Source organism: Artibeus jamaicensis, unplaced genomic scaffold (genome assembly GCF_021234435.1).
Source record: "Artibeus jamaicensis isolate MK-2021 breed Jamaican fruit bat unplaced genomic scaffold, CSHL_Jam_final contig_233, whole genome shotgun sequence".
Taxonomy (NCBI): Eukaryota; Metazoa; Chordata; class Mammalia; order Chiroptera; family Phyllostomidae; genus Artibeus; species Artibeus jamaicensis.
Genome location: NW_026521486.1, coordinates 19,579,997 through 19,724,175, shown reverse-complemented (window position 1 = coordinate 19,724,175; position 144,179 = coordinate 19,579,997). Strand labels below are relative to the sequence as shown.

General features: G+C 37.0%; 1 protein-coding gene and 1 pseudogene across 2 annotated transcripts; both read right to left on the bottom strand.

The window, feature by feature from the left end:
- Positions 1–24,347: 24,347 nt before the first annotated feature.
- NTN4 (netrin 4) lies at positions 24,348–118,842 on the bottom strand. Of its 2 annotated transcripts, none has more exons than XM_037160573.2 (10): positions 118,279–118,842; positions 114,856–115,385; positions 82,319–82,597; positions 60,221–60,347; positions 58,004–58,192; positions 41,097–41,310; positions 40,405–40,517; positions 33,217–33,285; positions 30,541–30,711; positions 24,348–25,712 (listed from the first exon to the last, which is right to left on the bottom strand). In XM_037160573.2, exons 1-10 carry the CDS (start codon positions 118,349–118,351, stop codon positions 25,576–25,578), a joined length of 1,902 nt encoding a protein of 633 aa, XP_037016468.2. In that variant the 5' UTR covers positions 118,352–118,842; the 3' UTR covers positions 24,348–25,575. The 2 variants fall into 2 exon arrangements, with proteins under 2 accessions (XP_037016468.2, XP_037016467.2); XM_037160572.2 differs by having other exon boundaries at positions 40,405–40,520; positions 118,279–118,841.
- On the bottom strand, positions 79,541–82,042 carry LOC119060326 (receptor of activated protein C kinase 1-like; annotated as a pseudogene).
- Positions 118,843–144,179: the final 25,337 nt, after the last annotated feature.

The window sequence follows — 144,179 nt, the reverse complement described above, 5'->3', positions numbered from 1 at the left end:
TGTCATTTTGCTTGAGTTATTTGCATAGTACCATAAACATTTAAATTTAGAGTCCCTTAGATTCCCTTAAAATAACTTCAAAAAGATTACACTTTAATGTAGAATTGAAAAATTACCATGTATCCAAAAAGCATGAAAATTGGTCTATGGGATATAAATATTTTATGAAGGAACCAAAGTTTGTTATTCTAAAACTAGCTTACTGTCTCTATTTTCTCGATTAGCAAAAATCGCATGCTTTACATGTTCCAAGAAGTAAGACCACCTCAAATACTTCATTTGATTCTTTCACTGTATCATGGGTCTGACAATGCAGTTAAGAGCAGTGGAAATTGCTAAATACAGGAGAGAATGATATGACTGATTCGCACATCATGAAAGACTTAGGCACTAATGTATATGTCAAAATTTTCTGCATAATATTCGAGAAAAACTGTCTGACTTCCAGTCATGTTATTCAACTAAGAGAAGAACAAATGCAGAGTGCAGAATACATCCTACTATTCTTTAATTAATATGCTTTGAAATTGTCCTGTTAATTCTTAAAGTGGTAAAGAGGATCAGCAAGTGTTCTATAAAACAGAGGTCACTGTTTGATGTTACATATGTAATAAGTAATTTGGAAGTTTAAGAATAGGATAAGTCTCAAACTTTGTGATACTGCATAACAAAGTATAATATAATTGTACGGATAAATATATGCCATTGTTGATTAGGGAGACATTTTTGTGTATATTAAATATATTTTCTTTTCTGAAAAAAGAACTGCATTATATTTATGGTCTGTCTGACAATTGGTGCCATTTTAGAATCAAAGAATTCATAATGCCTCTTTGCCAGGTGTAGATCAAGACTCTTCTGTCTGCTACTGATAAGGGAACTCAAGAGTTAAAGATTTTAGCTTCAGTCATAGTTGATAGGCTTACGTGATTAATGGATATGGAAGACTGTTGTTCCAGGAACTGGAATGCATGCCCGCTGACTCCAGGAGGTCCAAAAGCAATTCAACTTTCGTGCCCCAGGGGATCTGTAAGTAATGGAGTTGGTACCTGAGCCATTGTGTTCCAAGGTGGGAGGCAGATGAATTGTTGATCAACAGATAAAGAAGTACTCCAATTAACCTTTTTCTCAAACCCCTTACCTACCCTTTCTTCTCCTTATAAAAAAGGGTGGCTTGGGATGAGATGTTAACATGGATTTTATGTTTCTCTCCCACTCTTTCTCCTTCCCTTCCCCTCTCTCTAAAAATAAATTATTTTAAAAAATTTGAAAAATAAAATAAATATGTGCCAAAGGGGAGGGTGATGGCACGCCCCTAAGGTCAGAGCGGTGGGAGCAGTGTAGTGACCAAACCAAAGAAAGTCGTGCTTAGTAGAATGACTGTATCACTGGAGACATCATGAAAGACAATAGCCTTCCCCAGGAGGCAACAGACTTAGTCAGGCTGCTGGGGAGTGGCCAAGTTGAAATCTGCAAGGATTTTTTAGAAGAAGAAATCAGATGAAATAATTCTGGAGTCAAGGATCCAGACAATTTAGGATAAAAGGGCTCAAGAGCACAGAGTGGTTTCCAAAAGAAGGAAAGACAACCCTTTCTCCCTTCCATTCTACCCAGAATGGTTAAAGTAGCCAGCCAGTAAAGATTGACTTCAATTTCCTTTAAGGAAGAGAAACAGGGTGACAGACAGGAAGAGAAGATAGAGCCTGACTACCCGGTGGTGCTGATGGTCTTGGGGACTTCCTCAGGTTTTTGTGTTTGGTAGTCCCCCCACCCCCAACTTCCCCAAACATTCTCAAGCAGCACAATGACTGGGAACCTCAATATCACCTCTAGAGGGCGCTTGAGTCTCTACCAAAACCCTGAGTGGCCTTATTGATTTGGGATTCCACTTCCAAGAAATTCCTTTTTTAAGGTTACACAGTTGAGGCAGTGGACCTGTAGAGTCCCAATCAGTGTCCTGCACTCTCTATCTTATTCAGTGTTAGGCTCAGGGCAAGATTCTCTCCCTCCTCTCAAGAATCATTCTTGAATTTTCCACAGGTGACTTCTTCCAGTACTCTCTCCTGTAATTCAGTGTGTTGATGGTAGAGCCCATCCCTTTCCCCTGGCATGACTCATTCTCAGAGGTCTAATTGTCTTGGCAACAGACTGATGCTCTAAGTGGGCTGTAGGACCATAGAGGCAGACTGGACTCAGGTGTGGCTATAGGGATAGGTCACAGAGAACCCTACAGTAGATTTGCAAACTACACCTTGAAAATCACCCCAGAATCACTAATAACATCAATTTCCAGTAAAGAATAAATGAAAAGAATTTCGTCTACATCAACCCCAAAGAAAGAAAGTTTTGACCTTTTGTCCTGAGTAGGTTTTTTGCTTGAAGGAAAAAAAATGTTCACCTGGAATAGCTGTCATTAATATGGGTGACCTAAAAGTTAACATAGCCCAGAAAATGCCTTTCATTGTTCTGTATTGTTTATTTCCCTTTTGTGAAATTCTGTGGTCAGGGAACTGTGTATGCAGTCCAGTAGCACATTACTAATTGCATTCTTTAAAATACAGATTTATGTTGTTGGTTTGTTTGGCCATACCAGGAGAGAAACCAGTGTAGGGGGTTATAAAGTGTCAAGGTTATAAACTTCATGGGGCTTTCAGGCAAATGAGGAATTTTTATTAATTCTTTAAATGCAAATGTCCAGTAATGTCTCCACTTGTCACACCCCCTGCAGAGCTCCAGGTAGGAAAGGATTGCAATCTGCTCAGTTGGGGACCAAATGGAGGGAAAAAAACCTGATTATCCAGAGGCTCTCAGTTGTCAAATAGTATATAGTTGAATATAAAAGACCCTCATTTTTCCCTGTCTCCTTTTCTAAGATAGTATGTACCAAATACAGGTGTAAAACAGAAGAATCCTTCTCATTTGTGGTTCCTGGCAGGACACATTTTGGAATGAAATCAACAAGTATGTTGGCAGGCCCCCCAAGATATCAGGTAAAATGTTAACTATCTGACTATTCTTTTACAACACCAAAATAGAGTATGATATTAAAGCAAAACCTCTTTATTTTAAACTAGTGGTTCATAGTTCTATTTTAGATGCCTCTAAATAATCCTTTCTAAGAATTTTTAAAAGGGTACTTTTCTTTCTTCTTTTTTGTACAATAGGAGCAAAAGTTCACCTTCACATTTCAGTCAAGGGCATATTGGGTTAACATGAAAAGATCCTAAATCTGTCTTCTTGTGATCAAGTCAGCATAGAATGAACTTTTCATACTTCACTACCTTACCTGTAGACAAGTATCATTCCTGACCCATGTTTGTGTTTATAATGCATACAGTAGAGGGACGATGGTTAGAGAAGGAGGAGATTGCTTTGTATTAGTAGTGCTTCCAATGTGGACTGAGGGCTCCTGAGAAACTAGAGAATTAGAGACAAAGTTTCCAATTGGCATATGAAACAGCATTGTCTATAGATCAATAAATAACAAGTCTGTATATATATATTTGTTTTATGAAGTTGGGTGTCATATTGGTTTTTACTTACTTTTGTATCTTCACAGCTTTGCCCCAGTGTCTGGGTCATATTAGGCATTCTGTAAATAAATTAAAAAGAAGTGAATAAATAAAGGAAATAACAAATATGATTTTCCTATTATATAAGTGCTTTTTATTTTATTTTAATAAGTAAAATAAAAACATTTTTAGAAAGCATTACTAAGTTGATATTTTGTCATCGCGGCTTCCTTTTTTATTGTGGTAAACTATTTATAACATAATTTAATAATTTAACTATTTTAAGTGGACCGTTTGTGGCATTAGTCACAATGGTTTCTGACTAGATATTAAGAGCACAAATACTAACTTGGAGAGAAGAATTCTAACTAAACCTAAAAGGGGCTTTATGTCTTATAAGGGTTGTAAACCACTTGTATTCCATTTCCCTGATGTGGTCTAGATTCTAGATTAGAATCTAGACTATATTTCCTGATGTGGTCCCTAGTTTCTAGATTAGAATCTAGACTATATTCATTACCATACAGCTTACCTCCTCAAGGGGTGGTCTATTTCATGATTGGGCCAATACAAGGTGTTAAAAACTCTTCCTTGTACTGAGTTGAACTCTATCTCCCTGTATTTTCCCACTGGTCTTATTGATTCTAGTCTGAAGAAACAGAATCAGTATGCCTTCTTCCAAGAAACAGCTCTTAACAGTTGCCAGCTTTTGGGGTTTTGTTTGTTTATTTGATTGTTTTTAAAGCCACTTATTAGAGACTTGGTAAAATCTAACCAAATTCCTCTTATTGAAATATAAAATTAACAAATTAAAATTTTTTGCTTCTTTCTATCAATTCTAGGCCTTAAAAGACATGGACAGTAATATGAAGAGCATGTGTAGGTTGAATGGCCTGGGCATGTATTCTCCATGCCACAAAGAGCAAGCCCCCCTGGTGCTGCTCAGGCCTCTGCTTGTGCAGGAGAGGACTTATCCAAGACAGAGCCTCACTTATCCTCACTCACTCCTCTTTTCATCAGTATTGATGCAGCACATAATGGGTCACCTTTGACCTTTGCCATTCTTCCCTATAGCCAGGAGACTTGAAGTTTCCACTCCAACAATGCTATGAGCCAACAATTAAAAACATCACTATAATAGCTTGTCTTTCATTCCCCCTCCCACTTCTTCTATTTTCATTTTCATATTTGGGATAGTGAGAAAAAAAGGTCTTTCTCCTGTCTACTTTCTTCTGCTATCACTCTCTTCTCTCTACCCCATTCTGCCTATGTCCCATAGACCACTGGTTTTCTTCTGTGGTTTGTCTGCCAACAATTATGTCTTTCTGAATTATCCATCTTAATTAAAAGTGAATGTCAGCGTTAAACCAGACTCCTGGCTTCATGTTTTGATGAAGAATTATTATACTCAGAACACAATGGACCTAGTGCTAGGTCACACGCTAATGAAGCTGAAGGAAGGTTGATTATTGAGTGAAAGACAAAATAGCAAAGCAAGCTAGTTGGAGCTGCCAGTCCATACTTGGCTGCCTCCTGTGTTTCCCCAATTGCCAGAGCCAGAATTAGCTGTGAGTGGGAGACCATGCTTGTTTTTTCCAACTCCCACCCCATGTTGACTCATATGGACATTTCAAAAGGATCCCAAGTACAAAATAATTTGCATTAAACCAAATACTTTGTGTCTAATTTTGGCCTTTTACTAAAGTCTATAAAGGAATTTTGTATTTGATAGTTAAATGAAGGATATGGGAACCAATATTTAAATTTAAGTTTATGACTTGCTTTAAGATATTGAAAGTTTCACTGCTCAGTAATTATTTGCACAAGTGATCCTATGGCCAAACCTACTCATACCAGGGTATGGAATCAATTGGGGGCTAATTTAACCTGGGTTTCTTCTTTCTCTTCTCGAGAAATAAACAACCCCCCCCCCAAATTTCTGCTCAATCAGAATTTATCAATATCCTATTAATTCTTCTGGGTCTTGTTCTAGAGAATTAGCTGAAAGACCTGATGAAAGCCAACTAGTTCTGGCTATGATTGACAGAATTGAATTTAGCTAAACCAACCCAATTGGGTCATCAATTTTAAGGGCAATATAATCCTTCTATAACATAACTGACCTGTCCCTTTTCATGAGGATAGGAAACACTCTTGTCATTTCTTACCAGCAAGGAAAATTTTCTGATTGCTCTTTAGCAGAAAACAAGAAGTTCTGCTGGTTGTTATCTCATGGTGATCATTTAAATACATATCTAATAATAGATTCCAGAGAATTCTAGGACTGAAGGAAAGCCTTAGGGAAGATGGTCTGTTTCCAAGATAGTCCTTTATGTCATTGTTAAAGAGTTTAAGTCTGCTCTTGGCTATCTTCGCACAATTTTGTGGCTTTTCTCTTCAAAGGTTGGTAGTATTCATCTCTTGCGAGCAGAAAATATCCCTCTTACTCCTTTTTGAAAGTGCTTAGAGTGTGTCTATAGTTCAGTATCTAGTCCTTTGCATATGGAGGGAATATTACTAGCCTGCCATTAATACAGCATATCTTTCAAATAACAATTTCTTAAAAAACAGAAGCCATGGTGTGAGAGGGGAGGAGAAGGAAGAATTGTCACATATAATAGGAGACTTGAGAGCCATATCATCCAACTGTAATCCTATGGGTATTGTTTAAAAAATAATTTTGAGACAACTGGAAAATTTAACCATTAACTGGGTACCAGGTAATATTAAGAAATGATTGTTAGTTTTGTTAGATATGATCATTATGCTGGAGGTAAGTTCTTTTCTGTTAGGAATACAAACTGATATATTTATAGTTGAAATGATAATATATTTGAGATTTGCTTTAAATATTCCAGAAAAAAAGATGAAATAAGATTGGGTAAATATTAATTATTGACACTGTATACATGAAGATTCATTAATTACTTGCTTTAATTTTGTATATGTTTGAAAGTTTCCCAAAGTACAAATTATTTAAAGAGAAAGAGCACATTCTTTATTTCTCCCTCTATTAATTTGTTATTGTTATTATTCTAGTACAAGAGAAAAAATATTCAAGCCAGGTCTTATCTGTATTTGTAATAATGATAACATAATACAATAATTAATCACTAAATTATATAATGACAATGGCTGTTTATTTTTATTTTTATCTCTTTAAAAATTTTTTTATTGTATGTTTTTTACATCACCTTTTAGTCCTCTTATACTTCCTCTCCCCAGCAATCACCACACTGCTATCCATGTCCACGAGTCCTTTTTCCCTTTTTGCCCAATTCCTCCAGCCCCTAACCTACCCTTGCACTAGCTGTCATCCTGCTCTCCATCTATGAGTCTGTTACTTTTATTTAAAAAAATGTTATTTTTTTATTTTTAGAGAGGGGGTAGGGAGAAAGAGAGGGAGAGAAACATTGATACGTGAGAGAGATACATCAAAAGGGGATCTGGCCTGCAATCCAGGCATGTGTTCTGACTGGGAATTGAACTGGTGACCTTTCAGTTTGCAGGCCAGTGCTCAGTCCACTGAGCCACACCAGCCAGGGTTTTTTATTTTTGCTAATTACTATATTTCAGGTGCTTTACAAATATCTCATTTAATTAATAACTTTGTGGGATAGGTTATATTGTTCTCCTTTTGCTGTTGAGGAAACAGGTTTAGAGAGCTGAAATAAAGGTTAATAAAACCAGCAGATGATGGAGCCTGAGGTTTGGACACAGATCTGTCTTAATTCTGAAGCCCATTTTCTTTGCATGTCTCCTACCTCTTATTTATTTGTAGTTTGGGTACTTGCTGACTGGTGGAGCCAAGTCAACTGGCTAATTAAGTGATTCTCTTAAAGCAAACCAGAGAATGTCATTCCTCTACTGAAAATCTCCCAAAGACTTCCATCTTACATAAACTGAAATCTAAAATGTTTATAGAGACTACTGGGCCCTCATAATCACCTCCCTCCCTGCCAATCCCTTTCCACCTCATCTCTTTCAACTCTTTCCTTTGCTTACTCTGCTGCAGCCACACTGGCATTCTTGTGCTTTTCCTTAAATGTATGAAGTATCCTGCTCAAGCCCATTACTTGGTTTTCCTTTTGCCTGAAATGCTCTTTCCCAAGATACCACATGGTTCACTTTCTTCTCCTTCCCTCATTTTTTTCAGTCTGCTGAAATGTCTTATCAGAGAGGATTTCTCTGTCTAAATAGAATAACACCCTGACTGAAATTTTCTCCCCCCTTACCCTTCTTTACTTCTCTTCACAGAGCTTATAACTATCTGATGTTATTATGTACATTTTTGTCTGTTTCTCCTCAGTAGATTATAAACTCAGTGGAGACAGAGACTTTGTTCATTCATTCACAGCTATATTCCTAGCACATTGAACACTTCCTGGCACAATGGAGTTGCTCAGGATGACTTGTTAAATCACTGAATGACTGGGCCTCATCAGCACAGTGATCTGAGCTACCTGTTTACATACGTCATGCCCAGATGAGGCAACATATGGGACTGAAATGGAATCACTGATAAAGACCAGTAGCACCCTCTGCTATTGTTTTATGATGTGGATATTGTGGAAACGTTAGTATTCCAGACTCATCATTTCCTAGCTGCCAGTCTATGAGCAAGTCTCTTAGCTCTTTTTAGTCTTAGTTTTTCATATGTAAAATATGATAATCAGATAAGTATAGATTATTAGATTCTTATGCAGAATACTAAACAAGCTCTCTAGTTCAAGTCTTCTTTTTATGGCAAATCAGAAGTTCTTCTATCAGCTCCAAAAACTTTCTTTGCTTTCATAATTCTAGATATCTGATCAGGCAGCCAAGAGCTCTAAAAGGCCTTTGGCTGGAAACTGAGGATTTATTAAAGCCAATGTGCTTTTCCTCTTGTTTGAGCATGCAGATGACTTGGAATAACCCCTCTGATTTATTGAATTAGCTTTTTCAGTGTTGTTTATACTGTCAGAGATGATCACTTCCCAATGTGATGAAAATTTTTTCATAATAGGGATTAGATGGTACAAAATGACAGTGGTCTCTGCTGGGTCTGTCACATTCTTTTTTTTTTTTTTGTAAACCAAAAGTGTCTCACATGCTAAAAGTTTGCACAAAGACTTAAAATTATTATAATTTTCCAGGACTTAATAAATTAGCCATTGTTATGTTGTATTCAAAACACTACAAGATATTGGCTAGGAGGTGCAAAAAAATAATTTAAAACAAAGCTTAAGTATGGACACATTAGTGAAAAATATTTTTAATTCCACATATTTTTTAAACTTCAGAGAAAAGTGGTATAGCCACAGGAATGTACATTAACAAAAGCAATAAGCTAATTAAATAACACACAAATGTATTGTCCGGGTATTAATGCTTGAAGGTCATGTCTTAGTTTACACTAATAAAGAGAACTTGTTGAGGGAGGATTATTAACCGGAATCTTTTTGTCCTACCAGTTATGTGCAGTTTAAGATAATCAACAATTTTTCTTTCTATGAGTAGACCCATAAAGAAATCTCTGCATCTTACTTTCATGCTTACTGTGGGTTGGAACTTGGCTCACAGGATCCCAGGAAGAGAAGGAAAAAGGAGAGGAGGAAAACACACACTGGGCATTAAGCTGGAGTTAGTGTTCTAGTCAGTTAGCTATAGCAAGAAAGACAGACTTGCACAGGTTTCTGGGGTTTAATATCTAACAGAGCAGGAAGCAAATGAGCACTGAGCCATGTGGCACCTTTTTCTTGCCATCTCTAAACAAATATAGCAATAGTTCAGAAGCACAAAGGTGAGTCTGGCACATGGAACTGGGTTTCCTGGTGACTTTATCTTTGTCTTGACATTTGGTCTGTGTTTATAGTCTAAGTAATAGTTATGAGGTAATGAAGCAAAGGAGCACAGTATAAAATAATGACCATAACATAAAGGTATTGTTTACTCTGAGCTTTTTGGACAATAGAGGAAAGATGAAGGGAGTCAGCTGCATTGTGCCTGCCTTTGGTTCAACCGTGGCCCAGACTTATTCCACCAAACAATGCACAGTTATCTAGTATTGCACCATCCCTACTGAAGGGTAATGAGGGTTGTGAAAAGCATGTGATGCAATCACACTTTAGGGAAACCTGTCAGGACTAGTGATAATAGATGGCTGCCAAGAACTCCTTGGTATTGAGCATAAAGAAGGTGCTCAATAAATATTTGAAGTAACTTGACTGAAATAGGCTCTAGTAACAGACTCCATTCCTTTACCAATATAACCCAAGGTATTATAGGTCTATGTGGGGGAAACTAAGGAATACTCAGGGCTAGTTTTGCTCATATGTCCCTCTTTCGTCTGGGGGTAGCAGTAGGAGTGGGAGTCATGGAGGAGGGACCAAGAATACTCAAAGACATGAGGCTCAAAGAGAGTCAGTGGGTTCATGTCCTGCCTCAAAGACCCAAAAGACAGTGTCAAATGGCAGCTTTGAGTGTGACTGTGACATGTTCCTTTAGCTAGTTTCCCTACTGTAAGTTTTTAGGGCCTTTCACAAGTTTAATTCAGGAAAGTTCTTTGGAAAAGTTATGAGATACAATTTATTCAAGCAATGTGGCTACTCTGGAAAAACTGATAAAAGCCCCTTTGCCAAAGGTATTACAGAGTCACTCTAAGAAGTGCGACTAACTCTTGAGTCAACAAGGGACATCAGAGTATGTAAGGACTTTCCCACTGGGGAAACCATGGCTGAAGGGAGAAACATGGGGCATCAGGCTAAAGTGACTGTCCTCACCAGACAAGAGTAATTCATTTTGCATATCACAAAACCTAGAGTAAATCAAATAACTAAATAATCTGGAGCAGAGACCAGAGTTAAGCTGTGTCTGAAGATGCCTAAGGTAGTTCAAGAACAAGGTCTCTCTCAGTGGCTCTGCCATCAAGTAGAAAGCATAGTGTCTTGCCTTATTTGCAGAGCAAAGAATGAAGATTCAGAGACCACACAAGGATTCTGTGGCAAGGATATAGAACCCAGGAATGGTGGAATCCAAGAGTTAATTTGTCCCTGGAAATTTCTCAGTGAGAACCATAGCTACATGGAGAACCATAGCCAAAAGAGTTCAGGGAAACACATTTTTACTAAATAGTAGCGACCAGGTAGAATTAGAAGTCTCCAATTTTTCCAGATTCAACCCTTTGTTAATAGTGCAAAACCAGAGTTAAAACAGAATATTTGTTTTTACCTTGTCTTTTTGTGATGTCATTAATTCCCAATATCCATTTTTATGACTTTCTGTATTCTCCACTAAGACCAGTCAGCTCAAGAATATTTGGCTAGCATAAAACAGGAAAATACCATGAATAAAACTGAAGTTGTATGTGTTGTGAAAAAACATCATGGCCCCATAAAATCAACAAGGAAAATTTTAGTGTATCCAATAATGACTTCTCATTTTTAACTGTAGCTTATTTCAAGTAATCCTTGTCATCTATAAGAAACAACAGCTTTTTTTTTCCCCTGTAGATCTATTGGAAGCCCAGGTGTAAGAATGTAGGAAAAATTCTTCAAGCCAAACTACTATGTAATAATACTAATGGTAATATTTCACTGTGTGAGACATTGGTTGCTGTATTTGCCTTTTAAGCTCTTTGAAAAATGGTGTAGATTAAGCCAAATAGTGGACAGAGTGGCTGCTTTTCAGGATCATTGCTTGGTCACAACTTCTTCCCCTCTCAATCCCCTGCTAAGAGTCACCAGAGGGACCAAGTGGAATTTTGAGTAGGAGTAGCATTTATGTAAGTTGGGAATCTCTAGGATGTCAAGCCTAAGGAGATGAGGATCACAGAAGAGAAAGCATAGCCCAGGCTACCAAACTGGGGGCTATCACCATGTTCTGAACTCCACAAACTTTTGGTGTGCTGTGAGTACTCTGGGAGAGTGGACAGAGGTAGACTGGGGGAAGGTGAACAGCGGGGATTGGGGGGCAAGTCTGAGTAGCTGTCTGGAGTTATAAACCTGGCCTAAAGCGCTGGGCTGTGGTTGTTCAAGCCAAAAAGCTAGGAGTTGTTCTTTTATTTTTAAATATTTATTCATTTTTAGAGAGAGGGAAAAGGAGGAAGAAAGAGAGGGAGAGAAACACTGATCGGTTGCTTTCCGCACATGCCCCAACCCAGAGACTAGGCCCTGGCTGGGAACCCAACTGGTGACCTTTTGCTTTGTAGAAGGACACTACCAACTGAGCCATGCCAGTGCGGGCTAGGAGTCATTCTTGATTCTCCTTTCCTTTCCTTTCGACAATCCATTGACAAGCTTTGTGGGGTTTCCTATAGGGTATTCATAATACAGCCACTATTTTCTTTTTTTAAAGATTTTATTTATTTATTTTTAGACAGAGGGGAAGGGAGGGAGAAAGAGAGGGAGAGAAACATCAGTGTGTGGTTGCTTCTCACGTGGCCCCCACTAGGGACCTGACCCGCAACCCAGGCATGTGCCCTGACTGGGAATTGAACTGGCAACCCTTTGGTTCACAGCCCATGTTCAATCCACTGAGCTACACCAGCCAGGGCCAAGCCACTATTTTCTATATTTATCATATACTGTCTCTTGTTTAGAAAACTTCAATAACCCTTTAATTGGTCTCTCTGCTTTCAGTTTTGTCCTTTCTTTAATCTTGTCCTCACATGTCAGCCAGATGGTTCTTTTGAAAGAGTAAATCAGATCCTGCCACCCTACTTATCAATATCTAGTATAAAATCCAGACTTGTGCAAGGTTCTAATGTTCTGGTCACCCAACCTGCCTCTTCAGACCTCATTTTATACCACTCTCTGGTATTACTGATCTTCTTACATTTCGAACACCCCCAACTTGGTTTGACTTGGAGGACACTGTACTGGCTGTTTCCTTTAATAAGAAGCTTTTCTCCCACCTGCTTACATGTCTGCAGCCTGCTCACCATTTAGTTATTGGCCTAAACATTACCTTCTCAGAAAGGCCTTCCATGACAACTTCACTGTATGTAGTGACCCACCCCACCATCATATTTGTTATGTGGAACGCATACTGTGTTGTCCTTCAGTGAAAGCTAAGCTGCCCCTGCTGCCCAGAGTGCTGGTGGCAGATAGTTTTCAGCTGTCAGCCTCTTTAAAGACTGCTTCAGTGCAGAGAACAAGACCATGCCCCTTCCTCGGGTGGTCCACATCTAGTGGGGCATATAAACTTCTGGCCACTTCAGTCCTGCTCAGGACAAGCCTGAAGGGTCACTCCCTTCCTCATGGGGTAGGCCAAGGCTATCACTGGGCCTGCTTTGCAGTGTGGCTTCTCCTTCTGCTCACTTCTAGTTCCTTCTCCTCCCATGCACAGATATGGAGCCCCAGTGCCCTTATTAGTACACATTTGGCATGTTAAATTCCCCCTCAGTGATGTTTTCTCTATACCAGGGAAGCATTATTTCCTTTATAGTATTTAAAATTATTTGAAATTATTTTACTGATTTGTTTGTAGATTTATTGTCTCTCTTACTAGAATATAAGTGACATACACAACTGTCTGACTTTACTATTGTATTCCCAGTGTCCTGAAACCTGGTGCACCATCATCATCATAATAGCAAACCCCTTGTATTTGTTATAGGCCAGGTGCTGTTCTAAATACTTCACTACCTATGCTAATCCACTTTATCTTCACAACTACTCTGTAAGAAAGGTACTGTTATGGCCCCATTTCACGGAGTGGGAAACTAAAATACAGAAAGCCTAGTTGGCTAGCCCAGGGTCACACAGCTGATAAGTGATAAGAGCCATTATTTGAATCCAGATAATTAGGGTCTAGATTCTGTGTGCTTAAGCACTCCATTATGCTGTTTGTGTTTTTTTGGCTGCAGTTGTTCAATAAATTTGATTGATTAAATAAAGAAAAGTTAGTAGTTAGATATGCTTTTCTAACTTGGGGATATAACCAATTTATTCATTTGACAAATATTTTCTGAGAAGTTACTATATGCCAGGCACTCTGGTATGCACAAGGGATACAAAGTGAAAAAACAAAACAGATGCGATCCCTGCCTTCAGATAGCTTGTACAATCTATGAATTGTCACTTTCTCTCCTAAGGTGGTGATCTACCATCAAAACCACCATCACTGCTGTCCACAATGTTTGGTTTCCTTTCCAGGCAATGCAAGTACCACCCATACCTGTTCTGTAGTGTATAGTATTAGATAATGGGGCTGTGATGACAGCATTTCCTACACTCAGTGATTTTTTTTCAAAGACTGTAGAGCAGTTATCATCTCTCCGTCTTAGGGAGAAGAGAATGGAGATTCTGAAGCTCCTGTGGATGATGCTCCCACCTATAGGAAGAGTTACCCAATTCATTGTCCAATTAGAGTCTGTCCCCTTGGCCAAATGGCATTCAAATGCTGAGAAGTTGCTGATAGGCCCATTTCAAATCACCTTCTCTGTGTCTTCCACAATCTCTCATTCAGGGCTTCCTCAGCACTCATAATTTGTAGTTCATTAATAACACTTCTTCTAGTGTGGCATGCTGTTGTTTGTCTGTATTATCTCCCCAGTCAGACTCTTTTCTTAATATTAAAAAGTAAAAAAAAGTATTTGCTAGTGTTTGAGTTGTATTAGTTGTATTAGTCTTCTCCCTCTTCCATCTCTTAATTATTAGAAAGAGGGCATATTCTATATTGAAGGAAATATTAGTACATGCTGAGTATATGGCATAGTGAAAAAATGTTTTCTCTTTTCTGGGTGTTATAATTGTCCCAGTGGTGTTATCAAGATCAGTGTTTTAGGCTCCTGGTAAGAATAGCCTAAATTTTTATTAGTTGAATCTGCTCAGGGACACTCAATAATGGGAGAGATTAGCTTTTCCTCAAGAATAACTGAGCAATTTCTTTTGTTTTGTTTTTCTGTTTATTCTTCTTCTTTCCTTTACAGAGGAAGAAAAAGGCAAAAAAATAAAAAAGAATTAGGAGGGCCTTGGCTTATATAGCTCAGTTAGTTGCAGCAACCTTCCATAAACTGAAAGGTTGCAGGTTCGATCCCTGGTCAGGGCACATACCTAGATTGTGGGTTTGATCCCCAGGAGGAAACCAGTTCATGTTTCTTTTTCACATCAAGGTTTCTCTCTCTTTTTCTCCCCCCCCTCAATGCAATGAAAAAATGTCCTTGGGTGAGGATTAAAAAAAAAAAGGAGTTAGCAAAAAATGGTGAGCAGGAAGTGAGTCTTTGTAAACAGAATCATTGGTGAGAATAAATTTTTCAGGGGAGATTCAAATGGGTGATTTGGAAGATGCAAAGCAAAATCACTAGTCTGGTAGAAACTAAAAAAGGACACAAGAACATTTGATTTTCTGGACCCTGAAAGGAGTGAAGACTTCTTACCACAGCCATAAATAGTCATGGATATGGACTTCAAAATCTTAAAAAATAAAAGATTCTGCAAATATCTCCAGATGACAAATGATTGGCTGAGTGCTCTGAAATAGAAATTTTTTATGTTGAGAATCTTCAAATTTTTGAAATCTGTCATGGCCCAAAGCCTCAGGATAATTCGCCAAATCTCAGATTCACTTCCCTATGAAATCAGTTTTCAGTTCATGATCAAAAGTCAGGGAGAGAATTAATAGAGTTAATTATTAGGCGTTGGTCTATTAAATGTACAAAACATACAAGGATGTCACTGGAGCTTTAACAGGAGTGGAAGGACTTGAATTCTTTTGTAGCTGGAATGTGCTGGAACTTCACAACGGCTTGAAAGAATGCCTAGAATTTCAGTTTCTATTTGGATCACTGGTATTTCTCAGAGGCAAGTGAATCTTCCCGAGCCACCATGACTCAAGTAGATAAGCCCCCAGCAGGCTTGTGGGGAACAAAGTTGGCCAGTGCTCCATGGCTTGGGCATGGGGGGACCCCTGTGTTTCTCAAGCATGGATGTCAGACAGAGCTGTTGTAAATCTTTAAAGCCAACAGGAAAATTAATGAGCACTGCACAGACCAGGACCTTGTCAGCTCCATAATGGGCAGTGGGAGGAAGAATTCTGCTGTTTCCCTCCAGGCATTTAGTGTAACTCAAAAAACGCCTGCTTTGTGGTCATTAGCCAATTATAACAGCTTTCTACTCTGAAGAATGTAGTCATTTATTGCTTTTAATTCATCTGGAGGAAAACAATGTTCAATGCGATCAAGATGATGGGGTCTATTACATTGAATTTTCCCATTAGTGATGGAAAAGGAATATTTTTCTTAAATTATTTAGGACATTGAGTGCTTGATAGAGAAACCTTATAATCTGGATAAAGAGCAAGGGTCATTATAGCTATCTGAGGTCTTTACCCATTAGAATGTGAGCTCTATGAGACTAATGATTTTATTTTACTTCACTGCTATATCCCCGGGACCTAGGACAATGCCAACCAGATAGGAGGATCATAAGAAATATCTGTTAAATTAATAAATGATGATCTACAGTCCAACAAATGGTGTCAACAAAGGAATTCAGAGCTTTAAAAAGCATTCTGTTGTTGATAGAGCATCGCATTTGAAATAAGACAGACCCCTATTTTGAATATTTGGCCCAGCTAGTTACTGGCCCTGGGTAAGTTTTTTCACTCCTCTCAATCTCACATTCCCCATCTGAAAAATGAGGTATAATAGTGACTACTTCAAAAAGTTGTTCTGAGGATTAATTGAAATGATGATTGTGATGGTGTTTGGTACTCCAAAAATGCTGGTTCTACCCCTACACCTCCCTAAATGTTGCTTCAGTAATGAATTTACATAACAGTCTGCCTACTCAATGGGAGAGTAAGAAAGCAAGCCTCTATTTATTGCCATAAAATAGATTATGAAGAACTCTGCATATTGTAGGGTATTTATTGTTCTGCTTATACACATATTTTATTTTCTGCTTAAGAAAGGAAAACACATTTTATAGAGATACTGGAGATCTAAAAAATCAGCTATTGCCAAATATGAGGCTTTAAACACTACTTCTCAATCGTTTTATAGTAGAATAACATTCAGGGGTCAAGCAAAAACTGAGGGGGAGGTTCTTTTCTTAAGTTAATGTTCTTTCCTTAGACATTTGGTGAAATCTGTAAAATTTTGGAGGATACTAATTAAATATTTATACATTACTAAAGATGTATTCACTGTGTTTTTGTTTCAAACTACTTAGTATACTATTTGTCAAAGGCAGGGAACACACTTATTAAAAAATCCAGTTGTGCATTCTCATACGTTATAAACAGCTCTCTAGGTTGCTGAAGGTCACTGCTGGGCAAGTCTCCATGGGTATGAGATTAGAACATGTAAGTGTGTGTAACGTATTTCTGAGGTTAAAAAATTCCATTTGCTCTGATGCCGGTTGTTTACATTTTCTTGTTTCTCCCTATACCTGTCAAAGAAAATTTTATCCTGGGTTTTATTTCTCATTTACATGAATGGGAAAGAAAAATGTGAAGTCTATGTGGATCATCATTATATTTGTGGCTTGAATCCTTATTTCTGAGAGAGAGTATGTTAGGCAGTTCCCTGTATATCCCTTTCCCAATGTCACTGCTTTTTCACCTTTCTCCTTACTTAAGCCTCTGAGTGGGGTACAACTGACTGTGTGAGCAGGACTGGCACTCCCTAAAGGGAAATTAGGAAGCTGCCTAAGCAGCCTGATTTATGAGGCATTGAAAGGCACAGCTGACCAAAAATATCTCCATCACTGGCTGGCCATGAGTGCCTAAAATTCCCAGGATAAGAATCACTCATTAAAAGTTTTCTGCATACACGCATGGTTTATTTGGGTCAATAATGCATTTGTGTCAGGGAGAAAGAGGGAAATGAGAAACTGGGAAAGTATCTCATTAGAATGATTTATTTTATCTTATCAATCAGTCTCTTGGTGAAGAGTAGCATCTTGGTCTTGACAAGTACTATACTGTTTAGGGCTGTAGGGAAAGTTCAGAGATTAGAGTTTTGTGTAGTATCTTCCCATAGACTCTGAGTGGTATGAAGCCAATGAGCTCCTGGGAGGAGATTGCTCAGAGCACATTGAAGAGATAAGAAATCAAAGTCAAATTTAGGTATTTCACAATTCTGTGTAAGGACAGGTTAGGAAGTAGTAGGGTGCATAAAAACAAAAGGGGTCTCCTTTAAATCCCCCTTTTCACCATCTTAGTTCTTAAATAATCATAATAGAACTAATGATTTTGTTACTCATAAAATAACATATGTGGAGAAAGCCAAGTAGGCTTATTACCAGAGGAAGATATATTTGCAGAAACAGAGTTAATGAATAATTCTATGACTTTGTTAAGATTATTCTGTAGGAGGGTCTATTCTGAAGGAGGGTGTTTCTCAAAGTCTTGCCTATGGACCACCTACATCTGAGTCACCACTGCTGCTTATTAAAATGTGTGGCCCTCATCCTCACCCAGACCTTCTAAAATATGTCCTAAAGTAGGGGCCTCAACTCTGTATTTTAACAATAATTGCTGCTGATTTTTATCCATGAAATTTCAGAATTATTGGTCTAGAGCTTTCAGTAGATAATAGAATTTAAAAGTATGAGTTCTAAAGATAGGTAAATTGTGCTCAAATACTAGCTTTGATGCTTACTAGCTTTGTGACGTTAGACAAGTTATTTAACCCCCTGGCCCTCAGTTTCCACCTAATAATAGTATGACTTCACAAGGTTATCATGTGAAGTCTAAGGAGATAAGTCATGTAAAGTTTAGCCCAGCACCAGGCACATAATAAGAGCAAAAGTGATAACCATTATTATGATGAATACACATATTGAAGACTCTTAGGCAATACTTATTGACAGTAAACATTTTGTTGACTATATACTTTGTAAAATATACATTTGAAATTCTGTTTCAATATATGGCAAAACCAATTGGTTTCCAGATTTCTCAATTATCATTACTAAAAGTTTCTTTGTGGCTTTATTTTTACCTTTTCTGGCTCCTTAAACACAACTGGAAGTAAGAGAGTTAAATGGAAAAATTTTGTAATAGATATTTGAAAGTATTTCATATAAATCATGATATCTAGCAAAGTTCTACTTTTGAATATTTTGCATATTCTTACTAGAGCAAACCACCTGGTTCCTTTTCCAGTGGTTGCTTATTTTTTAATTCTCATATATTTCTATTCCTTGTTTTCTGCCTCTTGCTCTCTCTTCTTTGTTAACAAGTTGTCTATATTTTCTATTTTTTTCTATTTCCTGTCTCTCTCTGGTGTAATTCCTTCTCATTCATCTAGCAAGAAGAGTTGCTCTACTTAAGTCAGAGCTAAGAGAGTTGATCTGAAACAGGATACTGTTGAATTTCACCATAGTTTATTCAGGGTCGTCATTATATTTTTAATTTTTTTATTGTTGTTCAATTACAATTGTCCCCATTTTTCTCCCATTACTCTTCCCTGCCTGCCTATCTCCCATCTCCCACATTCAATCCTCCTCCTGCCCTGGCATTGTCCTTCTCCATGGGTCCTTTATACAGGTTCCTTGACTTGACCCTTCCCCTTCTTTCCCCCTGTTATGCCCTCTGGTCACTGTCAGTTTGTTCTTTATTTCCATGTCTATGGTTCTGTTTTGCTTGCCTGTTTGTTTTGTTGATTAAATTCCACTTATAGGTGAGATCATATGGTATTTGTCTTTCACCACTTGGCCTATTTTACTTACCATAATACTCTCTAGTTCCATCCATGCTGTCACAAAAGGTAGCAGTTCCTTCTTTCTTTCTGCTGTGTGGTATTCCACTGTGTAAATGTACCACAGTTTTTTGATCCACTCACTTACTGATGGGCATTTAGGCTGTTCCCAGCACTTGGCTATTATAAATAATGCTGCTGTGAACATTGGGGTGCATAGGTTCTTTGGAATTGGTGTTTCAGGATTCTTAGGTTATATAATCTCAGCAGTGGAATTCCTGGATCAAAGGCAGTTTCATTTTTAGTTCTCTGAGGAAATTCTATGCTGTTTTCCACAGTGGCTGCACCAGTCTGTATTCCCACCAACAGTGCACCAGGGTTCCCTTTTCTCCACATCCTCGCCAGCACTTGTTGTTTGTTAATTTGTTTATGATGGCCATTCTGACTGGTGTGAAGTTGTATCTCATTGTGGTTTTAATTTGCATCTCTCTGATGGCTAGTGATGCTGAGCATCCTTTCATATATGTCTATGGGCCTTCTGTACATCCTGTCAGGGTCATTATTGATAAATGCAAAAGTGGACCTTATGCCTAAATAGAGCTCAGAAAACCAGATCAGGAGGAAAACAACAAAGGGAAGACATTGACTCTTACTATTTCATCTTAGTATAAATTAGGTAAGAAGTATTATCCTAATGGCAATGTAATGATGAGAAAGATAGTAGAAAATTATGTAGTCATAGAATGGAATATTATAATGTAGAGTATGGAGAAGGAAAATGAGACATATGCTGACCTTCAGAGCTCGTCCATCAACTATGATCTCAAAGAAACAGCCACCGAGGAAATGGTGCAGTTGGCATCACCTCACATGGATTCCTTTCTCAATGCCAGAATCCCATTTTAGTGGGTGAAATAGGAACTCTGAGAGTTAGAATGCCTAGGTTCAAATCCAGTTTCCACATTTAGTACTAGCTGAGTGCCCTTGGATAATTTAGTTAGTATCTCTGTGCCTCAGTTTCCTCATCTGGAAAATGGAGATAATAGTATGCACCTCAGGCATGCTTAAGAGGGTCAAATGAGAATAACACATGTAAAGTGCTTAGAAAAGTGCCTAGCATGTGGAAAACTCTTAATTATTGATCGCTTTTGATGTTATTTTATTATTTTTTATTCACTGAGTTTGAAATCCTTGGTGGTGTCTTGGCTAATAAGGATATGTTCAGGGAATTTCTGGGGAGACCATTTTGTTCGTATTGTAAAAATTTGCTGACACTGGCTATTTTTCTCTCGGGAAAGCAAGGTTCCCTGCATGGCTGCCAGTCCCATTTATTCAAACAAGTGCACTATTATTTGATCATTCCTAATAAATTTTAGATGTTCTTGGATTTATAAATCATTACTAGTAGTCACACTTTGGAATATGGTCACTTGCCCATGACTACATATTAAGAAACTAGTGTTGAACTCAGCATTTACTAACCCCCTCCTTTTACAGAACACACATTTTGAAAATACCTATTTGGCCCCATGCATATTTCTTTCCTTCTCATGACTAACATTCTTTTTTCATGATTCAGGCTAACAATAAACCTGATAATTTTTCACTTAAAAAGATGCAGTTCTAAAACACAGTTATTAGTGCTTAAAAGGTAGAGAAATCACTAAGTCTCTTTGGTGAAAGTGTAGGAAAGCAGGTATAAGGGCATCATTTTTAAAAAAAGTATTCTCAAATAAATCATTCTTTGAGAGATTTTTAAAAAAACATGTCATGCAAGGCACACCCCTTTGATTCTATTCTGTTTTTATCATACCAATCTCCCCTGCAAAACTGAGGTGGTTCATAAATGTTTTCCTCCCAAGCTGTGGGAAATAAGTCTTGAGTAACTTTGGCTCTTTGATAAAATTAGGTTAGGAGACTGCTTATCATTGCAACAATGAACACAAAAGCAATTCAGTTCTGGGGCCTCTGAAAAACTCCTTAGCAGCCCAGGCAATGCTGTTGCTTCTTGTTCTCAGGCATTCCAGGGGAGTGGCAAAGGGGACAGCCAGCACAAGGAATTTTCAAAGTTCTTTTTCCCACCCTTTAGAGTTTATAAGTCTGATCATTCAGAAAAAGATTTGTTTTTCAAGAATCCAAAGTATCCCAAAGAACTATGTTTACCCATAATAGGTCTTGCTCTCTGTTTAATATAGCCAGAGAGACATTGCTTTTTAGACTGTGGTCACATCCCCACAGATTTGACCTCATTTAGTGGACACTATTAAAAGATTATACTATTATTGAGAATTTCCATTGCATCAAATACTAAATATTACTAACATTCCTCTATGGGGAGAGTGATGTAACAAGAGGGCGTAGACTGGGTTAACCTCAGGCAAATTACACAGAGGGTATGTGGAGATTATGCAACTAATCTGCTGACTAATAAAGCCCTACAGTATTGGGAGTACAGCTCTAGGGACAGAAACTTTCCCAGTAGCTCTGAAGTGTTTAGATTCATCTGAAGCCATAGATGGAAATTTTATTTGACTCTGTTGCCTTGGCACCAAGATGGTTATTTTGAAAGATGCCATGGAGGAGAAAGTGTATATAGAAGTGTGGCAGAATGATGGAATGACGGAATGGGAATGGGGTCATAGGCCAGCTAGCTTGCACTGTTTTGTTGTTTACTTTTACAAATGGGGAACACAGGGTTTTCTTTTTTCTTCCTTTTTTTCACTTTGGAAGCCAAATGATGCTTATGAGAAATTAAAACTACAGTGGGAGGGCTGCAAGTGATTTTAGAATCAAAACTTTAAGAAATAATTATACCAGAGAACTAATTTTTGGAATGTTGCTAGAAAAGGTACTCAAAAGAGCAACTAAGGAAGATTCTAGTCAGGAAGACTGGGAAGTCATATTAAGGTTGAATAATTTGGTAAACACAGACAAAATTATACTTATACTTTTTCTTGAATATGTCTTTAAAACAATTGATTATATTTTAATTGCTTAAAAAACAAATTATAAATCTAGTACATGGTCAATAAAAGAAAGTTAAACTCTGGCTGGTATGGTTCAGTGGGTTGAGTGCCGACCTATGAACCAAAGGGTTGCCAGTTTGATTCCCAGTCAGGGCATATGTCTGGGTTGCAGGCCAGGTGCCCAGTTGGAGGCATGCAAGAGGCAATTGATGTATCTCTTACACATCAAGTTTGTCTTTCTCTCTTTCCTTCTCTGTCTCTAAAAATAAATAAATAAAATCTTAACAAAAAAGAAAGTTAAGCAATGGAAATAAAAACAAAATAATAACGGAAAATCTCCTTCCTTCTTTCCCCTACAAGTACTACTATAATTGATTTTTTAGACCTTTTAAAACATATATTAGAAATGTGATTTTTGGAGTGGGGGCTAATAGTATATGTATTTTTGTGCAAATATTTGTACTCAATAATATAGACATCTTTCTACTCTTAGTTTTTTAAAGATTTTATTTATTTATTTTTAGAAAGAGGGAAAGGGAGGGGGAGAGAGAGAAACATCCATGTGTGAGAGAAACATCTCTTGGTTGCCTCTTGCAAACCCTCAACCAGGGACATGGCCTGCAACCCAGGCATGTACTCTGACCAGGAATTGAACCAATGATCTTTTGGTCAGCAGAACAACACCCAACCCACTCAGCCACACCAGGAGGGCATATTTATTATTCTTAAAAAAATATCTTATCCAGCATTTCTTTTATTAGAATAAGTCCAGCTAAAATTTAGTAGTGCTTTTGATTATACTAGTAAAATTCTGATACTTAAAGATAGCAATGTAAGAAATACTAAGAGTATTAGGTTGACTTTGTCATATGCTATTCAAGATGCACGCTATGTGTGTATATACACCCGTCCACTTGTGCTTGTTTCATTCTGGCTCACAACCCGGGCATGTGCCATGGCTGGGAATTGAACCAGCAAGCTTTCAGTTTGCATTCAATCCATGGAGCCACACCAGCCAGGGCACCTAGTGTTTTAAATAATAGATATTATTTGTGTTATTTTTTAATGGGTAATAGTTATTTTAAATAAAATAAAATGGAAGAGAAGGCAATTCGGCAATTCTGAAACTTCAGCAAATTTTATGTTTGATGTATTTAAAATATTTTTTTTTGCCCTGACCAGTGCGGCTCAGTTGGTTGGGCACTGTCCCACAAAGTGAAAGGTCACAGGTTTGATTCCGGGGCAGGACACGTGACTGGGTTGCTAGTTCAGTCCCTTGCTGCACAGGGCATGTATGAGAGGCAACAGATCAGTGTTTCTCTCTCACACCAATGTTTTGCTTCCTCTCTTTCTCCCTCCCTTCCCCTCTCTCTAAAACTAAATTAATAAAAATTTTAAAAATATTTAAAATAATTTTCTTGGTGTAATTTACTTATCAACATATTTTATAAGTTGCTTGTAGAGAATATCCTGCTAGATAGCGTTCCACTTAGTAGGATAAGATAAAATAGGAAAGAAACTGAGAGACATGCTACAGGTGATAAATGTAGATTTCATTACAAAATGGATGGTGTAACTACAATTCTGTAAAAGGTAGGTGTATGGGTAGAAAACAATGCAGGGGTGTTCACCTCTAGCCCATGGGCTGCATGTGGCCCAGGATGGCTATGAATACGGCCCAACACAAAATCGTAAATTTACTTAAAATCTTTTTTTTCTCACCAGTTTTTGGTAGTGTTTGTGTATTTAATGTGTGGTTCAAGACAACTCTTCTTCCAGTGTGGCCCAGAGATGACTTCCAGTATGGCTTTAGTATCTATATCTAATCCACATAGGTACTAAAATGCTAGCAGCTGTTCCCAAAAGATGGTAGAAATACAGGTGTTTCTTTCATCATAGTTTTCTGTATTTTCAACAGTGAACTTTTATCACTTTTAAAATTAGCTAAAAGGTAAATGTAAGTAATATAAAAATGTAATGCATCTGACGAAAAAGTTTATGTCCAAATGCTAGAACTAAACTCATTTGAATTAGTGTCCACTCCATCCCCAAACTCCATAGTAACAGAGTAGAAACACTAAGCCCTTGTTTGATTTTAATTAAAGAAATTAGATCTAAGTTCCTTCATTAAGAGAAGGTAATCTTTAGCATCACTGAAAGAGTTGATTAGAAAATGAGATAAAAATCAAGAGATAATATTTCTTTATTACATATAAAAATTAACAAAGCAATATATATATATATATATATTTTGCAAGTCCACAGGACCTCAGGAAAAAAATATGTTCTTTATGTGAAGTTAATTTTATGGCACTGCGGTTTATGTTTTATATATTCAAGTACAGGAGAAACTATATGTAGAGTGGCTATCCAGGGTACAGAAGATGAATAATAATGAAAAACTGTAATTTTGTGAACTATCTCATACATTGTGTCAAAAAATGAGTAAATACAGATGGCCATATACTGTTAATAAAGAAAAAGAAGGAAATGTTTCAATATTTAGGTTTAAATACTAAACACAAAAATGAAGCAAATTCTGTGTATACAAGAATTTTTGAAGTGAATACAGTGCATTGTAAATAAGTGAGCTTTTTAAAATTGAACATTCACTTCCTTTTTGCAAAGCATATTTCTATACTTATGATTTCTTTCTCTTATTTTAAAGTCTCTCTTTGTTTAGTTTTTTAAAAAGTTTCATCATGGCCAGTAACTGTGGGATCTAATCTGTAGCCCGAAGCTGAGACTTCATGCAAACGCATTCTCCTTTAAGGCTGCATCTTCACATAGTTTTTCCAAGTGTTCAGAGTCACATAGTACAACTTCCTTTTTCTGGCCATTTGTGTCCACATGTAGCGGCAGTGCTTCTGTTTCAGGAGGTTTTGTATACATCCGTTTCTTTTCTTGCTGTTGACAGCATCTCCAAACTTACACAAGTGGTAGGCAGTAAAGTGCTTTATACAAAGTACTATATATATGTGGGGAGGTCCCTCTTAACACACCACAACGGAAGTTCACACACATCACGCAAGAGAAGGCTCTTTTTAAGAAACACCTTTTCTGATAGAAGAGTTGAGGAGTCCTTAAAATCTTATTAATTACTTTTTTAAGTAGCACAAATGTAAGTAACATATCTGAAGTTGGGAGGAGTCCTTGTTATATGTATTGCGCTTAATGGATTACTGTTAAATGTCACACTGCTATTAAAATATTTTTAATACTTAGGAATTTCAGAATTGTTTCCATATAAAACAGGATTCAGCATAGATTTTTTTCACTCCTCTTTATGGAGCAATGTGTATTTAAGCATGGACCCAAAAGAAATAGGTTAGACAAGGCCCGTGCTTTGGAACATTTCTATACATTTTGGCACTTAAAAAAATTCCAGTTTCATTACTGAGGTCTTCTTTCCAATAAGTTTGTGTTTTATACGTAGAGAAGTGCCATTATGTGCCACACACCTTTACTGCTACTTGCACTCTCTTTTTAAAATATTCATGATTTTTCTTCTAAGAGTTGGTTTCCATCGCTGAACAAAACTTTTCATATTCACAATGAGTCTGCCTTTTCTTACATCCTCATGGCCTGCTACAAGGTACTCCAAACCTAAAAGAAAATAAAAGGAGCTATATAGTATCATGACTTTTTGAGGAGGGAGAGGTGACTTCAGTGTTTTTATGTATGCATAGTTAATGGTTTTATATATTCATGGTTGAAATAGGGAATAATAGACAATAACAGCTGACATTTAATAAGCATTTGCTAAGTGCTTTATACGTATGATCTCATTAATTTTAAAAATAACCTTATAAGTACGTATACTTTTTCTTCTTGTATTGCAAGTGAGGAAACAGGCAAGGTTAACCTTGGCAAGGTTAAGAATTTGTTCAGTGTCTCTCAGTAGTAGCAGCGCTTCAATGTAAGCTCAGGTGTATCTGATTATAGAACTATTACTCTATATTCTACCACCCTCTATGGCAAAGGAGTAAGGATTCCATAGGCTGTTAACATACCACCACAAATAAGTATTTCCTGGGGACTCATTATGTATGGTAGTATATATTAAGGAGAATTTTATAAAAGTTTAATAACCATTTGAGAAAACATATTGGACAATAGCTATGGATTACACAAAATAGCACATATTTCCTAAATAAAGTCAATGTGCTTTTGAAATATAGAATGTTTGTTATGCATTTTTTAAAAGGGTGAGAATCGACCAGACCTAGAGTTGATTTTGCTGACCCCTTTAATGAAAAATTCCTCTCAGGCTAACACACACACACACACACACACACACTGAAAAGACAGTTTCATTATCTCTATAATAAATATATCTCTATATTTAAAATTTATATTTAAAATTAAAAATATCTCTATATCTCTATTAATAAAAAGAAATATTATAATCTCCCTCAGTATGTATTTATAATAATATCAATATTGGTATTTTGAAACATTTTTATTAATATTATTGGATAGAACAAATAAGTAATTAGGTTTATAAAATAATAATTTCCAATATAAGATAAAAAAACATATACTTTAAAACTCAAATTTATTAAAAAATTTTAAAAATATTTTATTTCTTTATTTTTAGAGAGAGGAGGAGGGAGGGAGAAAGAGAAGAAGAGAAATATCAGTGTGTGGTTACCTCTCATGCGCCTCCCACTGGGGACTTGGCCTGCAACCCAGGCATTTGCCTGGGAATTGAACCAGTGACCCTTTGGTTTATAGGCTGGCACTCAATCCACTGAACCACACCAGCCAGGGCTTAAAACTCAAACTTAGAAAAATCACGAAATATTAAAATTCAATTGAAAATATCTATTTAAACTCATGGTTTTAAAATATAAATTTTTTTTGTCTATTCACTGAAATGAATAGAGAAAATGCCCTTCCATGAAATTATTGGCTCAGGAAGGGATTACCAATTGGTGATAAAATCATTTAAGTGGTTAATGAGAAACTTGATGTTTATATAGTGACTAAGTAACATGACACTCATTCTTTTCTAGTCTCAAAAGGGAAAACAAAACTGCCCAATGGAGAGATCAAACTGTTTGACTCTAACCCAAGCAGCAAGTTTTAGCAGCACTGATGGGGGTTCATCCAGGTACTATATGTCTTCTGATGTGATTTAACATGAAGTACCAAACATGAAGAAGTGTAATGAATTTTAGCCAAAATGTTTATCTTGCTTCCATCAAGCTTTTCTTTAGAGTACGGAAAATAGCCCTGGCAGGTGTGGCCAGCCAGTAGATTCAATCAGTAGATTGAATGCCAGCCTGTGAACCAATGCCAGCCGTGAACCAAAGGGTTGTCAGTTTGATTCCCAGCCTAGGTCACATGCCTGGGTTGTGGGACAGGTCCTCAGTAGGGGGCGTGTGACAGGCAACCACACATCGATGTTTCTTTCCCTCTCTTTCTCCTTCCCTTCCCCTCTGTCTAAAAATAAATTTAAAAAACTTTTAAAAAATGCATAGAAAGTATGGGAGGTAGAGCGACAAGCTAAATGACAGCACAAGGAACCAAACAAAATGTGGAAGAGTAGGACAAGACAGCCTGCCTGCTTTCTTCAACAATAATAATTTTTTAAACAAAAATAAAAAGAAGCTGTACTTGAATAAAAGGGACTTGAAGGACTTAAAAACTAGACATAGTGTGATCCTGGATTGAACACTGGCAAGAAGAAACCAGCTCAAAAGAACATTTGGGGATCACTTGGGAAATTGGAATACGTGTGGACTATGGTCTGAGTATTAGATTATATGAAAATAAATTGAAATTGAAATTAAAGATCATTAACTGAATAAAATAGATTGTAGAATAAAACATATATGATGACTTCATTTTGGTTAAAAATATGATATATATGTGCAAAAAGAAAGATCTGGAAGGATTTTCACTAAGATGTCAACTAACAGAGGTGTTCTCTGGGGGGCAGAAATGTGAAATTTTAAATTTTCCCCTAAATTTCTATGATATACATCTATTGCTCCTAAAAGAATGAAAGGTTGTTTTAAAAGATTATTAAAATAAATAAATCCTAAGTTTAAAGATAGCTATGATGGTGTTTTCAAAAAAAGAGAAATAAAAGGAGAATAATGACATAGAGAGGTTTAAACACTGGGGAGCACAAATGCAAGATGAATTATAAGGTATTAAATTCTTTAAAGGGTAACCATAGCTTCTGCATGGAAAGAATCTCTATATTTAATCAACAGACTAGTTAAAATGCAATAGAATGCTCTTGATATTATTTGTATTATCTCTAAAATAATAAAATTCTCATTAAAATTATAATAAATAATTTTTAGGAAAATTTAAAGTCTAGTATTTTAAATGAATTTACTTTGAAACTATAAGTAGAACAAATAATATAGGAATTTGCTATTAATTTAAAGTATAAATATAAATTAAACTAATAAAAATGGTACTTAATAAATCCATAAATTATGGAACAGCCTCATGCTGAAAATCAGCATGAAGAACAATATTATATTGTATTATTTGTTAGCATTTGCATTTTGTTTTCCTATCTCTATGTTTTTGACATCTACTTTGCTACATATTTGAGGAAACAAAGTTTATTTTGTACCCATAAAAAAGAATATATAACAATCTAGTACTAGTCTTGATATTATAAAATATAAGACTAATGAATGAATGTAGGAACAAATGAATTCTCAGGGATGCCCAATTAGATTGCTCCTTTACGAAAGTAGCAAAGGAAGCAAGTTGGAGTGTAAGGTTTCAGAATTTTCTTATCAGCTTTCTTTGGCTTTGGCTATTGAACTTGTAAAAATGGAAAAACAAAGTGAAATGAAAGAGTGTCTGGTTTTGCTTTGGCAGGTTCCAGTCTTTTCTTCAAAGTGAGTAAACATGTTTTCAAGAATTCTTTGAATAACTGTGCTTATGCTTTCAATTGTGATGAACTCAGTTGATTCTTTGTTTGGCAGAAACCTGATTAGGAAGTATAGTTCACTTCCTGGAGGGTGGATCAGATGGTCAAAGCTTTTGTTTTTAATGTCTGGCTGAAAAACTGGGCAGATTTTTTTTCTTTTGCCAAGATAGTAGAAAGGGCTTATAGGAAGAGCCCCTGTACACAGATATTTGGGAAGTGGAACACAGATGAATGACCATTCCTTTCCTGTATTCAAAATTCAAGATTCTGTTTACTTGATTTGTTTTTTGAAACTTTATTTATATATGTATTGGTCTCAAATGTCTTTTATTCTTAAATTTTAAATTAATTTAAATAAAATATTGAAGGAGTATAAAAGAGTGTGAGAGATTAGTTAACAGTAGAAATAAAGTCAAGAAATGTATATCATTCATTGTTTAGATGGTTTGGGTTGGGGGAGCTATTTTATTAATAGTTTTTTTCCTCTCTTTCTTAGTTATCTGTTTGTTTCTCTCAAATTTATTTGTCAAAGACCACAAGCAACTTGTTATTAATATAACCTTGGTTTCCTGGACTTATATTTGGTAGGAATTATATTTAGAAAAGAAATTATGAACTTGTTTCAACAATGACATTAAGACACAGATAAGTAACTACACAAACTAGGAAATACAGAGGATTAAAAAAATTGTTTGTTTTGCTACAATTTACTATTTGGGAACTATGTTACTATTATTGGGTACTAATGGTAAGTTCTGGGTGTACTATCATCAAAAGTCTAAATCCTATCCTCAAACTTAATGAGGGAGACAAGAAAAATAAAGCAGTTTATGACACAATAGAGGAGTATACTTATAAAGGTATGAATCCCTTGCTTACTTGCTTGTCTCTACCTCTGCCATAAGATTTTAAAGTACAAATTTCACTGCATGCCAAGTTTCTCTAAGATTTCACAAGGGTTTTTTTGGGGGGGTGTTGTTTGCTTGCTTGCTTATTTATCTCTGCTCTTTCTAGTTTGAAACCAGAATGATCATTTAATGAAAAATAAGATGATAACTTGGGAGTTGTTTTCTACACAGGAGAAACAGATGCTTCTCATGCAACAGTAAAAATGAATTCAATATTATTTTTACAGGTGGAATTTTGCATTTGAGCTTCCTTTGGGAGCAAGTTCTACCCAGGGCACCGTAATGGGACCTAGCTTTCAGATACAGTGTTAGTGGCAGATAAATTCATGAAAGTACTTTCTATGCTGCTGACACCTGGAACCAATCTGCAACTTCTCTTTTAGGGCAGAGAATATTATATTGATGGATTTTAAAGTATTATACTTTAATAGAGCACCTGGAGGAGAAATAGTTTTTTGATGTCAGTTCAAAGAATTCCATTTGGGCTTTCCAGAATTCAGATGTGAAAAGGAGAGATGTTCTTGCAGAGTTTATTTAGGTTGTGGTTCAGAGAATGTAAGACAAAGAGCAATTCAGCATAGAGAAGGTAGTTATTAAGCTAGAAAAATCTAATGCTCACCAGGATTGAGGATTGGACAGGTGCAGCCTCTGTTAGTCCATGATTCTGGATACAATGTTCGCATTCCTCGTAAAATTTTCAGTTTGGTAGATTTTAAGACTTTTTTTATCTTCACATTGACTTCAGCATGAGATCCTTTATCATGAGCTGATAAAATCTTTACTCTTAGCACTGTAACAACATAATTTCAAAAATCAAAATGCATAGAATTTCATATCTTTTTGAGGTTTGAACAACAACTTAAATATATACTTCAGAGTATAATGGAAAAGTGAATTAATGATGATGAGAATGTGAAAATTAGCCTTAAAAATTATTAGGCTCAGAATTTTTTACTGGCTTCATCTAAATCAACTATACTCTTCCTTCTAATATAGTTTCTACTGCTACTCATTCCCATATCACTATGCTAAAAGAATATTAGCCATTTGCCTACTGCAAGTATAATCTTAAAACACATTCAGCTATCAACTAAATAGAAGATATGTAGGAAGTAGAATTGCTGTCCTGGCTTTTATTTAGATTCTAACTATACTACACTCTTCTGGTTGATTGTGTACATTATGACAAAGAGCAAATGCTACTCCCAGGACATATTTTAAATATCTTAAAAAGATTAAATATGGTTATTATTATTCCCCTTGTATAAAATGCAAGCTGACTGGGGTTAGGGAGGCTATACTTCTAAATACATGATGACAGAGTTCCAGTATTCCATATGACTCATAATTCTGTTATGCTCTAACATCTATGAAATGGATGAGGGGGCGGGAATTAAGCAATGGGATAAATTGGGGTAGGGAAGAAGTTAGACCTAAGGAGCATTGGATGCAATATTCTGTATTATTAGTTTTTATTGGTTCATCTGTATCTTGATGAAAGATTGTGTGTAATAAGAGAACCCTATCCTGGCTGGTTCCATATTCATAAGACTGTCAAACAGCTGTCTTTTTAGAATCACCAAATTTTAGATTTCTAAGGGGTTATAAGAACTCATCTAGTTTTGCTTTATGTATAAGGAGGCAAGTTTTAAGAAATTAAGTGAACTGCTCAAGTTTGCATGGCTGGTTGGTTAGAGGTAGTGTTTGGATTAGAATTCTGATGAGATAGTTGCACGAAGGGTACATAGCATAGTACATCACACATAGCCAATGCTCAAGGGTTACTTTTGGCATTTTGGGGATATTTTTTTCACTAGATTGTAAGCTCAAAGACAGTAGGGACCTTGTCTGTTCATAATGATAGCTCAATAAGTATTTGCTAAAGGAAAAATCAAATAAATCAAGTTTTTTTCCATTAAGCCAGAGAATGGGGGGTCACTTTTTTCTCCCAAGTCTGTAGGTGTATTGTATTTAATAAGAGCAAGATATTTTATTACATCATTAAAGGCATTTAAATTCTTTTAAGCAGAAAATAATACAATTGTATTAAAAGATGCCGAAGTACAATAGTTCTTTGGAAAGTCAGTCAGAGAGCTACTGAACCTATGCAATAATGAAAACCAATTGATATTTCCACTGAACTGACTGACTTTGAACTAAATGGGTTCTTTTTCTTTTTTTGCTTTTAATAGTAAATACCATTATTAGGCACTATATATTTCAGAATTTTATTCTATTATTTAGTCAAGTTGGCAGGATAAAGGAGAGAAATATACATGTTAATTTTAGGTAAGATTTAAGAGGTTTTTAACATTCACATTTTTATCTCTTATGAGATTAAATACAAAGTTATCAAGAACCTAAACACTTGGTTTCAGAGATCATAACTTAAAATTTTCTCTTCATTGTAATCCATATTTCAGGTCCTATAAATATGGAACAATAAAAAGCCCAGACACTAGTCAATAATATGTTGGCAAGATAAGGTATCTTTAATACATTTAATACTAATACATTTAATAGTAAATATAACGTAATTTAGAATTTGAATATAGTAATAGTTTTTATTTAGGGCAGTGACACTTCTTTATCCATGTGCTGCATTTTTATGGTATTTGAAAGGTAGAGAAATACAGAGTATACAGAGGGGATAAAAATGCAGGCAAACAATTCATATCTTCTTACTCCTCAGATATGTAAGTTCTCTTCCTCCTCCCTACCATTTGCTGAGCATCTAGTAAGAGCAAGGCAATGTGCTTTAAAAAAAATCACATTTCATGGGGAAGGTGGCATTACCCCTGCTTTACAGACAAGGAAGCCTGGAGAAGTTAAGTCACCCACCCAATAAACCAGAAATGAAACCCATATAGGTGTGAAACCACCAATGTTTGAGCTCTTGAAATACTGCTTTAGATTGATTTCTGCTTAGTATTACCTGATAAACTGCCACAGGAATTGTTCAAGTGTCTAGAGACTTCCCTTTTAAATAACTAAGACAGGAAGCATCATAAGAAAGGATTATGTGTCATTTTTTTCCTTTTTGTTCTTTGTTTCTTTTCCTTGTAGCAGGGTAACCTTGACTTTGCTCTACAAGTCTTATGACCTCACCAGGGCATTCAACCCCATCTCTATTAGGAAAATCAAGTCCAAGACCAGAATACTATGTTTAACATTATTATATAAGACTAATGCTTTAAGATATTGAGACTGTCATACACCAGGCCTCACATTTCCTAGAAAACTCTGTACTTAGTTTGAATAAATTTTCAGAAGCATTTAAGGATTTCAAACTCACCATATGTATATTTCATCCCACAGAATGCCTTGGAGTTTCCTAACACTTGTTCCTTACATTCACATTTACCTACAGAAATTAAATGAGGAATGGTGTTATTTAGAAACAAAGAAAAAAAGAAATCAGCAAGTAAATCTAAGTAACATAACTCTTTAAAGCTTGAGTTATAAAACATAATTTATAAAACATAATCCATAAATACTAAGAAAACATGAAAAGTCATTCAAAAGAAATAGTCACTTCCTGAACTGAATTAGTTATTATCTAGTCAAGTACTAGTCTAAGAGAAATATAGAAATGTAGAAATATTGATATAATTTAATGCTTATAATTGATGTTGTGATAAATATAGTCCATGTTAATGGAACAACTATAAAAATAGTTAACCTATAAAAACAATGATATTTTTAGGATTATTGTTCAAAATAAAATAAAGTAATTGGACAGTCCTTTGAAGGTAATGCCATTTAATTTAAAAAATGTTATTGAGCCCTATGGTAGGCAGGATGTGATGTTATGCACTTCAGAGCATGTAAGTACCAGCAAGACTCAATTCTTGCCTTAAGGCTTACAACTCAGTAAGGTGAATAAAGAAAGTATATACTGTATTTTTCAGACTATAAGATGCACCACCCCCAAGTTTGGGAAGAATAGTGGTTGTTAATGCTGCTGTTGAGTTCTGTTTACATTTACATTGGTGAAATATTATGTTATTTATGTTATTAAATATTTTACCACATTTTTTTGCTTCAAAAATATTTTCCTCTAAAACCTAGGTGTGTCTTATGGTCCAAAAAATATGGTAAGTCATGATACGTTTTCTAAGACAGGTACAATGTGCCTGGGCGGGAAGTCACATGTTTGAGAAGATAGAATAAGCTTCATACCTGAACACCCGAACAAGAATTTGAAATGGATTTTGAAGAACAAGTAGTATGTGTTCTATCAATAGTTGAAATGATATACTACAATTGTGTGTCAGAGATTTGCCAGGCCTTGCAGAACACTTTCAAAATGCCTTTGTACTTACTCTCTATACAGCATTTTCATGCTTATTTATTTCCTCTCTAGACTATAATCCTTGAAGACAAAAGTTATGCCTTATTCATCTCTGTATTCCTAGAATCCAGAATGGATAGAATTTTCTTTCTTACTAATTTAACAAATAAATATAATTTCACCCCTTCCCTCACCAGTCCCCTCTTTCCTCATGCATTGCATTTCATGGACATCGAGTGGAAATAACAGCAGGCAACTTTTACTGAGGAGGGCTTATGTACCAGGCAGGCACTACTGTGTTTTACATTTATTTACTGATATAAGATTCTAATATATAATAATTTGACATGAATATAGAGATAAAAGGGTGAGAAAAAAAGGAAGAGAGAAAGGGCAGAGTGTGCTCATGGAAGAGTGAGTGGTTCTGTTTCTCCCAGGTTCAGACTGAGTAGAGAATAGGGGAAGGTGTCATGGAGGACCTTGATTGATGTGTAATTCAGGCCCAAATTTAATTTGTTAGAGAAATGGGAATTTTCAAAGCAGCAGTTTAAAGAAGTTATTTAAATAAAAAAATATATAGTGGGGGAAGGGGTGGGTGGAGGTGGAAGAGGTTATGGGAGGATAAATGGTAATGGGAAAAATACAATAAAACTATATATATAATTATATATATTATATACTATCTATATACATTATATATAAACTATATATATGAAAATCAATCTGGTGTTATATCAAAAGTATTGGAATGAAGAGAAATGAAGGCAGGGAACAATCAGAAGCTAGTGAAATTAGTAACAACAACAGTAACTAAACTGAGTGCCAACTATATAAGGAATTTATTATCCATATGATCTTGTTTAATTTTATAATAACCTTAATTAGATAGGTATTATTAAAAATGAAACAATGAAGGCTCAGAGTAATTAATTAGTTCATTCAAGGTAGCACAGCTAACACATAAAAAAGGCAGATTTTAAGTCTGGGTTGGAGAAAGCCCCTGATCTTTCCACTCTACTGTCTTTGTAAGTCATATGGAATGTGGGTCTGACAGGTGGATCTAGACAGGAAGAAATATCAAGGGATGCTGCAGAGATAGGGTCTACCAATCTCGCCAATGGTGAGCGAAGGAGGAGCATAACAAATCTGAAATTTTCAGCCAAGCCAACAAGAGAAGAGTGTATTGCTACTGACAGGAATAGGGAAGTTGAGAGGAGGAGAGCATTTTAGAAGTGTATAATTAATTAAGATTTTTTTGGTGGCAATAAATTGTCTAACTTAATTATTGAAAGCATGGGGCGTAGCTCAGACAGGAGAAAAAGCTGAAGGGCTGGAGCTCAGAAAGGACAAGAATCAGGAGAGTGCAGAGATCTAGGAACTATTGGGTAGTCTTTTTTACAGCTTCACCACTGGAATCATGAACTTGAATCATTTTCAGGTTTTGTAACCTCTAGTAAAATATTTAAATTCCAGGGACAGAACATCTGCTTGGCTTCTTCAAGAGTCTATTAAATGGGGGAAGAGTGCTTCTCCAAAGAAAAATGGGGTTGAGCTACCACAGAAATAGTGGGGAAAAAGGGGAAACTAATCTAGTCAGGCAAAACACAACAGAGATCTATGATGAAGGGAATGTAATGAACTAGAGATGCTGAGAGAATATTCAGGTGGAAATGACAGTAGAATTCTGGTGAGACACATGATTGATGTGAAAAACAGTGACTTATTGGCTCTACCTAAAGCTTCTCTAGGAATCAGGGAATGAAATTTGCAAGGAGAAAATCACAGTAGAATTAAATAGTAAGAGAAATCAAAGGTGCTTATAGTGAGCTATTGTGATTTGTTAAATAATTCTGCTTTTAATCTAAACACAGCAGAAAGGATTACTCATTCAGAAATTATAGTAACTTAAGTGAACAGCCTACAGCCTTTGATTTTTCCATTAAAGCAGGACAGCGTGGTAACTATCATGCTATAAAAACTAATGGAATTCCAAATGGCATATATTATTCCTTAATATAATGTTCTTCTCTTTAGTCCTCCAGCCTATGAGAACATATGTAAGTCTGTTATTCAAAGACCTTTCTTTGGCTGCTTTCTGGTACCGCCTTTTAATATGTTAAGATATCGGGCAATAAAGGTTGTCTTTGAATGAATCTCTGTTGATCAGGCTTCAGCCTAGATCTGTTTTCTTAATAAAAAATCTAGAAGGACAGGAAAACCTGTTTAGCTATACCAAGGTATTAGAATGTTAGGAGAGAGAGACAGAGAGAGGGAGATAGGAGAAAAAGGGAGGGGAGAGAAGGAAAGGGCATTGTTTACAGTTTTTTGGTACTAAATCCAGTTTTGTTGTACAGAAAGTGAAATTTTACATCTGATGTTCTCTACCTCACAAGAAGTCACAGAAATTAAGAGTGTCTTATGGGTGTAGGATATTGCATTCTTAGTTATGAAAATTTATGGTAGGTAAATATGTAAAGGCACATACATTTGAGAATAAATCACAGTGCTTAGGAAACTAATTATCACTTTTCTATTGAAAAAAGGTAGCCAGGAGTACTATTCTATACCCAATGTAAATATTGCTGTTTAGCAGGCAACTGAACAATGTCTTCTACAAGCTGGAGCTTTTCCAGATGAATTTCAGAGGCTCTCTGGGGACGTCATAGACCTAACAGCTGTTGTGAACGTGAGAGTCTGGAGTCATTCTGATGCCAGTGCTTTATGTGCTTAATTAATGTGCTGCCAGCTCCCTAGTAACATGATGACTTGCTTAATGAGTGTCTTAAAACAATTTTTATAGATTGGCATAGCAGACGAAGTTGGAGAATTATGAACATCATTATCTTAGAAAAATGGAAGGAAACTTTCAAAAGTGGTTATTAAAATCAGAATTCAGATTATGTCGAATTAAGACAAAAAATAATGGGAAATATTTTTTCTTTATCAAATGTGAAAAGATAAATATGACAAGTTTACATTACCTTATCCTTCCCACCTTCTTCCCTGTTGTGAATTAAAATGAAACCATTAGGAAAATGATCCTGATTGTTAAGTGAAAAAACCATGATACGGTATTATAAATACCAGTGTTTCTCAAATTTGGGTTCTTTATTCTTAAAGGGTCCATAAATTCTTTAAAAGAATGAATTAAAATTGCAGTTTCTAACTCTGCTTCAGCCATACTGGTCTCCTTGCTGTTTCAGGAATAGGTCAGGCCTAATCCCACATCAGGGTTTTTGCACTTGCTGGGCCTTCTTCATAAACTTTTCCCTCTGTTATCTGTATTGTTCACCCCCTTACCTCCTTCAGACTTTTTCCCCTCTAATTCCACCTTTCACAGAATTTTCCCTGATCACCCTATCTAAAAGTATGGCCTTCCCAAGCATTTCCTTTTTCCCATCCCTTTTTAATTTCTCTATTACACTACATATTATTACATAAAATATTTTACTTATTTATTAGCTGTCTTCTTCTGCAAGAATACAGGCTCCTCAGAGGCTGGGATTTTTGTCTGTTTTGCTCAATTACTATATTTACAATATTGGCACATAATATTGATACTCAAATATTTGTTGGATGAAGGAATGCATTTATAAATAACTTCTACATATTAGTAAGAAAATCGCAAATAGAAAATTCACAGAAAAAGAAACCTGAATGACCAAGAAACCATGAAAAGTTACCAAACCTATTACTAATCAAGAAAATGCAATTTAAAATGGTGAGAATCCCATTTTATACCCATCAAATTGGCAAAAGTCGAGAAGTTCAATAACATTAACTTAAAAATCCAATAACTGTTGAGTTAAACTGTGACTGAATTAATGAGTGAGATTAGTGCTTAGCCCCTGGTGTGTGCCATATGAAAATTTGTTAAATAAATACAGAATGTTACTGATGATGTGTGATGTCATATTTTTCTGGTGGAATGCAAATTTATACAACCACTTCAGAGAGCTATTTGGCAATTTGTAGTAAGCTTGGCAATAAGCACACCCATGACCCAAAGTGTTGTGCCCTCCAACAAGGGTCGGCAAACATTTTCTATAAAGGGACAGACGATAAATATTTTAGGCTTTGTGGGTCAAGAGGCAAAATCAAAGATATTATATAGGGACTTAAATAATCATTTAAAGTGTAACCATTTAAACTTTAGAGCAGGTAGAGCTCATGGGCTATAGAAAAATAGATGGCAGGACAGATTTGGCCTGAGGACTATAGTTTGCCAGCCCCTGCTCAAAGAAACTTCTTCTAAATGCAAAGTCACAGATGAGAACATTCATGCTAGCATTATGTGTAATAGTAAAAAACTAGCAATTGGAAATATCCTAAATGGCAAACAAATGGGAAAATAAAAAGTGGTATGTGGATATAATAGAATAGATAAATTAAAAAATATATATCAATACATATTCAGGTAAAAAAGTTTTGAAAATATAGGTAATTTATGTCTGTGATAAATATATACATACATATATATCTATTTACTTTATTTATATATGTTATATATTTATTGATATAATAAAAATATATTTTAATATATATTTACTATGTATATATATAGTAAAATCATGAAAGTGAATGATAAACATCAAAGTTCAAGCTAGTGGTTATTCTGTGGAGTAAGAGAGGCTAGTGAGGTTGTAGATTGGTCTACCAGGGGCTTCAAAAGTATCTGTAACCCTTTAAAATTTAAATGAAAATATGAAACAATTAAGGCAAAGTATAAGATTTGGTAATACTAGAAGGTATGTTTATGGGTTTTTATATAACATTTTGGCATTTGTAATATTTAATAATAAAATATTTTAAAACTTATCTAAGTTTAATTTGGTAAGCAAGCATTTTACAACCACTGACACAAGATTTCATACTTTCATGTTTTAAGGAGCAGGTTGGTGCTAAATAGAACCACTCAATTTTCTATGAGAAAGCAATAGAGGCAAGATGAACACAGAAATCATGTATTCCTACCAAGAGCACAGCATGCTCTTCAAAGGAAGGAACAGATAAACATCACAGGAAAACTGAGCCAGAGGAAATAACAGTATAGACTTAGTAAATTCTAAGAACCATATTTATGTGTTTTGGCTTCATTAATAATCATTTTTCATATTCAATTAATGTTAATTTGAATTTTATTAGTTTTATTATTTGGCTTATATTTAGTTTGTAAAATTGTTTTTGTTTCTTAGTTGTGAAAAAGCTTTAAAAATGAGTTCACATCTAGAGTTTGTTTGTACATATTAAGTTACCCTAGGTAAGAATATTTTTCTTTTAAATGGATCTGTACTTTTCTTAACCTGATATATTCAGTTAGCATTCACCTGTGCAAAACAGTATGTTTTATAATTAAAAAAAAGATTTTATTTACTTAATTTTTAGAGGGAGGGAGGCAAGGAGAAAGAGAGGGAGAGAAACATTGATCGGTTGTCTCTCACATGAGCCCCAACAGGGGACCAGGCCCACAACCCAGGCGTGTGCTCTGCTGGGAATCAAACCAGAGACCTTTCACTTTGCAGCAGGACACTCAACCAAATGAACCGTACACATCAGGGTGTAAAGCAGTGTGTCTTAGAGAGAAGGAAACACAGCAGAGTATTAACACTATGGTAAAGAGATTTAGGTGACAATTTTTTTTACTACAATGCTTTACATTTTCCAAATTTTCTATACTAATTACTTATGTTACTATAATTATTAAAAATAAATAAAAGCTTGTTAAAATACCTCTTAGTTATATTTAATAGTTTTATACTTACGTGATCACTACTTTATTAAATGCCAAAACTAAAGAGTTCCCCTATAGGATCCAAAAGCTGCTTTCTGGTTTGCGATGAATCACTATTAATCAAGACCAGACTCATAGATAGAGAACAGGCTCACAGCCCAGGGGGTGGGGGTTGGGGGCAGAGGTGAAGAGGGTGGTGGAATTGAGCAAAAAAGAAAAAAAGAAAGAAAAAACTCCTGGACATGGACAACAGTGTGGTGATTGCTGTGGGGGGAGAGGTAAAGGAGGACATGGGGGCAGTAAATGGTGGAAGGGTGATGAAACACAATACAGTGTACAAATGACGTGTTGTAGAACTGTGCACCTGAAACCTGTATACTTTTGTTAACCAGTGTCACCCCAATAAATTCAATAAAAAGAAAAAAAAGACCCAACTCAAAAATATGTTATAGTCTCACCTGAATGTCGAAGTGCAGAAAATCCTTGCTCATCTTCCCACTCCCAGGTTGGTTCACTATTATTTTGTATGGAATGGAAGTCAGGAATTTCATGATACCAGTCTATGTCTGTGCTGCTAAAAAAAAAAAGAAAATGATGAATACATTTTTTCAGAACTCTAATGAAATGAGTAAATTTATACACATTCAAGCCTTTTCAGCTACCTTCCCATCCTTTCACTTTTCAGAAATAAACATGATTATAAGGCCAGTTGTTATGAAGAATAATTTATTTTACAAAATGAACTAGACCATCTCTAGAATCTTGGAAGAATAAATGCCTTGATTCTCAATTCGACAACAATTTCTTTAAAAAATTATTTATTTATCTTTAGAAGGGAAGGGAAGGAGAGAAGGAGAGAAATATCAATGTATGGTTGCTTCTGGTGGATCCCCTGCTGGGAACTGGCCCCTGCTGGGAATTGGCCTGCAACCCAGGTATGTGCCCTGACGGGGAATCGAACCACTATCTTTTGGTTCTCAGGCCCGTGTTCAATCCATTGAGCTATACCAGCCAGGACAACAATTTCTGAAACAGATGTGCAAACACATCTTCACCCCACTGATGGCATGCAAGATTTTCTACATCACTACTGGACCTTCAAAAGAATCTGAAAGACACACAGATGAGAACAAGAACCATGCACATTTACCCACTGATGCAGTCTCCTGTGAGAGGGTCGCAGCTCCCTGCACAGTCGCAGGGCCTGCAGCCATAGTTTCCGAAGCCCCAGTATCCCACCATACACCTGTCGCAGCGTGGCCCTGCCACCCCAGGCTTGCATGGGCAGTCCCCATTGCTGGGGTCACAGAAGGTCATTGAGCTGAAAGGAAGGACAGCTGATCCAACTGGATGGCAGGAACACACTACAACAGAGAGGACACACAAGGGCTAATGAGTGACTAGATTGTGGAGATTGGGCCTGGCAATCTCAAAAATCCCTTTCACCACACAGCATAACTCTGAGGCTCCTCTGTTAGCCAACTGGTATAAGCTCAGAGAATAAAATCTAATTAAATTACAAACAAGATGATAAAATCAGAAAAGCATGTCTGCTGCAAAACAAACCACAAAACTTATTATAAAATTGAAGGCATTAAATATGAATAGATTTTGGTTGAGTGACAGGATCAAAGATTTAAAATAAAAGAGCAATTCATGCTACAGAAAAAAAATCACGAAGATGGTGTTCTGGAAGCCAAACAAAGTTTCCAAGAGGTAGGCAACATCAACTGTGTCAAATACTGATATGTCCAAAAAGATGAGGGATGGAAATGAATTATTGCATTTGACAACACGAAGGCAATTAGTGTCCTTGAAAGAAACAATTTCAGGGAAATAGTGAGTGGCAAACTTAATTGAAGAGGAATAAGGAGAGAATGGGAGTAGAGAAGGGTGAGCCTAAGGACAGACACCTCTTTTGGGAAGTTTTTCTGTAAGGGCACAGAAAGAGGTAGCAGCTAAAACTAAATAGAGATATGAACTCAAGTGAAGGTCTGAGTTTTGTTTGTTTTAAGATGGGAGAAATTATGGCATGTTCAGTGTTGATGGAAATGATTCGGTAAAAAGGGAAAAATTGGTGACTAAAAGAGAGATGGAAGAATTGTAAGAATACTTGCTCATACTTGAGAAAGGGAGAAAAGATGATATCTGGTGTAGAAGAGATTGTATTGGCCTTGCTTGTGTGGGAGGATGATCAGTTCATAGTGACAGGATGGAAGGTGGATGGATGCAGGTAAGTAGATAAATGCAGTGGTGGCAGTTGGTGGAATTCTCCTCTGATTATTTGCATCTTCTGGATGAAATAGGAAGCAAGGTCATCAGGTGACAGAGAAGATGGGAGTGGAAGAGTGAATGAGAGACTTAGGAAGTGAAGTATAATTGTCAGGTAGCATAAGGGCCACATGTGAGGTTAAAGTCATTTATTTGTAGTGACTTTGGTTGGTTGTTTCTCCAGTCCTGAAGAAACTGACAGGATTCAGGTTTAATACAGGAAGAAAGATGGATTTAATTTGCATGTGCTGTGGACTGAATGTTTGTGTCCCCCCCCATCCATTTGTTGAAGCCTAATCCCCATTGTGATGGTATTTGGAAGTGGGGCGTTTGGGAGGTTTGGATATGGTCTCAGGGGGTGATGACATTGGTGCCATTATAAGGGGATGAGGAGCAAAGCGCTCTTTTCTCTGTGAAAGATGGGATGCTGTAACAGGAAATGGCAGTCTGCAACCTAGAAGAGAGCTCTCACCAGAATCTGACCATACTGGTACCATGCTCTCAGACTTCCAGCCTCCAGAACTGTGAGAAATGTTTATTGTTTAAGCCACCCAGTCTGTGGTATTTTGTTATAGCAGCCTGTATGGACTAAGACACATGAAGTTAAATCTGGCTCCTTAGGCTAGAATTTATACAAAGCCATTTCTGCAAGTCTTACTCTATTAATCAAGAGTTCTTCCCCTCAGCTCTCTCCCAACATCCATAACTGCTCACTGCTCAGTCTGACAATCCTCAATACTTTCTTTGTTGCTGGGCTAGAAAAAATAGTTGAACAAAGTTTTAAAAATGTGCTTATTGGGCTCATCACAAGTTTGTGTACCTTAACCTCAGTTGGGTCCACTAACCGATGCTCATTAACCTTATTTATTCAATTTTACCTGGCTTTTTTAAAAATTAAAAATTCCTCACAGTGGCCGTCCCAAAATATCCCCAGACTTTTTAATTTACCATAACCACTCAGTATAAAAATTCTAATTAATTAATAAAGTCCTCTGGATAATATCTTCTCCACCTCAAAAGCTCTTTTACAGACTTGCCACTCACTCATACTGTGATCTTGAGAAAGAAATTTAACTTTCCTGAATCTCTGTTTCTTCAGAGAAGTGTCTATATCACATGGAGATTTCATGAGGATGAAATTATTTCAGCAAGGTGCATAGCACAAAGCCTGACACATACTAGGCCAACTTCCTGCTGTCTTCTCAATTAATATTCTAGATCTTATTCCTTCCTTTATTTATTTATTATTTTCTTTGTCATTAAAATCTCAGTTTGGCTTCAAAGCTCAACTACTACCTATGACTTTGGCAAGGTACCTAGCCTCTCATTTTCTTAGTTTTCTTGTCTATAAGATGGAAATAAGAACAATATTTACCCTCATTACAGCTGTTGTAAGAATGAAAGGAGATTATGTATGGAAAACAGTGCAGTGTCTGGCACATGGCTAATTAATAGTGAATTAACTAATTAACTCAGTGAATAATTCCTGTAGAGTTGTAGAATCTGTGTCGGCGTAAAGAATGGTGCCAATCCTGAAGAAACTCATAGCCTTGTTGGGGAAACAGAGGTGTAAACAAAAGATTTACATACTCTGATAAGTATTCCAAGAGAGGTCTACATAAAGTGCTACGGAAGACAGGAGGAAGGGAACACAGGTTTAGGGAATTACACAGGGACCCACAAAAGACGGGTCATTTAGACATCTGAGCTGAACCCAAAAGATGAGTAGGACTCTGCAGTTGAAAAGGAGGAGAAGATAGGCAGTTGCTTATTCTGCCTGGTCTTTAGATACTCTCCCCATTGCATTTCTTTTAAATATTTTTTTCAAAATCTAATTGTGGTTTAAAAAACCCCCCAAAATAACATACCATAAAATGTACCATCTTAACCATTTTAAAGTGTACAATTTTTCCCCATTGCATTTTAAGTTTCTGTATTAGATGTGAAAGCACTTGCTGCTTCCTGAAAATGTGAAGCTCTTTCATGCCTCAGTGTCCCTTGATGTGCATTCATTGCCTTTTGCCACCTTTGAGCATCTGGAAGGTGCTCCATCCACATAGTTAACCACTCTGTCTTCTATGCTGCCTCTGTTCTTTGTATATACTTCTATTTTGTGTATATCACAGTACATCATTATTATTTGTTTATATGCCTGTCTCCCTTACTACTAGACTCTGAACTCATTGACAGAAAGATCATTATCTTCTTACTTTTGTTTCCTAGGCCCCAGAAAAATGTCTGGTAGATGCCCAAATAACCCTTTATGGAATTGACCTGAAGGACATTCAGGCTGTAGAAATCATATGTGAAAGGGCATGGCCTATTGGGGACTACGAGAAACAGTGTATACATTGAGTGGAAAGCAGTTGAAGGTTGATGTTTATCATACATTTGGAGAGGATGTATACCTTATAACATGAATGTATCAAAGTGCTGTATGAAGACTTTAAAGGAAGTCACCTAATCCAATATAAACATTTCATTATTTTGAGCTGAGTAAACCAATAGTTACCTTATCACTCAGTTAAGTCAATTTGGTTCTTGACAGCAGATAGTGGAACCAGGAGACATGATGTAAGACCCACATCTAGTGTAATAGATGGTATTCCATCACCACCATTATCATTTCCTCCAATAGAAAATGCAAGCCTTTCTAGGATTTAACCTCTTTGTACTACCATATATTTTAAAACCTATACACATTTCAGGAATAGCCAGAGAAGAATGTGATTCTATCACATGTGTTAGTAGATTTCTGTCAATGTGACTTTTTACATAATTACAAGATAAAAATACCACTTGGAAACTATGCAGAACTAGCTCCAGGCAGAAGGCCCTGACATCTCTCACAGCATACTTTTTCAGACTGCACACTGAGGCTTGCCTCGCATACCTATCTCCTGAAGTTTGAACAGCAGACAATGTCTGACACACATAATCTGCATCTCTTACTTTCTTCCAAAATACAAATATAGTTCCTTCTTGCTTCAGGAAAAATAGGTTTTTCTTAAATTTTAATTCTGATTTTTCAATGTATATTCCTTATTGTTTGTTGATTCTAAAATGTAACACAAGCACTTAATTTTTACCTATTCATTATGATGAATGTCAAAGTCACAGCCCAACTGGAGTGACATAAAGCCTTACTGCAGCTTCGTTACCTTGTTAGACACAAAACCCAATGTTAAACATTTGCTCTAAGCTGCTTTCACAGCCAAATTAGCAAAACAGAATTATTCAAAATGTCATTTTTAATTCCTAAATAATGTCACAAGTTTTCTTTAAAAATATAAATGACTAGTCCTGACCAGTGTGGCTCGGTGGGTTGAACGTTGTCCCGCAAAACAAAAGGTTGCTGGTTCCATTCCTGGTCAGGGCACATGTGTGGGTTGCAGATTCCATCCCCAGCTGAGACATGTACCAGCAGCAACTGATCCATGCTGCTCTCTCACATTGAGTTCTTCCCTCTCCCAAGAAAATAAATACAATCTTTAAAAAATGTTAATGACTAATTTAAAACAGTATATTCTATACTGATATGTACTTGTTATAAGAAAATCTGAAATAATAATACAAAACATTCAAAAACAGATATAATAGAGGAAATGGGTACTTTTATAAACAATTTCATAACAGGTTCCCTTCAAATAATGGATTTAGATACTTGTCTAATGTTATAAACATTTTATTTACAGATATGTAGTTGTAGCAATACACTTATTATGTGAAGCACTGTCCCTCTATAGAGCATTTATAGAGAAGACTTGGGACATTAGGCTGCTCTAGGAAACTTAACTGTCAGTGAAACAATGGATGAACTCCTTTTTAAAAAAAATCTTGACTAAAGGTGTTCAATGGATGAACACCTTTTTTTTAAAAAAAATCTTTAGTCAAAAAAAAATCTTGACTAAACACACTTACTGGTTTTTTAGAGAGAGGGGAAGTGGGGGGAAGAAACATTGATGTGAGAGAGAAGCAATGATTGGTTGTCTCTTGTATGTGAACAAACCAGGGACCAAACCTGAAACTCAAGCATGTGATCTCACTGGGAATCAAACCTGTGACCTTTCGATCTACAGGACAAGGCTCTAGCCAACTGAGTCACACTGGTCAGGGCATGGACGAACATGTTTTTCAGTAACTTTGTGCATCCATAATGCTCTGAAACTAGTGCTGTATTTGTTTCAGCCACAAGTGCTGACAATAAATACAGCTGTTTGAAAATTACCAGTAATACCTCTTAGGAAGACAGAAAATAAAAAAAGGGAATATAATAGAGTTGGTAAGGTCACAAACTCAGGAGTCAGACTGGATGAGTTCAGATCTGGTTATGAGGCTTATCACTTTGTGAAATTAACCTTCTCAAGTCCCAATTTTTTCATTGATGATATAAAAATAATGGCTATGCCATAGGTTTATGTGAGAATTAAATAAGATAGTACATGTATGTAGTAATGTATCAAGCACTTAGTGGCACCAAATGCTCAAAGAATAGATATTATTATCTAGATGAAACACTGGTTTTAAAATGCCCACCATTTATTTTTTCATACTTTCATCAAAGACTTCTTGAACTTGAGAGTTAACATGAACTTTGCTAGGAGCTGAAGATACAAAAATGGGTACAGAGTCCCTAACTGTTCAGTAAGGAAAGAGAGATATGCAATAAACGATTACGGGGCAGTAAATGTTCTAACAACATAGTCCAGGGTGCATGGAAACACAGAAGAAAGAGCAATAACTTTCTTGCAGTTAAGTCTTATTTTTAATGGAAATTAATGGTCTAACCGGCTTTCAAAATAAGCTAAAATTCCCTGCTTTGCACTTGGAAGAAATTTGGTGGCAAATAAGTTTCTTGACTATTCTAAATCCTATAGAATTAAGTAACTCTCCTGTTATATATTTCTTTCTTTGGATTAAAAAAAATCAATTTGCTATTACTGTCCTTTTGTGGATCAGAGTATGAGAAAAAGTTAGGGCATAATCTAGGGTCCTGCTGCTTATAAGAAGGTACTCAGCAATGTCATGCAGGGCTAGAGTCATGGCTGTCAACCTATGTGAACATAATAAGCATGTACAAAATGGCCAGGAACATAACGGAAAAGTTATGGCTTCCTTTATTCCCATGGGTTACTAAAGCCTTTGGTGGTGGAGTCACGGGAAACCATTGCTGTCTTTTCACCTTTATTCCCACCTTCACTGGAGCTCTAGGAATCTGTTCACATGTATTTCACTAAGAGTGATCCATGATGCCAAGCTTACTGTAGATATAACCAGTTATGTTAGTATCTTACCCTTTTAAATTGTTGGGACTCGTTAAGATTACCTTATGGCTGTAGTTTTTGCTATTTTGTTAGTAAAAGCTACACTGGGAGCAAAATACATACCCTGAAAGTATTTGCTTCTGATTTAGCTTTGCTAAAAATAGAACTCAAAGTTCAAGGCCCTCAGCTGGGAAAGAAGTTGTTGGTCAAGCCCTTTTATCACTGCCCAGTGGCTACTCCAGTGGGCTGCCCAGGCTCCCAGAGTTGTTTTCTCCTGAAAAGGCCAAGGTCCTACAGCATTTCTGATGGGGAATTTTTAATGTCAAAGATATTTTGAAAGCTGTCCAGCTCCCTGCTGAGGTTTAGAGAACTGGGAGTTAAAGGAGATGACTTTGAATGCAGCTCTAAACAGAAAAGAGATAACATGAACTGTTATTACTATATTAAGTGAGAAATTAAATGTTAGATAAAATAAAATCTACTTTTTTGGATACAGTTTTCCTCTTTCTTTCTATTATTGACTATATTTGCTAGTGGATGAGTAGCTATAAACAAATAAAAATTGCAAATGAACTTTACTCTGTCAAAGACAATATGGTTTACCCCTTTATTAACCCAGGGAACAGTTTTTTATTTATCCTTTAAATGCTATATGCATTATGTTCAAAGATACCTAGTTCCACAATATTTAATATGTATATTAATTCCAGATAAGATTATGCTAGAATAAGTCTAATAAATAATAATCTAAATTAAGACTTGCCTTTCATTTACCAAAATGCAGTGTCTCCTGAGTTACTACTGTACATCCCACACAAAAGAAGATACATTTGTGCATGAAACCTATCCATTCCTGCCTCTATTTAATGCTTTAAAAATAAATGTAATGTATTTAAGTATATTCACTACCTGCCTTCTATAAACTTTTAACAAGTAGTGCTAATAAACACAGTGATACCTTTAAATTTTTTTCATGCTTCTTTTTTTATTTTGGTTCAATTACAGTTGTCCCCATTTTTCACCCATTACTTTCCCCTGCCCTTCCCATCTCCTACCTTCCACCTTCAACCCTTCCCCATTGTCTTTGTCCATGGATCCTTTATACAAGCTCCTCCATCCTTCCATTTCTTCCCCTCCCCCACCCTGTTACCTGCCTCCTCCATCCCCTCTGGTCATTGTCAGTCTGTTCTTTACTTCCATGTCTCTGGTTCTGTTTTGCTCGCTTATTTGTTTTGTTGATTAGGTTCCACTTATAGGTGAGATCATATGGTATTTGTCTTTCACTGCCTGGCTTATTTCACAACAAAATGAAAAGAGAACCAACCATATGGGAAAATATATTTGCCAATGATACCTTGGACAAGAGTTTGATCTTCAAAATACATAAAGAACTCCACACCAGAAGACAAACAGTCCAATTAAAAAATGGGCAAAGGACCATACAGAGGGCCCATAGACATATGATACCTTTTATTTTTAATGCTTCACTATGTGACCCCTACTCAGACCCTTAATTTTTTTGTATCATTCCTTTCCTGTTTACTGGTTGTAACGGAGCCAGTTGCTATTTTTTCCTGGGTGTATCTCAACATTCTTTGACAGCTAAATAGCTAATTTTATATTCCTAGGTTGCTACTTCAGTTAAAACTGAAGAAAGTACTTTTGAATATACGAACAAATTTTACTACCAGCAAACTTTGAGTATAATTTTGGACACTGTATTTTGCTTTGAAGAATTTGGTTATATCACACACCACTCATTATCTTTTTGTTGAAGACAGCCTCCTGTATTCCCAATCCACTCAAGCACCATCCACCCAGGAACCTAGCCAGGAGTTGAGGTCATTGCTAACTCCTTTTTCCTTTGGAGAAATGCCCTTATTTATTCCATCTATCTTAGATTTCTCTTTTGAACTGATGGTGCTAGTCCCTGCTATAACCTGTCATAGTACCCTTTTCTTTATAACACTTATTGCAGTCTTCAATTACATATTTACTTGGGTAAATTTATTTATAGCCTGTTTCCATGGGGTTAGGGACTATTTTATTGTATATACAGTGACTATGATAAGCCTTCCACATGGTCGGCACTGAGTAAATCTATGCTGAGTTTATAAAATGGATGAATTGTAGTCACTTAATAAGTAGTTCTTAATTATTGATAGTCTTCTGGCTTCCAATGTAGTCTCTTTATGATTTTTAAATTTTTGCCTCACTGTTCTTTCTATAGTACACTGTGAAGGACTAGAAAGAAGGAACCATATCTTTTCATCTCTGTATCCTCAAAACCTAGGACCATAACTGACTCGCTTTAGGGACTCATTCCATCTTTGTTGAATGAATGAATAAATGAATGAATTTCTCAATAACCAAAAACAATGAAATGATTTAATATTTTAATGAGCCTTCTAAAAGTTTTATTCTATTGATTTTTATAAGTTTTTAGTACTTAGCACCACAGCATTTGCAATACTAAGATACTAGAAACAGAAAAAAACAAAGCAAAACAACAAATCCATAGAAAACTAAAATGGTCAAGTAGAACAGATTATTTTTAATCTTGTTCCCTACATGAGAGTGAAACTATTTCCTACATCTATTGCTTCACTTAGTTGAGTTTTATTATTTATTGTTTGTAATAAAAGTTCTTTATTCTAACTCTGTAGGAGACATTATCTGCCTATAAATGCCTCTCACTGATAGCAGAATTTTTTTGTTACATTAATCAATCTGAAATTCCTTTCCTCACTTTCATCCAACTATATCTAATTATGACTCTTTGTTCTAAGGAAATAAATTATTTTTTGTCACTCCCTATATCCCCTTATACCTTTTGAGTATGTGTAGAAAGTTATATTCTTTCTGAGAAGTTTCCTAGTTTATCTGAGAATATTTATCCTTTTTATATTTATCTATTAGTTTCTCTCTTTTCTTAATTATTTTGTTGGTCTGTCTGGATCACTTTCCAGTAACCCCCACCTTTCTTGTACTAAAAAATCCTTAAGATAAATGCAGTTCTTTAATATTCAAACTTTACATGGTTCTTGCTCAGTAAACAGGGACTTACTCAAACCCAGAGCAATATATGTTTTTAAAATCTAAGTTCTTTAAAAATTATTTTTGGCTCTAGTACATATGCCTGATTATTTCCACCTTTGTTAATGCATTTTGTTTTCATCAACTAGGTCACAGTGTAGAATTAAATTACTTGGATCTTTGTAGGTCTTTGGCTCAAAGCCTTTGAGGTCAGACTAAGCTGGGTTTAAATCCCAGCCCTGCCTCTGACCAGCTGCATGAACTTGGACAAACTATATAATTGATTTAAGCCTCAGTGTCCTCATTTATAAAGTATAAAAGGTACCACCTAACTCATAAAAGTTGCTAAATGAGATAACTTATGTAAATTGCCCAGTACAGTGTCTGGTCCCTAGTAGCCACTCAAAAAAATGCTGGCTTATAATTATTGACTTGATTTTTTAATTCTGGTCCTCATCAAATGCAAAATGACATATTATTTATTTATTCAGTGAAACACACTTTCTGTTTTGGAGACATTGTAAAGAATTTCATAACCTCTCCTGCTTTTCTTCCACAATCTGACTTTTATTATTCATCAATTCATAAAATTTCTTCTTTTGGGGTGAGTTTTAATGTATGTTATTAATATTTTTAAAAGATAGTCCTACTCTGATTATTACATTATGTTGTATGTATTTTCTCTGTCTTTTTTACTTCTTAACCCTCATGTTTTATATATTAGACTTTTAAAAGCTGAGATTAGAATATTCCAGCTATTACTGCTGAGTCACTGGTCTGTTTAAAACTTGCTTTTCAAAAACAGTTGCTTCATATTGATTCTATGCTGGAATCATTCACAGTTACTTTCGATACAAAACAAAGATGTCTATGTGTTTCTATGACATAAAATGAATTCACATGGCTTTCTAAAACTACAATAAGAAAGAAAAAGCTCATTACTAAAAAAAATGTCTATGACCCTTGAGAAAGATCCTTTTCTCAGGAAGCCCAGAACATAGGCACCAGAATAAAAAATGGAAGCTGCTTATGGGTTCCTGAACGTGTCATTGTGGTTAGGTATTATGGATTTCATTAATTTAAGATTTTTACTCCTAAGACAATTGGAAGGGAAAGAAAAATCCTTGTAGACATAGAATTAAATAATTGTTAAATAAAGGTATGAGCATACAGACAAACATAAAGATTCTTCTTGGGAGCATCATGAGAAGGTCATGTCCATGGCAAAATAGTCACCCATCCAAAGCTCTTTTATTTCCATCACCTAAGCAGTTCCCACCCAAGCCAGAAAGAAGAAAAGAAAACTTGGATGGATGTTAGCACTCTTCTTTACAAAGAGAACTGGCTAGTTAGGGTAACAGTAACCAAGTAACCAGACATTATCTTGGTAAACACTTGGTTTGGGTTTTAAGGCAGAGGGACCAATGTTATTTTTATTCACTCTCTACCAAAACGCAATTGACTGCATTTACTTTGGCCCACAAGCCAGGAAGGAAGGGCACGTCAGGTTTTCAAGAGGTTGTTTACTTTGACAAGGAATGAATTTTGCTTTCTTTTCTATTTGCTGACTTTTCTTTAAGTATAGAGAGAGACTATAAAATATGTCTTGACATAAAGGTCAATAAATTTGTTGTATACTCACTAACTAGCTGTTTCCTAAACGGAGAACTAATATTGTTTTATAAAAGCATTTTCTTCAAACATCTGTTTCAAACCATGTGTTCTACAAAAGTAAGGAAAATTTTCTGTAGGAAATTTGATGTCATGGAATAGCTGTTAACATTCCATATCCAATCAATTTCCCATCTGTCTAACATGTAACATATCTTTTGTTAAATGTTATGGAGGGGAAGGGAAGAGGCACTTTATGAAGAACTAGATTCAATGATTATTTAAATCAAACATAATAACATACTTAGAGTTTAATGCCATGTTTTGAATTATGAAAATATGGAAGTAAAAGTAAACTGTCAATGAGGTAGTAAACTAATTTTAGTGTAAATTCTAGTTGTATTATAATAATTCACTTAAAAGTATGAGATACTTATGGTAAATAAATTTATATACTATAAATAAGAGAGCATTCTCTGAATGGAATTGCTAGGTGTTTATTTTGACTGTTACATGAAAAATAGACATCTGAGAATTCTGCCAGAAATTTCTTGGAGAAAAGCAGAGGCTCTAAGTTAGGCATTCTTAAGTGGGTCATTCTTACAAGCATTCATATCTTTCATTGTATCAGAAACAAAACATGTCCTAGCCAGAGCTTTAGTAATCCTTTAGTATTTTCTGTCAGTTATGACTAATTCAGCGAGTAGGTTAAATTATGGATGATTATTAGTTTAAAATCTTTCATCAAAGATGAAAGTAAGTAGAGCTCACACTAGAAACAGGAATGATATGTGTAGTGGTTTCACATGCTGGTCAGGAAACCAAAGAGCTGAATCAGAATCTCCAATGATGCTTTAAAAAATACACATTTTGGCCCCCATCCCTGTTGGAGATTCTGATTTGGAAGATCAGGGTCAGGGCTCTGAGATTTCATATTTTCAATAAGAGCTCTCGAGTGAGTCTGATCGACTTGAAGCTTTAACAAGAGAGAAGTCAAAGAAGGGGTTGTGAGGACAAGACTTTGTTCAAAAGAGAGAAACCATTCCACTTTTGGTTTAGAGTCTATTTGAGTCACTGAATTCTTTAAAATTTTTTAAATTTAACTATTTTTCAAGTACAGTTTTCTGTCTTTTACTCCCATCCCAGCCCTTGCCCCCCGTGCTCCCCACCTCCCTCCCATTCCACTCCCTTTAATTGTTGTCCATGTGTCCTTTATACTAGTTCCTGTAAGTCACTGAATTCTTGATAAAAAAAACAATGATTGGGTAGCTTGGAACTGGCATGGTGAGATTATTTAAACCACAAAAATTGGCCAATGCTACAAATCAGGGCTCTTTTCCCCCCTCCCTAGAGAGTCAACATGCCACTGTCTATTAGGTTTATTCTCACATTTATAATGTGCCTGCTATAGGAAAACCTACTTAGGTTATAAGATCCCAAAGGCACATAAGTGACTTTAGAGATTCCAAAGAAGTTACTCTAAAAAAGACAGACTTCTCTTTTAGAACAGACACAGTATTCCTCAAAGTACCTTAGGGATACTTAATAGCTAAGAACTATGTACTTAGTGATACATCGTGATAACTATACTGTCCATTTTATTTCTGCACCTTAGTGACCAGCCAGTTTTAGTCTTGATTTCTGCTCTTGGCCTTAGATTCAGCTGAGGAGGTTTCACGTTGCCCCTTGTGTTCACAGACCTTAAATGCACTGTCCTTTCAAAATTCTTCCTCTGAGTTGTAGGAATAAATTTAGTTTCAATGATCTCCAGTAGTCTTAAAATAAACAAACAACATCTTTGGAATCCTCAGAAGTGATTTCTTAGCAATGGAAATGTGTAGTTGATTATTTGGGTCTCACAGTTGACTCCGTTTACAGTTGAAATAAAGAGGAAGTGAGAATAGAGATGGTTTAATTGCTTACAGGAATAAATCTATGGGCTAGTAGATTTGGTTTGTGGCCTTTTCTTAAATTTAGGTTTAATAAATTTATGACCATCAATTAAGTGTACACACAAGCATAGCATAGTGCTTATCAGGACAGTGGGAGGGAAAATATAGCCTGGAACATGAACGAGGCCAATAGATCCTTGGTTTATTTGGCAGTGAGCTAGCTGCCTAACTGTGAACAGTGTCAAGATTAGTGTCACTAATATTTGTTGAATGAATGAATGTGCCTAGGTAATATTCTATTAAATGTGTAGTAGAGTGAATAACATCAATTCATTCCATTTTCTAGATCAACTCCTTAAAGGCAACAAAGGCAATCATCGATTAGAAAATAGGGCAGCCCTAGCTGGTGTGGCTCAGTGGATGGAGTGTGGACCTGTGAACTGGAAAGTTGCCAGTTTGCTTCCCAGTCAGGGCACATGCCTGGGTCCCCAGCTGGGGACAGGCAAGATGCAACTTATCAATGTATCTCTCGAACATCAACGTTTCTCTCCCGCTCTTTCTCCCTCACTCCCCCTCTCTTAAAAAATAAATAAATAAATAAATAAATAAATAAATAAATAAATAAATAAATAAAATCTTTAAAATAAAACAAGAAGAAAGTAGGTCAAATTTTGTTTTGGTCCTTTAGACGAGAAAACAAAACAGCCACCAAAGTGTCTGAGGCGTCTTATCAAGGAAGTCTCCCCTTAACTGCTTTCATTCCCTTGCACACTTTCCCTCAGGTACTCAACATATCCCTTTATCACACTTTCCGCCTATAGTGAGGATAACAGTAGAACCTACATCAAAGTGCTTTTGTGTAAGTTAAATGAATCAATGCATATATAGCCCTTCGAACAGTGAATGGAAAATAGTAGGAACTCAGTAAACGTCAGCTATTACTATTATATCATCACCATCACCAGTGTATTGAAATGGCCTGTTATTGTAAATTTCTCCTCACCTAGAGTGTAAGCTCTTTTAGGGAAGACCTTTTATCTTTACAGACTAGTGCTTACCACAGTATCTGTCACAGAGAAGACACTGAATAAATGTCTTCTGATCTAAACTGAGCACGTAATTTATATGCTTCTAGTAAACTTTGTGTGGGGTGCTGAGAAGACATAAACTAGGAAATAATGGAGAGACATGTTTTCATATATCATTGTTGATATGTGGCTGTAGATTGTCCAGGCTTAGTTAATATTATGTTTGTAGTTATTTCACTGATAGAAATATAAGATTTATTATTTCTTTTATATACAGCTGTGGGATATACCACTTGGAAAAAAGTAACAATAGAAGGAATCTTCCAGGACATGGCTTCCCACGTGAAGTCTTCATATAGATATGACCACAGTACAATACAGCGTTTCCCAGTGTGTTCTGTAGAACACTCGTCCCACACAATGTTCTATAAGAAAAGCATTCTCTAGTTAAATTTGAGAGGCGCACCTCAGAGCTCTGTGGGAAGTTTGTATGAACATTAGCATATAAAAGGCTCTGAGAAATCCTGAAGTAAACAAACCTTTGATTACCATTTCCTGAATTTTCAGGCCGTAGAAAAATTTCCCCTTATACTAATTCCTATTAACATATCATGAAGTTATTGTTCCATGGATAAAACTTTGAAAAGTGCTATAATACAGAAACAAATTTATCCAGATTTCCATTTCTTTTCCCTCGGTTAACCTTGATGTAATTCAATTTTAAAAAATTCTAAATCTGTATGCACAGGTAGATGCAAACCTTCGTTAATTCAATGCTCAGGGAATGTTAGGATGTTCTGGTTAATTTTTAAAAATCAACCTTTACAGCAAGCGCTAAAATGCAGTTAATTGTTATTGAAAAGCATTCTGCAGCATTCTCAAACTTCCATATGATACAATCACCTGGGAATTTTGTTAAAGCGCACATTTGATTCAGTAGGTCTGGGTCAGAAGTTCTGAGTTGTCTAATCTGATGATGCCAGTGGGGTTGGTCTCTGGACCACACACTGTGTAGCAGGTTACTTTTCTGCTTTGGTGAGCACAGTAAAATAAATGTAATAAAATTGTTATTTTGAATAACATTGCACATATTGTTGATGGAACCACACACTGAAATAGTTTAAATTTTTTAAAATATCAACTTGTTTTCTTGATACTCTCTTCCTCATAAAAGTGGGAACTAATGAGGGGAAAAGTTGTGGCTATAGCAACATCTGTATCAGCACCTAGCATGAAATCTGATACATGATAGGTACTTAGTAAATATTAAGTACATTAACTTGTCAAAATTTTATTACCAGTATTAATAACTCAAGAGGTGACATAGGGGTAGATCTGCCAAGGAGATAGTTAATGATATGAAAATATTACTAAATAATAGTGAAAATGTTGCCCAAACACTGTCAATTAAATAATATATTATGGAGAGTATTTAGGTAGAGAGAAGAGTTGAATGTGCTAATAAGTGTTGGGATCTACCCCTGGCTCAGAAAGGGGGAAAGAAGAACCAGAAAGGTGTTAATAAGAAAAACCATGCTAGGGAAGTGAACAGACACAGGCATCTCTGCCCCAAACATACACTGGATCAGTCATAAAATGAACAAAGATAGGCCTTCCTTGGGCAGTTTACCAGTCAATCAGGGGGCTGCCTGGGGAAGAAAAGGAGAAACATCACCTCATACAAGTTATGCTAGAAGGATTAAATCGGTATCAGTTTTTTTTCATAATTCCCTACTCGGCACATCCAAAGATTTGTTAACTAGAAGAGATTGGCAATATGAATTATTATTATTATTAGTTTTTAGCTTCAAGTCTGAGTATGCACAGGAGCAGGAGTCAAATAGAACCTTGAGAAATATGACATCCAAATTTGGGGCTTACTGTTGAAAGTGAGCTGTGCCACAATATATCTTCCATAAGTTAAGAAAGTTTGTAACAAATAAGCCCACTCAAATTTTCATGTAGATATCTCCTGCCTAATATTAAAAATATGTATTTTTCAAGAACAATAGATTTGTTCCTTTAAATGAAAAAAAAAACCCAAGATTTGAAATGATTGTTTTCCATTGTATTGCTCCCTTCCTGTCACTGTTTTGAGCTAGAACATGGAGTCCTTGGTAGGGGAAGGAAGGGCATGTTCATCAATCTCTATTAACAGTCTTGAGTGGTTTTGCCCTCTAATAATTTCTGAGTTAATAGACATGTAAATACTCATGTAGTTTGACAAGCTATTCACCCACATTGGACATTGACTTAATTTTTGCATATACTCTTTACAGTCATATTTCAGAAGATAATTGGACAGAGATAGGCCTTCTGTTCATATTTTAAAATTCTACTTTTTTTTCCAAATAAATTTTTTGGAATTATACCAACAGAAAAAAGCAGCATCTACTCTGAATTTAGTATTTTGAGGGAGGGTAGAGATTTATTATGTTCTAAATTTGTTTATGATATGGAGGTACATTAGAGCAGTGTCAACCAAAGCACATTCATATTGAAACCAAAACAGGTATTCAAGTTCACTCTGGCTATGAAAGCTAGAATGACCCACATGCAGGTAACCACTCTTTATTTCATTAATTTCAGTCCATTTATTGTCTACACTCTACTCATATATTTTGTCTTAGATAATTTTAAGTATATCTCCCTCTTCATCAATCTTTCTTTTATACTAGTCATATTGTTTTCCAAACTGTGGCGCTGTAGGAAGTAATTTTAATTCATGGAGAGTGAAAAAGGAGAATTTCTTTTACGAATATTACACTGTTTTTATCTAACAAATTGAAAATCCTTGCCCCTTATCAATCAAGAAATAAACTGATGCGTGTGAGTGTATTCTGTGGAAGTTCATGACCTCTCTTCCTTGGGTCAGCAAATGAAGGATGAAAACATCTCTGTTGTACAAATCATCGCCCCCCCCCCCCTTTTTTAAGTAACCATGAGTTCACTTACATTTGCAAGCATCTGGAGCAGAGAAGGGTCTCCGGAGGTCCCGGTAGAAGCCTGGCTTACATCGCTGGCAGTGCTGACCTTCCGTGTTGTGCTGACAGTCATTGCAGACACCACCGCTGCGATTCCCAGATGCCTCCCACACACCGATGTCAAAGTGACAGGTATCAGCATGCCCATTGCACTTGCAGGCTGAAAAAGGAAGCACAGATGAGAAACAAATAATTAAAAATATAAAGTGGTAAGTTTTCTAATATTCATTTAAAAATTTTAAAGTTTAGTTTTGGTGTTTTGAATAGTGCATGTTTCCACAGCGCACAAGCATCAAAACAATATAAAAAGGTGTACATTGAAAACTCTAGTCTCCCATCCCCATTTAGCCTGTTTCCTCTCACCTTCAGTAGGTTACTACTTTCTTTCTTTAAAGTTATTTTTCGTGTGTATATGTTTAGTGTTTCTCTATTGATTTTTTAGATATATGGGTACTAACATATTATATTTTTAATTAAAAAATAAGTTTGATCAACCAAATGTAGATTTCTGTACTTATACAGAGATATTAGTTACCTCGAGTTACAGTTAGCAACTGGAGTTCACATTTATTTTGGAAAGACTATTTGAGTGGCCACCAATTGTTTTCTCTCTTTACTGGTAATATATCACCATTTTCATTCCTGCTACTTCCCAAGGACCACTGTTATCACTGTGGGTCCCATGGCCTTACTTAGAAAACCCTAGATTGTCAAGCATTACTTGAAAATGATAATTCATATTGCAGATACAGGCCTGAATTTAGGCTCACTAATGAGTCTAGAGGGAAGCTTCTGGTTGACAATAGTTAGTAACTTGGCAGGTAGATTGATTTATTTTACTGTTCATTAGCTATTGTTGCACTGTTGAGTTCAAAGTATTCTCTTATAGAAGCCTCAATTTTCTTATAGAAGATGCCAGGAGTGTTTCTTATGTAACCCATTTCTCAAAGGCATTTCTAAGATTAATAGTCAATAGAACCAAGTGACAAGTCTCTGTGTTCTGTATGTATTTAGACATGCAGCTGGTTTCTCTGGAAAGGGTCACAGTGGTATTCTAGGAATTTGGGAGAAATTCTTTAGATTCTCTTGATGAGTGATTTAAAATAAGATTCCAGGCTTTTTTTTTTTTTTTTTTTGGTGGAGGTCAACTGTGTTTGAGAACGTTTGTGCTATTGTTTTCCATTGTTTCCTTGATGTGTTATGATATTTTGACCAGATTCATAATCTCAAAAAAGCATAGTATAAGATAATTTAAGATTTATGCTTAGAGGAAATCCTTTACATTTCCTAGAAACTAAAATAAATTAGTTATGATTACAAATTATGGATGAGAAGAAACTTTTCATAAATTTACCTACAGTGTTTGCCTGTAAAGCTAAATAAAATAGAAGTTTGTGTGTGAAACTTTTCACAAATTTACCTGAAGTGTTTGCCTGTAAAGCTGAATAAAATTGAAGTTTGTGTGTATAAACATTGTCATGGGCATGTAAATCTCTCTAAACATTTTGAATTATAAAACAAATGGTTAATATTGCCATATTTTTTATCCTCCTATCTAATTTCAAACTTTAAACCTAGAGTTAACCCTGGTAATGCAGTCTCCTTCTTGACTAACTAGCACAATTTCAAATTTGATTTGTCTTTTCAAGTAATATTATGGTGTTATGGGAAAAAAAGTACTTCGTTTGGAGTTTGAAGACTTGGAACCAAGTCCTAATTTTATTATTTAGTAATTTTCGTAACTTATTTAATCTTACTAAGCCTCAGTTTCCTGTTCTCTAAAATGGGATTAACAGTACCTACATTACAGGGTTGTTTGAGAAATATGTTCAAAATAGTTATTTTTATGATTATAATTCATTAATTCAGCTACAAGAGTAATTATATACCATAATTCTAGTTGCTTTTGTGTCTAGCCATGTTTTTATGATGTGAAATCATCAAGAAGGCTGCAAAGTGGGCAGGCAAATGGGCAACTCATTCTTGGCAAAAGAGTCACATTGGCAACTTGGCAAGCAGCAACTGTTTCCAATGGTTGAGGTTTCAGTGGGCAGTGATATGAGCTGTTTGTGTAGGTTACTGTGTCTGTCACCCACAGCTTTATATTATGTTTCCAGAGACAACAAGGAATCCACAGATAAGTTTACTTTATTAAGAAGGCTTTGAGTCTTGTGGGCTTGGTACTTACTTCTGCACTCATTAGGAGATCCTGTTTTGCCATCAGCTGCCTGCCAGGGGCGGTCATTGTATAATGATGCACAGTGTTGACAGTGGGTGCCTGCTGTGTTGTGTTTACACATACATTTCCCATGGACCTAAAAACAAAAATAAGAGCTATGAGCAGAAATGATGCTAAGGAAGAATATTCCCTCCACAATCTTATCTCATTAGTTGGCTTTAGGCATATGACATTCATTCACCTATTTTTGGATTTTTTGTGTATTATATTTTAATGTTATAATATCTTTGGAGCTATTTTTTAGTACATCTTTAATTATTTATTAAAATGTGTCTTCTAGAAGTAAACTTAAGTGGCAAAATATGCATATTTTTAAGACTGAATACATTTTGTAATAACAACTGGGTATTTTCCTTTAATCCACAGTTCAGAGCCGTTGAGGGTTTATTAAAATAGTATTTCTCACAAGGAGGAATACTAGAGTATAATTCTCTGGGCTCTGAGACTTTTATGAGAATTTCAATACTTTTGTATTATCTCACTAAATTTCTATAAAATACTTTGGATCATCTTGAAAACTTCCTAGTAACTAGAGATTACCATGAATCCCAGAACCAAGTTGCACTTACTGACACATGATATCATGACTGTACAAATGAAAGTTTTGTAAGGTAGTTCAGAATAGGGTTCCCAAATTTGTGATTAATGAGATGTTCTTTTTTTTTCTTCAGAAAAAAAATGTAACTCAGCATAAAGGTAATAAATTATATCAACCAGTAAAAAATTATTTACTGAATGGGCACTATGTTAGGGAATTTTGGTACACAAAGCATGATAAAATACAATTTGTCTTTAAGAGAAGGATATTATAGAAGGAGAAAAAAAGATTTCCATAGAAAAATATTACAGGTAACTAGACAATAAGTAAGTCCCTAAGAAACAAAATGATCTTGGAATTCAAAAGTTGCAAAAATTGCCATAGGTTGGCAGTTCAGAGGGGTTTATGAGACAGGTTAGATTTTGAGTTTGTCTTTGAAGATAGACAGTATTTCTGACAGAAGGGAAGAAAGTAACCAGGAGCAGGAAACAAAATGAACCAAGGGCTGGTGCTAGGAGGCCAGAGGCAGGGGTGGGTTGGGGTGGGGGACTGGGCGAAAAAGGTGAGGGGACTAAGAAGAAAAAATTGGTAGTTACAAAATAGTCCTGGGGATGTAAAGTATAGCATAGGAAATATAGTCAACAATATTATAATAAATAGGTATGGTGCCAGGTGGGTACTTGACATATCAGAGGGACCACTCTGTAAAGTACGTGATTGTCTAACTACTATGCTGTATACCTGAAACTAATACAAAGTAATGTTGAATGTAAACTGTAATTAAAAAGTGAAATTTAAAAAGAAAACAAAGACTTAATATGAAGTTAAAAATAATAAAAAGTCATATAATTCCCCACCAATATATAGCCTGTTGTTGTCTTTCTTCCCCTTCTTCCTTTATTGTTTCTTATCCATATATGTATGTGTATGTGCACACACACACACACACACTTTGTTTTTATACCTCAGCTATGCTTTCTAACAGCCAGTGGTACCCATGTGTATCTTTTGGTAATGTTTAGAATTTTAAAAGGTTGTTAATTCTTATTTACTGCCTTTAGGCATCCTTTATACCTTTTCACAACCATGTATGGTGTACTACATAAAGATAGATGCTACAAAGTACTGCTAAAGGAGCTAAACTATCATTATAGGTCAATTTTTTAGGTTCGGTCTTAGAATTCCCACAGCCTGTAAGTAATTTCGCTGGGCTCATAGGTTAGCACTGGATGCAAATTCCAGGCCTTAGGAGGCCACAGGCTTTTAGGAAAATCTCATCAAACATTCACATGTATCACAAGATAATGTGGACAGGTCAGTTCCCTTGAAGTAAGGATTTCAGAGCATTCCCTTGTTTCCCACATGCTGAGAATTGGGATGAGCCTCCCGGGGTCTGAAAAATGCCAGCCCAGCAAATTTTTCTGCACACAAAAAAAATTCAAGGAGCTGTCATTTTCAGTATTACCCAAAATAGCTGTAAATTATTACCTAGATCATTTGAAACAAGAAGTCCTTCCTCAGCGATACAACTGTTACTGTTCAAGCTTGAAAGATCACCCACTATTTGATGCTCGTGAAAAATGTTCAAGTAAAACTAGGTCTTCATTGAAAAAAAAACAGATAAAAGAAACTTGACTAGCTCTTGTTTAGTACACAACTATAAACTAGAAAAAAAAGCAAGAAAATGGGATTATGTACTTAAGGCTTATTTGAAGAGGAGTGGTGTCTGGCTATCTAATTAGAAAATGAGAAACCTAACAACAAATTCATAACTCCTAATTATCTAATAGGTACACCTTGGCATTTGGGATATTCTGTGAGTTTTATAGCTGCTCTGTTATATTAAAAGTGCTGTATTCTTTTGATATAAATTTTTTCCTACTTATATCTAATATTATTTATTTGTTATTAATATTAACCTACTTGTAAATCATTTTTAGCATATTTATCTTATGGGGGGACTCACACAAATTTTGAACCAATAATTTAAAGAATTATTGGAACAGCATGCTAATTAATAGCTGTACACTTTGGTGACATATTATAGCCAAATAAGTATAGAAGAAAAATATACCATTTCTTTATGTTGAATATTTGAGGGTACGAACACAGGAATCTAGGTGGGGAGCAAAGTGAGGGAATTACTATCTTTGAAATACATCATTGGAAGATACACAGTCTTGTCTAGAAAAGCTGCTTTTTTACTATTGTTTCTTTGGGAGCAGAAGGCCCTCCAGGAGTCAGCAGTCATGGAGTTGTAAAAATCTGGTCACTGACAGTGTCAGGAAAATGGGTTGAACAATCACTTACCAAGATGTTGTAGAATATTTAAACATCAAATGGAAGATTGGCTTAGACAACTTTCAGGGTCTTTCTAATCTTGTTAGTTCTATAATTTTAAGGTTTCCTTCTCTGTGTTGTGAATACTGCTTGGTTGTAGGCAACTACCCATAATCCTTTCTGAGCTATCAGTGATGACTTAAATGTTCTGAGTCCTGTTACCATCTTACCAATGCAGAACATTTCCAGATCATCCAAAAATCATATGAGAGAGATAGGACAATATCTCTTCTTTCTTGCAGGTACTACTTGTGACATAAATGAAAAAAAAAGTTAGTAGATAGTTTCTGAAGACAGACTTTCAGTTGTCAATTCTGACTGTACCTAAACTAAGTTCTATTCTTTCTGATTTTTCTCTGTTTTCTTCCTTCTATATTGCATTTTTTCCATTGCTTGTGACTAGAGAAATAATAGACTAAATATTCTAGTTCCTGCCTTCCAAATACTTCACCATCTAGGGATGCTCACCACAGACATTCACCATAATGGAATTACCAAAGGAAAAAACATTAATCTGGCTAGGGCTCTGGAGGTGGTAGATTGACTGAATTCTTTTAGGAATGTGTGATAAAATTTGCTTCTCAATTGCATTCCAAGGAAGAAAGAAACAAGTAGTAATTATGTCCAACTGCAAATTCTGATGAAACTTTGTGGGGAAAAGGAAGACTTTACAGCTAGGTACTTAGAAAGTCTTGAATTTCATAAATAGGGTAATTTCCTGTGCTGTTGTACCATTATTGTTTATACACACATTTTAATTCTTTATCATCTAACTGGATTGGACTCTGAAATTAATGTAATATTATGTGCCAACTATAATTAAAAAATAAAAAAATATTTAAAGTAAAAAAATGTTCTTTCATACCATCATTGGAACTTAAAAAATGTTTCTAAAAAGAGGATACAAACAGTCCCTACTCTATGAGCCAAAGAAAAATCCTCTCTTAAAGGCAGCTGCATTTAGCTATGACCAATAATTTAGAAGTATAACGATGCTCTGCAGAAATTTAAGACAGAATGTGAAGGCAAAACCTGATTAATTTATAAGGAGATAGTATGTCCCTTTTAGAGAAAAGGATTAACTTTGAAAATAATAAACTTCTTAAGCATGAAAAGAGATAAATTCTAATAACAAGCTAGCCTGTTAGAACCTGCTCCTCTTATGCAGGACAAAAACATGCACAACAATGCTACAGCACGCACCTTTGAATAGGTTTTCTTACAGGGCTTATAGAAAAAACATGTCTTTTCATTAACGAACAAAATATTCCTTTCCCCCATTAAAGGTCTGCATGTTTCAATTTAACAGAAGGAGAGGGAGCTCATTGGTGAATGTGAAGCATAATCATTGACTTTGGTAGAAAATGGGGCTTGAAACATACTGTCAGATGGGGCAAAATAGGTTGAAGGCTGAGTAGTCCAAAGCTTTGTCCAATAATATATATAGCAAGAATGCAAGCAATTTTAAAGCTCTGCCATCTATTCATTGGTCTGCACTTGAGCACTCCAGAAAACGCTCTTGTCACAAAGTGTGGGCAATAAGATAAAAACAGATGTAGAGCAGTGGCAATTATGATTAAAGAATTAAAATTGGCCAGTACTTTGAGACTTCTCTCTTCCCAGCTAGCAGATGCCTGAAATTCTTCCTGTAGAGATTTATCCCTTTAGCACTTCAATGGTGTTTTTAGGTCCAGGAGCTCCCTACAAGAATGCATTTATACTCAGAAAGGGAAAATCCTTATATTATTGATAATAGCAATAAACACATCTGTAAAGATTATTGCCATCAGTTCTCAATAATAGAATTAGACTCGAATTACCTAGACAAGGAAGTGACTTCTTGGTGGAGGGAAAGGGAATGTCTTAGGGGAAGAGTTTAATTTGCCTAGGATCACAAAGCCAAAAATGGTAGAGCTATTTGAATTCTAACAGTCTGCCTCAAGCCACAATTTTAACCCCTAAATTGTGCTCTTATAAGACCTTGGGGTATAAGATTTTTGAGGGATCCACTTTGGCCCAGGCTCTTCAGGGCCTTACGTAAAAAAAAAAAAATTGGTTCCAAACCAATTTGTCCTTGAAGAGCTCTTCAGGACAAAGTCTGGTTTGGACTCACAGTGAGCCACTTCTTTCAAGACAATTGTGTTCTTGAGTAGATTATTAGTCCCATTCCTGTGGGAGAGGCCTAGGAGCTTTAGGGACAGGTGAATAGAGAAAGATTGGTCCCCATTTCCCACACCTGGCATGAATAAGTTCAGGGCATGTAGGGACAGGGAATCCTTTTAGATTCTCATTGGTTCAGTGTAAAACCTACCTGCGTACTGACCACTCGGATGCCTCCAGGGGCATTTCTGGGCCACTGCAAGCCCTACTTACCAGTGAAGACATTTACAAAAAGAAGATGATAACAGGAATGTAGATGAACTATAATTAGAGATTTGTTCTTTGCCAACAGCATGCCTTTATGTTATTTACTCTCCCTATTAGATATGATTTGGTATGAATAGTAAAAGTAGTTAAACTGCTTTTACAATCAGTTTTAATTTAGCTTATGGAGCATGGTGAGAACATTGAACATAACCTAATAATTTAGGTAACTTTTTAGATTTGGGTTGCTGGTTTATTTCCATTTTTTCATGGATAAAATTTTGTATGCCCCAAAACTTTTGTTTATATATCTAAATGACAGTTTATCTGTAGCATTGCACACCAATAAACAAGCAGGCATACACACAAAGTTTCCAAATGCTATCAAATCTGCCTAATTCAAATTATGGGCCTTAATTCCCAAATTGCTTAAAGACCTTTGTTTTGTAGTATTACAACTAGAACTAAGAACTCAAATCAAGTTTTGTGGTTTATCTTTCAATATTCATTGTGGCCCCCTTTGTGAACATGAGATAACTGGTCAAAATCAGAACATAACATAACAAAAGCAGCACCCTCCCCACTCCAAGCTGACCCATCAGCAGAAAGGAAAGCAGAAACTGCTCCACTGGAGAGGAAAACATACACTTGGGCCTTTCAAAGAAATTGCACAGTTTTCAGTCTAAAAGTATTATTAATAAAATAATCTCACCTTTTAAAGCTAAGTAAAAGAAGGCTTTAAAATATTCCCACTGTTTTAAAATCTACTATTGGCCCAACAGTATGTTTTTCTTAGTGAGCACTTCAAATTTTAGGTTCTTGAGTAATTTTAGGTAGGATTCTATTACTATTCAGAGTAATGATCTCCTAGGACAAAGCAAGTCTTTCTCTTTCTTTTTGTGAGTTCAGGGTTAGAGATTATTTTTATCATAACCACAGGTGTTAAGAGTTCAAATATATCTTTTTGAAAACCACATTATCAGAATATCCTTTCTTTGCATGTTTCCCTGATTAATGCATAATATTCCTTCTGTTGGGAAAAGTTATAAAAGACTTTGAAATCCTCCCCTACCTCAAAGATTACAGTGTTCTGTCTAGCACATTCTTCTGGGTTATCCCTACCTGTTATAATCATGGAACTATTGCACAACTCTCCAAGTTGTAGAAAATTAATATTAATGTGAATAATTCTTGTCTGTAGAAATTCAAATCAGTTGTGTCTGGTAAGAATGTAATTGATTATTGCCTTTCATATTGACCTGTTTTGCATCAATTTGTAAATATATTTCTGCATTTTATTTGCCTATGTATATGTATGGTTCTTTGAATTTTTCTCTGAACACTTTATAATGTCTTACTGGTCCATCATTAATAATGAGTTAAGTAAAATTGTTAACACATGTTTCTTTTTTATCTGTGTGAGAGTTATGATACTCCTTAGAAGTATATCTTTAAGCCTGGCTGGCATAGCTCGGCGGATTGTGTGTGGACTTGCAAACTAAAGGATCGTGGTTTGATTCCCAGTCAGGGTACATGCCTGGGTTGCAGGCCAGTTCCCAGCTGGGGACACATGAGAGGCAACCACACATTGATGTTTCTCTCCCTCTATCCTTCCTTTCTCCTCTAAAGATAAATAAATAAAATCTTTTAAATAAATAAATATATATATATATATATATATATATTTAACACTGCCATTTCTTATCTTCCACTATAGTTCTTCTATCAAGACTACTTGAAGATATACTTCTAAAAGTAGAATTTCAACATGCATTATAAAGCTAAATGGGTTTTGAGTGTCTTATATTTTCACAAGATTAATTCTACTAGTGTCCTCTTTTCTGTACATCAGGCACTTTATTTTTCCCCTGATGACTGTAAAAAATATTTCTGCCATAAAAATACAAATAGCATTGAGCTGAAAATTGTAATGCCCAGGAGGCTTATGAAGATTACATTCAGATATGATCATACTATTTCCAAGTTATAAGATTGTTTTCTACTTTTACTTCACTGTATAGAACTGTTTCTTATTTGTTCTTTGTTTCCAGGGGGCTTTAAGAATTAGTTCTGACTACTGGGCTTTTAAAAGTAATGTCTGTCCAACACACACATTTATTTGGCTGAATTCTATGACTTATCCTAGGTTATATGCAGCATTTGGTTTCAGATTTGCTTGTATACAATGGCAATAAAGTAAGACATTCTGATTTTAAGATGTTTCTTTCAGTATATCTAAGACTTCCTTGACTTAAAATATTAAAGTACCTTTTTTTCTCTTCTCTAAAAGCCACAATTTCTTCAGCTGTCAGATATAAAGCAAGAGAAGATTGGCAAATATCATTATATTCTTGCTGCAGTTTTTGTAATCTTATAATCTTGTTATCTTGCTGCAGTTCTTTAAGTTTCTTATAATACTCTATAAGCAACTATCTCAGCATATAGCTAAGTAATTTGAAGTTTCTTTTAAATAAGATTGCTACCTGGTCACTGTGTTGAGTAACTAGAACCATTACTAATAGCCATTCCATCCACTCCACCTCTGCTCTTCATTTAATCTCAGTTAAGTCTTTTCATAATTTCATTTTACATTTATCTTTTTGTACTTAAACTTTTCTAAGCTCAGAATGCAAATCAGTGTCAGAACAGGGAGCAGAACTCCCAAGAGAGCCCTAAAATGTTAGAGGCTCCATCTTAGAACAGCGATGCCATCAGGACTTTCTCCTTCCCACACCTAAAATAGCTTCTTAAAATCTCATTGAGGGAAAGGGCGTCACACCAGTACCAATTTCTTAGTACCTACTTCACTTAAATAATTTTAGAAAAAAGCAATACTGTTATTAACAATATCAAACTTCTAATATGCTGTTAAAACTATTAACACAACAACTATGGGCAAGAACCTGGGAAAATGAATAAAGGCAAAAACTAGTAGAACTCATTTCGTAATCTGTCAAGCAGCCTTTGATTCCAGAATGAAGGAACGTTTTGTGGGGTTTTGTTCAACGTCTTTTAAGATTTAGATGGGTTTTTACAATTAGTTGGGGGCCAGGTAAATTCTATTAGAAATGCTATGGGGGATTATTAAGTACTTTTCACCCCATTGACATTCACTTGCTCAATGTGCTCACATAGCTCCTTGTTATTTTAAAGGAAAATTCCTTGTCACAGGCTATTTTGCATTCTCTTACAAAGTTTTTTTTTAATTCATTCTAGTTCACATTTTCTACTTTTTCCTTTTTTCTTGACAGCTCTGTTAGGCTGTCACTCAGTATTCTATACAGTGCAGAGAGTGTTACAAAAGTTGACTTGTTTAAGATAAATGAGCCCCTGATTGTAGTACAAGAAGCCAGTTGCTAGGGCATGTTTTCTTCCATAGTCTGTCATTGTTGACTTAATTCATTCACATGCTTCTTTTTATATTGAAAAATTGCTTGTTTCTAGGTGAACCTTATGAAACATAGTCTTCATTAAAGAGTATGCTCATATGAAAGATTAACAATGATTTATTAAAAACTTATGATTGTTTGGCAACTCATCAGAATGCAGTCATTAACAAACCCATGGTCACCTGTGTGATGATAAAACAACAGCCACGGCCACTGCTATTGCAAGAATTTCTTTTCTCCAATACCCATCTACCCAAACTATTGCTTTTTAAAATGGTCAGCTAAATGACAGGAACTAGAAAAGAAATATATTCATACTGTGAAATTCCTATATAACCAGCCATGGGGACTTTTTTGTTTGCCTTTTTTAGGTATGATTTTTTTCTTATTGAGATTATGTATGCATAACATAAAATTAATCATTTTAACCACTTTAAATCAAACAATCCAGAGGGTTTTAGTATATTTAAAAAATTTTTGCAGTCATTGCCACCATCTAATTCTAGAGCATTTTCATTGACCCCCAAAGAAAACTGGTACCTGTTAAGCAGTCACTCACCATTCTTCCCTGAGTTCCTGCTCCTGGAAATCATAACCAACTTCGTCTTTATGGATTTCCCTATTTTGGGCTTTTATATAAAAGAAATAGTGCAATGTATGGCCATTTGTATTTGTCTTCTTTACTTAGCATAATGTTTTCAGGGTTCGTTCACATTGTAGAGTATATCAGTACTTCATTCCTTTTTATGGATGGACAATTGGGGTGCCACATTTTGTTCATTCACTCATCCATTGACGGACATTGGGTAGTTTCTACTTTGGGGTTACTATGAAGAATGCTGCTATGAACACTCATGTACCAGATTTTGTGTAGACAAAGGTTTTCAGTTCACTTGGGTGCGTACTGAGAATTGCTGGTTCATACGGTAACTACATTAAAATTTTTTAGAAATTGCCAGACTGTTTTCTACAGCAGCAGCACCATTTTATATTCCCACCAGCAATGTATGAAGGTTCTGATTTCTTCACATGCTGGCCAACTGTTACTACGTCTTTCTGATTATAGTCATCCTGGTGTATGTGAAGTGGTGTCTCACTGCGGTTTTGATTTGCATTTCTCTAAGACTAAGGATGTCAGCAATGACTAAGGACATCTTTTCATGTGCTTATTGGCCATTTGCATAACTAATTTGGAGAAATGTTCATTTAAACTTTTTGTCCATTTTAAATTGGGTTCTTTTCTTAGCATTATGTAGATAAATGTGATGTGAAGAAAATAAATTTTGGAAATAAATACATAGGATTTCTAATCCCTTCTCTCAATAATTTTGAGTAAGTTCCTTAATAGCAAGTTAAATTTTCTAACCTATAAAATAAGCATAATGATATGGGCCCCACATGTTTGAGGGTTAAAACAGAAAGTATATATAGTTGTGTGACACAATCAAGAACAATCATTATTATTAATGTTATTAACATTTATTATCTCGAGTGAACAACATTACCTCTTATTTTTAAAATGCCATTGATTAATTTATTTATATACTGACTGGGAGTTTTTGAACCTTTTTTATGTTATGCATAGTGAATGCTCCAGTATTTGCCATTAAAGAATCAGAGAGCTTAGCAGATAGAAAAAGTTAGATATGTAAGCAAATAATTATAATACAGTTAGGTAAATGTTTTAATTGAGGGATGTATAGGGGACTCTGGCAGGGTAGAGGAATGTTTGACAAAATAATCTATAATTCCTTGCTTTGCAAAATGTTAATGAAGTTAGGTGGCCAAGTGTAATCTGAAAGTGTTAAATTCCTTTTTTATTATATTTTGAATTAAATTACAAATAAGAATTAGAAGATCAATGGGCTACAAACTACCATCTTTAGCCCCTATTTGGCATATGGAAATACTAGGATCCCAGCCCTGACTGGGGTGGCTCAGTTAGTTGGGCCTTACCTCTCAAAGCGAAAGTCGCTGGTTCAATTTCCGTACATGGCACACAATTGATGCCTTTCTCTCATATCAAAGTTTCTCTCCCTTTCTTTCTCCCTTATTCCCCCTCTCTAAAAATAAATTTTAAAATATTTTTAAAATGAAAGAAATACTAGGATCCCATGTTCTCTTTAATTTTAATGACTACCAGGGCCTTATATGGGAGACAATGAAACCGCTGCCCTTCAGAAATTCTGAGAGCCGACAGCCAGCTAAGTTACATGTCTGGTAGTGGTGCCTCCAGAGATGCACAAATAAAGGGCAAAGGATACTTGACTAGTGTTTACTCTTACAAAAATACATATATGTATATACATAATATTTAATAGCGGAGCACGTCATTTTTTTCTATTTCTAGTATGTGAGCTCTCTTAAAGTAAATATATTTTAGTTTTTGAACCATGATTTTATTTTATCTTTCTATCTAAAGAGCTAGAGAAAAGAGTTAAAAAGATGCCAGATTCTATATGACTAAAAAATCTTATAATGAGTTAATACCATAGTCCCTCTATACTCTTACGCATGTACTGTTTTATTCCACTAAAATATTTATTTTACTAAGATTTAATACAACTATAGTTCCAATTACAATATTAAGGTTTTGAATGCCAAGATCAACAGACCTTGTTTTTCTCACTATTCAAAATGGTTGTGAATTTTCTTTCTAATGGAATAATTATATATATGTATATAGAGGGTGTGTGTGTGTGTGTGTGTGTGTGTGTTTGTATTTTAATCTTATGTGTCTGGTCACTAAAAATTTCTCCTCATAAGAGGGACTAAGGATTTAAATTACAGTTTATCTCCTACTGAATGTAATTGTTTTAGGAAAAATTGAAGTACATTTCCAGCTCTTAAAAAATTGGCAAGACACAAATGAAATACCTTAGAGATGTGATAGCTGGGGCTGTGAACCAGAAGTCAGATATCTATCTGTAACCTCAGCTTTTCTCTTTCTGTGAGGCTTCCCCCTGCAGCACATCATATCAGCAGTTAAATAGGGAAACTAGGCTTTCCTGACACAGAGTTCAGACTCCAGGCTCCCAACTATCCACAGGATGGACCCCAAACTGCTACACTGAATAGGAACGATGCATTACGAAATTGCAAAGTGAGATATCTAAGGAGCACTTTAGAGTAAGAAAAATGTCGAATTTAACTTGTTGCTTCTCAAATTTATAAAACTAGCAACGTGAACCTATTAGAGAAACTCATTTTTGTACCTCTGTGATGCCCCAGTTTTGATCTAAACATACATGTGTTTCACATTCTGCAAAGCATGTTCATGAAATGCTGAATCTATGAATATCATACTAGAAGAATCAACCTTATTTTCCTATTGGTTTATATTTCCTTCAGAGATGTCGGCTCTGACAGCAACATTTTAGCTTTCAGGTATTTTTATACTTTAACTTATCTGTGGAGTAGTCAAAAACCTATAAATAAATATTTAAATGTTCTGGGGGAACTCTTAAAAGGAACCCCACTGGGAATTCTTTCATGAGTGTAAAAACTATTTTATAATGCCTCTAGTTCTAAACTCTTCTGGTTTCCTGAACATCCAATAAGAAAGTAATCTCAGACGACTTTCATCATTAAAAGAGAGCATGTCTTACTATCCAGACAGAAAATGAGGCTAGATTAATTGGAAGCTTTACAGTGAAAACACTAGTAATTTCCAACCATGAACATATTTTACTGGCTTGCCCTTCTGCTAGGAAACACAAGCTAGTAAACGAAGTGTAACAACATTCTGTTCACCTTGTGTGGTACCTGTAGTTATTCATTGCCAAGGGACTAGTGGTAAAACTATACCATGCTAACACAGGAACATTGAAATACAAAGGTTAAGACCTTGAAATGGATTGAGAACAGTCTGGCATTAAAACTATCAAGTTGGCAGGCCTTACATTTTGCTAACGTTAGGAAGGCAACACTGTGGCCCCCTTCATGATAGGATTACCCATTCCTCCAGATCCGAGGTGACGAGATGAAATAACTGTGATTGCCGCTGTCTTTCATTCACAGCGAACATCTAGTGCTAGAGATGGAAATAGGATTGTAGGCCAGAAACCCCTCTTTCTAATAAATCCAAAAATACCCATCAAAGATGATGTCTGTTCCCCCAAAGACAGTTCCTCCCAAAGTATTTACTTTGTGGATTCTCCAAACTTACTGCTTTGACTCTTTCTTCTTTCTTCTCTTGGAGCCTTTTCACTAGTTACTGAATGAAAGAGAAGATAATCAATGACAATTTCTGGTTCCATATTAAAATGTAGGTGACTCAGACAGATTACCTATCCCTATAAAAAAGAGTCTCTTTAATAAGGGTTTTTTCTTGGTAGCCTATTAGGAGTGAAGGTGGGGTATAGTAATGAAGATTTTGAGTGTGACTTCAAGCAAGTAAATTAATCTACCCACAGAATTGAAATAAAAATACGTACTTCCAGTGTTGTAGTAAGGATCTAGTGAATAATGCATGAGAAAGGGCTTTATAAAATATAAAACAGCAGACCTTTAGTGGGAATAGTCTATGCTCTCTTGTGTCCTCACTTTCCTCCTTGCTCAGTTTAGATTCTACAGTCCATCATGATAATCAGTCCCTTGAGCCCATCCCATCTCCCGTGCCCTTCCTGTCCTTTATCCCATCTTTTTTCCCTGCTCTTGGCATAACATCAGCTCTGGTTAGATCCAACTCTTTAACAGCACAACAGTAGCAAAAAGAGAATGGGCCTCAGTGTCTTGCAGGTAAATTAAAACTGTGGCTCTACCCTTTCTAAACTTTTGAGAAGTCAGATAACATTTCCCAGCCTCACTTCCTCACCTATGAAAATGATGATAATGCATTATCTCATTTTTGTGAGTATTAAATTTAACAACATTTGTAGCCCAACAGCACAAGACCTGGTACACAATAAACATTTGATAAGTAGTAACTATTGATAGTATTATTTATAATCCATAATAGTTTTTTTCTCTCATAAGAAGACCTAGAACAAATATCCAGGTGTTCACTTTCAAACAAATTTTTATTACATAAAAATATTTTAAAATCCTGATGTAATGTTCTCATTTAATGACTTTTTTACCCTCACTAGAGGATATGTTTATTGATTTTAAAGAGAAATAGAAACATCGATGTGTGGGAGAAATGTTGGTAGGTTGCCTCCCGTGTGCACCCTGACTATGGACCAAACCCATAGCCTAGGTATGTGCTCTGACTGGGACAGGACCCTACAACCTTTTGGTGTACGGGATGATACACCAACCTAAGACACCAAGCCAGGGCCTTTATTGATTGTTTTTAATCCCTCTGATCTTTTCCTTAACATCTTGAAGAGTCCAGAGCTTTCTGATTATTGCTTTTTTGCTTATTCATAATACAAAAAAATTTTTTAAAGAGGAGACAAGAACAATGGTCTTAAACCTACAATGAATTTACAAAACATGACACATAACACGTGCAAATGTAAATACACAAATAAATGTACGCAGGTTCAGATGAGAACAACTTCTGTCAGGAAACTGTATTAATGATTCTAAATCCTGCCTCACACAGCTAGGCAGCTAAGTAACATTTTCCTCAACCCCACTACATGGTTCTACAGGTCTCAATATTACTTTTAGATTTGAACACATCAATCAAAATATTGATACTCTTTTATAATCAGTCTCTGATTGCAAAAGAAAAAAACTACCTTAACAAGTGTAACTCAAGACATTTAAACAATTCCTCATGGTGTTCTGAGGCTTCTGTGTTATCCAGTGGATGACACTTTGGTAAAACAACGAAGCTTTCCATGTTCCTTCTTATCATCACCCATCATTCAACAGCTGTAAAACCACCAGCTGCTAGGAAAAAAGAACTAAATAAGTCCTCTCCAGCTGCAAAGAAAAAAAACTTGAGATCTCTTCACATAATTTATGGGATCCCAGAAGGGTGGAGTCAAAGTGTAGTTTTTCTTTCCACAAAACCTCTACCCCTGTATACATGTCAAACAAGATATAATTTATTTTTGGCATTATTGGGGTAGAAAAGTATGTGGGAGAAGACATGGAAGTGGCTGATATAACACAATTTCATAACAGCAGTAACCCAAGTAGTATCTATCATATCCTAGGCCATTTTTAAGTATGCCAAAATATGCCATTTTAATTTTTATAATAACTATATAACATAGATATTAGCATCATTTTTTTAGGAAACTGAGGTTCAGTGAGACTAACAATAAATGGTGCAGTGAGTCAAATCCAGGTCTATTTGGCTCCAATGTTAGGGTATCAATCACTGTTCTGCCTTCCAGTGAAAGAAACAAAAATTGAACTGGCAAAACATAAATGAAATAGATCTGAGAAGGACAAACATGGAAAAGGTGATACTACTTTAAAAGATCCATAGCTAGTATGGCTCAGTTGGTTGGAATGCTATTCCATGCCCCTATAGGTTTTGGGATCCATCCCTGGTCAGGGCACATGCCTGGGCTGCGGGTGTGGACCCTGGTGGGGGCTTGTACAGGAGTCAACCCATCCATGTTTCTCTCTCACGTGGATGTTTCTTTCTCTCCCTTCTCTCTCTATAAAATCAATTTTTAAAATGTATCTTTTGGCAAGGATAAAAAAAGATACAAGAACCTTCTAAGGTAAATGAAGCTATCCAGTTATATCCCACTTTCTATCTTTTCCTACTTCCTTCTCAAGAAAGAACATGACCCTAAAATCTTATACAGTTTAAGCAACAAAGTATCCAGTTTTATTAACTTCCTTAATTGTCTACCATCAGACATCAAATATTCTAGCACATAAAATCATATTTCTATTAATTAGTCACCCTCACAGCAGTATCAGGTGTAGCTGTCTATAAAGCAGTAGCTTTCAAATATTAGCAAGTATTGCAATCACCAAGAGGGTTTGATAAACACAGGTTCCTGGGCTCCATCACTAGAGTTTCTGACTCAGTAGTTCTGGGTTAGGGCCTGAGAATTTGTAATTCTAGCAAGTCTCCAGGTAATGCTGATGTTGCTGGTTCAGGGACCAACTCTTTTAGAATGACTGCTATGGAAAAAACGGTGCCAATTTGTTTATGACGGCCATTCTGACCAGCGTGAAATAGTATCTCATTGTGGTTTTAATCTGCATCTCTCTGATGGCTCGTGATGCTGAGCATCCTTTCATATGTTTATGGGCCTTCTGTATGTGGGGAGAGTAACAGGGGAACAATGGGGACAACTGTAATTGAATAAAATTTTAAAACATAAAAAAAGAAAAACTGCTAAATCAAGTCTGACTTGTACACACATACCTAGGGCAAGCCAACTAGTGAAAGAAGAACATTTCTTAAGAGGCTACCTTCCATTCTGCAGGCACAATTTACAAATCCAACTATTTATTTCCACATACCTATAATGAATGGTGTTCACAGAAATACAACCGTGGGAGGACAACTGACCTTATGACCATGCTTTTCATGAAGCAAAAGACTATGCTTTCAATGTGCAATTTGCTCAGCTAAGGAATCATAGGAATAAGAATATCATATTCAAAAGAAGCAACCATACCCAAATCCAATCCAGCTCTTCATAATCCGGGGGAAAAACACATAAAAGTAAAATGCACTGAAGCTTAGGAAGGGAAAAAATCTGAAATCAGGACCATTCATATTTCCAGCCATAAGCCTCTGTTAGTCCAATTGCTTATGGCTTCCTTTCTTTCTCTTCCTTCCTTTCTCTCTCTCTTCTTAAATAGAGACAGCAAGGAGTCAGGGAACTGGATCCCTGGAAACCAATATAGCCTTGACCATATAGCCTGTTTCTTACCTCTACCTGGCTCTTGCTCCAAGTTTGACCCGGACTTGGTCTTGCTTGGTTTCAGCACATGATACAGTTACAGCAGTAGGGGCTATCACTACTGCTGCAGAAGTTGGAATAAGTATGAAAGCTGGGGAGCAGGAAGTCACAAAACTAGTATTATTTTGAAAGGAGATTGCTTCTGATTTCAAAGCAGCCTGAGATTAATAAAGAAAAGTTTCCCTGGCCCCATCCCACAAGGTCTTCTAGAATAGAGACTTCTCATTCTAACATTCTTTTGAAATGGAAAAACCTTTACTCTATAATGCTCTTACTTGGTTATCCAGATCTTTATTTATTAAAAAAATTTAAAAATATATTTTATTTATTTATTTTTAGACAGAGGGGAAGGGAGGGAGAAAGAGAGGGAGAGAAACGTCAATGTGTGGTTGCTTCTCACACACCCCCAACTGGGGACCCAGCCCACAATCCAGGCATGTGCCCTGACTGGGAATTGAAACAGCAATTCTTTGGTTCACAGGCTGGTGCTCAATCCACTGAGCCATACCACCCAGGGCCAGATCTTCTTTATAGGTTAATAGCCTTCTCTCTCTCTCTTTCCCTCATTAATCTGTCCCTCTCTTTTTTTTTTAAGGGAAGGGGTTCCTATAGTAACTTCATTGTAACTGAGAAACCAGGCTATAGTAAGTCTACATGACTGGAGCAGATGGTGGTCATCTTTCCAAAGGGCGACGCCTGAGCCCGGCTTGCCAGCTGTACTCAGCTGCACACACAGTAAACCAAAGCCCAGAATAACCTCTTTCCTGACACTGTGCTGCACTGCCTGACTCACTATGAGAGATGAGTGACTGCACAACCACAATGAATCAAAGTATGAGGTCCAAGTGGGCAAAGACAAAAACCCAATGGGAAACAACTGATCACTAGAGAGGAAGCTATGATAAAGCAGTTGCTTACTCTTCACTATTCTTTGCCAAGAAAGGTGAGGGTATGGGATGAGCAGTAAGTTATTTTCTTCAGTCTTCAAATAAATAAATCCTGAGAGGATGGGTTTGATGGTCAGTCAAGCAATACAGCCGGATGAAAACCTAGGTTAGTTATGTATATAAACCTTTATACCTAAGGGAAGAGAGAGGAACATTAAAGTGCCTGCAATTATTAAAAAGGAGGGCCTTTTTTCTTTTTCTTAAATAAGACAAGAAACAGCATCTTGTGTTGTCCTTGCTGCAGCAGCAGCAGATATGCTGGATTTCATAAAACACAACTCCTATCACATTGTCTGTTGATAAGATTGCTCAGTCATGGGAGGGCAGTAACAGATGTCACTGTTAGAATTAGGTCTTCTCACAAAGCCTCTAGTGTGGGCTATTTCCCACTATGGATCCACAGAGGAAACTCTCAATACCATAGGTGCCTAAGTTAAAGCTCCTATAGTATTACAATGGTGTGGTTGGCAGGTGTGTGGGTGCTGGGATTTTTTTTTTGCATGTGTAAGCTCTTCTGGAAAAGCTGGAAATAAAAGGACAAGGAAGAGTTTGGTTTAGAGCCAAAAAGTCCCAGACTTCAGCCATGGATATCTCTGCCCCATTTTCCTACATGCTCTTTTCTATGAAGCAGGTTCAATCAGCGATGTGGTTAAAAGAAATGATCCACTCACACCCCCCCACCGCCATCCTCCATGTGAATCTCACAGTAGCAGAGGCTGAAGACAAGGAAGAATGTCTCTGTTTCTTCTCACCAGGGAAATCATTTGGTATCCAACTAAATGAGCAAGGTAGCCCCATTGTCTGAGGTGACCCTGCCACAGAGATGTGGCTGACCTTTGCCATGTAGATAGATGGAGAACTCTTGGTAGCCCCGTGAAACAAAACATGCCAATCTGGTAGGAATGTGCTGCCAGTTGTGGGAGAAGTCCTTCTTGAGGCTGGAGACCAGTTGAGTATGCATGCTAATGATGAGGTTGGCCACGACTTTAACTTCTGGCAATCACTGTTTTCAAACATCCAGGATAGTCAGAATGGTTGAGGCAGTATTGGTTCCGACTGAGAGGAGGGTGGGATCACATTGGATGGACCAAGCAAGACCTTTAACTGTAATTTCACTCTTTTGGCTTCATCAGTGTCTGTGCAGACTGCAGTGAAGGCTCCCACACGCTCACCGTATAAGCAAATGTTCTTGGCATAGGATTGGCAGAGAAAAACATTAATGCGCTCTTGGATGAAGTGGGACATAGCCCAGGCATCCTTGTTACCATCACAACTGGCAAAGCCTTGATAGTTCATGTCAAAGAATGCAGAGAAATTCTTTACCCTCACTACCGTTTCTTCCGCTGCTCAAGATGAGGTGTCTACTCTTATGAGCTTGCAGGCACAGGTGTGCAGAAGAACTCTTTGCTCTCACATTTCTTTTTTTTTTTAAAGATTTTATTTATTTATCTTTAGAGGGGAAGGGAAGGAGAGATGGAGAGAAACATCAATGTGTGGTTGCCTTTCGTGAGTCCTCTGCTGGGAGTTGGCCTGCAGGGAATCGGCCTGCAACCCAGACATGTGCCCTGACTGGGCATCGAACCGCGATCGTGTGGTTCGCAGGCCCACGCTCAATCCACTGAGCTACACCAGCCAGGGCTGCTCTCACATTTCTGAAACACCCTTCTTAGTGCCTGTGAAGTCAAAGCAATAAGTCTTGGTGCCATAGTATATATAACCATGTAGCTGCACGCCAGTGTCCCTGAAGTGGGTGTGTAATTTCTCCAGGATGGTTTGGGCAAGAAAGACTTCTCTGCTGAACTTAAAACCTCTTTGCAAATATCTGGCTCTAATCCTTAAGTCTTGATTTCCAGAAATAATATGCATAGTGACATATTGGTCACTTTCCAACACTTCTATTCACATCTAGGGCTAATTCTGTAGATGTCTTGAAAAATTCAGCCATTTCAGCAATGGGCAGGTGTTCTTTGCCCAGATTTTTTTTTGGCAATCTGGACACTAGAGTGCAGGTAAGGCTTTCCATTATCATCCTCACAGGTGCCACCTTCCAGACTCACTGTCTTGATGTTGTTGTCTCTCATATATGTTTTTGTAGCTCCTAGGATGGGATCTCCACAGGAGTTCACCAGGGGCTGGCTGTGGCAAAGGCCAAGGCAAAAAGACCTGGGTGGAAGGTGGCAGTGATCCCAGACAGGATGCAGCTGGAGGATGCAGAGCTATGGTAGGCAGTAAGAGAGCAGGGGGTAATGGCAGGATAGAGCAGACAGCCAGCAGGTGCAGACACAGGGGTGTAGGCACACAGTTAACAGTTTTCTCCCTGGCAGAAGATTATATAAAATAATTGTATTTGAAGACTTGCAAAAATCTCTGGTAAGTCTGTGTAATTATCCGTTGTTGAATTTGGCAGGATTAATAGAATTTATTTTCTTCTTAAGTCATAAAGCCAGTTTTTAAAATTTCTAAAGCTCTGGAATATATTGGGTGCTGATGGTCACCTGCCACACCTGTACCAGGCTGTTCATATAGCCAGCAGAGTCTGGCCATCAGCAGACCAGGCCAAAGAGGTGCACTGGGGTGGCTCTGCCTTGCTGCTGGAGCTGATAACTTCTTGCTTTTGAAATTCATTGAATTTCAAATCCCGTCCAATTCCAGATCTTAGTGCTAGAGCCCATAGCAGCACAGAGCCCGCAGTGGTTGGGGCTGAAGCACAGGATGATGATGAAGCCTCATTATCTAGCATGCAAAGGTGCTTGCCTTTGTTGAGGTTCCAGAGCATGGCCTGGCCATCTTGCCTCCTGAAGCATATAGGGATCCATATGGAGAGACATTCACAGTGTTTAGGTGGCCCATGGGGCTGATGTGGTTTGTCTTCAGCTTGCAGCTTGTCCCAGCCATGGGAGACAATACTGGGATTATTGTTGGATGAGTAGCAGATGCAAGATACCCACTGAGAATGGTTCTCACCCAGCACAGTGTAGTTGCATATACCCAGAGAATATAATAGAAATGTCTAGAATTTTCTCTTTAGCCTTTGAGAGTGTTGCAATCTCATTGAAAGTTTACATCAGAGGACTTACTTTTTTGGAAAAAAATAAAGAAACTATTGCTTTTAAATGCATACACGTGAAAGTTTTATAAGGCTCATGAGAACTCTGGTAAATAACTTGGTTGATCAGAGCCATTCAGATTGTCTCATAGGTCATTCACTCCCAGGTGGCCAACTCTGGGATGTGTTGTAGGGGCCTGCTTGTGTATGCCCTTTTGCTCAGGACGCTATCCTGAAGTGACCCTATAAGGCTTGGATTCTAGAAGACAGTTGAAGAAACAAAGACCAGCATCTCGGTTCAGGCTGCTATACTATAGACTGAGTGGCTTATGAGCAACAGAAATTTATTTCTCACAGTTATGGAGGCTAAAAGCCAAAGATCAGGGCATTAGCATCATCAGGTTCTGGTGAGGATCTCTTCTAGGTAGTAGACTATCAACTTGTCACTGGGTCCTTACATGGCAAAAAGAGAGCTAGCTAGCTAGCTGGCCTCTTCTTATAAGGACACTAATCCCATTTATGAGGATTTAATGATCTCATGATCTAATTACCTCCTAAAGGCCTCACCTCCACATACCATCACATTGGGATTAGGGTTTCAACATATGAATTTTGGGGGAAGATCTACATTACGTCCATTGTAGCCTATGGGTTCTCCATTCACTTAAATATGGCAGAAATTTCTAGCACTCTGTCTCACACAAATTACAGTTCAGTAGGTTGACATATCTCAAGAATATCTGGGTCATTTCTATTTGAATCATATACAAACTCAATTAACTTAGATATAACAAATCATCTCATTTTTATTTGAAGCAGTATCTGTTCAAAGATCATTAGTGTCTAGAAACTAGTAGGTTGGAAGAAAGTGAGGTGAGATCAAACAATGACAGTAATTTTTCATTTCTGTATTCCTATGTTGCCACTATTCAGTCAAACACACCCACGGAAAGCCTACTTCTGGCTCAGGTAACACACTGGGTTCAGAGGTTAGATTACAGTCCCTGTCCTAGAACATACACGGCAGTAAAAGTTCTGAAGGAGGCACAAGGAGATGTGTGAATCCAGAGGAGAGAGAGCCTAACTCTGCTAAGGGAGAGATGGGGTGAGTCTACTCTTCACAGAGGAGAATTATTGTTCAATCTATTGACTGAACAGCAAAAGATACCAGGCATTAAACTGAAGTTCTTATTTTTTCCACTATAAAATCCACTCAACAATGGTCCCCATTTATTGTCAAAGCTGGCTTCTGTGTGATAATGCCACTAGTATGATTATGCCAACCTCTCCTACTGCTCACCTTACACTTCATATCTGAAGGTCATGGTACTAAAAACTGGCATGGATGCTGTCCAAGGAATCTTGTTATCATGATTGACTATTTATAATGCTAAAATTGAAGATTAAAAAACAAGTCAATACATACTTTATAGGATGGGCATGGAGTTGGAGAAGTGAATCAGCAGAAGAGGAAGAAATAAGAGCACTATGCGAACATGGACCAACCTGAAGGGAACTTAGACTACCAATGCTCAAAGCTGGAGGTAACGTGATTTGGTTTCCATTGATGAGAACTTGTTTTACATACCACGTGGAATGTTCCTGGGCCCTTGACAGGCCTGAAGCCATCAACAGGTACGCATTGATCAGCATGGCCATTACAGAAGCAGCTGCCCTTGACAATGAAATCATAGATTGCATAGTGTGTAAAGTGCCGAGGCTTTGCATTCAGGTCATTTCTCTGACAGGGACAAGACTGCTGTTTTAGCAGCTGCACACGAAGGTTGGTGATCTTCAGTTGCTCTTGCGCTTTGACACTGTAAGGGTTCTCCATATCATATGGTGGCGACAAAGCTCTGAAAATAACCTATAAAGGAAAAGAAAACACCATGAGTATATAGGACTGTGTGCAAACCCCGGATTGTATGCCCCGTATCCTTCTGGTTTGATTCACACCTCTTGTTATCTGTAAGTGACACAATCACAAGAGGTTTTAGCCCCTGGTCACACTGGGGGAAGAGCTACTCCATTACTCCTGGAACAGATGTGCTGCCTGTTTGAATGCAGATGTATAAATTGAGTCACGAGCAGAGAACTGACTGTTGGGGTGAAGGCAGCCATGCAAAGATCTCGGGGGAAGAGCATTCCAGGCAGAAGGAATAGCAAGTTTAAAGGCCTTGAAGTGGAATCAAACTTGGCTTATTCAGAAATGGACAACAAGACCAGTGTTCCTGGAGTCCACGGGATCTTTCTGATGAAAGATTCTGCATCAGTGAGATGAGGTTACTAGTTACAATATAGAATTTTTATAAAACCTGAATAAGGTCACAAGTACTGAGCCTCCAGTAGCACCTAAAATGTAGCAGCATTTAATATGCATTAGCTTTTTTCTAATTTTCACCAGAAACATTACAGAGGCTGTTAAAAAGAACATGAAACTCTGTATTCCAATGTGACATATATAAACAGTATGAATAGAGCCAATTCTAAATGTTTTTATATAAGCGTCATGGGAAAGAGTTGCCATTGTCTTCCATAAAATAATACCCTTTTGCATTTATCAGAGATAAATTCACCTGATAGAGTATGATATTTTTATGATATATAAAGACATATAGATCAATATCAAGGCTGGTCAATTTATAGTAAGTCTAATGCAATATTGCCAAAATGTCACAGCATGTTTTTATGTGGGCATATTCAATATTCCTTGCTTTTTCTTCACTTGTTGAAGTTCTAAGATTAGGAAATATGAACAGTTATCTCAGTCTCCTGAAGAACTGTTTAGAGTTTATTTAAGTAAAAGCGTCAGTCTGAAGTTGAAGCTCTGCTCTTCTCATGGCTCATAATTGGCCTTGGGCAACACACTTAGTAATCATGGCTTGATTTCCCTGACTATAATACAGGGTTAGTATTTGCCCACAATAGCATTAGTCTTGTAAAAGGTTAATGGCCTAAAATATCTTCAGAATATCATGGACTGCTCCTTTATCATTAACATTATCTTCCCTGGGGGTCTTACACTTTCATTTGAGGAACTGATTTGTACTATTACTAACAAAGATCTAGTAACTCAAAACTTAAGAAAAAATAAGCAAACATCTAGAGTAAAATCCTGAAATACCTGGAATACTATTGTATTTATATAGTGATTAAAACTGAGAAAACTAACAAAAAAAGAAAAGCATAAGGAAGAAAAAATACGATTACAGAATTTATTGAAAAAATCTCCATAGAAGTGGACCTGTGATGTTCAAACCTATGTTGTTCATCAACTGTAGTATAAAAGCAAGTTGTTTAAAAAATATAGACTTTAGATAAACTCCCATTTAGCACGAATGCATCTAAAAGCAACTTTCCAGAAAGACACTTCTTTAAGGAATAGTTTAGAGATGAAAATTTTATTTTAGAAACTAGTTTTACACCAAGAGCAGGAAAGGTAAGAATCAACTGTGTAAGATCACGTCCCCAGGTCTGCTGGCACCAAACATTCCTCAGTGAATTACAGCTTTGGAGGAGGGGTGATAATTCAGTGGATACTTGGCCTCCTGCAGCAACTCTCTACCCAGCAGCCAGGGTGGTTCTCTTCACCCCCACCCAAAGACTTCCCATTTTACACAAAATACAAAGTCCTTGTAATGGCCCTGCCTTATTTTTGTTCTTAGTGCTCATTACTACCTGACATGTTAGATTTGTAGTTGTTTAACAATTTATTCTCTTCCCAGTCTTGGATATAAACTTCCAGAGAGGCATCACTAATGTGTCCCAGAACAGTGTCTATCACAGAGTAGGTATTCAATACACTTTTGGTAAATTAATTGACTAATTATAACATTGCTCTTGGCATTCAAGCAATAGGTGAGAATTTCAAGTAACTTAACTTCCTTTTTATAGGGTCCTAAACAGATTCACATACTGAATTCATGTTATAACACCAGAAAGTGAGAGATAAGAAGTTGTATTATAAACAGTTATAAATAGTTACATAATATACCAGTATCTACATTTCCAGCTGTTTTCAAACTTGCAAAAGCTAGTAATTTTATCTTAAACTCAAACAGTACTCTACCACATTTATTCACATGCAGAGTGGTGGAAAGCAACACATTATGGAACAAAATTTTCCAACAAATAATGTCACTTACTTCAAAGTCAGTATAGAAATAATGTCTCTTTCTTTTAACAATAGCTTAAATCAGAACATAATTTTATTATTTTGAATCATTTAAAGAACAAAAAACATAGAATCCATTGTGAGTTTCCTATGGGATTTGTTTTTACTGACATCTCACACACTGGCATTCTGTTAGACATTCATGAAGAACCCTTGCTCTAAACAAGATACATGATGCGACTACCTCCTAGTTTATCAACCACAGTAGTGCAAGGACATGGAAGAGGGCGACCAGTGTTAACCAAATAAGTGTTCCATTGAAAAGTCTGTGGAGTACTTCTCTGCACTGTCACCCACCCCTCCTTTTTGAACAGTGGTGATGAAGCTGTTTGCTCTCTCTGCTCCTGTTACACATTCACCCTTGACATTTATCCTGTCTTCTCTAGCCTCCTTGCCCTCACCCGCCTTGCCCTGAAAACTGGTCTCATGCAAGGCTTGAGAGAGATCTGTCAAGGTTTGTAGGAACTTAGAAGCTCTTTTGCTTCCTGACCCCAGACTGGAAGCTGAATGGCAGCTCTGTGCTTGGTGAGCATGACACCACGGTTGGCACGCTGATATCAGCAGGGAAGGGACATCATGACCCCTGAGGCTGCACGCTGGAAAGGAGACAGCAGAGTGCCACAGACACAAAAGTGAACGGGAATTTAAACCATGAAATCTTTTTTCCAGAAAGGAGACGCCTTAATCTGATACCCTGGGAAATGGATCTGCCCTGCATCAGGAAACAAAGAGCGCGCCAATCCAGATGCTTCAAGCTTCTGGCAGGTCGCCCTTTGGGTTCCACCCAGTTTTTCTTCAAATATCCCCAGAAGAAGCCTGTGTGGCACTACTAAAATGAAGTAAGAAAAAATGCTGAAGCACTTCGTAGCATGCCAGCCTCTTCTATTTTCCTTCCCATCAGGAACAGGCTGTATCTATGGGCCCATCACTGTTTCTCTGTGATTGCTTCTGAGGATACAATTCTAACAAGACAAAGTTAAAAAGTAGAGGGGGTCTAGGATCAAGTCTACTGTGATGTTTCCGGTGTGTTAGTGCTATTGGTCAGGACTTCATGATCCTATTATTTAAAATGTTTGAGCTCCAGCTGGTGTGGCTCAGTGGATTGAGAGCTAGCCTGCAAATTAAAAGGTGCCCGGTTCAATTCCCAGTCAGGGCATGTGCCTTGGTTGTGGGCCAGGTCCCCAGTTGGGAGTGTGTGAGGGGCAACCACACAATGATATTTCTCTCCCTCTCTTAAAAAGACTGATTGTGTTTTAGTGATTAATACTATGCTCATTACAGAAAAATCTGTCACTGAAAAATATAGAAGACAATAAGAATCTATAATGCAATCCCCACTAAAGACATTTAATCACAAGGGGATTATATTTTCCCATCTAAACTTCTGTATGTATATACAAAGAATGTAATGTAAACAGCTTTGTTTCAACTTAATAATACCTTGTGAATAATATTCCTAGTCAATAAAAATAACTCTACGTCAGTGGCTCTCAAAGAGTGTTTGGCACCTCAGACCAAGAGCATCAGTATGAACCTGGGAATTCGTAGAAATGCAAGTTCTTGGGCCCTATACCAAGCCGATGAAGCAGAAAGTCTGGAGTTGGGGCCCCACAATCTGTGTTTTCAACAAGCCTTCCAAGTGATTCTGATGCTGAATAAAGTTTGAGAAGCACTGCTACATTATTTACAAACCTGGTTAGAATTTCATTTTATAGCTACAATGTAATTTATTTAGCCAAGTTGCTATAGTTAGGCATCTAGGTTATTTCCAACTTCTCAGTGTAACCAGTGGCAATCTGGTAGTTAAAATGTGGAAGTTTGTAATATTCTGAAGATACAATTCCAAATGTGAAGTCAATGAGTTAAAGGAAATGCATAATTTTGAAATAATCTGAGCTTCTGAATGAGTCATGGACCTTTTCCCACCTAATCTTTGGAATCCTCACATTTCCCTGATCTTGCCTTACTTCTCTAAACCTGGTATTCCATTGAACTTTGCCTGAAGATTTATTCTTGGCTTACATCCTGCTATTTCTTATGCTCTAGTATAACAAAGAGACCTTTAAAAAGTTCTGAACAGGTTAGAATCACCTGTATGTTCTATCTTTTCTAGAATACTTTAAAAAACTCTATATAATACTGAAAATTAATAGAAAACAACAGCATTCTATATGTGTTATTTATACTCTGAGGTGAAAATCTCAACAGAGTATTAACAGTGTGAACATATTTAAGTAAATATTAGGTACATAATAGTTAAGAAATTTTTTCAGTATCAAACTGATTGATTACCTTACACATTATTCCATACCTAAAAATTTTTAATTAAAATTTTATTTATTTATTTTTAGAGAGAGGTGGAGGAAGGGAGAAGAGAGGGAGAGAAACATCAGTGTATATTTGCCTCTCACACCCCTCAACTGGGGACTTGGCCTGCAACCCAGGCATGTACCCTGACTGGGAATCAAACCGGCAATACTTTGGTTCACAGGCCAGCGCTCAATCCACTAAACAAAACAGCCAGGGCTAAAAATTTTAAAATTTTAAAAATTTATTAATGACAGAGAGAGAGGGAGAGGGAGAGGGAGAGGGAGACTGATTTGTTGTTCCATTTATTTATGCATTCATTGGTTGCCTCTTGTATGTGCCCTGACCAAGGAAGGACTCAACCCACAATCTTGGTGTATTGGGATGATGTTCTAACTCAGCTGGGGCTCCATGCCTAAAATTTTATTAAATCATAATAATTTAAGAAACTTAGTTATCACATTAAAAAATTCCTCTTTAGGTACTAGCTTGAGGAATATTTCAGGTCCAAGTTGATTACCCATCCTGTGGACTCTGTCATCACTTGTTCTTTGCACTATAGCACTTTTATGAGAGCGAGTTGTTATTGCCCATTTCTTGTCTGTATCTCACATTAGACTCTGCTCAGTGGGCAGGGATCTTGTTTGTCTGGTTAACAGCTGTGTCCCAAGGCATGTCCCACAAGAAATGAATGAATTATCTTTCCAAATAGCATTTTTTAAAAGGAGAAGCCAAATATGGAATAGAGTTTAGAAAAACAGAAAAAGCAAGATGATCTTACCATGCTCTTGACAGGAAGTATGTAAACACACACATATGTATAAATACCTATGTAAAAACATGTAGTTTCAAATGGCTTTATAGATTCTTCTTCTTCAGTAGCACACAAGATCTTTTACATTCTTAAGAAAACAGGTCAGGCAGGCAAGAGCAAGCACCCAAACTCACGTAAATACTACATCTTTTCTATGATTTCTGGTCTAGTTTTCTTATCTACCAAAAACGGAAGCTTTAGGATTATTAAAGAACTGTTGTTGTTTCTTTAATGGTTTGTGAAATCCATCTTCGTGTTCTTAAAAAAACAGGCAGCTTTTCATTTCAATGGTTTTCGCTATTGTTTTTCTCTATTGTTTTTGCTTTTATCTTTATTATTTTCTCTCTTCTGTTTCCTTTGGGTCTAATTTTCTCTTCTTTTACTAGTTTTTTAAAATGGAACCATAGTTGATTGATTTGAGAACTTTTTCTCCCCTAAGTACTTGTTCAGTTGCCTCCCATAAATTTTGATCATTGTGTTTTCATTTTTATTTCAGTTCAAAATGATTTCTAATTTCCCTTTTGATTTCCTCTTTGACACACAGGTCTTCAAAAGTATATTATTTAACTTCAAAGTATTTGGGGCTTTCCCAGATACCTTCCTGTTATTGTTTTCTATATTAATCACTTCATGGCCAAAGGACATACTTCATATGGTTTGAATTTTTTACATTTATTAGTACTAGTTTTAGGGCCCAGGACATGGACTACTTTAATAAATGCTCCTTGTACACTCAAAAAGATTGTGTATTTTACTGTTGTTGGTGGAACATCATAACGAATGTTAAGTCAAGTGTGTTGACAATTTTAATCTTCTTTATCCCTACTGCTTTTCTGTACTTGCTCTGTCAATTACAGAAAGGCATTGGGATCTCCAACTGTTTCATGTATTTCGAAGCCTTGCTGTTAGGTACACAAATATTTAGGATTGTCATATCCTCTTGATGAATTGGCTCTTTTATCAGTATGAAATGTCCCTCTTTATCCCTGGTAATATTCTTTGATCTGAAATCTACTTTGTCTGATAATAATATAGCCACTATCAAAAACTTTCTTTTTTTTCTTCTATAGATTTTATTTATTTATTTTTCAGAGAGAGGGGAAGGGAGAGAGAAAGAGAAGGAAGGGAGAGAAACATCATTGTGTGGTTGCCTCTCATGTGGCCCACTCTGAGGACCTGGCCCGAAACCTAGGCATGTGCCCTGACTGGGAATCAAACTGGTGATTCTTTGGTTTGCAGCCTGCACTCAATCCACTGAACTACACTAACCAGGGCCAAAAGCTTTCTTTTGATTAATGTTAGCATGGTATATCTTTTTCCATTCTTTTACTTTTAACCTGGACATATCTTTATATTTAAAGTGAATTTCTTATAGGCAGCATAGTTATGTCTTTAAAAATATTTTGTCCAAGCTGATAATCTATGCCTTTAATTGGAGTGTTTAGACCTTTTGCATTTATTATGATTGTTAATATGGTTGTATTTAAAGCTACCACCTGACTTTTTGTTTTATATTCTAAGTATATTTTTCTGTCTTCTGTTGAATTGAATATTTTAGGGTTCCCTTTTATTTACTTTTTTCTTTACTAGTTTAGTGTTTTTAGATAGTGGTTGCTCTAGGATTTATAGTATATACATGTTTAACTTAACACAGTCTATCTTTCACATATACTGTAAGAAATGACACTCTCCTCCCATCTCCCCCCTCAATCTTTGCACTACTACTGTCATGCATTTGATTTCCACATTTATTAAAAACTCCACAACACATTGTTAATATTTTTGCTCTGAAAACTCAATGATCTTATATTAGATAAAAAGTCAGTTATATTAGAGTGATTTTAAAAAGAAGGAAAAAAAGCATTTACACATCTCCACATATTTTCTCTTTTTGATGGTCTTCATTCCTTTGTGTAGGTCCAGTTATCCATCTGGTATCATTTTTCTTCTGCCCAAATGACTTCTCTTAACATCTCCTATCATGCAGGGCTGCTGCTGCTGTATTTTCCCCCTATGACTGCAAAAGTCTGTATGTCATCTTCATTTCTGAAAAATATTTTTGCTGGGAAAAATATTCAGGTTGACCTTTTTTTCTGTCAGTCCTTTCAGGATTCCATCCCACTGTCTGATAACTTGCATTGTTTCTGTCATACAGCTGTGTGTCTTGTATTTGTTCTTGTGTACATAATGTGTTATTTTTCCCCTCTGGCCGCTTTTGAGACTTTCTCTTTACTATCGGTTGTTAAACAATCTGATTATAATGTGTGTTGGGGTAGTTGCCTTCTTGCTTATTGTGTTTAAGATTTGTTGAATTTCTTGGACCTGTGGATTAATAGTTATAATCAAATTTAGAAATTTCTTAGCCATTATTTCTTAATTATTTTTGTTTCACTCTTGTCACTTCTCTTGCTTGTGGACTCCAACTATACATGTATTTCATTGCTTGAGGGTATTCCACAGCTCACTGATTTATTTATTTAAAACTGACTCATTTTCTCTTTTTTACCATTTCATATTGGATCATTTCTACTGTTACATATTGAATGTCGCAAATCTTCTGCAGTGTCTAATCTACTGATACCATTCAATATATTTTTCATCTCAGAAATTGTATCTTTCAACAATAGAAGTTCAATTTGGATTTTTGCCATATTTTTCATGCTCTACTTGATATGGTCAATCTTTTCTCTTTTTTTCTTGAACATAGGAGTAGTTATAATAATAACTATGTTAATATACTGAACTACTAATTCTATCATTTTGGGATCTGTTTCTATTGATTTATTTTTCTATTCATTATGAATTGTATTTTCCTGCTTTTCTGCATAGCTTGACTGACTACAAGATATTGTGAATTTTACCTTTTTGAGTGGTCAATATTTTTGTGTTTTTGGGCTTTGTTCTGAGATGCAGTTAGGTCTCTTGGAAATAGGTTGATCCCTTTGAGGCTTGCTTTTAAGTTTTGCTAGGTGAATCAATCCTTTAGTATAGGGATAATTAATTTATTGATGGATTAAAATTTTAAACTATAAAGTTTTCCACTATGGCTTACTACAGTCCTGGTCCTAAGTGAGCTCTGAGAATTTATCCCTTCATTTTCTCTCTGGTCTCAGGTAATCTTCTTACATGCATGTATTGATCAGTACTCAACTCAGGACTTGAAGGGGACCATTTGTAGGTCTCTGGAAGTCTCTCCCAGTGCAACTCTCTCCTCTCTGGTACCTGCCTGCAGACTCCAGCCTCCTTGGCCTTCCCAGACTCTCAGCTTATTAATTCAGGAAATACATTGGGCTTCCCCTTGGCTCCTACTCACTGCACTCCAGTATGGAAATGCTCTCTAGGAAGAAGCTGAGGCAATCACAGGACTCACTTCATTTACTTCTATTCTCTCAGAGATCATTGTCCTCTGCTACCTAATGTCTAATACCTGAAAACAGTTGTTTCATATATTTTGTCCAATTTTTTAGTTGTTTCAGGCAGCAGGGTTAGTATGGTTCTTGTTACTGCGTCTTGGCTGACAGCTGAAGTCTAAAAAACCAAATCAGCTTAACTCATACCATCTATAAAACTACACTGGACCAAGTTCTTATTTTTGTATAAAAATATCATAGAAATGACACATTGGAAGTTTTATAGTAATAAATTTAGATGTGTGGTTACATTTAGCAGAAAAAAAGCTTGAAAAACAAATGAGTTTTCTGATTGGGCATACCAAACTAATAAATATGAAAAATAATTTAAAATATATACATTTAAACTTTATATGTTTATTCAATTCTTTTTCAGTAACTTGCATTTTTTAAAAGATGAGTGAGCCCTTGCTATAACTTTCTAAATAATTTATGATACCTATAATAATTTTATGTATCTTATGGTTTGATGCATCTTTGTATTCCTATCTAATACCTTGTCTTATAGAGATTCTCAATAATACATATTAAAGGAGTGACTCAATATGGAATCATGATATGACAGGCTTATTTTTATTTTATGATATAAGAGTAATAATATAAATATAATTTTATTTATATAATGTGCATTTTGTTTTTTTAAAGATTTTGTTTATTTATTTTTAGAGAGAGGGGAAGAGAAGAAGAAAGAGAGGGAGAGAAACATCAATACGTGTTTGCCTCTCATGAGCCCCTCACCAGAGACCTGGCCCACAACCCAGGCATGTGCCCTGACTGGGAATCAAATGGGTGCCCTTTTGGTTTGCAGGCCCATGCTCAATCCACTGAGCTACATCAGCTTGGGCTGCATTTTGTCCTTAAGAGAATATACTAGGTAATTTATCATCTTACAAAATATATTAGTTTTATGCTAATCATATACTATATCCCACATAACTAAAAATGTTACTTTTTAGAAAAATTGATTTATTATTAATATTAAAATACTCTTTGAGTGCCAAATTTGAATAGTTATAGAATATAATAAACTTATACCAACTGCAAGAATGACAACACATTTAAAAGACAAATCACCTCATACTAAAAACTACTTCTATATAAGAAGAAAAATGATATTTCTTTCCTACTCTATTTAAGCCTGGTTAAAATAACATCTATATCAAGAAATATTTTTGATTGTACTACAAAGCCATCATTTGTTTTATATGGTTGTTTACTAGTTGTTCACAAATAGCACCTGGTGAATTCAGTTGAAGTTTGTTACTACACATTGACAACCATTCTGCTTATTGTTAGGTTGATGACATACCTGAGACTTCAACATAGAAACCATTATATTTGTCTCCATTTCTACTGTTCATCAAGCTATTCCCAAACTGAAAACTCTCATTTTTAAGTTCCTAAAATTTACTAGGATTTAATTCCTAAAATTTACTTTGTATTGTCACCTTACTAACAAGGGAAGTTTTATGTCAATTGACTTCTGAAGCCAGATACTGCCACCATTTGAGTTAAAGGTTAGTTATTTGAGATGAAAAGCTCAAAGAGTATAGATTCCTTAAGTCAGTATCCTAATATTAATATGTTCTTGAAAAAGGCTTTCTGCTTTCCTGGATAGGTGACCTTTTGCAAAGTATGTGAAGTTTCAGGCTTTTAAAGGGTTTCAGTGAGTGAGAGTTCTGGTTTCACAAAGAGAGAAGACTGGACAGGAGAAGACAGCACAAGTGACAGGTGGGCATCTGTGCGAAAGCAGCTGGTTGGTTTAATTTTAGAACATTTGTCCTTGATTGTGTCACTTTAAGTGGAGCACCTACTTGTCTTAGAGAAGTGTGTCTGTCTTTTGGGCAGCACCAAAATCCTTTTGCTTACACTCTGGAGCATTAGGCACCCTGTTTCATCAGATAGTTCACTTTTTAAAGTGGGAAAGTCTTATCTATTCGACTAGCCCTTCTAAGATAGGGCAATATAACCTAATAAAGCTCTCAGTGGAGCAAGCTGAGGAATGCAGTGCACTCAAGTGACTTACTTGTACGATAATAACCTCGATTTGTAAGTACACAAAAGCCTCTTTGCATGTTTCAAGGGCATATTTAGAGTTTTGAAGTGATGAAAAGGCAGCTTCTTAAATATCTTCAGTAGGAAAAGAAATTACAGAATTACAAGGAAGAAGGAAAAACCAGAGAGAAGACCAAAATAAAAATTAAGATTGGAGCTAAAAATAATTTTTTAAATCCTCCACTACATTTGGTATCTTAGCTTTCTTTTGCCTTTAGTACTTACTGTCATAGGATTTGAGTGTCAGAATGGTCCTTAGCAATTGATGATCTTGTCTGGCTAGAGAAAACTGAGGCACAAAAGAAATGCTTCAAGTGACCTGCCAAAGGTCAACCAATAGTTTTGTGACCAAGCTAAGACTAGAATCTTAGTTTTCTGATCTCCAATCCAGTGATTTTCCCACTATATCCCATTTTACATTTGTTTTGCAGCCAGTCTCCCTGGATTAAAGTTAAATTAAAACTGTAGGATTAAAGAAAATACTATATATAATTTATCCCACCTCTACTTGTAACCCTAATAATGAATGGGTGGACTAACTGTGCCACCTTTATTCTATTAATAGATATGACTAATTGTACCCTTGATAAAAGTAATGATAACTGCTTAGCTCACAAAGATTTTTAAAAAGGTACCAGATGTAGAAATGCCTTGAGAACCAATGCTGTTTATAAATAAAATTGGGTTGTGAACAGTTTTTACTTGGGTTCTGCCTTGTTCTTTGCCGCATTCCCATCTTTGGGACTGAGCCCTATCAGTGAATGTAATACAGTGGCTGGGAGACAGATGTTGATTGTCTACAAGGGCAACTTCTCAATATTGATCACCTGTTTCTTATCACCGTGCTTGGTGCACAGTTTGAATCATTGATACCTTCTGTTTGCTTGACCTGTGCTGAAAATTGCCTGCACTATCTCTGTGTTATCACTCCCATCCCTTCCAACTCTCACTCCCTCTCTCTGTATTGCAGTCATACTGAACTCCTCCTTGTTCCTAGAAAGCTCCATGGTCTGTCTCCCTTTTCTAGCCTTTGCCCATGGTGTTCCCACTGCCTGGAATACTTTTCACACTTCTTTGCCATTGCCACTCACTTTCACACCCTTTTATTTGGCCAATACAACCTATTGTTTAGGTGTCATCTTAGATGTCATTTCATTCAGAAAGCTTTCCTCATCATTCCTCTCCACTTTTAGCTTAGATAAGCTGTTCTTCCTATGTGCTACCTCAGTCACCTGTTATTTCCTCCAGACGTGAACTTATCATATATATCTCTTTTAACTGCTTATATTCCTCTCTACACTGTGAGCTCTCTGAGGGCAGAGGGTCTGGTCTATTTGTCCACTGGTGTATAGCCAATGCTTGGCACATATAAGAACAAATACATATTTGTTGAAAGATTACACTCATGCTTAATGATTTTCATTTTACAAATTGCTTTATTATTATTATTATTTCATCTTTACCATAAACCTATGGTATGTTATTATTCATTCACATTTTTCAGATACAGAATCTCTGAAAAGATGTTAATTGACTTGTCTAGGGTTACCTGCCTAATAAGTGGCAGAGCTAATATTTGAAACCAGGGTATTAGATCCAAGTTCAGTATTATTACCATTACATCACAGCTAACTTTGTTTAATTATAGACTAATCAAAGGTCTTATGCTGGTCTTCAGGGCAGTTAAGTGATCAGAACTTCCTTTCAGGAGAATACATCTGGCAAAGAGGAAAGCCTGAAGCATGCTGTGGGCAGTGGGGGCAGGGTGGGCAGAACCCCCATTGGTGGAAGGCAAAGAAAATGGGTATCAGAATAAAAACGGAGAGCAAAGGGCTAAGTTTTATAGAAATCCAAAAAACTAATTTGAAAAGACACATGCACCCCTAAGTTTACTGCAGTATTGTTTACAATGGCCAAGATATGAAGCAGCCTAAGTGTCTATTGATAAATAAAGAACAGGTGGTACATATATAAGAAAATATTATTCAGCCAAGAAAAAGAATGAAATCTTGCTATTTGTGACAACATGGATGGAACTAGAGGATATTATGTTAGTGAAATAAATCAGACAAAGAAATGCCATATGATTTCACTTATGTGTGGAATCTAAAAATCAAAACAAAAACCAAACAAACCAAAAACAAGCTCATAGATACAGAGAACAAACTGATGGTTTCCAGATAAGAGGGGGTTGGATGAAAATGAGGAAGGGATTATGGTGTACAGATTACCTGAAATAAAACCAGTCATGGGAATATAAAGTACAGCATAGGACTATAGTCAGTAATATTGTAATAACTATGTATGATGTCAGATGGGTACTAGACTTATCAGGGTGATTACTTCATAAGTTATATAAATGTCTAGTCACTATGTTATATACCTAAAACTAATGTAATATTATATGTCAACTGCAATTGAAAAAACTTTAAAAAAGTTTTTACATCTCTCATAATGGTGAAAAAAACACCAGGTCAATATATGAATGAATTAATGGATGGCATTTTAAAAATAAGAGATTCATTCCTGGCTGGTGTGGCTCACAGGATTGAGTGCCAGCTTGTGAACCAAAGGGTCACCAGTTTGATTCCCAATAAAGGCACATGCTGGGGTTGCAGGTCAGGTCCCTAGTCGGGGGTGTGCAGAGGCAACTGATGGATGTATCTCGCACACATCAATGTTTTCCTGTATTTCTCTCTCCCTTCCTCTCTCTAAATATAAATAAATAAGAACATTTTAAAAATAAGTGAAAATAAGAGATTCATTTCAGGTAATAATGTTATAACATTAATAATGATTGTTCTTGATTGACTGTGTCACACATATACATCTTCTGTTCTAATCCTTGAATAAACACACGGGGCCCATATTATTATCTTTATTTTAAGGGCAGAAAAATATATTTTGTTATTAAGGAATTTATCCAAGATTATTGAGACATGGAATTAGAAAACCCATGTATCTAATTCTAATCTTCATTATCTTTATGTCACATGTACCCATAGAATGCTAAGAAAAGAAACCAATTTAAAAATGGGCAAAGGCTTGAACAGACATTTCTCCAAGGAAGTTTTGGAAATGGCCAATAAGCACATGAAAAAATGCTTGACATCCTTAGTCATTAGGGAAATGTGAATCAAAACCCCAGTGAGACACCACTTCACATCCACAATGATGACTGTAATCAGAAACATGTAAGAACAGTTGTTAGTGAGCACATGGAGAAATCAGAACCTTTATACATTGCTGGTGGGAATGTAAAATGGTGCTGCTGCTGTGGAAAACAGTCTGGCAGTTTCTGAAAAATGTTTAATATAGTTACCATACGAGCCAGCAATTCTCCTTGGTACATACCCAAGTGAATTGAAAACCTACGTCCACACAAAATCTTGTACATGAATGCTCACAGTAGCATTATTCATAGTAGCCCCAAAGTGGAAACATCTCAATGTCCGTCAATGGATGAGTGAATGAACAAAATGTGGTACACCCATACAATGAGATATTGTCCAGCCATAAAAAGGAATAAAGTACTGATACATGCTACAATATGAATGAACCTTGAAAACATTATACTAAGTGAATGAAGCCAAACACAAAAGGTCACATGTTGTATCTTCAAGTCAGTGAATCATCGGGGTCTGGGTTTCCCTCCCTATGCTGTGGTTTGGAAACGCCGGTCAGTAAGCAGGGCAGTCCGAGGGCTCACTGTGTCTGTTTCACCGCTCAGAAATCAGTGTTTAGGCTGCCCACTGTCCAATGTCTGAAACAATTGTATCACATATTTTTTCTGGCTTTCTGGTTTTCTAGTTTTTTAATGTGTGAAGGTAATTACTATAGCAGTTAACCCTTCAATAGCAGAAACAAAAATCCCATTTCAAATTGATAACATGTTGTAACTTATGGAGTATCAGAAATGAGACAAAAGGAAAAACCTATCTGATTTTAAGATCAGTTTGAATATGAAGTGTAATTATTCTTTCTTTCTTATTCCTTCCCTACCCATCTTCCCTTCCTCCCTTCTTGAGATTCTTCTTGAAATTTTTCCCTTGCGCAAATAAAACTTGCAAATAAAATTGGTTTCTATATAATTTGTTGTATTTGGAGGCATACTCAGTATTTAAGTATTACAGTGTGGCAGATATCTTTTTTTTCAAAGTAGATGAAATTACAACAGCTCTGAGTGGTTATTTCACTTATTGAATTAAAAGTTCCTAGAATTTCCTTCTGGCCCTGCTATCTTTCAACATGATCAGAACAAAGCTATTTACACTCTTCTCTGCCTCAGGCACTTAGCTCTAATATCAAGGTATTTTAATGCAGAATGTAAAATAATGTACATAGTAAAAGTTAATTTTCCTTCCTTAGAACAATAGAGATATTACTTAAAAAGTGCACTAACAAGTCATCCTTGGACTCCCTACTGGCCTACGAAACCTAGTCACATTAGAAAAAAAGAAATCATGAATATTTAATTGTTAATACCCAGAAGAATTCTCTAAGTCTACCTAATATATCTTCATTTCTGTAAACACAGTTCTTTTTTTAAACCTTCCTCTTTAAGAGTAAGACAACTCTTAAAATCTAACAAGACCAAATGCCAGTAAAATTATCCACCATGGCTAAAGCCTCAGCTATTTCTTTACAGTAAAGGCTTTAAAATGGTTTTATTCACCTCTATTTATCCACTCAGTCTTCCTTATGAAATGTATATATACATAAAACAGTTTCCCTGACTGGGTGCCATAGAAAACCATAGTTGGCAATTACAGCAGTCTCCCCTTATCCATGGTTTCTTTCTCCTCGGCTTATCTTACCCATGGTCAACCACAGTGTGAAAATGCAACATTCCAGAAATAAACAATTCATGAGTTTTAACCTGCATGGTATTCTGAGTAGCATGATGAAATCTTGTTCCATCCGGCTCAGTCCCTCCCAGGGATGCAGAGTATCTACACTGTATATGTTCCCTGCCCATTAGTCACTCAGTAGCCATCTAGGTTATCAGATCAATTGTCTTGATATTGCAGTATTTGTGTTCAAGTAACCATTATTTTACTTAATAATAGTCCCGAGGTACAAGAATAGTTTAACTTTATTCTAGGTATGTATGTCTAAGGAAAGTCACAGTATATACAGGGCTCAGTGCCATCTTTAATTTTGGGACTCCACTGGGGGTCTTGGAACGACATAATCCCTGGATTTCAGGGAGAACTACTGCAGTTTGACTTTAAAGCTAGCTTTCTTGTTGAACATGTGTGTCCCTATTGAGGGATTTCCATAATGCAAATCTAAGTAGAATGTACTTTCATCTTTTAATTTAGGACACTTAATCAGGAGCAACCAAAATGTCTTGATTAAAGTTTTTTAAAAATATCAAACTTTAATCACTGTTACCGTGGTGAGAACATCTTGGCTACCAAACAAATGGACTTCAAAGGGACCTCCCAACTTTCCCTAAACCACAGACAAATATTTGCTGTTACTGTTGTTCTCGGTAGCACAGGGACACTGTGTCCTTCACTTGTAGGAGACCTTCAGTATGGATTAATCACCATCAAGAAAAGTTTTCCCAGTAGACATGACTCTCATTTACCTTTTCCCATTAACTTTTGATCTGAGATATAAGGATTAGTTGCAAGAGATGAGTTAGGGAAGAGAAGCTAAAACTGAAGTATAAGAAAAGACTTGGTAGAAATAAAAGCCAGTAACTGGCTTAAGAACTAAAAAGTAGATACTCTTTTTCTCTACTTTGACTTATATTTAGTGAATTATAATCAGTTCAACTGAAAGACTGGTAGCCTAATTTATAGGATTCATAAAGACATAAAACAGTAAATATTATAAGATTTGTTTATGTTTTCTTCTGTTCCAGAGTGCAGGTTATACAGAGACAAGCTGGAAGTACAGAATTTTTTTTAGAATGTTTAAGTCATTGGGCTTACAAAGCAAGAAAGCCCACAATAGAAATCCTAACCTCCAAAGAGAAACAAATTAAATCTCTTTTCAGTTTCTAAAAGTGTTTCTTTCTTATACTTTAGATGATAAAAAGACACTTCCAACCTGAAGAGTTTGCAAACTTGACTGGTATAAGTTCTAATTATATCTCTTATCATCAGTGTCATTTTTATTTCTAAATAATGACAAAGCTATGATTAAATAAGATAACATTCTGGTCTATGTGACAAACTTTTTAATAATGGAATTCTTGTAATTTACTTACTACATCATTTATTTATTAATTCAATCATTACTTCATATAAGACACTCTGGTAGGTACTCTGGATACAAAACTGAATTAAAAAATCAATAAAATGTACAGATTTCAGTTGTCCCCTAACTCTGGAAAATTAAGCTCTGTCAAAGTGGCATTTGAAAATGCTCTTAAAAATCAGAAGAGAACATAAGGCTACTTAACCCAAATTTCTCAATGCAGGAAATTCCACTAGACTAGCTAATTCATTCTCTGCTAGATTCCACACCCTCATCAGCCAGCATGTTTCAGTTTGTGATGATTCTAATTATAGGAAAGCTCCTCTGTGCTAAGCTAGGATTTGTCCTCTGCCATTTCTGATACTGGCCTGGGAGCTACACAAAATAAGTTTGTTTTATCCCAAATAAGGAGTCCCTCAAACATTTAAAGTCAGCCATCAACTTAACTTTCATTCTCCAAGTAAAATATCTACCGTGGATCACTTCACATAATTTCTAGACCACCTACCACTCTGACTGAGTGGCAAATGACCTGTTTTATTTCTATGCGCAAGTTACTGATGACAATATTTTCCAGACATTTTCCTCTCTAAGATGTCAAATAAACTCTAATCTCTATTTCTGAACATCTCATTTCCTAATTTTATTTATTTGTTTTAAATAAGGATTTTATTGTAATGGGTCTGTATACTGTGTTTGACATAATATTTAATACGTGAATAGCATACAGTAAACATTTCTCTTTTTTAATCCTCACCCAAGGATATATTTATTGGTTTGAGAGAGAGAGAAACATCAGTCTGTTGCCTCCCATACACACCCCAACCAGGGACCAAACCTGCAGCCTAGGTATGTCCCCTGACCAGGAATCAAACCCATGCTCTTCTGGTGTATGGGACGATGTTCCAATCAACTGAGTCACATGGACCAGGGCTAATTTTATTTTTTTAACCCAAACGTATTTCAAAGATTTTTCTGTAATGTAGAGAATATTCAGATTTTAAGACCTACAGTGTTTTCAGTGCAGCAGTTTAGGAAGAAATAGAGTTGGTGAGTGGAGACAGGGAACTAGGAAAAACAAATTATGTCTCTATGAGAACACCAGTTATGTAGCCTCTTGAGCACTCATCTCTAATCGTGGTAAAACAGGAAGGCATGATTGCAGTCCTAATGTCATTATTTTCGGAAGTGGAGAGGGGAATGAAAGAGTTACTTCTACATCTGAATAGAATGTTGTGATATTATCTGCATATTTCCATAACATCTGTCATTGCATTATTTAGTTCATGAGAAAATAATATTTCTGGTTACATGCCAACTAAACTGACAGGCAAACTGACAGGAAAGGCTGAGGTAACAAACAGGTGGGGCGAGGTGGGGAGCTGGCAGCAGTCTAAATACTCAGTAGCTATCTGTGATACAAATCAGTTTCCCTTTCCTACCAATGAAGTGAGTAAAATAACTGGCTGGAAACTGACTAGGAGATTTAAAATGACCTGTGAGGGCAACAGTACCAGGGACAGCTTCATATAGAACATATCTTCCTAGTTCCACTCATAGCACCTGCTAGACCATACAGAAGTAGTTAAATGCTGTAAGTGGGCTTTTAAAGAAAGAAAGCTAGAAGGGAGCAGAAATAGCACATCACTGAACTCCCAGCCATGAATTTCCATATGTGCCTGGCGCAAGTTCTGTGATAAGCAGGTGCTTGAGAGTTATAGTTGTAGAATTTCAAGTTGATAATCTTACTAACTTGAACAGGGCCTCGAAGAGACTTTTTCAAACACATCATTTTAAAAGAGTATTAATCTTAACAACAACCTGCCACAGAAATCACAAGGAGTATCTAACCCTAAAGAAAGAATAGGGAATCCAGATGAGGGCCAGAATCCAAACTCTGCTTGCTCACTTTAAGTTCCCTACAGAGGAACTACTCACTGGAATCACTTGGGAATTCCTCCCTGAGTCTGAAATGCCAACAAGATGTGGGTGGCTACATTTTTTTCAGTTTTGATAAGAAACATTGCTTTAGGTTCATACTTGTATCATAACATTGTCATCTAAAAATATCTTTAAAAACTTAGTTTCTTATCTAGTACTTAACATTTGAAGTATAGTTTAAAAAGAATTTGTAGAGTCACAAATAGATACGTAAGACTAAATATGGCATAAAGAGACAATGACTTGACTTGTCCTTTGCATATATGACTTGTTCATTTTCTCTAAATCTAACTCCTTCCAGCTCATTTTTGCCTGTCTATGAAGATGACTGGGCTACTGCTTTCATAGAAAGTATATAATTCCTTCTGTTAATGTTATCAACTATTAAATGACTAAGGCCTCTCTAAGTAAGTGTCCAAAAGCACTAAGCAAAAATGTAGACTCTTGACGCTCTTGGAAATGTGTGTGGGTTACATGTCCTCAAGTCCAACTCCTGGAGACCCAGACGTCCACACTGTCCTGTCCTCGGCAGCCCTGCTCAGCTCCTGTGCACTCCAGCCTGTGGCTTCTTTGATGGAGTCAACCCTTCTCATACTGGGTCTCCTCTTTTCCTGCTGCCTTCTACTTTCCCAGCACTGTTGTCTTTTCCAAAGAACCCTGCCTTCTCAGGACGTGCCTGAAGTAGGAGAGGTTCATTTTGTTGTTTTTGCTTCCAGAGATATTTGAGGCCAAATCTGCTCTAACTCCCACTTGTTCATCTCTCTGGCAGTCCAGGGTGTCCATAGATCTCTCCTCCAACACTCTATTTCAAATGAATTAAGTTTTCCCCTATCAGCCTTCTTCACTGTCCAACTTCATGTCCCTGCATAGTAATGCACAGCATTATATAGTAATGCATAGTAATATAAACATGGACAGTTGACCAGTGTTAGCATGTCAACTTCACCAATGATGTAGCTGAATTATATTATGAGTGACAATTAGCATTTATATAGTAGTTAGCCATTTATAAAAACACGTGTATGCCTTATCTTACTCTTTTTGATATTGATTCAATTTACAAACAGAGAATCTAAGACCCCTAAATTAAAGAGCCACTTAGGCTACTTGAGAGGCTCGAGTGTGAGATGACGGAGCTTGAACTGGAATGGTGACAGTGGAGATGAGGACCTGCTTAGAGATAGAGCCACCAGAACCTAGTGATAGACTAGACGTGGGACTCCAACTCCCACATTATGCTAGCCAGTAATATTATAAGCTATAAACAAAGTGTCATGTATTAATACAAGACAGGGACTCAGAGAATAGGGACTCATTTCCTTTTTCCCTGCCTCCCCTTTCTTTGTCAGTTAAGTGACTTCCTTATGTTCAATAGGTATGAAAAAGGACCACTGGCCTTGCAAGAAATGATATCTCATAAAAAAGATTATACCAAAAGTGAGGGCTTCTGCCTACCTAGCAGGAAGATTGTCATGACTAGCTAAGTGATTTGGATGTGAAGGATTTTTTTCAGTTCTTTACTCACTCTGTGGTATAATCTATGTATTCAGAGGTGGGTGAGACATAAGAGTCCTGACACAAACCTTTAAATCTGTGCATGATTACAGAGTCCTCCCTGTAACATCTCTCCCTGGGGATCATTCAGCCTTTGCTGAAACATTTCATGGATGAAAATCTCAAGGGAGCTCTCTTTGTCTTATGGATACATCCAGCTTTTAGGAAAGTCTTTCTTTGGTCATACTCTTGCTTCCTGAAAGCATCGGCATCCATTTAATCCCTCTCCAAATATCTGAGGAATGCTAGCAATGCCTGAACATCCATAAACCCTCTCTCATAGGTGAAATATCCCAAGTTTTTCATTATGTAATGAGGTCTCTAATTCATCTCACCAGTTCTGTTCAGCTTCTTCTGAATAGGAATATCTTAGCCAAACATAATATTCTAGCTATGCTTCAACTAGAGAACACAACAGAAGAACTATTCTCTCCTTTGTCTGGGACATTACTCTTCTACCAATGTAGCCTCAAGTTGCATTAGCTTTTTTGGTAGTCACAGTATATCGTTGACTTGTATTGAAATTACACTCAACTGAAACCCTCAGGTCTTTTTCACATGAACAACTAATAAGTCACACATTTCTAGTGATTGTACAAATGATTTTTTAAGAGGAATTTATGTTTAATACTATTAGATTTAACCTCATAAGTTTTGCTCAAGAATCTTTTGACTGCTCCCTGAGTTGTCTTTCTAAAACAGCTCTGATTATGTTATCCTTACCCAGGAGAACTGTTGATTGATCTCTACTATCCACCAGATCAAGTCCAAAATTCTTGGCTCATTAGACCTTGGATAATCTGACTTGGGCCTCCAGGACCAGCCTCATGGCCCACATCTCTTCCCCGCTACCTACCATTTCTATACTCTCTACCCATTCTAAGGATTTACTTTAATTATACATGTGCATTTTTTCATGGAATTCCTTTTCCTACCTTCCATTACTCACCCTCTAAGAGACAACAATTTAAAAGTCTGAATCCGAATGTGGGCTCCTTGAAGGAAGGATTATGTTACAATAAAGTTCAGGAAATAGGAAAGGGACATAGCTTACAATTTTGGGGGCTTTTTTAAAAGTTTTGTTTGTTTGTTTTATTAAAGAAAATAATATTGAAACCTCTTTGTCTTCAAAGTTACTTTCTCCTCCCAACTCTAGAAATGCAGGTAAATTGGATTGGACTTACTTGAAATAACAGTTCTTACTTAGGGAGAGGTAGTAACAAGCTTGGTGGTTTGTTCAAGTGAACCAAATAATTGCACAAGTTTGTCCAGAGGCAACGTCATGAGGCAGTTGTTTTCCAGAATCCCAAAACAACCCCCGTCATCCAACACCACATTGTGAAAAGAAGCTCAGCTGGAAACACTGCAGAAGCATATGAAAATGATAACATTTTCTCTCTCTGGTTTTAGAACAAAGTCTTTTTCAGTAGCTGCTGAAAAATAGTGTTAGCTCAAAAACGCATGGCATCATGCAGAAAACATCTGAATGTTTTTCATATTTTTTGTTTGTTTTAGGAACTGTGATTATAAAGTGTACATCAACAAACATAGCTGACACCTGGAGAGACTTCTGCTCCTCTGTCAGTGGCAGGAAGGTTAGGAAAAGAAGAGAAATACGACATAGAAAGAGGCTGGTGTTTTGTTTTGTTGTTTGTTAGCAAGGCAAACTGTCCAGGAAAATAATGTTTTGTAGAGGCAAAGTGAGATGTGTGCAAAATGCCCAGCACAGTAACTGCACATTCTACTGTGATCTCTACATGTCAATTTTCTCTTCTCCCTCTTAATGGAACAATTAAACATCAGTACAGTCAACATTAATTAAAACAGCAAGATGCTCTGTGTCACATTCCATGAATCAAATTTTACACCATATTAAGAGAAAAATGGGTACAATGCTGTATTTTCATTTCATTTCCAATACTGTGATGGTCTAGGAGCATTCCAAACACATATTGTTCCTATAGTTGGAATTCTGAGTCTAAAAAAGTGAGATGTTGGAGGAATCAAGATAAAATGAATATGAGGCCCCTAAAACCTGAAGGCCCCTAGACTCAGCATTTCTCCTTCAGCATGGTGTTTTCAAAGATAACTTTATCCTTCCAAATCATTTCCTCTCTCTTTTCCATCATCATTTATTAGCCAGTGTTTCCTCTTCCTCTATTTGTTTTAGTGTGTCTTCTGAAAACCTCAAATTGCAGCTCTCATGCACTCTCTCTCACTTGTCATTTTCGAATTCACACCCACTGTTCTGACCACAGTAAGTCAATGTTATTTGATTCATGTTGCTGCTTAAACAACTGCTGGACCTATAGATTGTTGAGACTGGTTTGCGTATAAGCCTTGGAAAGGTCAAGTGTTTTCGAAATGACAGTTTGATCCTGCCCTGGGCTGAGGGCTTGAACCTTCCTCTTTCCTATCCACACCCACTCCCTGATGATCTCATCCAGTTTTACAGCTTTAAATATCATCTCTAAACTGATGACTACTGAATTTATATATTTAGTCCAAACCTCTCCTCTGAACTTTAAACTCACAGATCCAACTACCTACTGAGTGTCTCCACTTGGATAGCTCATAGGCAACTCATACTTGATATGTCCAAACACGAGCTCTTGGCATCCCTCTACAAATCTGCTCCCCCAAGAGTCCTCCTCTCCCTCTCAGTACATGGCTATTCTGTTCTTCCAGGTGCTCAGGCTAAAACCATCCCTACTACTCTTTTCCTCTCATACTCTATACCAAACATCTCAGTAAATGCTGTTGGTTCTCTCCATTAAATAGATCCAGAGCACAACAAGTTTTCACCATTTCCAAGGCTACCTGCTCTCCATGCACCATGATATCTAACCTGAATTATTTCGGTAGCATGTTAGCTAGTCTTCCTCCTTCCTACTTTGGTCTTTTCTTAGCACACAAGCCAGAGTGATCCTATTCAAGATAAACTGATCTGATCACATCACCCTTCTGCTTAAAACTTCAAATGGCTTCTAATATGATTCAGAGTAAAAGCAATGACCTTATGATAATAACTTGTAATAACTAATGGCCCAAATTGGGATCCACTTAAAAATGAAAGGGCATGATAAACATAATTAATAGGCCTTAACTGATATAGGTGTAAATTTGAGCCATCCTAGGCATCTATTTATAAGACCCCATCATCTCTTCCACATCCTCCAGGATCTCTGACCTCTGACCTAACCTATTGTACTGTACTTTGACTTTCAGCCTTTGCGCCACCCTCCTCACTCCCCTGAGGGCACCGGGCAGACTTCCTCAGGGCCTTTGCTCTTTCACTAGATGTGCTCACTGCTCACTTCTCTTTTCTTCAAGTCCTTATTCAAAAGTCTTAGTGAAGCCTTCCCTCAGAGTTCCATCTAAACATTAAAAAAATAAAAGACAAAACCACCTCCCTACTTCCGAGCCCCCTTCCCTGCTTTATTATTATTATTTTTTTACTTACACTTATCAACAGCTAACATTCTATTTATCTTACCTTGTTCAGCACCTTACATTTAGAATGTAGCCTCAATGGCAGGATTTTTAAACTTTTTAATCTGTATCCCCAACTCCTGAAATAGTGGCTGGCACATAGGAGACACTTTATAAATATTTGTAGAAAGAATGATTGAATCACAACTACTTTGAAAGGATCAATCCTTAGTAGATGTGTAACATCCAACACAGTTAACAGTTACAGTTCTTTTCATAAAATTCAATTCAACAAATGTATTTTGGACAATTATGCCTGGTAAGGATGTGGGCTAGGTGCAGAGGTTTGGGGGCTCATTGCCACAAAGCATATACAGGGATGGAAGGGACGAAGTCCCTCAAAAGCAAACACTACTGGAGTAGGAAGGATGGGACACGATGTTATAGTTACAAATGAGTGACTCAGAGTGCCTGGCCATGCAGAAGAGGGAGAGATTATAGTCAGCGACTTCTCAGACACTTCTGCATACTGATCAGAAGTGATAACTTCCATATTCTCTGGCATGATTCATTTTCCTCATCTTCCAGGGCCCCCAAACTTCTAGTACCCCCATTCTGATTTGTAAGGTTCTCCAATTGCTTGGTAGAAAGCTGCCATGTATGCCAGATATATCTGACCTCAAGGTGCCTGCTCCTTATCTGTTCTTCATTGTTCAGCCTTAAGTTTTCCATGTAAATCATTCATTACTAACTCAGCATTTACAACCTGCTGTCTCAAAGTTTCCAGAATATTTTAATCAGATATTGGCAAAATCAAACTATCAAACCAAATAAAATACAAAGCAAATAGGTGCTAAACAGATTTAAAAAATAACTATAAAGAAAGTATTTTTTGGATGAAAAATCATCCTTTAAATTAACAAATCAAAGTTTATTGATTTTTATCTTTGGGTTAATTATAATTTTTATGTCACTTTAAAAAATAATTTTAGTTAATAACCACCCTGTGGGTTTTCTTTAAACTAAAGGTATTCTTTTTTAATGTTATAAATCTCTAGCCATATCCCTATAGGAATGGAATAGCCCCAGGGTATGGATAATTGAAGCACTCTTAACAAATATATACAATATTTTATTTTGAAGGAAGTTCAACAAAATTGTATCAGAGAATATGCTTCAAAGCAAAACACTAATATATTGGATGACATAAGCAGTTACTAAATAGCTAAAAAGTACTCCCTACCCCCTAAAACAAATCAAGCAATTAAAAGTATGCTAAATGGTATTGAAAAACAGTGATACTCATTCATGTTTAGGTCATTTTAAATGATCTTGGGCAACATTAACTACAAACAATATTTAGTTGTTATAGATAATTGTCCTGTCAATGTAAAAAAAACTATCTACTGTTTAAATGAAAAGTTCATGCAACCATTTATAAATTGTCAGTTAAACAGTAAGTTGTAGGTAATACCTAGTGACTGTTACAGCAATTTAGTTTAGTTTAGAGTGTGGCTTTTTTTGTGTGACATTTTAGAGTGATAATAAAGCTTAATCATATAAACAATTTCAAGACAAGCTAATAATTCCAGGTTTGGCACAGATAGGCTATTATTTATTTGATTCCGACTGAGTTACTTAGATTCAATGAGTCTCAGTGTCTTTGTCTGTAAAATGGGTCTGATCCTACAACTCACAGGGTTCTTGAGAGAATGAGGGCTGCAGTGCACTTCACATGGCAGCGCCTGGCATATGGGAAGACTTCAACTGACTTTAGCTGCCACTGTGATTTATGCCCCCTGCTGCTACAGAAATAGGCACAAACAGATTTCAATGACTGAAGAAAGAAGCAGCTAACCAAAGAATAGTGCTTAGAAAACAGTCCCACTGCTGTGTTGCTTTGCTTTAGCTTTTAAGTTTAAAAATCCTAAATACTGCTTAGCACATTGTAAATGTAAAAACCTACAGAAGCCTGAATAAGTAATTTATCATTTTCTGCATACTTGGGCTATACTGACTTTATAACAAGGTACTGAAACATAATCCTTCCAATGGCTTAAAGAAACAAATACTCAGATATTGAAAGGCATATTACCTATACAACATATTGGAGGAAATACATTCATAAGTGATCACATTTAATTTCTTACCCAGTAGATTGTAAGGACTGCGAAGGAAAGGAATGTGTGCAGTTTTTGTATCTTTCACACTATCTGGCGTGGCACAAAGGAACTTTAACCCAGTGCAAACAGCACGGGGCTTGACGTCAGGAAATACAGATTTCAGCTGAGTAATTGTAGACAAGTCACTTAACTTTCTTCAGGTTTCAGATTAGTCATCAGTCACGTTCTTTTCCATTGATGACATTTAGGTTCCTTTTCCAAAGCTCTCATTCTAAGAAACACTAGCCAGAGGGATTTTTAACAACGTGTGTCACTTAAACACACAACTTCATTTTCCCATATCTACAAATGGAAAGGAATGGAACCCTTGACTACAGATTTTGTTCTCTCCTGAAAACTTGCCAGGAACTCAGAGTTCTTTTCATGGTCTGTTCCATCAAACACAAATCTTTCAATCTGTTTTAAAGACAGCAAGCCCTTCCCCGCCACATTCCCCATCCCATACACTGTTTTATTTTCTCCTTAGTTTGTATTTACTATCACACTCTGACATACCATATATTTTATTCAACTATTTGTTCTCTATTCCCCCTTCCCTCCACTAAAACCAAAACTTCATGGAGGCAGGGATTTTTATCTCCTTGGTTCACTGCTATATCCCCAGCACCCGGAATGGGACCAGACACATAGTAACTCAAAACTTATTCAGTGATCCCTGGCTGGTGTAGCTCAGTGGATTGAGCACGGGCCTGCGAACCACATGATCTCAGTTTGATTCCCAGTCAGGGCACATGCCTGGGTTGCAGGCCAGTTCCCAGCAGGGGACACACAAGAGGCAACCATACATTGATGTTTTTCTCCCTCTCTCCTTCCTTTCCCCTCTAAAGATAAATAAATAAAATCTTTAAAAAATTATTCAGTGAATAAATGGATACATAAACATTCTTTAAAAGATCTTTCATTAATCACCCTTCCTCAACCACAGCTTATCCCACATTATTACCAATTCAGCTTCTCCACATCGATCCATTTCTGAGTCTTATCCCCAGGCCAAGCCCTACATCTCATCTGTCTCATTTAAGGGTATTCTACTACCCCTGCTTGTCATAGCATCCCTTTGTTCATTCATTCAGTTATAGGTTTACTAAGTGCCTCCTGTGGCCCGAGCAATATGCTAAATGCTGGCCATACAGAGCTGAATGAGACTGGTGCAGCCCTTCCCCTCTTTAACCATCTTTGCCCAGTGCTTTACTGGAGACCCCACCTCCCCCTGTTCTTGGCCTTCTGTGCTGCTCCTCTGTTCGAACATTATATATTCATAATGTCCTGCAGAAAACATCTGCACAGTTTGGTTAGTCGCCATCCAAATCTGAACAGAGTTCTTTTAATAAGAATTCATAGAGCAGGGAGCAAGTGATGCTAACTTCTGAGGAGATGGCAACTCCATCCCTTGAAAGTTGTATTGGAGTCACTGGAATGATACTGTTTCCCAAACAATGATAATCAGACTTTTAGCTCCACGAGGACTGTGTGGCTTGCTGCATCTCCCCACTTCCTTCTGTTCTCTGTACCAGAGGTAATCTTAGGTGCTTCTTTGCATCCTGAAAAAGGCTAATTAGCCTATCATCTTTAGCTTCAAGGTGATTATTTATTGCTCCAACTGAATAGGAGACTAAGGCTCCAATTGACAGAGGGCCTTGATGTCTAACCAAGTCTGCCTGTGACTTTAAAAAAAAATTATTGAGGCCTGGCTTGTGTAGCTCAGTGGATTGAGCGCAGGCCTGAGAACCAGAGGATCATGGTTAGATTCCCAGTCAGGGCACATGCCTGGGTTGCGGGCCAGTTCCCGGCAGGGGACGCACAGGAGGCAAGCATACATTGATATTTCTCTCCCTCTCTCCTACCCTTCCCCTCTAAAGATAAATAAATAAAATTTAAAAAATACGTATTAAAAAATTATTGAGGTATATTTGAAAGTTAAGAATTTCATTTATTTAAGGTATACAATTTGATCATTTGAGATAGATATCTCAAATGTATATTATTTCTCTCTCTATATTATTTCAACATACATATAGAAATAATCATGACGTTCAAGCTAATTAACATGTCCATCACCTAAATGATTACCACTTTATGCACGTGTGTAGTGAGAACACTAAGATCTACCCTCTTAGCAAACTTCAAGTTTACAATAAAGTCTTGCTGACCATAGTCACATTTGCTGTTCATTAGACCTCCGGAACTTATTCATCTTGCATAACTGAAACTGTGTAAGCTTTGAACAGCATCTCTGGGCTGTGCCTTTTACCAGAATTCTGGGGATCACTTTATACCTCCACCCCAGCATTTCCTAAGTTGTATTCTGGGGAGCTCTGGAATTCTGAGAGGCAGTAACTGGAGTTGTACAAGAAGAGATTTCCATGGACAAATGAGCTTGTGAGTGTTACAGCCCATATTTCTCACTTGGGGATACAGGATAAATAACGTGAATATTTATGTATTTACAAATGTTTAATTTTGTTAAACCCAGTCCGTATTCCCCAACCTGGTTTGACCATGGAACCTTTATTCTCAGAACACCACAGAGGACATTCCTGCCACGAGGAATGTTGTTTGGCAGATTCTTCTTACCTTCATGTCATGTCCAAATGCATAGCAAGTAAGAGTGAGCAAGGAGAGAGATAAGCATATAATCTCTTTTCTAGCAGTCCTATGGGGTCAATTATAAAGAGAGAACACAGTTTTATGGAACAAAGAGTAGACTTAGAGTAAGAAGACATGATGTAGGCCTACCTCTGTGATTTAACTGACTATGTCTTTGGACAAATCACTTGTACCACTGAGTCTTGATCTGCTCCTATAAAGGAGAATTTTAGGATAACCCTGCCATATTGTTTGAAACTGCTGGTCAGTATAGGAAGTTCTATATAGCAGATTTAACTTTGATTTAAAAAGTATTCTTCTGGGTTGGTTTTGTAGTCCCGCATTTTTTTTTGTTAAAATATTTTATTTACTTATTTTTAGAGAGAGGGGAGAGAGAAAGAGAAGAGAAACATCAATGCGTGAGAGATACATTGATCTGTTGACTCTTGTGGGCCCCCAGCTGGGGACCTGGCCCAAAACCCGGGCATGTACCCTGACTGGGAATCGAACCCACGACCCTGTGGTTCATAGGCCAGCACTCAATCTACTGAGGCACACCAGTCAGGGACTACTCCTACATTTTTTTAAATTGATTTTTTTAGAGACAGAGATGAAGGGAAGGAGTGAAAGAGAAAAAGAAAGAGAGAAAGGAGAGCAAGCCAGGGGGAGAGAGAGAAATTTATTGTTTCATTTATTTGTGCATTCATTGGTTGATTCTTGTATGTGCCCTAACCATGGATCAAACCCTAAACCTTGGCATATCAGGACGTTGCTCTAACCAACTGAGCTAGCTGGCCTTTTTTGGATGACTGGTGCCTTTAATTTTGTAAATGTAGGTACCTGATTTCTTTGACATGAAGCTACAGGCTCTCTAAGGCCTTAAAAGCCCAAGGAACTATTTTGGAATAAACAATGGAAACAAATTAAGTCTGGGATATATTTATCTTAGCCTGGATAGTAGTATAACACCTTGAAAAGTCCTAAGAAGTCTTATAGAGAATGGAGGAAGATATAGGTCTATGATATTACAAACAAGCAATAAGTGAAATTCAAGACTACTTATTTGACACTAAATTAATTGGCTTAGTTTTCTGATCACTCAGTTTCCAAAGATAGATATTGATGATACAGAGGTGTACTGCAAAATAAAGTCATAGCTCAGAACTAACTGATACTCCAAAACAGCACAGGAGAGGTGGGTAATCATCATTTCCAGGGAGGCTTTCTCTGGTTTTTATCTTTGAGGAAGATTATCTTCTGTTCTCTATCTCAGGAGGGACAGATTCATTCCAAACCTTCCCTTTAAAGGGAAGAGATTCCTTGATGGTTTAATGTCCACTTGCAAATACTGCTCTAGAGGGAGGTAGGTGGCTCTTGATGTTTGTCTTGCCACTGAAATATGTCTGTTGAAATAGCAACTACAAGGAAGAAAATTTTTTAACTAGATAGATAAAGTGACTGTACATGGAAATAACTAACAAATTTTGGTCTCTGTCTGCTGGAAATTTGATGTTAGCATTGATGACAAGAAGTAGTTTGGCTTTTTAAAAAGACAAGATTTTTGCTTCCACTGTGGGTTAACTAAATGTTACCTTAGTCATCTCTTAGTTATTGCTGGGCCATTGTAATACATTCAATGTGATGTTTGCTAAGCAAGCATGCCTGCCATCTGGTTACTGAAACTGTACTTTTGCTACTTCATAGATACACATGGCCCAGCAGCACTGAGATGTAGGGAGCTGATATCAGCCTGTGGATCAATTCCAAAGCAATCTGAGAGTTCAAGCCATTCATTTGTTTGCAACACAAAGTGTTCTCCACATAAGAAAACAATGAGTCTAACATATCTGTCTCTTTCCTGTCCTGTTATCTTTAAAATTGTCCCATCATGGCAGGGTGCACATGGGTTTACAATATTAAGCCAACTTTAGAGACCATGAAAAATGGAAAACTGTCTATTTGCTGTTTGTGCCACATCCTTTGGTTCTGGTGCCAGTGGCACTATTCTTGGTCTTCAAAGTGCACATAGAGGAATAGCTGGATCATATAGCAAAGTCCATATGCACCTACAGAAGTGGGGGGAAGAGGTTCCCAAACCAACCTTCTCATCAGGCCCCTGGCAAGCACCCCTCCCCCCAAAACCAAAGTCAGAATTAGTAGCACTGACCACAGTGCCTGACACATAGTAGGGGCTCCATAAATGTTTACTAAATACTAACATCTGGGAAGTCTGCAAATAGTAATATAAATAGCTGCTAAAATAGTGTTTATCTTAGTCTCTGTAGCCATTGTATTATATGCATTAGAGGTATGTGTAACAACTAGTCTTGGCTTTCTTAACCTTGGTGCTATTGACATTTCTGGCTAATAATTTTTTGCTGGGAATGGGAGGGGTGCTGTTTGTGCACTGTAGGCTTAGCAGTATCCCTGGCTTCTACCCACTAGATGCCAGCAATGTCCCTCCCCTCCAGCAAAAATATCTCCAGACATTGCCAAATGTCCTCTGGGAGGGAGCACAGTAACAAAATCACCCCTAGTTGATAACCACTCATTTAATCTGCGTGTTTATGACTTGTACCAGAATTAGAAAAATTATATTCTCTCTTCTCTCTTTTTTTGATTCAATATATCTTGATCTACATGATGAAGGTATTTCATTCTCTTAATCTGCCTTCATCCAATTTTCTCTGAATGTTTTCATATATCTAGAGGTACATTAGGTACATCCATATAAGTTAAAAACACCTGCTTCCCTCTCAGGGGAAAGGATATATGGAACAAAGATAAATCATTCTATATGGAAAAGGGACTAATAGCTAAGGAGGCTGCGGGTTTTTGCAAAGTGAAATTGGTATGGTCTGGGGCCCAAGATAAACCCAAGACCCTAAACTCATTAATGTGTCTTTGAGTATAAAAATAACAGTTGCAGCTGAAGAAAAGAAACCTACCTTCATTCGCTTGCTATGCACTCATGTAATCTTAACAATAAAACTCCAATGTTATACAAAGTATCCTTATGACAAACAGATTTTTTTCTCCCTTGGCTTTATTTTTATTTACTTCCTATTTATGTTAACAGTTTCAGGAAGAATCAGGCTGGGCTCCAGGAACAGGCTGTCAGAGTAACTCTTGCTCCTTCAGAAGTGCAGTAAGTAGTCCCACTAACTGATGAAATCATTAGTGTTTAAAACCTCTAAGGCAGAGTGGTGATAGTGGGGGGAAAAGAAAAATTAAACTCTTAGAATTCTGATTTAAACCCAGCCAGTGGGCAACCTGCTTAAAAATGACTACACATCCATGTCTAAGGGTGAGAAATAATTTATGACAAATAAAGCGCATGGAAAAATTCTAATTTCGTTCATGTTGCTACAAGTATACCTTCATGCTTTAAAAAAATGTGGGCTGGTAACATTTTTCTACCTTACTTACAGTGTAGAGTTAAATGTGTGCCCTTACCTCTCCTCCGGTGCACGGAAAAGGACTGGAGTATCTAGAAGTGCAAAGAGCTCCTTTCTTGACAACATCATCTTCCAGGCCAAAAGTCGCTGAGCAGTTAGTTGCAAAGTACTTGTAAGGCTTCCATGTCTTCCCAAAGTCCTGGGACCGGTCCAGCACCATGGCTGCTGGCCTGGGGGACTTGAACACAATAATTAGATGAGTGAAGTAGAATTCGGCTTCCAGGTCTAACTGGATCTTTTCTCTGTGCACATCCTCAGCAGACTGCCACCACGTGCGAGGAAACCTGAAGGACGAGTCTGCCATAGCGGCTGGCAGGTGAGCCAGGTGAGGCTGAGCAGCATTGCATTTGGCACATTTGGGCTGCCGACAGGTCAGATCAGTGTTCTCACTATAGAAGCAGAACAGTTCAGTGGTGTTCTGACCACAGGTGGTGTCTGACCAGAGTTTTCTCCCTAAAGCCAAATTTCCCATCTGAGGGTTACAGGCTTTTTCACAGCGGGAACTCATTCCAGTTACTCCATTCGGTCCTGGGGAAGGGAGAGCATATGTTATTCAAGACAAACCCATCTGGAAAGCTCTTTTGTCCACCTAGTTCATCTTCAAAAGTCAACTTATCCCTACAGAGTTTCAGACTTTCAGGAAAGAGGAAATCCTACCAAATTTGAGCACAAATAAATGCTCTGTATTTACACCACATTTGTGTACACAAGTGTGTATGTGCATTTTATGTTCGGATGTAAAATTCACATGAAAGAAAATAAAATCGCCTTGCTTAATTTTAAAAATAGCTATTGGGCATCTGAGTACCAATAGTCTCTAGTTTTGCCTCCCAAATGAGATACCGTTGTATATTGATTAAAAATCTCGATACATAATGGGAAAGGGCAAGAGGATGAAAGGGAAACACTGGGGTAAAGACAATGGGCCCAACCCTTTCCAAGTACTTTGCTTTCTAAACATTCTCTGTATTTGAAACATAATTATTTGCTTTTAATGTCATGACTTAAATAATATCCAAAACAATGATATTTTTGAGATCATCCAACTTAGTCTTTCAAATATAATTTCAGTCCTTATCTAACATAACCATGGGAATGCATTAAGGAGGAAATGTAGAATTCATTACATTTTTAAGCCAAAAATATGATGGGACAAATTCCCTAGGAAAAGCAATATGAGATAGTTAATCAACGTACAATGGGATCTGATTTGGGAGGCAAAGCTAGAGACTACTGGTGCTCAGATGCCCAATAGCTATTTTTAATATTAAGTAAATATAAATAGGAAAAAAACCCTCTAAACTGCCAAATGGCAGAAAAACTTACTTAACATGCTCTTTGCCTCTTGAGTGTCTCTACCTATGACAGGTTATGTAGTAGTTACCTGTTTGCTTAACAGGAGAATGTTTACAGACTGGCTGCCACCAGCAGCACCTTTAAACATTATCTGTGAACTAAAACACCTTCTTAAAGAAACATGCTCTTCCAGCCAAACAAAGGTCTAACAGACTTTAATGTTTCAAAATTACTGAAAATGATCAACATTATCCACTTATTAACATCCTGACTACATATTATAATCCTTTAATTTGGGTTTCTTGCTTTAATTATGAATATCGTAAGCAAAATCATCTATTTTAAACATTAAAACAGGCAGGGAAAGAAAGAAAAGGAAGTCAAACCCCAAATTCTGGCTAATTGAACGTTTGAGCGTCTTAACAGGGAGCACCTCTGAACTGTTATCACAGTACCACTGTTGGGGAGCCAAATGACAGCTTAGAGGAAAACAGAGATTTCACACACCGAGGCTCACCAGCCCCACATGACCTTTGCAACCAAAAGGAAGGGATTTCTTAGGCATATTCTTTAAATGTCACATTCAAGTGTGCATCATGCCTGGACTCTACTTGCTACTGATCTGGTTAGCTGGGGCAGCCATTGCCCCTGGCCAGGATTGCCCAAATACACAGTGTGCTATGACTCACCTGCCAAGCATTTCAGGGAAAATCATATACTGCCTGTACAAGTATTTTTGACTTGAAACACTTGGCTTGTGATATTTATTTACAACCTCTTGATTGCTTGCATGTTTTTGCCATAACATGGTTTGGAGAGAGAAAGGTTTATTAAAGTTCATTTTGTGTTTAGGGGAGCATGCATAAGTCTATGCAGGGGTTCACAGATAGGAAGAAATAGTGTAAAATCTTAGACCTTTAAGGCTCCTTGAAGAAAGTATTGGATAAGTTTCAATTGCCTCTAAACTAACAAGAAGTCCAGAAAAGATTGGAGCCAAATAAATAATGAGTGGACAAAACACTTGGAGATTCCTAAATAAATGATCAGCCAAGTATAGCAAGGATGCTCCTATGCGTCTGACTGGTTTGGGATGAGGATTCTAGAGCCTGGCTTTTGCTACGTGTCAGCAGCTCTGGGGACAAGGTGGAAGGAACTGAAGGGAAGAAGAAAGCGATGCTCTCTATCCACCAGCCGGCCCCTGTAATCCCCTTTCTGGAGCCAGCGAGGTAAGTTGGAAAGACCGGAGGGCCAAAGAGTCCCTCCCTTTCTTCCCCCGTCACACGGAGCTGCACTTCTGTCTAATTGGAAACCAGGTGACCCTCAAGAGGGAGATAGAGGAGAAGAAGATACTCCCTAATTTAAAAAAGGCGAGCTAGGAACGGCTGGCCACGGGCAGCCCAAGAAAGCCAGGATGGGAGTGGGAGGAAAAGCGCATCTGACGACGACTCTGCTGGTCGTCCAGTTACCGAGACAGGGAGCAGACCCGCCTCCGACCTCCCGCGGAGCCTCGGCCAGGGTACCAATTCCCCAGGGGCGGCCAGCCTGCTTCTTGCAACAGAGGGTGATCACCACCTATCGTCCCAGCCCCGGGTCTCACTACGTACCAGCCACTGCCCCAGTGAGAGGGCATTCACCCCGCCCCAGGTGCCCCTACCTGGCTCTCTTAGTACTCAGCATGAGGTCGGGAACTGCGGCGATCGCTCTCACCGAGAGAGCGGCCCACGCGCGCCCGAGGTTGCTGGGCCACCCCTCCCCATCGTTCCTCAGGCCATGAAGTGCCTGGGGATGGCGAGCTTGGTCCTTTGTTCCCTCACAAAGTGGAAAGACATTTTTTTTACTAGCCCAAACAGAGAAAGAAACCAAGGTCACTGTATCTCCAGCAGGACGCACCCAGGATATTCAAGGGCGTGTGTACCGCAGTTACAAAAAAAAAAAAAAAATCAACAGTATCAATATTTTAAACTGCAGAGACCGGGGAAAAGAGGCGGAACATGGCCACACATTTCATTCTCGGGAGCTGCGCTCGGCGCTCCCAAACCGCACTCCCCTGCACCCCGGAGTCCTGAAGTGGGGAACCGAAGGAGCAAGGGAAGAAGGGTGGGGGGCCGGCAGCGTCACCACCCACCTGCGGCCACCGAGGAGCAGCCCCAGAGCAGCACCAGCAGCAGCAGCCGCCGCCGCCGCGCGCAGCTCCCCATGTTCCGGAGGAGCCGGGAGGACTGGGGCCGGGCGAGTGCGGGAGGGAGCCAAGCCCTCTCGGTTGTGGGATGAAGCGCAGATAGTCCTCAGGAGGAACCGGGGCTCTTTATTTCTTCCTCCTCCAGGGGCACCAGGATTAGTCAGTGGTCGCCGGCGCCTGGGAGCCGCGGGCCGGGGTCGCGCCGGGCGGAGGGGTTACCCTTGCGCACTGGCCTGGTGGGGTCCGGGCACCTCGGGGGCGGCGGGGGCCCTGGACCATAGCCCGCCTGGCTGCGCGGCCCGGCTGAGCGGTCCTGCGGCTCCTCCACTGCTCGCCCGGGGCTCGGCGCTCGCCGCAGCTGCTGCTGAACTTTGCGAGACCTTTCACTTCCCGGCCGCCGCTGCTGCCGTCTCCTGGGCGTCCTCCTCTGCTTTTGCCACCTCCTCTGGCTGCTGCGTCTCGGTCCCGTCCTTCTCCATGGGCAGTTCCATGGGATGCATTTTTATTACACCGACACCGCGGCGCTCCGGTGCCAGCCCTCCTCCTCCTCGCACCTCCACCCCTTCCTCCCGCCCGCCCCCTGCGCTCTCTTGACAGCCGGGGCGGTGCAGACCGCGTGGCCGGGTCGCCCACACCGCCCCGGGAGGGATCTCTGCGCCGGACCGGCCACCCGAGTTGCAGTGCTGCCAGCTCGCCCCGCCCGCCTTATCCCCCACACGCGCCCGTCACCTCAGCCCCCAGCTTCTCTCGTGTCTTTCCTGGCGTTTGCCCTGCATCTCCCTGCGTGCCCCCCACCCTGGTGCCCTCCTGCACCCACAGGCCTCCTCGGGGAAGTAGTCTCCCACCTTCTCCCGGAACATTCCAGAGAGCAGTTGACTTTCTTGATCAGGTCAGGGCATGCCAAGGGGCTTAAAAAACCGCGAAACAGACTAGCGCCTACTTCCCACATCCCCGGGGAAAACAAGCCTCCCCCCCCCTCTCTCCTCGCACCCCCAGACACCTCTTCTCTGGGAGTCTCACAAGCCCAGGAAGAACCCCCCACAACCCAGCCCCGGGTCACGGGCATCCGAGGGCGCACTAATTGCTAAGTGGCTGGGAGGACCTCTTGGCTGGTGAGGTGTGTCCGTTTTTGATGTAAAAGATATTCCCCAATTCAAACTCAGGGTGCTTAAAGAAAAGGATCACAGGACTAGCTAGTGCGCAGTTTAAGAACATCCTTGTCTACCGAGAGACCAGACAATGAGCACGTCCTTGGTCCTTCCAAGCACTTTCACTCTATAGAGCGCGTTGTGCTGGGAAACAATAAGGTTGTGGAATGTTATGGGGAACAATTCAGTAGCAACCACAAGTAACTAATTGTGGATAAATTGCTCAAGGCTGCTTGCTGCTTATGGAAGGAGATTAAATAGCACTTTAGTCTAGGGGTTGGGGAAGTTCTATGAAAACATTGTTCTACGTACGCTAATGGGGAAATTGACAAAGTTAAGTAGAAAGCAGTTTTATTGCAGTGTTTATTTTGTGCCTTTGAATGTTTTCCAGAAAATTAACTGCTTTACAGACATCATTCAGTTTTGTGTGTTACTGATGAACACAATTCAGAGCTTTGGGGGCACATGTAGGTGTTAATTTATAATGACGCAGCGGGGGACACGTAAGAAGTTTAAATCTCCCGAGAGGAACTGAGGTGAGATCAGCATCATCCACTTGGGAGACGTTAAAATTATTTTTCTGTTTAACACTGGAAAGTGACAAGACAGTGTGGAACGGCAGTTCATGTAACACTTTAGAAAAAAACCTGGCATTTTCAAATATTGCCAATGTTTGGGACTTTCTTCATGTCTTAGAGATGTGGCCCTGATGGAGTCACTGGAACACACCTGTTCAAATTAATTTTTTCACCAAATAAATGATAGGAAATTATAACAGCCAAAAGCTCTGAGCAACAACATTAACCTAATGGTCAAAGCTGATTTTAAGGGAGAAAATGCACATTTATTATTAACTTCTGATATAATAAGATATAGCAGCATATTGAGGCAAAACTCCTCCATCTCTCATGGCACGTTTCAGAAGCATTTCCTGCCTGCAGCAATCCTGCCTTGGTAATACAGGGTGGGCAAAAGTGGGCTTACCGTTGTTCGTGTGGAAAAAGACAAGCAGGTTGTGATTAAGGATATGAAATAATACCAAAAATATGAGACAAATAATACAAACAAATGATGTTATTTAAGAAATAATATGAAAATAAACTGCTTTGCGTAGTCGCAACTATAAAACTACTTTTGCCCACCACTGTCTGTGTTTCTGGTTCTTGTTTCCTTTAACAGGACAGGACATTCCTTAATGGGAAGCCAGTTTTTATCCTTAATCTATACAAACCATTATTGTGTTTTGCTTATGTTCTTCATTGTTCTCAACTGAGAATATCTGCTAGGTATGTAGTAGATTTTCATTCAATGTTTTTGATTGAATTACATTAAAATTATTGCTCTATACTAAAAACAGGGATTAAGGAGAGAAGTGAAATCAACATTATTTTCTATATTCTAAATGAATCTGTACCTTTACAACAATACTTTATATATGAATGGCTCAGGAGAGAAAAGTAATTAGCATTCTCACCAATTTTATTTGGTTAAGTAGTCTAACTTAATTCTAAATTCAAATTAAATTCAGTCATAATTTAGATAGAAATTGTCTTTTCATTTTGAAGAAGCTAGTCAGGAAAATTTTACTTACATAAGGGGAATCTTTGATAAGCATATCATTCCCTGTGATTAAGTGTTTTTGAACATTTCAGTAATGATTCCAAGTTTTTTTAAAGCTTAGCAAACCTATGGAAATTCAACAACAAGTTTCTAGAAGCTGCACAATTGACAATGAAATCTAGAATCCTCCTGAGAACTTGGAAAAAAGCCAGAGGGCCTTTAAGAACTGAATAGATGGGAAAATATTGGTGTGTCAAAAACCTTATTGGTGGAAGAGCTCTTTAGGTCTTCACTTAAATTATTCTTTTTAAAACAATTTTTTATTTAGTTATTTTTCAAGTACAGTTTTCTGTTTATTTCTCCCAGCCCAGCCCACCCCTCCCCCATGCACCCCACCTCCCTCCCATTTCCACCCCCCTTAGTTATTGTACCTGTGTCCTTTATACTCGTTCCTCTAAATCCCTCCCATTTTCCCCTTAAATTCCCTCCCCTCTCCTCTCTGGTCGTTGTCCCCCTATTCTCTATTTCAGTGTGTTTGTTTTTATTTTGCTTGCTTGTTAAATTATTCTTGCAGTATTAATCAGTTTGGTTACGCTGTTTCTCTGGGCCACAGCATATTAGAAGTTACAACTTAGAATGTGATTAAAACAAGGAATGAGTTTGAGACAACCTGATAATAAGGAGGACGGGAGAAATGTAAAAAGTTGCCATTAGGACAAACCTCCCACAGCAATCTGAGGCCTTGTAATGCAGAGGCAAAGCACCACAGGCTGTAGGGGTGTCGCTCTACTGTAAGTAGTACAGTGTGTGAGGTTCCTAGTGGATCACGGGATATTCAGCATCAAAAGTCACCTTAGGGATCCTTGAGCCCAGCTGCTCTCCCTATCAGGAGCCCTCTCCACAAAATCTGTCCAATGGGCATCCTGTTTCTCTTCTAGAAACTTCCGTCAATGAAAGCCTCGAAAGCAGCCCTTTTCATTTTCGGTACTGTTTTATTCAACAGTGACATGTCTGTTAAATTCTGCCTGAGTTTACAGAAGAGATCCAATTTCTTTCCTGATAGGTATTCAAAGATTGTTTTAAAATTAAATTTGTTGGGGTAGCATTGGTTAATAACAGTATAGAAGTTTCAGACGTTTGATTTTATAACATATCATGCATTGTGTGCTTGCCACCGAAAGTCTGGTCTCCCTCCGTTACCAATATATCTGACCCCCTTTACCCTCTCCATCCTCCCACAACCCTGCTGCCCCTGGGTAACCACCCTTCTCTTGTCTGTGTCTGTGAGTTTGTTTTGTTTGTTCATTTGTTGCTTTCTGTTTTATATCCCACATATGATTCTTGTCCTTTTCTGTCTGACTTATTTCACTTAGCTTGATACTCTGTAAATCCATCCATGTTGTCACCAATGGCAGCTTTTCATCCTTTCTTGTGACTGAGTAGTATTCCACTAAATGTACACACACACACACACACATGATTTCCTTATCCAATTATCCACTGAAGGACACTTAAGGTTGTTTTCATGTCTTGGTTACTGTGTATAATGCTGCTATATTTAAAGAAGATTTAAAGTTTTATTGCTTCTATTAACTAGTTTCTTCTCTAAGTGTTTGCCACCCAAGTGGCATGATTTCCAAACCTTTCACCATCTTAATCATCCCTTTTCAGATACACTAACAGTTTGTCACTGTTGCTTTTATGCTGTGCATCTAGAACACTCAACTTCGGGCTTGTCTGGGTCGGTATAGGATAAAACAGGAATAGTAGTTCCCTTAACTCAGGGCTAGGACTTTTATATTGCTGTAGCCTAAAAACACATTAGCAGCTTTGTGACATTGGCTCATATTATGCTTGATGTAAACAAAAATCCCCTTTTCATATATTGATGTCTTAAAGATAGTGGATAGAAGGTAAAGTATATTTGTTTAACCAAAAGGAAAAGTTCCTATCCAGATACATTTCAGGTAGCAAAAATTTAAAGAACACAAGTAAACAAAATAAAATTTGAAAATTTGAAAAATGGTTAAATTTTAAAAAGAAATTGTTAGTCCAGAATTGGCTAAGTATCTATTTGCTGGAAAAAAATCACTCGTATGGAAAATCTGAGTCTTCAGCAACATTGTATACACATGGTATTACTATGCATTTCCAAGGAAAGGAAGGACCTTGAAACAGTGATTTTAGTATATCTAGTATCTTGCCTCCATGGAACTATAAACATTATCTCATTTCTCCTCGCAGCATCAATGTGTGGGAAGGAACAGGAATAGCTGTGCTCATTTAACGAGAAAGAAAGTGATGCAAAAGATGTTAAGTGCCAAACTTACATCATCCAACAAGTATACACTGAAGACAGGACATGGGTTCCAATTTTTTTAAATCATTGCTTATCCATCAGTGTTCCGTGAATACAATCTTATCTCTCTGAACTAGAAGGCTATTGGGAGGAAAAGAAATAGAGAATTGTTCCCATTGAAATAATCCTGTATTTTGTTTTCTACCTGGTCGGTGTCTTTCAAATAGCCTTTAAAAGACATCATCCTGGGAAGTTCCTTCGGCTTTAACCTCAGCCTTCTGCCACTGCTGGCACTGGGTCTTAACTGCATGTGCTTCCTGGCTACAGCCACTCATTCCTAGGAAGGGAGTGAGAGTTTTTGAAAATACACGTGCTCTTCCAAGAAGGTAAGCAATGCTTTTCCTTAAAAACAAAACAAAACAAAAGACTATGCATATGCTCCTTCATGTTTAGATTAATTATATGGAGCCTAGAAAGTTCAAACAAACAAGAACAGTTCTGTTGTTACTACAGAGATAGCTGCTCTGGACAGCACTGTATTAACACAAATTTTAAACACTTTCTCCCCCAAACAGTTCTTAGCTCAGACTTTCTATACATATTGCTATTTCTGACATTGATGAAAAGATGCTTGGAGTCAAATGGCCATTTCTTTAAAGTGTAGGGAAAGAGGTAGCGAGTGAGACAACTACCAGAGGCCTTAAGAGGATGAAGGAACAGCAAGCAGTATGGGCGATTCCCTTTATTTATTTACGTCTTGTATACAGCAGCATAGTGGTTGGGAGCAGGGACTATGAAGTCTGAATCCCCAGGATTCAGTCCTGGGTCTGCCACCTACTAGCTGTGTGACTGTGGGCAAGTTGTTTAACCTCTCTGTGCAGCCATTTTGTCATTTGCCACATAGGAATAATAATAGTACCTAATGAATAATTTTATTATGAATATGAAATGAGTTAATACTTATGAAGTGCTAGAAAAGAGCAAGACACACAGGAAGCACTTTAAGTTTAGTTAAATACATAAAATGGCAAAATACAAATCTATCATTTACACATAGTCTCTTTTCACCTGCCCTGGGATTTTTTTTCCTGGTGATGTTTTCCAATTTTTATTTCATTTTTTTAAATTTATTTTATTTTTATTTTTTTCATTTTTTTATTTAGTTATTTTTTAAGTACAGTTTTTTGTCTATTTCTCACATCCAAGCCCCCCCATTTATTTCATTTAAAAAAATTTGTATATTATTTTTAAATTATAGTTGACATACAATTAAATTAGTTTCAGGTATACAACATAGTAATTCAACATTCATATGCCTTACAGAGTCTAATATATATATATATATATATATATATATATACATTACTATTGATAAATCTAGTGACCCTCTTTCACCATAAAAAAGTTATTATGATATTATTAATTGTATTCTCTATGCTGTACATTACATCCCATTATTCAGTTCATAACTGGAAATTTATGCCCCTTAAATTTCTTTTCCCTTTTTTGCCCAATCCCCCAACCCCTCCTCTTCAGCATCATCGGTTCTCTCTCTGTATCTGTCTATTTTTGTTTTGTTTTGCTGTTTGTTTTGTTTTTAGATTTCACATGTAAGTAAAATCATATAGTATTTGCCTGCCCTAGAATTTCATCTCCAGTTATATAGAGATATTTAATAGATAGGAACTAAATTGTTGGCCTAGCTTAATTTTGAGTGCTGTCGTTCATCTATGAAAGGCACTACACAGGAGATGAAAATATGAAGCAATGCAACAAAGCTCCAGCTGGAGGGAGAAGGGAGTCGGCACTGATAAAACATCTACAAGCTGCCAGACACAATGCCGAATACTTCATTACTCTCATAACAATGCCTTAAGGATGGGTTCTCAACCCCTCGATGAGAATACTGGAGCTCAGAGAAGTTAAATGTCTGAACGAAGTTCACACAGATAAGTAAATGGATGAGTCAGGACTTGAACTGCAGTGTGTCTGATTTTAAGTGGATTATTCTTCCCCTTTCCTCTTCCCAGAGAGGTGACATAGCAAGGCAGTTAAAGGAGGGGGTTCAAAATTAGACTGCCAATTTCCTCATTGGTAAAAACACTCCTAGAATGTGTTCTATAACAATCAGTTCAATTTTAATACCCAGAGCCATGGGTTTAACCACCACCTACCTTGCTTACCTCCAAATCTCACTCATGAGCTTCAGGGCTGTATATTCAATTATCAATGGATGCTTCAAAGTCCATACATTCAAAATGAAACTCAGTATCTTTCTCTCCTAATACATTTCTCCTCCTGTACTGCCTATCCCATAGACTGCCACAACCATTTATTTACTGGATCAACACAAAGAGGGTAGCGTTTTCCAAACTTCCGCAAAACACTCGTATTCAGTGAGATATACTAAGTCTTCTGAGGGAAAAAGAGTTCTGTAGTCAAATAACCTTACCATTTGGTTAAACCAAGTTAAATAGGATTTTATAGAACCTTTAATATGCTAAGTTCATTGCAAATCTCTAAGAAAAGGACATAATATTATATTAGATAGGATTGCATTCAGTTACATGAACCCAACTCAGTAGGTTAACCAATTGAGACTAATTATCCTCACATGACAGGAAGTCAGGAGGTAGACAGTCCAATACAACTGCAGCTTCTCAGTGAAGCCATCATGACTTGTGTGGTTTTCTTCCTCATGGTCACAAATGCTTGCTCCACCTCCAGGTCTTGTGTCCCCGTTCTAGGCAAGAGAAATGGAAAAAGAGAGAAGAGAAGAAGATACATGCCAGCTAAGTCTTAAAAAACTTTTCCAGCCACCTCACCCACATGTTTATTTCTCATTGTCCAGAACTTGGGTCATGTGGCCTCTCCAGACCATGAGGAGGTCTAAGGAGGTGATTTTTTTTCATTGGGCACATTGCCACCCTGTAACAGTCAGGCTTCTATTAGAAAGAAAAGGAGAGAAATGTCAAGTAGACCACTGGTTGTACATGTCATTAAAAGTTAGCAATTTCACCGATGTATCTGGCCCAAGCACCTATTAACATATTGCTCTGCTCCCCATCATTGACTGATGGAAGTCATTCTGCTTGACCTGGCACCCCAACCATCTATGCTGGATCAGTTCCTGCCACAGGCCCTCTAGCTCCACCCACAGTCACTGAGACCTGCAGTCTCTGAGATGGACAGCAGGGCTTCATGCTCTAGCTCCTGCATGCTCTCTTCCCTTGCCTCCTCTTCTCTCCTCCTTCTGGCTAGCTTTGGCAGTCCTTGGAAATTTAGTTCAGACCATAACCGCTGTGATACCTTTCTTTCTTCCTCCTCTACCAACATGGTTAGTTCCCCTGTATCTTTTATTATCCTTCATGGATTACTTCATTATCCTCATTTATGGTTTTTTCTTACAAATTAAATGAGGGGGAAAAAGGAAGCAAAATTATATTTATGCTTTAATTATAACTATGGGAAGCATACATTTGAAAATGCATGCACTATATCAAAATATTAAATATGATTGTTTTTCTGCCTCCTGAACTTCTAATAATACTATATAACTAGTATGATTATGTTTTTATTTTTTAAATATAACAACTTAGGGCAGAATATGATAAAACAGTACCTGGAGTAGGTGAATGGAGACAGGTGGAACACTGTGGGCTCCGGAGCTTAAAACTGCTACATGGAGGATGTACTTAGCTGGGCCGTAACAAGCGGGCTGGTGCGGATGGATGTTGTGGTTGGTGTGGGTGAGCCTTGCTGGTAATGGTCACATAAGTGCCCAGCTGGAAGTATATAAAGTGCTTCCAGAATAGTGAGTTTATTGGATCACTGGGAAATGGAGAAGAAAAAGTAGATTACGGTAAAAAAGTTAAAGGCTGTGGTGAGTCCAGCTAATATGTGTTGGGCAATTACGTGATTATGGCCACCGTTATCTAGAAATAGCATAAAGTCAATTAGAAAAGAAAGGACTCAGGAGGAGGGTTAAGAGATACTCTATGAGAAGATCTGGGTCTAAACCAAGGTAATAATAGAAAAATGGAAACAGAGAGATGTATTGAAGAAAAAACAAAACTGAAGGAATAAATAGGACTTTGTCCTTGATCATAGGAGGAAGATAGGAGGAAGTTAAGAATGACTTGATAACTCTGAATCTGGATAGCTGAAAAAAATAATAGTTTTTCCCTGGCCAGGTAGGCTCAGTTAGTTAGAGTGTTGCCCCAGCATGCCAGGATGGTGGGTTCCATCTCTGGTCAGGGCACATACAATAATCAATCCATGAATGCATAAATAAGCAGAACAAGTCTCTCCCTCTCTATTCCTCTCTCCCTATAAAATTAGTAAGTAAATGTTTTAAAATTGAAAGGAAAAAAATAGTTTCTTTTTTTAAAGAATAGGAAAATCAGGAAATTTAGGTGTTTTGGGAGATGGGATAGTAGGAGTCCATTCCATTCCATTCCATTTTGCACAGGTTGGTTTAGAGAGAATGCGAGGCCAGTTGTGTGTCAAAGACAATTAGCTAACCTGGCTTTAGAGCTCAGCAGTGCAGTCAAGTGTCCAGATGCAGGTTTAGGAATTATTTACATAAAGGTATAGCTGAAATAATGAGCATAAATGAAATCCCCAAGAGGAGTGAACTATTTCAAAAACATGTACCATTAATCTTATAACTTTACCTAATTTGCAATTACCATAATAAAGCATTTTTATTACACAGAGGAAAATTAAATTTTGAATGTTAGTTAAGCCAACCTCCTTTTTTTGACATGAGAAAGCTGAGGTTCACTGAGATTTATATATTTAAAACCTATTATCCCATAAGTCCCAGCCTGGTCAAGTTTCTACAGGTAGTTAGATTTGGTAACTGAGCTGGGATTGAGCCTTCTCTGTGCCCAGGAAGCACTCATATGTCAGCAGTCAAGAGCATTAACTATTGTTCAAAAATTATAAAACCAATTTTAAAAAGCCCATAATCTCCTAAAGCAGCAATTTGATAAAAATAAAACAAAAACTTTTGTCTGTAAGTGTGATTTCAAGATTAATAATATAGGACAACGTATTTGAGCTGTTAATTAAGCTAGATATGCTTCTAGTTTGGTCTTACCTAGAGCTCTTAATTTCAACAGATGTTTTCTAATCCTAAACTTGTACTACAATTTCAAGTACAAGAACTTTTCCAAATATTTTAATTTCAAATCTCACAAGATTGCAATGAAATTTGGAGGATAAGTCTACAGCACAATTTGTTTTAACCTTAAATTCAGTATAGCGGAGCTCATTGTAAAAGAGAGATTCAGTTACCAGAAATATCAGAAGAACCTCATCAAGTGATGATGAACCACAACACCATCCTCAGAGCTCAAGGTAACCACTTCAGGGTATTAATACATTTTGAAAACCTGTAAATGATCAGCAAAAGAAATTGGGAAACTATAGCCACACAAGGTTAAAGTAAAAAGAAGTTCATTTATGTTCCTGCAAAACTCAAAATAATACCTCCAATGTTCTACCTTAAGTCTTCTGTACTTATAAGTCTTCTGTACTTATAAATATTCCCTATATATTAAACTTAAGGAATAAAAACCTTAAAGTCAAAGTTAATACAAAATGAATACAAAAACGTCTAAGCACTTTTGGTGAAGTCTAAGCACTTTTTCATGCATGCAGTTCGTCTCTTTAACATAACTACAGAAGATTCCTCATTATAAAGAGATGGGACATCATTTCCCTTTCCTTCCTTCCTTCCTTCCTTCCTTCCTTCCTTCCTTCCTTCCTTCCTTCCTTCCTTCCTCCTTCCCTCCCTCCCTCCCTCCCTCCCTCCCTCCCTCCCTCCCTCCCTCCCTCCCTCCCTTCCTTCCTTCCTTCCTTCCTTCCTTCCTTCCTTCCTTCCTTCCTTCCTTCCTTCCTTCCTTCCTTTCTTCCTTCCAGAATGTTTCAGTGCAAGTTTTATTGCCAACTGAGAAATCTTTATTAAAAAATGGTTAATTATTGTTAGAATACATGATACTCCTACTATAGACAGAACTCTTTCTGGTTATGAAAGTATATAGAACTATATTAACACTTTTAAAGCAATATTTAAATATTTATTAAAAAGAATTTTGAAGCAAGAAGAGATTTCTCAGCCTACTAATGACCCTATAGGATGTTTGCTCAGTGGAATTATTGTATTCTCTGACTTTCTACCCACCCAGTGGGGAAAACAAGAAGGTACAGATTACTATTTCTTACTCTGGAAAGAAAAAAATAACCCTACAGACTTGAGGTAATAAGTAGCTAAAGCCAGTAGCTTTGAATTCTTTTCTCAGTCTCACTGGGGTGGGCCTAGATATGGCACTTTTCAATATACAAAAAGAGTCAAATACACTTATGATTTCCTAGTATGTCTGCCCCTTTTTTGCTATATAAAAGAATATTTAATTGCTCCTTTATGGACTAAAAATATTCTGCAATGAGCAAACAAATAGCTTGAATATGTGCATAATCCAAAGGGTAAGTAAATAGAGTTCCATGAAGAAATAAAAACTCCCCTATGCAAATCTGAATCAACGTGCCCTAATGTGCTTACTCTTGATGAGATTTTTCCTATTAAAACCCATAGTAATGGCTGGACTTCACGTATGGCAGGCCCCAGTGCTGAACACTGTAAATACGTTGTCACTGTCAGTCCTCACAGTAACCTTAGGAAGAGACCTTTACTCCTCATCCCCACTTTACAAATGAGAAGTGAGACATGGCAGAGTTCAAACTGGAATCCAAGCCGCTGGTCTCCAAAGCCCATGAGCAAAACCATGATGTTCACTATGGGTCTCTAAGAAATACAGAAAAGCTGTTAAAAGGGCAGACCAGCATCCCAAGAAACTTTTTGTTTTGGCATATTTCTTTCTGATTTTATTTCTATCCATACAATTTTTGTTTCACACTCTTTTTCACATTATTAAGTTATAAGAAATTCTCCCAAAATATCAATTTTCATGACCATCAACTGTTTCAGTGAATATAACACTTATTTGGCTACTTGGACTATTTTCAGATTTTTGCTATTATAAATAACACTTTTATACCTCTCTATGTAAAATGGTTTCTTAATCTGGGATTATTTCTTTTAATATTTAACATGAAAATACCAGGTCAATGGAAAGGTAGATTTAAGGCCATACTGCCAAATTTCTTTTCCAAAAGGGTTGTATCAATTTGTACAACTACCACTAACATGTGGTTCTTATTTCACTTATCTATACCAGCACTGGATATTATACTTTAGAAATATAAATTTCTGACTTTAATGTGTGAGAAGTGATAAATTTATTTGCTTTTCTTTTATTGGATCATATATACATTGAATTTTTACACTAGTTTCCTAAAGTGGAAACTTAGGTTATTGATTTTCAACCTTTCTTCTTTTCTAAGATATGCATTTAATGCTATAAATTTCTTTCTAAGCAAATTAATTTTGCTCTATCCAACAAATTTTGTATTGTACTTTTATTTTTCTTTAATTCAAAGTATTTTGGAATTTCTTTTGCAATTTATTCTTTGGTGCATGGTTTATTCAGGTGTAGATTGTTTATTTCTAAATATTTGGGGAAATAGGTGCTATCTTTCTGTTTTTATTTTTAGTTTTATTCATTGTGGTCTGAAAGCATACCTCATAATTCCTATTTTTTCTTAAATTTGTTAAGATATATTTTATGGCGCAGAATACAGTCTGTCTTGGTGTGTATTTCATGTGAGTTTGAGAAGAACATGTATTCCTGTATTGTTGGACAGCAGGTTCTATAAGTGTCAGCTTGATCAAACTAAAGGATCTGCTCAAGTCATCTAGATCATTATTGATTTCACTCTTTTCACACTGCACTCACTTTTAGCAACTAGTGAAAAGACAACTGAAGAGAAAAGTATATAAAAACTAAATTATGCTTAAAACTTATATTATAGGAAACAGATTTTCCATGCATGCTTTCCATGGAGTCTTTAGTTTTTGTCTAGTACCCTTTCTGACAATGAAGAGGATGTATGGGAGGAAAAGCTGGGTGAGAAGGTGAGCCAGAAACACAGCAGAAAATGTCGAAAGCAAACACCGATCACGTCACCAGTCTGAGTTTTCCAGTGCTGGATGATGCTGTCACACTTACTGAAGAAAACAAGAGAAAAAAGCTTATTGACCAAGAATTCAATCTTTATCTATCATTGAAGAAAACAAAAGAAAAAATACCTTGTTGACCAAGGATTTAATCTTTATCTATCCTGTGAATTCATAATTTTTAATGAAAAAAATTATATAACTCTTAAAAAGAACATCCATATTCTTATGTTTTGAACTGACCCTGGTTTCATTGTAAAATACCTTAAACTCATGGTTACAGAGTTGGAAAGGTAACTGTAGTACAGAAAGTCTAGCTGATTATATACAGTTATAGTTTTAAGAGTTGCTTCAAAGCGAATCAGACTATTTGGAAAACCTTTTTCACAACTGTATTCTTCCTTTAAAATGTAAGCACTGAGCCAATCTGAGAAGCAAATATTGGCTGCGTACTTACAGCAAGTCAGTTGTTTTGTTTTAGTTTTAACAATGCAAAGACGTGAAGCATAGGTTTACTTTTTAACTCTAGTCCTGTTCAAAGATCACTTATTGGCCTCTGAAGGAACAGGTGGCATGTCTGTTACAGTTTAACAAGTGGCCTTTGGGTGAGGTATAGTCATTCAGATACCTCTGGATGTTTTGGATGCTCTCATGTGTGGCAGGGTGCATTTGCTAAAACATTCTCCTCTCTAGATATGGAAACCTAGAGCCTGCCTCTTAGGTAATGGGCCGGTCAGTATTCCAGACCTCCCTTCTGAGTCACAGATGAAAAATGCCGTCTTGCAACTGAGATAGAAATTCCTTTGCCAAGAAATCACATTATTAATCTCCTAACATTGACATAAATATTCCAGTTCTTAGTAAATAAGATAGCTTTTCTAATTGCAGTATATATCTTAACATTCATCCTTGATAACAGAATTTATAAGAATTATTTTTTCTACAAGAGGTATCATTTATTATATGAGGCTCTCCAAAGAATTCCAGATTCACCTCAAATAGCAGGAACTCAGTTCTGTTTACTACTCACATTTTCTGGGTTGGGTTGAATTGAAACTGAATTATATTTATCATTGACTTTAGGAGTACTTACATTTTTAAGGAATTGAGTTTGCATGTTTATGAACATGGTATAACTCTCCATGTATTTAGGTGCTTTTTAAGACACTTTAATAATATTATAACTTTCTTCATAAAAACCTTGCCAATCTTTTATTAAACTTGTCCCTAGACACTATTTTAGTTTGCTTTTAATAAATGATATATTTTTAAAATATTTCTAAGTTTTTGTTGATATATTGGAATGTGATTAATTTTTCATATATTGATCTTATATCTAGCAACCTTACTAAATTCTTATTTGTAATAATTTATAGTCTTGAATTTTTCTGCATAAACAACCACATTATATACATCCAAGTACAGTTTGATTCTTCTTTTTTAATTCTTACAACTTTTATTTGTTTTCCACTGCCAATTATACCAACTAGAACATTTAGTACAGTTTGAATAGTCACAATATTGGAAGACTGGTGATTTCTTTTATTATCTTTCTGATGTGAGGGAAGTGTTTAAAGAGATTTTTATTTTTACCCAGCACTGTTTTGTACTATCTGAACAATCTAAACTATTGTTAGAGTCATAGCCTATCTTTAATCATTTCCCATTGCTTTACTTTTTCTATTAGTTGATTGCTCTTTATACACCTTTTAAATTTATGCTTTAAATTTACTTTTTTCATTTCCAATGGTGTATTTTTATGAAATTGAATATTGAGTTTGAAGTCAATTCCTTACCTAGAAGTTGTATGTCTCTTACCATTCAGATTATTTATTAATATTCATGGCTTACAGGGGAAAAAACCTCATTAAAAATAAAATAACTCTCAAAGGCAATGAGATGACTATGGGTCTACCTAACACTTCAGTGAAGTGTTCTTACTCCTTCCCACAGTGTTCCTAGTACTTCCAAACACACAGGTTGCTGTCCTGCACATCAGAGGCACTCGTCAGATCACTGTTTTTGTGACTGTCATGCACCAGAATTGTGCAGTTCACAGTTTGCTTGCCTATTTTTTCACTTTTCTGTCTAGGGCTGTGGGGTCCCTCTGAAGCAAATAGTGATGATCTTCAAGTGTCTGACTCCAGAAATAACCCTAACTGTGTTTCAGAAATACTCTTTGGCTGCAAGCAGAAAAAAATAATTATGTCTGAGAAACGTGTTACTATATCACTTCAGTAGGGTAATGTTTTTCTACCCCAAATCAGTATCAATTTAGTTGTTTTTACTTTAGTATTATATAATTAAATAAACTGTAATTTCTGTGTTTATAAACACAATTAGGATGAGATTTTAACAAATGGAGTAGGGTTGGGAGGAATTCCTAGGGGAAAGAATCAACATAAAACTAATAGAGCTGTAAATCTCATTAGTAGTAATAATAATATTTGTGATGAGATAATGATAATGGTAAGGTGATGATGGTAATAATAAATTCTAGTTGTTTGGCATCGTTCCAAACTTAAGCTGCATTACGGCTTAGTTTCCACCATAAGAAAATTATTTTAAGAAAGAGAGAGAGGGTTACATAGCATAGCTGCTCCTTTTTTACTAAGAAAAGTTGGTGTTAATGATGAACACCAAACGTGTAGGGACGCCAGGTTTCCAACTGTAAGTTTTTGGACTCTCATCTCATGCCCAAGCAACATCAAAATTAATTTTATCTAACTGAAACCATAAAGTTTTTTTCTTGTTATGAAGGCAGGTCTGTATAGACTAAAAAGGGCAAAGACTATAGCCAATTTATCTTTGTAGCTGCACATCTAGAGTTTATATGTGTATAAAAATATTTCAAATACATATATATATATGTGTGTGGAAATATTTTACACAGTCATTCATTCAGTATTGGATAGCACAGGTCAAGACCTCATAGGACTTAATACCACAAAGGAAATAATATACACTAGATACAAAGTACATGCAACTAGCTTGCACTATCAGAAAAAAAATACCCACTCGATGGAGCAAAAGAGGAGTAAAAAGAAAAGGTGATAGAAAGAGAAAAGGTTTAGATGCTCTGACATATTTGCAAATAATAATGATAACATAGGAGCTAAACAGAAGGCAAAAATAAAATTCACAGGTTATAAGGAAAAGCTATGAATAATTAAGAGTTGGAAAGTAACTTGAACTTCAAAAGCAAAGTCAGTCTGCACTGACAATGTATAAGGCATATTAGGTTTCTTGCTACTATGAGGTGGCCAGGGACTGCAACTGTGATCAATTCATCTTTATCTCACAGGTGCCAGACACAGAATAAGTTCTCAATAAATATTTGTTGAAAATGGAGGGGTCTTTGCAACCACCATCACATCTCCGCTAGCTTGCTGAGCTCCAGCTGAAGAGGAAGGAGGGTGAGTAAGGACGACTTCTATACTACGGCACATGCAAAGCTGACTGCAAATGAACTGGTGGTAATGCACCTAGGAAGCAACTACCTACCACAGCCACTCGCGAGAGTATGCCCTTTATCAGATGGGTAAGGAAACCTCATTGTTACAGGCCCGGTAGAATGGCACTTCAGAAGTTATCAGAAGCCCATTGAACTTATTCGCAAACTTCCCTCATAGCATTTAGTGCAAGAAATAGCTCCTAGTGCTCAGGACTTCAATACAGATCTGTGCTTCCAGACTGCAGCTATTGGTGCTTTGCGAGAGGCAAATGAGACTCATCCAGTTGGCCTTTTTGGAGATACCAACCTGTGTGCTATCCATGCCAAATGGTAACAATTATGCTAAAAAAAAGTCCAGCTAGCCTTCTGCATACATGGAGAACGTGCTTCAGAATCCACTATTATGGGAAACATTTTATTCTTTAAAAATTTTTTTCTCTTCTTTTTCTTATTATTAGTTGTAAATGTTAGATTTTTTTTCCTCATTGCGTCAAAAGGTGCCTAAGTATATGATTGCAACTTGAAAATAGGGGATAGAAAGCAGGTATTGGCAGTTTTTCCATTTACATTTGTGTGTGCATTTTAATATAATGTGGGGACATAAAGCATGAATACAAGTCAAAACATTTCAGTGAACACATTTCAGCAGTTCAACATCATAACAATTATAAATAAACCTGTTAAAGTTTTCTGGGAAAAATAAATGGAGGAAAAATGATCAACTAGACCGCTATGTGACCTATTTTAAAAATATGCCAATTCACCAGTGTCACATCACATGTGGTTAAGGAAAATCCATTTCTGAGCTGTTCCCGTGGGTGTGGTCCACAGACAGCATCCGTGACCCACCAGGAAACTTGGCACGCAGACAGAGCGCAAGTGCTGTGGAGTGACTTCCCTGCAACAGCCTGGGTGGGCCTGGCAGGGCCGTTCTCCTACAAGCACATCCATTTGAGAAAGTTCTCACATGACTAAGAAGAAGCCGACAGAAATTGAACAGATTTCATCATTAAACAAATAGAAAATATCAAAGTTATGGAAAGAAATGTTGGATGAGGATAGAAGGAAACATTTTTAGATGCTTTATTATACCCTCCTGCCTCTTTCATTACCTTGCACGCAGTTCTGTCCCCCATTGTCACCATCTTCCACCCGAGTCCTACAGGGCAGGGGTGTTTCCTTGCAGTCCATTCAAGAGCACTGTCTTTGGAGGTTAGGTAACTTGCCCCAAATCACCTGAGAACAGACAGAGCCAGGATTTGAACTATTGGACTCCAGAGTTCCTGGCCATTACCATTCTACTAACCCAGACTATGCCATAGTTAGCAAAATGGCAGGTAGAGAGCAAAATGCCTTAAAGTTCCCCACCCCCTGTTCTGTCATGAAGCAGCAATTATCTTTAAACACAATAAAAAACTCCCAACTTTCCTTACCAGAAAAGCCCCCTAAAAGTTTCTGAATTGCCCATGTAAAACAAGAAAACACCAAACATCCATAAATCTCCAGGGATAAAGAATAGAGGTGAGAGGGGGCATGGTGAGCATTACCTCCCAATTAACCTCATTTATGAAATGAGGATAGTAATAAGATGTATTCTAAAATTTTCAGTAGAATTAAATAAGTTAAAGCACTTAGAATAATGCATATAAGCATTTAATAAAAAGTATTATTTACCTCTTTTCTATCAAATGCAGTGGACTTTTTTGCCCTTTTGCTAATTAGCTTAAAGAAAATTTCAATGTCACAATATGTCTTCAGTTTCCGTAGCCTAAGAATGTGATTTCTGGCATATACTCCTGTTTTCAAAAACACTATACAACTTACTTGTATATTCCCTATTGTAATTAAATACAAAATTTTGTAAATTACCACTTTAACTAGACATTCACATTTTAACAAAAGGGAATTATTGATCATGCTACAAAGGCAGAATGGTAAAATGGTTAAGAGCTCAGATTCTGGCATTCTAATCCCAGATCTTTTACTCAATAGCAGAGTGATTTTGGACAAATTATCTACCCTCTGCATGCCTCCGTTTCCTCACCTGTAAATTGGGGTAGCAATAGTATCTACTTCATAGATTATTTATGAGGATTGAATTAGTCATTACATATACAGCTCCAGGAATAGTGCACACAGTATGCACTTACATGAGTTCTTTCTTTTATAGTTATTTATATTAGTTGCAAAGATATATGTTACCATTGATTAAAAAAATTATTAGTAGACTTCTGGCCAAGATGGAGGCCTAGGTAGACCAAATTAAAGCCCCAGAGCCAATACTTTTAAGTGATCAAGAGATAGCCAACCTATCAGATGCACAGTTCAAAACACTGGTGATCAGGATGCTCACAGAATTAGTTGAATTTGGTCACAAATTAAATGAAAAAATAAAGGCTATACTAAGTAAAATGAAGGAAAATGCACAGGGAACCAATAGTGATGGGAAGAAAACTAGGACTCAAATCAATGGAGTGGACCAGAAGGAAGAAAGAACCAAACAGAAAAGAGGGAAGAAACAAGAATTCAAAAAAATGAGGAGAGGCTTAGGAACCTCCAGGATACCTTTAAATGTTCCAACATCCAAATTATAGGGGTACCAGAAGGGGAAGAGGAAGAGCAACAAGGGGAAAAGTTATTTGAACAAATAATAAAGGAGAACTTCCCCAATCTGGCAAAGGAAATAGACTTCTAGGAAGTCCAGGAAACTCAGAGAGTCCCAGAGAAGTTGGACCCAAGGAGGAGCACACCAAGGCACATCATAATTACATTAGCCAAGATAAGAAGGAGAGAATCCTAGAAGCGGCAAGAGATAAGGAGACAGTTGCCTACAAAGGACTTCCCATCATACTATCAGCTAATTTCTCAAAAGAGACCTTAAAGGCAAGAAGGGGCTGGAAAGAAGTATTTCAAGTCATGAAAGGCAAGGACCTACAACCAAGATTGCTCTATCCAGCAAAGCTTTCATTTAGAATGGAAGGGCAGATAAAGTGCTTCTCAGATAAGGTAAAATTCGAGGAGTTCATTATCACCAAGCCCTTATTATATGAAATGTTAAAGGGACTTATCTAAGAAAAAGAAGATAAAAACATGTATAGTAAAATGACAGCAAACTGACAATTATTAACAAACACACCTAAAACAAAAACAAACTAAGTAAACAACTAGAATAGGAACAGAACCATAGAAATGGAGATCACATGGAGGAATAGCAACAGGGGAGTGGGAGTTGGAGAGAGGGGGAAAAGGTACAGAGAATAAGTAGCATAGATGGCAGGCAGAAAACAGACAAGGGGAGGGCAACAATAGTATGGGAAATGTAGAAGCTAAAGAACTTAAGACACATGGACATGAACTAAAGGGGGGAATGTGGGTGGGAGAGGGTGTGCAGGGTGGAGGGGAATGAAAGGAGGAAATATTACAACTGTAATAGCATAATCAATAAAATATATTTAAAAATTATTAGTAAAATGTTAATAAGAAAACATTCAAGTTTATCCACTCTATATGCCTAAAATACATTTAATATGTGGCTGAAATTCAAGCCCTTCGATCTGCCTAATTTCAGTACGTTGTAATTACCACTTTAATTCTATTTTAACTCTCAGATGCTTAGTTGCCTTACATTGTCTCAGCCTGTTGCTTTTCCCAAAACTTATGCATAGGTTTAAATTACAATATATAATTCATTATATATTTCATTTAAAAAATTTAAAACAAATATTTCATATTTTATAAATATTTATATTTATAGAATAAACACTGTGTTTTAATTTATTATTTAATCATAAAATTCATAATTATTTCTAAATAAGTGTTTTATATTTTATAAACATTTATCTTTACAAAATAAATATTATATATTTTATAAATTTTAAAAATAAATAAATATTTTATAAAATATACTAAATTATATATAGAATTTTATAGCAAATTCTCTGATAAAGCAAACTATTAGACTATAGGAAATGTGATACTTAGAATATTTTACCTTCTATATAGACATTACTAAACATCATAAGTCTTAGGGCTCAAAGATTAAATAAAACACAAGTACATGTTTTTCATCTTTATGCCTAACTACTATTTATGAAGTATTGAAATTAATAATAGGCTCAAGTCAAGCAGACATTTAATGCTGCTTAATTTTGTTGCTTCCTGTGTGAATAAGCTAAGAGATATTGCAATTTAAGGAATAATGACTAAACCTTTTTTATTTCCTGGTTTATTTTCTTCTAAAAGAAAGTATTGTATTTTTAACATTACTCAGACATTCTCTGTATAAAGAAAACCAGGGAATTAGAATTGCCTTACGAACTCATCTTCTAGAGCCAAGAATTTTTAGATGAAGAAATAAGTGAATGGAATATAAGTATTTTTATAAGTTTAGAAATGATGGGCCTATGTAGATCTACATTAAAAAATTCAGTCAAATATTGTCCATGTTGTATTGCTAGAATACTATTTTGTGAATCTTCTGATCTTTTCTCAATGTCTGAAGTCAGTTACATATGTGCACACCAGGTACCTGTAGGTAATCTCTGTGATAATCCCCCTTAAAAATAAGATGAATAAACGATGTTTCCCATTTGGGTCATGCTCCTTGGAAAATGTTAGAAACATAATAGAAAAAAAGAACTAAGTCTACAAAGCCATTAAAAATTACCTTATAAAGAAGTCAAATGGATGAATTTTTAAAATTTATAACTATGGAAAATATTACATTCACATTACTAAGGATATAAATAAGATTTTATTTAACTTTGGCTAAGTCCTCTCAGAAAACTGAATATTTTTAATAATATACAAAACTTTAAAAAAACCTACTTCTTTCTAATTAATTGACTGTCCAAAATTTGTGTCTTCCTCTATTTCTATTTCATGATTTACAAGGAATTAGCTTTAGCACTCTTTTGAGAGCATTGGTTGAAAAGGCATTTTAATTTCTACCTCAGAGTAATTTTAAAACCACATCAATTATTTTTCATGTGCAGCTGTTTTTTATCCACAAATTATTGCTCTAGGCATTTTTACTTTACCACACATTTCAGAAGAGAAAGAATGAAGGGGAACCAGCTAATCTACAAATATTTCACCAACAGTAGATCAGACCAAAAAAAAAGTGAGGGGAGGCAGAGAGAGTTATGAACCAAAACTTCTTTAGAAATAAGAACTGCTCATCAATAGTCTAAACATTGAGTTTATGATCCACTTTACCTGCATTTAATTATTGCTAAACGTTGATTCCCAATTTACTTTCCCCTCTACTATTTATTTATTTAATTAAATATTTACTTATGTCCTGAAAAACATAAGTGAAGCATAAAGCTGTTCTCAAGAGGCTTACAATCTGACTGGGAACACAATAATTATACCTAAAACAATGAAAGGATAATATAAACAATAAAACACATTAGAGACAGGGCTGCCAAGAAAAAGAAGAAATAATAAGAGGAGGAGGAAAAAGCTGAATGTAGATAATGGTAAGATTTAGATAACGTAAATAAGGGCAGGGAGGACATTCCCTAAAGCCATGAGTGAAGGTTAAAGTGAGTAAGGAGTGGGACTTCTGGTCAAGATGGCGGCATAGATAAACGTGGCTCACCTCACACAACCACATCAAAATTACAACTAAAATATAGAACAACCACCACTCAGAACCATCATAAATCGAGTTGAATGGAAGTCTGGCAACTATGGAATTAAAGAAACCACATTATCTGGACTGGTAGGAGGGGCAGAGACTCAGAGTAGGTGGATCCCACATCCATGGATGATGGATAAAAAAATTCAGAAGGAATATCTCAGAAGCAAGGAGTCCCAGACCCATACCAGGCTCCAGCCCAGGATTCCAAGCCAGGAAGATAAGTCCTCATAACTTCTGGCTTCAAAAACCAGTGGGGACTGAGTTGGTGGAAGAAACTTCTCAATTCCCAAGCAGTTCCTCTTAAAGAACCCACACAGGGACTTATTCAGACTCACTCCCTCTGAGCTCCAGCACTAGGGTAGCAGCTTGAAAGGCACCAGTGGCATACAGGGAGAAACTAAAGTGTGTGGCATCAAAGTGAGAGCTGGAGAACAGCTCTCCCCAGATAGAAAGGCAGGCAGATGCCACTGTCCCATTTCTCAACCCCCCCCCCCACCACACACACACAGACCCACAGAGTCAGCAGTCTGGTGCCATATCTGAAACTTCATCAACCTGGCTAACACTGTTTGCCTGCCCCGGAAATCCCCAGAGATTTCATCCCACCCGGCTTACAGACCCACCCATGCTGCTTTTCCATTCAAATGGCTGGTTGTGGCTCATTCCTCACAACATCCTAAATCCTCTCAAACAAGAAACAGCCAGCCTCAGTGAGCCTCCAGTCCCTATCCCTCTTGCTAAGTGGTCCCAAGCCTAGCAGTAGTAGCAGCAGCCAACTTAGACTCACAGCTTGGCTTCACCCAGGAATTTCCCAGCATACAGCACAAGTAGCAACCATCTAGATTGCTTTATAACTCAGGCAAGGTGGCCCCAGGCAAAACACAGGTGGAGTCAGACCTTGGCCTGCACCACTTGGGGAAACCCAGAGCCTTCACACCCAATGTGCAACAATGGACTATGTCAGAGCACCACCAACCTGCCCCTGCACAGCTGATCCTCCATGGAGGGTAGAGGTTGGTGGTCAGTGGTCACAGCCAGTCCTTAGAGCTGACTGGCCTGGGTAAATCCCTCCCATTGATCTGCCAAGAGCAATCAAGCCTCAACTACAAGGGGAGGGTCTGCTCAGCCCACCCAAAGGGTGCACCTTAAGTACCTAGCTTTGGTGATAAGGAAGGTTGTGTCATTGGTTCCTATAGGACACCCATGACATTAGGCCATGCCACCAAGACAGGGAGTCACAGCAGTTCTACCAATAACATAGAAACAAACACAAGAGGGTGCCAAAATAAGGAGACAAAGGAACATGGGTCAAATGAAGAAAAAAGATCAAAACCTCAGAAAAAGAACTAAATGAAATAGAGATAAGCAATCTATCAGATGCAGAGTTCAAAACACTGGTTATAAGGACGCTCAAGGAACTTAGTGAGGACCTCAACAGCATAAAAAATATTCAGTCAGAAATGAAGGACACAAAAATTGAAATAAAAAATAATTTATAGGGAAACAACAGTAGAGTGGATGAAGCTGAGAATCAGATCAATGATTTGGAACATAAGGAAGCAAAAAAACAAGCAATCAGAACAACAAGAATAAGAAAGAATTAAAAAAGAGAGAATAGAATAAGCAGCCTCTGGGACAACTTAAAGCACCCCGATATTCACATCATAAGGTTGGCAGAAGGAGAAGAGAAAGAGCAAGATATTGGAATCTATCTGAAAAAATAGTAAAAGAAAACTTCCCTAATTTGGTGAAGGAAATAGTCATTCAAGTCCAGGAAGCACAGAGCGTCCCAAATAAAGTGGATGCAAAGAGGCCCACTCCGAGACACATCATAATTAAAATTCTAAAGGTTAAAGATTAAAGGAGAGTGTTGAAAGCAGCAAGAGAAAAACAGTTACCTACAGGGGAGTACCCATAAGACTTTCAGCTGATTTCTCAAAACAAACTGCAGGCTAGAAGGGATTGTCAAGAAATATTCAAAGTCATGAAAAGCAGGGACCTACAGCTAAGTTTGCTCTACTCAGCAAAGCTATCATTTAGAATGAAAGGGCAGTTGAAATCGTTTCCCAGATAAAGAGCTTCCCAGACAAGAAAAAACTAAAGGAGTTCATCATCACCAAAATATTATTATATGAATTGTTAAAGGGACTTACGTAAGAAAAAAATCAAAACTAGGAATAATAAAATGACAATAAATACATACCTATCAGCAACTGAACCTAAAAACTAAACTAAGCAAACAAGTAGAATAGAGTCAGAATCATGGATACAGAGAGTATTTTGATGGTTGCCAGATGGGAGGAGGGTAAAGGGAAATGGCTGAAGAGGCGAGGGGATTAAGAAGTACGAATCGGCAGTTACAGCCCTGGGCATATAGAGTACAGTATAGGAAACGGAGCAGCCACAGAACTTACACACATGACCATGGACATGAACAGTGGTGTGGGGATTGCCTGAGGGAGTAGTGTTGCTGGGTGGAGGGAGACAAAGGGGGGGGGAAATTAGAATAACTCTAATGGCATTATCAATAAGATATAATTTAAAAACAAGGTAAAAAAATAAAATGAATAAGGAGTGTTTGGGATACACTGGGTAGTCATGTCATATGGGAGCAGAGCACACAGCACTAAAGTAGAATAACAGAAGTTGACAATGAAAGGGATCTTAGAGGTCATCTTTCTGAATTGCAAAAATCTCTTTTATAACATCTCTGGATGGTGGCCATTTAATATCTGCTATTATGTTTCTTGATCATTTGTTTAGCAAAACATTTAATATGATCCAGATACTATTCTAAAGAGCTCCGAGTTATTAGCTCAGGTGGTCTCTCAACAACCCTATGACCAAGGTTGGGCCATCACTCCCACTTTAGAGATGAGGGAATGAGGTAAGGAGAGGATGAGTTATTTTTCCTCAGGTCACAGACCTGGTGAGTTGCTGATCCAGGATCCTCACACACTGGTCTGGCGGCAAAGCCCACACTCTGACTAGGTAGGTATTCACCCTTTCTCAGGGTAAACGATCAGCAACTGGCCAGCTCAAATAATTACACGTGAGGTTGAAAACCTTCTAAAATTTTTCTGACATTTCAGCATTATTTGTGATGTAGAAATGCCTCGTAAAAAGTCAGGTTTCAAGCAAACGACACTGTGGAACTCTAAGCATTTGAGTACAGTGAGTTAGAACAGTCAGAAAGTAGTTATAAAATACTTGTTTAATACTAAAACCAGTGCTGTTTGTAAGTTTTCAAAAATTATAGTATGTAAAGTGAATCTAATTTGACAAATTTAGTGATAGTGCATGTAAAAATGGATGCCATTGATCTATTCACTTGTGACAGTCTTTAAACAACTTAGTGACTCAGGACACTATAAAATATTGAAGTATACTGAATACTAGAAACCATGGGATCTCTTCAGAGGTGGAATTTTCTCTGTGAATTTGGAGAATGTTTATAATTAAGAATTCTTCTTGGTAATCTTTAAAAGTCACGATGCTACTTGAGGAGTGGAGACTGTGAGGACTGATTCACATAATCCTAAATACTGTGTTTGCTCACTCATTCATCAAGTCCTATTGAGTTCCCTCTCGGTGCCAGGTGTTGCTTCAAGCACTGGGACTCCATGGGCTCCTGCTCTCCTGACACCTAACATTTT

Bases quoted from the DNA above. Each gene is read 5' to 3' on its own strand.
- NTN4 (XM_037160572.2), bottom strand. From the start codon at position 118,351: ATGGGGAGCTGCGCGCGGCGGCGGCGGCTGCTGCTGCTGGTGCTGCTC. The intron at 82,598-114,855 runs GTAAGGGCACAC...TTTCCTTTATAG, and splicing joins TTCCGTGCACCGGAGGAGAG to GTTATTTTCAGAGCTTTGTC. The intron at 41,311-58,003 runs GTAAGTGAACTC...TCTCTGTTGTAG, and splicing joins TGCTCCAGATGCTTGCAAAT to TGTGTTCCTGCCATCCAGTT.